General features: G+C 37.9%; 1 protein-coding gene across 1 annotated transcript; it reads left to right on the top strand.

The window, feature by feature from the left end:
* The first annotated feature begins 21,767 nt into the window (after nucleotides 1-21,767).
* On the top strand, nucleotides 21,768-98,223 carry LOC131071066 (uncharacterized). The gene is made up of 4 exons (XM_058006760.2): nucleotides 21,768-22,078; nucleotides 22,167-22,235; nucleotides 22,307-22,388; nucleotides 97,944-98,223. The coding sequence occupies exons 1-3, from the start codon at nucleotides 21,902-21,904 to the stop codon at nucleotides 22,358-22,360; spliced, it is 300 nt and encodes a 99-aa protein (XP_057862743.1). The 5' UTR covers nucleotides 21,768-21,901; the 3' UTR covers nucleotides 22,361-22,388; nucleotides 97,944-98,223.
* Nucleotides 98,224-144,179: the final 45,956 nt, after the last annotated feature.

The raw sequence follows: 144,179 nt of genomic DNA on the forward strand, positions 1-144,179 counted from the left end.
TTGTCTTATCTCAGAGGACTATGATTCATTCCATGTAGATAAGCTCCACTTACCAATGGGAGTGGATCCTTGTCATCTACATCTTGCAATGCACCTGTGTGCGGGAAAAGTGGTGCAAAGAAACAAAAAATTCAGTTTCAAAAGGTCCACACACCAATGGGACTCTTGGTGCAAGTTATGGAGATATATTGAATAGCTCAACTCCCCAAGGGACGTTCCATTGTTCTCTATCTCACAAGATCCCTCAAGTCAATGCCTTTGCTCTCAGATTACTGAGCAAAGTGACTTCAGGAATGACAACTTCAAGAATGAGGGATTCTCGATCAACTTAATATGAATGCAATCCTAGTTATGCATGATATTAAATCTAATATGATTTAAACTAGCATGGATATGATGATAAGATAAAATATTAGTAAAACGTATCCTAACATGATATACTAGTCTAATATGAGAGTGTTATGATAATGGAAATGCTTCTTAAAATGCTTGTTAAGATGATTTCTATTCAAAGAGAGGCTAAATGCTTGATTTAAAAATGATTATAGATTAGATGCATGAAACTTGGATATACTTAGTAAAATGTAGAGAAGTTTGATACTAAAGACTTGGATATGAAAATAAGAGAATGAGAGCTCTATTTATAGGAAAAATAGGGCAATGGATGGTCAAGATTGGATAATCTTAACAAGGGCCAAGATTGGAAGTTATCAATCCATGTTCACAATTCTCACCAATGAAATGGTGACAATTGTCAACAAAAGACTGCTTGAGAGGAGATAAAAGAAGCATTAAATGCTTGAGAAGACATGATGGTTACCTTAAGAGGTAAGGGTTAAGGTTAGGTTAGGGTTATCCATTGGATAAAGCTTTTACCCAAAGGATAAACTCTTGTGCAAGGGTTAAAGGGATAACCATGGTGAAAACAATCAATGCTTGATGAGACCCTTGGGTTAGATGAAGGTTGAGTTAGAGAGAAAGTCTCTAATCATGCAAGAAGGTTGAGTTAACCATTAATGGTTAGGAAGACTTTAAAGGTTAACTTGTTGAGATATAAAGCCTTTAATGGTTTTCAAAGACTTCGAGGGTTTGAGAAGTGACTTCCCTTTACTTAGGGATGTGACAATATTTAGGAGACGGATTAGGCTAATTTAGAAGTGATTAGAAGAATCTAGAAGGGGGTTTACAGAGGCAAGTGGTAGATGTAGGATTTTGCAAGTGGATGGAGGGGAATTTTAATTAAAATAAATTACTTTATTTCAACAAAAATAGATGCAACTTGCATAAATACAAGTGGAGGATTTAAATAAATAAATTAGATTTATTTACTTGCAAGGATCAATTTAATTAAATGTAAATTTAATTAAAAGGAGAGAAAGGGGAATTAATTAAATAAAGTGATTTATTTAATTAAAGGTTATGAAAGACTTAGGTGAACTTAATTAAATAAATTAAGTAATTCATTTAATTAAATAGAGGAATGTGAAGAATTTAATTGAATAGAGGAATGAGGTTAAAATGAATATTAAATATTCACTTAGGAAAGTGGTCATTTTTATACATCTACATTTTTCCCCTCTTGAAGTGACGTGTGTACACATGTCGATTCAAAGAAAAATTGCCAGATATGATGTTTGTGTCGAAATGTCGGTATGATGACCCAGATTTGATGAACGATATTAATGATGCCCCCTCGGGAGATGAATCAAGGATTTTGAATTTTTTTTATTTGATAAACGTTTTTGAATTAATTGCATTTTGAAATTTTGACTGTATTGAATGTAGTGTAATTGATTCATCTCCCGAAAAATGATGTTTGATAAGGTTAAAAAGTGAAAAAATGAGCAAAATATATGCCTCACTTACTAACCCCTTTTGACTTTTACCCTATAAAAAGGTAAAAAATGATTATATTCTTATCATTTGCACATTTGTCTCCTTGCAATTGTGACACCTTAGCTCCGACGAAAATGTCGATTCCTTATGCTTCTCACCAATTCGAGTGCATTCATTGATATCGGAGGCCCGCCGCGTATGGTCCACCTGTAAGTGACCTAAATTTTACCACGTTTTTTATTAATTTTGTCAATTTTGATCACATTTTTCATTTTTTGCTTTCAAATTCATCGTTTTAGTTTGTAGGCAATCTAGGCTAGCGCATATGATAAGCATTATAGTGTGAGGGGTAACCTAGCTAGGTCAGCATCTCAGGTGCATTCTGCAGCATGTCCTAGGTTTAAGATAGTGCGCTTGGTCTTTTAGCACATAGGGTTGACAGGTAAGCGCGTAGAAGGTGTAGGATAACGCATAGGGTAAGCAGGTTAGCGTGATGGCAACCCTAGTTAGCGCATATGTTAGTTTAGTGCGTAGGTGAGGAAAGATAGTGCATGTCCAACAGCTTAGCGCATGGGAGGGATGTTATGGCACGTGACTAAGAAAAATGGGTAGAAAAAGACTTGGAAGAATGCGTTGCGGGGGGAATAGATGAGGTAGATGGCTTAGGAGCGGATAGGTGCCTGTTGAGTGTTTTGGGATGGGTTTTGAGCCAATGTTTTGCCTGTTGTGATGATGTCTGAGTCTTGATATGATGATTGAGAGTCTACTGAAATTGCTTTTGTTATGAAGTGCCAAGCTGATTGATTGTTTGAATGAGAATCCTGATTTTTTGTTTAATGTGGATCTTTGATTTTTGCCTTGCAAATGAATTTGATGTCCGATATAAGTTCTAATTCTTGATTTTCGATATGATTCTTGATGTGATGCTTGTGTTATGATTTTTGAGTTGCTTGCATTATGGGTCTTCGATTTTTGATTTCTTGATATGATGCTTTGATTTTTGATATGGTGCTTTGATGTTGCTTGCGTTATGGATTTTGAGTTGCTTGCATTATGGGTCTTCGATTTTTTATATGATGTTGTGATTTGATTGATTTCGATATGGGACTTGATATTACTTTTGATATTGGTCTTTGATTTGATTGAATTCGATATGGGATTTTGATTTTCAATATGGGACTTTGATTTTTGATATGGATCTTTGATTTTCGATATGGGTCTTTGATATGATTTCTCGATATGGATCTTGGATTTGATGCTTCTTTGTTTCAAGTTGATTTTATTTTGATTGGAAATATCAGATAGATATGGGAACTGATGATGGACATTTGTTGTTTTGCAGGCACAACTTGGTGTACTTCAGTCATGAGAGCGATTTCCACAACCGTGGTCATTGATTCCGCGTTTGTCATGGGCTAATAGAGATGTGATTGAGAGATGTGGTTTGACTTCTTTATTAGACATGCCTCAGTATATCATTACCCGGGGTTTGTTGACAGCTTTGGCAGAGAGGTGGCATAGTGACACGAACACCTTCCATTTGGCTACTGGCGAGATAACAGTCACACCTGAGGATTGTTATCGCATTCTGCAGATTCCGATTGGGGGGGCCTTGTTGCCATATGAGAAGACTGAGGAGGGTGGGACAAAGTCTCTTCATTGCATCTTCCAGGATGATCAGATTTATGGACATGAGATCCCATGGCAGGAGTTTGTAGATCTTGATTATGCTCCTCTACCCTCTGGTTTAGCAGGTTTCATTGATGGATTTTTGTGTCCCGACTGTAGGTCGAAGGGACTGGCTGTGGGATGGGGATTGGTGTTGGAGGACATGGTTACACAGGAACGTAAGTTTGGATGGGGGTCCTGCATGTTAGCACACCTTTACCTGGAGCTGCACCAAGTAGTGTATCTGGGATATACGAGTTTGTCAGCGGGGGTGACCTTATTACAGGTGTGGGCCTGGGAACATATTCCTGTAGCAAGGCCACTTGTAGATAGGGATAGGTCGGTTGGCCGAGCATATGCGTATGGATATACAGGTATAGTTGTCCAGCGTAAGTTGGGTAAACTAGAGCATTGGCTGAGAGTATTGGATGATATTGATACATTCATCTGGAGACCGTATATAGATTGTGAGGTGTGGGTTGAGGACAGGCTATAGATGCCCTATGTGTATATCTCTAGATATTTGATCGGGCATACGCCCTTAATTATCGAGTGATTCTTGCATAGCCATGTGCAGCGGCAGTATGGGAGACAACAGGGGATACCACATGGAGCATGTTTATATGCTCATCAGAGACAGAATGTGCCCGAGTGGGGGCCCACAGTGGATAGTGTTACAACAGTAGAGGAGTACATGACATTGGTAGGCCAGATCTGGGATTACAGAGCTGGGGTTATTGATACGGGGATGATAAAGGAGTTCTCGACCTATTTCGTGGCACATGCAGTTGTACAAATATCGGATCCAACAGAGATGCTACCTGCTTTTGATGATGAGGAGGATGAGTAGCCAAATAGGCAAGGGGGAGTTAGACAAAGAGATGAGGAGGGAGAGGAGGTTGGAGAGGGAGGTGGGGATGATGGAGGAGGTGATGGAGGAGGAGGAGGAGGACAATATGGAGGTGATAGAGGAGGTTTGGGGAGAGATAGAGAACAAGGGGGTGATGGAGGATGAGATAGAGGATGAGATAGAGGATGAGGAGGGAGAGGAGGAGGACTTCTCCTTGGTGTTGGTGGTACTGGTAGGGTAGGTGCAGTGTTAGTGACGGTGGGGGGTATAGAGGATGATAGGCAACCTGCCTAAAGGAGGAGATCAGATGTTCTACCTCCAACGACGCCTCAGATAGGGACAGGTATGGGTGGGACCACGACATAGGTACCCTTTCAGATTAGGGTACCCACTCATCAGCAGGACTCACATATTAGATCCCTACAGGTCACAATGCAACAGCTATAGGTATAGGTGCTTGCACAGCAGCGCCAGATTACGACAGAGCGAGATACAAAGAGAGAGCGTTGGGGTCAGGCAGAGGAGCTTGCAGAGAGATTGCAGGGAGAAATAGGTGGTGCCTCGATGCGGGACACGCTGAGATAGATATGGTACACAACCATGGCGACCGAGTACTACAGGCGGTTATATGAGGATCTAGTCCCTAGGGAGCAGAGAGCTCCTAGCTATGTAGCTAGTCGATCTGCTCAGAGTCAGACGGGGACAGAGAGAGAGGTGTTACAGGCCTTCTCGACATGATCCACCCAGGACAGATCCAGGAGCTGGGACATCTGCTGCGAGACCATCAGCCTCAGGAGATAGTCATACCTGAGAGACTTGTCTCTGTTGTATTTTGATCATTTTGTTGTATTTTGACAGACATGATATCCCTTGTACATTTCGACCATTTTGAGATATATAGGATGATGATTTATGATATGCATTGATATGATGCTAGTATGATGATGATGTAATGTTTAGATAGTAATGATTTTATTTTTTTATTATAATGCATGAGCTATAATGATGAAAATACGATGATGCTTTGTTTATCTTGATTTTATTGATGTATGATGTGAGATGTATATTGAAAATGAGATGTATGATAATGATATGACGTGAGATGTATCTTGAAAATGAGATGTATGATAATGATATGATAATGATATTTTTTCGTTTGTCATTCCTGTGTAGTCACATGTTTTTGCTATGTTTTTGTTTGTCATCATTGAGCTTTTGATATGTTGGAATTTTATACAAGCATAATGGTATAATTGAACCATAATGACCTGAGTAAAACGTACATGAATTTTAATATTGCAAGATGACACAAGCGTCGAGGTATAATTAAACCAAGATGACCTAAGTGTTGCTTGCGTAAAACAAACAAGAATTAACCATTTTGTAGACGCAAATTGGAATAATATCTTCAATGATATGTTTCCAATCATGTCTCAAGACAAAATTTGTACCGTACAAGTGATCGCCTCACAAACAGAAAACCAAAAAAATATCAGACTCTCCCGCTACTTTCTCTAGATCGATGCATCGTTGCAAAATTTAGGAGATCCAACGAAAAAATTTGAAGTGCAAAATAGTCAAAACTTCATGTGAGATGTAAACAAATTATAATTCAGAAAATCATCCATCATGTGTGAGTTGAAGTTGTTAATTGGATAAGTGTCTTGTTTTCTCTGCGGATGAGTTGTTGTTGACGGGGTTTCCTTAGCGTGCTATGATTCTTGTTTTCTTGTTGTTGGAATGCTTGAAGGCAGGAGAATGTTGCCCCTAGCTATAGATACCTATCGATGTGGATATTCACAGTGATTACCAAGCCATGGTGGGATATGATGAACTGATCTTCAGATAAGCAAGGACAATGACTATGCTAAGTATGTCCGGGATAATGTTGCGTAAAAAGTTCTGGGCGATGGCCATTAGTTTTGACTGTGGATGCAAAAGATATGAGTAATGATAGATAGAGGAGTTGTTCCCTCACAAATAGCGCATGTTGCTAGGTTTTCACCACTTGTTTTTATTGCACCTTTTTGTTGTTTTTCTGATGTTTTTGTATTTTCTGATTTTTTTATTTTTTTTGTATTTTTCACTTTTTCTATGCATTAGACCACTCAAGTGTAGAATTTCCTCAGATGGATGTTGTTGATTGGTTCATTGAGAACATCTCCTTCTGAAGTTGTTAGCTAATAGGCGCCTGATCCATAGGCTGATATGATGGCATATGGACCTAACCAATTAGGTTCAAACTTCCCCTTGTTTTCTCGATCCTATTGATTTCTGGGATTTTGTTTGAGTACAAGATCACCGACCTTAACAATCCTAGGGATGACTCTGTGGTTGTAGCTTCTACACATACGCTGCTGGTATGATTTGAGATGATCATAGGCAGGTTGTCATTTTTCATCCATAAGCTCTAGTTCTTGCAATCTATTTACCCGATACTCCTCATTTGGTATGAGGCCTTTTAAAGATACTCTAAGTGATGGAATTTCTACCTCAAGAGGTAAAATTGCTTCTGATTCGTACACTAATGAATATGGCATAGCTCCTGTGGGTGTCCTGATGCTAGTCATGTATGCCCAGAGTTCCTGATTGAGTTGTACATGCCAATCCTTACCTGCATCATTTACTGTCTTCTTTAGGATTTTCAAGATTGTTTTATTTGATGCCTCTGCTTGACCATTCCCTTGTGGGTAGTAAGGTGTAGAGAAACGATGTTGGATTTTGAATCGCTCACATAGTTCTTGCACATCCTGATTTTTGAAGGGATGCCTGTTGTCTGTGATGATGGAACTAGGAATGTCATGTCTGCAAATTAGATAATTGAGAATAAAAGAGGCAATTTGCTTTCCAATTACTATGGTCATTGGGACTGCTTCAATCCATTTTGTGAAATACTATGTTGCAGTGATAATTAACTTGTGTTCATTTGAAGAGGAAGGATGCATTTTCCCTACTAAATCAAGTCTCCACTAATAGAAAGGCCAAGATGTCATAAATGGTTGCAACTCCTGTGCTGGTGGATGGATAAGATTGCCATGAATTTGGCACTTAGGACATTTCTTTGCAAATTGATAAGATTATTTTTCCATTGTCGGCTAGTAATATCCCATTCTTAGAAGTTTTTTAGCAAGAGTAGGACCACTTGAACGTGTGCCATAGATACCCTCATGAAGCTCATGTAAAGCATAGTCAGATTCATCACGATCAAGGCAATGAAGAAGAGTACCATCTAGACCTCGACGGTAAAGTGTGTTAGTGGTTAAGGTATAACTAGCGGCTTGCCAGACAAATTTGCATTTTTTATTACAAGATAGGTCAATGAGTAGTGTATTGGTCTTAGGATATTCATAGCTTGTCTCGTATAGAGGGGAGTCTGAAATGGTTAAGGCATAGATGATGTGGGAAGCAGAATTGTCATAGGATGGGGAAAACAGTTTCTCTACCAGGAACTCATAACGACTCTGTTGTTCTGGAATTTGTAGCAGTGAAGTGACAGTGGCCATTGCATTGGCCGCTTTATTGTCCAACCTTGGTATTTGCTCGAAGGTGACATGTACAAAATACTATTTGAAGTCATCCACCATTCTTTTGTATGGTAGCAGTTTGTCATCCTTTGTCTGATATTCATTATTGATCTGATTTATAACCAGTTGGGAATCTCCATAGACTTTCAATTATGTGATTCTCCATTCCATGACCATTTTGATTCCTATGACTAGGGCTTCATACTCAGCGATGTTATTGGTGCATAGAAACATGAGTCTATACGATTTGGGAATGGTGTGTCCTTCGGGGGTGATGAACAAGATGCCGACACCTGAGCCATGTTGAGTGTAGGAACTGTCAAAGCATAGGGTCCATTGCTTGAGTGTAATAATAAGGACATCCATGTCTAGAAATTCCACCTTCATTGGTTGCGTATCTGGTAGTGGTGCTTCAACTAATTGATCTGCAATTACTTGTCCATTGATAGCCTGACGCTATGTGTATTGGATGTCAAACTCACTAAGAATCATGACCCATTTAGCCAGTCGGCCTGTGAGAGTTGCTTTGTTGAGTAAATACTTGAGAGGATCAATTTTTGCTACTATCTTGATTGTGTGAGCTAGCATGTAATGTTAGAACTTTTGAGAGGCGAATACCACAACTAAACAAGCCTTCTCAATGAATGTGTAATTTAACTCATATCCGTTTAATGTTCAGCTAATAAAATATATAGCTCGTTCCTTGCCTTCTTGATCTTCTTGCGCTAACAATGCCCCCAATGATACTTCTATTGTTGATATGTAGAGAATGCGTGACTTTCCTGCTATTGGTGGTACCAGAACTGGTGGATTCATTAGATATTTCTTGATTTGATGGAATGATTCCACACACTTGGCTTCCCATTTGATGGTATGTTCTTATGTAGCAGATGATTGAATGGTAGAATTTTATCTACTAGTTGGGCTATGAATCGCCTGATAGACTGTAGTCATCCTTGTAGAGATCTGAGTTGACTAGTGTTCCTAGGAGGTGGCATCTCCATGATGGCATGTACCTTCACTAGATCTACTTCAATGCCCTTTGCTAACACAATGTAGCCTAATAATTTACCTGATGTCACCCCAAAGACACACTTCTTAGGGTTTAGCCTGACTTGAAATTGCTCCAATCTTTGAAAGATTTTATTTAATATGCCCAGATGTTCTACTTGGGTGAATGACTTAGCCAGTAAATCATCCACATAGTCTTCCATGAAGGTATGCATCATATCATGAAATATTGTTGTCATTGCTATTTGATAAGTTGCCCCAACATTCTTCAAGCCAAAATGCATGACGTTCCAACAATATGTTCCCCAAGGATAAGTGAATGTTGTTTTATCTTGATCCTCTGGAGCTATCTTGATTTGATTATAGCCAGAGAAACCGTCCATTAATGAGAGCATTGCATGGCCTGCTGTGAGGTCCACAATTCTGTCGATGCTGGGCAAAGGAAAGTCATCCTTTGGATAGGCTTTGTTGACATCTCTAAAATCTGTGCATATTCTGATGCTTCCATCTAGTTTTGAAACTGGTACAATGTTTGAAATCCATTCAGCATAGTCTATAGGTCAAATTAATCTGACATCTAATAACTTCTTTAGTTCATCTTTGACCATTAATGCTACATGCAGATTCATCTTTCTTAATTTTTGCTTGACTAGTTTAGCTCCTAGAGAAATAGATAAATGATGCATGATTAAGTTTGGATCTATCCCGGGCATATCAGCATAGGACCAAGCAAAATTGATTTGCTTTTCTATGAACAATCTGATAAACTCTGGTTTTTCCTCTTCTGTCAGTGATTCTACTAGGTATATGTTTTTAGTTGTTGCTTCTACACCAATGTTTATTGCTTGAGTTGGCTCAATCAATATGGGTGATCGCTCTTGATAGTGTTCAGGAAGAGTGTCAAGTTTCCCATCCTAGGTGCCTTGAAAAGGTTTTCACCCTCAAATGGATCCTTTATTTTATCTTTGTTGTGATCTAGTGCTGCCATTGACCAGTTTTCAACATTAGATCCTTTGTTTCTTTCATTTTTGTGACTAAGAGACTTGGCACCCTCCCGATTGCAGATATCATTATTTTGTGTGCTGGTAGAGCTTGTTTGCGGGTTGGCTGTACATAGGTAAGGGACAATGGATTCATCATCTAGAAAAATAGGTATATCATGGTGTTCACGTTCGTCCCAGTCTATCAAATTAGGAAATACTAGCGGTAGAGAGTCATTTGGTGGGTCAAGGTCGGTTGCGGTAAGTGTCATGACAGAGGTATCGTTAAGGCTATTTGCGATGATGATTAGGTTAATGATATTGTCAAGGTCTTCGATGGTATCATCTTCCGTGTAGACTTGTTCGTAGTGTCACTACTCGTTTTCCTTAGCTTCATAGATATGTTGTGGACCGAATTCAAGTAATCAAGACTTTGTGCGTTGTCCTTCCTGGGAAAGGGGTGTGTGTGAATGTATAGCATCTTCTGCGACATCCTATGTAATATTTGAACAACTACCCCATTCATAGTCATTAGAATCAGTTTCAAAAGTACTATCCCAGAGTCTTTCAGTGCTGCTGACAGGTATGTTGTAGGGTGAGAAGAGATCTCTGATAATTGATACAAGTCTTGTAGTTTTTTTATTATTCTGAATCAGAACCTGCTTATACCCTTTGCATTTGTTCATACATTGTTTCTCCCCGAGGAGTAGTGATTTCTTCAAGTGGTGACTCTACCTTGTTTTGAATAGGTTCCTGTACGTGATGCACTTTCTCATAAGATGCTTTTTCCCTTTGAATGGTCAGTTCCTCTTGTCGTTTATGTAGACACATAAATCTGTCCACTTAATTAAATGAATATTTAGTACTTATTTGATTATTTAACCATAAATCAATAATTAATTAATATTTAATAAATTCATCTTAACCCTCTTCTCCTATTAATTAAATAAATTATTCAATTTATTTGATTTAATTCACTTAACCAAATTTAGACCATTAATTAAATAAATAAATCGTATTTGTTTAATTAAATCTTCTCTCACATTTAAATAAATTAATATTTATTTAAATCCCATCTCTCACATTTAAATAAATTAACATTTATTTAAATCACCTTTATCCTCCACCCACTTGCATTTTCCTACAAATGCAACTTGCACAACTATTTTAAATAAATTAATTATTTATTTAAAATCCTATTTATCCTCACCCACTTGAAATCTTTAATGGTTTCCCTTAAAGTCTTCAAACTTAATGGCTTCTTTCTAGAGTCTTCTTAAGCCTTTAATGGTTTCCCTCAAAGTCTTCAAGCATTTAATGCTTTATCTTCCTTTTTCTCATATAAATAAATTAAGATTTATTTAAATAAAATCCAAAATTTACATTCACATTTAAATAAATTAATATTTATTTAAATATCTATCCAAATGTAAATTATACCATTTAATTGAAATAAATGATTTTATTTTAATTGAAAACCCCAAAATTCCTCCTACTTGCATTCTCCTATAAAATTCACTTGCATGTCTAAATCCCTTCTAGATTCTTCTAACTCCTTCTAATTAGCCTAATCCTATCCTAATCATTGTCACATTCCTAAATAAAAGGAAGTCACTTCTCAAAAACCTCCAAAGTCTTCAATAACCATTAGAGGCTTTATGTCTTCAAATGGTTAACCTCTAAAGTCTTCCAAACCATTAAAGGCTCTTACATAACCATTTATAGTTAACTCACCTTTACCTTTGGTTAGAGACTTTCCTCTAACTTAACCATCCTTTTGACTCATGGGTCTCTTCAAATCATTTATTTCTTTGACTAAGGTAACCATTCAACCCTTGCACATTCATTTATCCCTTGGATAAAAGGAATATCCATTAACCTAACCCTAACCCAACGCCCTAGGGTAACCATCATGTCCCCTCAAGCATTTAGTGCTCCTTATCTCTCCTCTCAAGCCTCCTCATGGTGGCACTCGTCAACATGGGATTGGGTTGAAAGTTTCACATGGATTGAATATTTTTCAATCCCAACCCTTGTTAAGATTGCTCAATCTTAACCCTTCATTTCCCCATTTCTTCTATAAATATAACCCTTATCCTCAAGCAAAGAAGGAAGCATTAGAGTATTGTTACTATACTGGTATTAGCATAGAGCTTTTTCATAGCATCACTATTTACACTTGCGTAGCATTTGTTTATCATATCCAACCATCTTGAATCTCCATATGGCATCCATGGCTAGTGCTAAAAGCTGAGAGCTACACTCATTTGGGACTTGGAGAGGGGAGAAACAAGGGATAAGCATCAAAAGGCATCATGGAAGCATCTTAGGGAGGCTCTTCTCTTTTCTTTTGTTTTTGTTAAACTTCTTTCATGCTTTTTGAAATCTCTTTTGAAATGTTTGGAATGGTTTTTAGTTCTTTGTTTTGGTTTTATGGTTGAAACTAACTTATTAACAGTTTCTCTTTTTCCTGGTGTTCTCGCTCTTTCCTTGTTGTTTCTGTTGCTTGGTGTAGTGCCTCTTGCCATGAGTCCTCGTTGTATTTCTTTTTTGCTTTCCACTAAGTTTTTTGATACTTATTTTGTTTTTGCCTTGGGGGTATGCTATGTCCATATCCTAGTCCTATTTTGTCTCGAGAAAATTGTGAAGGAGGGTCTAGTGGTTCTGTAATGCCTTCTTGATGCTTGCCTATAGGTCCTTTGTTGTTGTATCACATCCGTTGCATGATCAGGAATCCTTTTCCATATTGTTGTGTTGGTATGGCTACCTCCAAAGTAATAGCTCTGACTTCTCCCTCATCCTTATATAGCCAACTAAGGTTGTCTTTCTCTTCTGATTCATGTGCTAGTGTACCCAATTGGATAAATTTGCCATCAAACTTGGTGATGGGCTGTGTTGCTTGATGTGTTAATGTCGAAGGTTTCCCATGAGATTTTGGTGATGCTAGCAATTTGGATAGACACATGCGTTTGAAAGAGTATTCTCCCATGCCTTCCTCTTTGATTTTCATCTTTTGTTTGAAATCCATGGATAAAGATTTGAGCTTTTCTTGATGGTGATCTAGTGCTGAGGAAGTTGGAGCTTCCCTGTTGTGTGGGACCAGGCTATCTTGAGCTGCCCCCATAGCATTGAAATGTTGAAAAGGATTATTATCAGCGGAGATGGAAATCTCTTGTCCATTATATGGGAATTTGATGCACTGATGGCAGGTTGAAGGCACTACTTGTATTTCATGTATCCAAGGATGACCCAATAAAATATTGTATGTTAAGTCTATGTCTAAGGCTTGGCACATGGTATCCCTTTGTATCAGTCCTACCTAAATAGGTAGTATCACTGTTCCTTTGGATGATCTTTCTTCATCATCATAGGCCTTAATGGTGATCTTTTTGTGTGGATTAATAGACTGTTCAGAGAAGCCTAATGCACGGATAAGAATTAAAGTATAGATATTGAGACCAGCTCCTCCATCTATTAATACTCTTTTAACTCGATGTTTGTAGACTAAGACTTCAATATGAAGGGGAGTATTATGTGGATGACTCAAAGAGATATTATCATGTTCAGAAAAGGTGAGATTATGAGGCCTTGTCATATGAGCCACCATGGCTTGAAATTTATCAATGTCCAGATCTTGAGGCACATTGGTTTCAATGAGTGCTTGTTCTAAGATGTCCTTATGTTTCGGCGAGACTTTGAGTAACTCGAGTGTGGATATCTGAGCAGGTGTTCTCCACAGTTTATTTACCAAATCATATTGAGTCTTGGGGATAGTGGTCGACATCTATGTATGCCCTTTCAAGACGTATTTTTTAGCTCTGGTTGTCACAATGATTGATGTATGGTTTTGTTTTTCCTTGATTTTTATGACATTTATTTGGTTGTCATCTGTTGATATGTGATTGATGGTGTTGTTGTACAAATGATTTATGCGAGCTCCTCATGTATCGTTTGACGATGAAGCTCCTTCCTTGTTGTAAGTTGGAAGAGGTTTTTTAAAGGCGTCATGATCACCATTTGTTTTGAGACAATCAACCGTTAAATCACCTCTATCGATCATATATTAAACAATATTCTTAAGCCTCATGCAATCATTTGTGTGATGTCCTTTTTTTTATGAAAATCATAGAAATGCGAGTCATTCCACCAAGGTGGTTTGATCTGGGGTTCAAAGTTGTTTATGGCTGGCAATGCGATAATCTTGTTTGCCAAGACTTTGTGAAATGTTGATTCTAAGGTTTGCCCCAATGGTGTGTAGATGCGTTATTTGGGAAAGTGTTGGTGTTACCTCTTTGATTTGTATTATTCCCCCGGTTAGTGTTGTTGCCTAGGGTATTGTTGTTGGTTTGGGTATTGTTGTTGGTATTTGAATTTGAAAGTCCCTGATTGGTATTTTGCGGATAAGTGTTAGTGCCTTGGTTAACACTTTTTTGATTCTTGTTAGCTCGTGGATCACATGATAAAGCTAATACTGGTTGTTTGGATTTCATATCATTAGCCTCAGCTCCTCCCTCATTAGCAATGTTTTTATTTCTGGTCTAGAATCTGGATTTGTCTAAAGTGTTGTTGTTGTTTTGGTTGTTAAAGTGAGTGCTGGATGAATTAGTTCCTTCCTTAAAGAACTTCAATGTTCCTTTCTTGATGCATGCTTCCTCTACTTGGATTCTATTTTCGATCAATTTAACAAAAGATTGTATGCACTGGAGCTTGAGTTGATAACTCATCTCACTATTTAGAATGTCGATAAAGATCTTCATCTTTTCCTTTTCAGGCACATCTCAAGGATATCTTGAAACCATACGTCTCCAACGCTGAAGAAACACCATGAATGTTTCATTGTTTTTTTGTTTGGTATTACATACATCCAACATGGTGATCGTGTGTTGAATATTATAGGAGTATTGTGTGATAAATTTGTTTACCAACTCATCAAAGGATCTGATGGGCGGTGTAAGTTTAGACAACCACTCCATTGTTTGCCCTCCCAAACTTCTTGGGAATAGCCTCATTAAGTAAGTGTCATCATGAGAAAATTCTAGGCTTATGGTACACAATTCCTGAACATGATCGCGGGGATCACTTTTACCATCATATTTGTCGTATTTTGGTACATCTGAATTTGGGGGAAAAGGTATCATGTTTAATCTCCTGTCAAAGGGTAAGGACAAATTTCGTCCAAGGAGTATCACACTGTGGTCCCCTTTTGCATGTCCTGCATTTGTCTTTGCAAAATTTGAATTTGTTGTGTAAGAGCGACCATGGATGCATTTGTACGTCGAGGGGAAGCTTCTTCCCTTTCATTATCCCTAGTTCGGGCATGGTTGTGTTCAGGTATGTTATGTTGTTCAGGTATGATTTCAGGATCATGCGTTTCTTCTCCTCTTTGTTGTTATTGATAGGCGTAATTTCGAGACCTTGTCCTAAAGATTTGTTCTTCGACCTTCCTTAAGTTTTCAGTATCGAAAGATTTAGGAAGTCTAGTTCCTTTGCTAATTAGCATGAGCATATATTTTCTTTGTCAACTTCAATGAGTCTTTCCATGAGCTTTTGGAATGAGGGGTTTTCTTGACATTCTTGGAGAAGTTCCTCAGTGATCTCTGTATCTCCTAGATCAGTATAATCGAAAGGGCTGGATAATCAATGACCCATACTTGACTCTAGTTGTGGTTCTCTTTGCTTGTTTCTTTGAGAGAGAGTGACAACGGGCATCTAGTAAAAGCTTTATGTGACAAAGGGGATAAAATCTTCTTCTTCTCGTTCAAGGGTTGGTGGTTCGGGTCGAGCTACATTATAAGTGATGCAAATCTGTGGGAATAAAGCGGGATTAATATTTCCTCCATGATTTAAGAGTTGGTTGAATACCACTTTTTGAATGTAAGCGCTGCTTCTTAATGGTTCTTTGTCAAACTTGTTTGATTTGCCTTGAAGATACAATCGCATATGACGCAAGAATGCGCGATGTGATTTAAAAAGTTGGCGTTTAATATAGAGAAACTTATTCCATTTGGCAAGTTTTTTAGAACTAGGTTGTCTCTTCTTCAACTCAGTTTTGTGATGAAGACTTGTTCTTCTCAAAATATGAGGAGTGGTCATACACAAATGATCAATGGTCTCCTTTGATGTTTGGATTGAGATACTTCGTTTAAAAAAAAAAACTCAAGCTTACTTTATCAAGTAGAGGTTTAGATTCGCCCCTACAACAAAGTGTGTCAAATGATATGGATAAGAGTCTCCCGATATGGAAACTCGATTTGACAACTCAAGGATTAAACTCGGTATTTTGTTTGTTTTGATAGAATCCGTTTCGATGGCGGACCTTTTGATCAATGTGATGGAACTGCCTGATTTTGGTTGGATGAAGTCTTATCTCAAGCTAGTTTAAGATTTGACAAATTCGTTCTAAGGATGCTTGTTTGATTTTGGAAATGTTTTCTCTGATGACTTTGGTTGAATTTTGACTGATGAGTTTGATAAAAATCCTAAAAGGGTATTTTGGACTGGTGATAAATTTTTCTAAAAATGCCTAGTTTACTCTCTATTTTTCTATGTTTTAACCATGCGCTAAAACAAAGACTTGATGCGCTATCTAATGATCTAGATGCGCTATAGGAAATTCCCGATGTGCTAAGCTGCCTATGATACGCGCTAACTCAGATTTTTGAAAACTGTTTCTGACTGGGAAGATTATGTGCTAATATGTCTCTATTAAGCGCTGTAGTTTAGACTGAAAGCGCTAAGTTAAGCCTCTTATGCGCTATGTTGATGCTCAAAAGCGCTAATATGGTTTCACAAAGCGCTACTGAAATGTTTACCAATATGACAACTGTTTGTGCGCTATTTTGACTGATGAAAGCGCTAAGTTATGGTTTTTATGCGCTATAAAATGGTCAAGACGCGCTAGGATGTTGCTCCTACACGCTAAACTACCCCGATTGCTTTGTTGTTGGCTGTTGTTAGAAATCTTTAACACTTGTTTGTTTTGATGGATGATTTTCTGAAAGTAACTCGAAAACAAAGCATGAAAGAAGTAACCAATTTTGCCTATGCTAAACAAATAGTGCATGTTTTGCGAGGATGTGTTCAAATCTCCAATGTTTTCACAAGTTTGGATACAAGTAAGACAAAATTAGATAGACTCTTTATTCAAGGGTCATCAACAATACCATAGCCCACTAGTCTCGATACTCCGTTAGCTCAAACAGCCGTGTCACCCCCTAGGGGGTGCCCCTTTTTTTTGTCTTTTGCCAGAAATTAACTCAAAGTGAATTGCTTCACAATTGAGTAGTTATCTTGGGAGATATATGGTGAGTAATCTTGGGGGCAGATTTTTCTCCACCCTTGCACTATGATATTGAAGATGTTTGGATACTGACTCGGCTCAAAGTTTTTATTTCTAAAGTTTTTAATCAGGCTTTTTGTTTGGTCTTCAGTGATAAACTCCCTCGGGAGGCTTCCCAACTTTAAGAACAAAGACTTTACGTATCTTAGAGATACTGGGGGAAGGCTAATCACTGAGCAAAATCGTTGAAGCGACTTTCGTTAACCTCCACTTTTGATTATAGTGGGTTGGAACACTTGGCGATAAAGTCATTTCCCACTTAGGTCGTTCCCCTCTCACCGACCATTTAAATGGTGCTCTAAGACTCGAGAGGGTAGGCCTGCTAAAGGTTTTAAGTACTTGAAATGAAGAAAGCATGAAAGAGTGGTTTGGATTTTTGGTCACCCTATTAAGGGGAGAGCATATACCTTCCACTTTCGAGACAAGGCAAACAATCTTCTTTTTATCTTTAAGCCAATGATTTGATAATATCTATTTGGAGATGTTGCTCCAACAAGCATGGTGTCCTTTTTAACCTTTCATAGCAAAGTGTGTATTTCCAAAAACTTTGAAAATAAGCCTGGTCAACAAAGTAAATCATGATTTGGTCAACAAAATTTAATGTCGATAGGGGAAAACTTTCCCTCTTTGCTTTGCATAAAATGAAAATGAGGTTCCTTTTTCATTTGCACTGAAATGAAGTTGGTCCTTTTAGACACCAAAGGAAGGTGAAGTTCGTTTTAACCTTTTTTGAAAGGAAATTTGCTTGTTCTTTTTAGAGCCCAAAAATGAAGTGTTTAACTTTAACTTGCAAGAAAGCAATGTAAATTTTGTTGTTCTTTTTACCTTGCAATAAAGAAAAGATGAAGTTTATTTTAAACATTAAAAAGAAGTCTGCAATTCATTTTAAGCATCCAAATGAAATGATGAGGTTTATTTTAACTTTTGCAAAAAGGAGAGAATGAGTTCTTTTTAACTAACTTCTTTTGAAAGAAAGTAAAAAATAAAATCTCTAAACTAACTCTTGTCGCTCCTGCACATAAAGATTACAACCTACATGAAAAATCCGTTAGAAATCAAATTTTGATGTGGGCTTATACAAGCCTAAAATGATCTTCCCTCAGTTACAAATTTTTACTTCTCTGTTACATCTATGCGCTAAACTGTTGCTCCTATGCGCTACATAAATGAACATAAGTGCTACAGAATGATTCCTATGTGTTGGACTGAATACTAGATACGCTAGCCTATTTTTTTGATGCGATGTGATTTTACAGTTGCTATTCAGAGTATTGTGTGCTAACTTAAGTGTTCAATGTGCTAATGATAGTCTAACACGCTAAACAGTAAACCATATGCGCTAGAAGAAGGTTTTTACGCGCTAAAAGAAGGCTCCAACATGCTAAAAGAAGGCTCCAACGTGCTAACTCAGCTTTTTCACGTACCTGCAATATCACTCCTGCATTGAAAATGATATGTTTTATGGGGTTATGCCCCACAATGGCCGCCATAAATGTGTGAGCGAAAAGTGGTGCAAAGAAACGAAAAATTCGGTTTCAAAAGGTCCACACACCAATGAGACTCTTGGTGCAAGTTATGGGGCTATATTGAATAGCTCAACTCCCCAAGGGACATTCCATTGTTCTCTATCTCACAGGATCCCTCAAGCCAGTGCTTTGCTCTCAGATTACTGAGAAAAGTGACTTCAGGAATGACAACTCCAAGAATGAGGGATGCTTGATCAACTTAATATGAATGCATTCCTAGTTATGCATGATATTAAATGTGATATGATTTAAACTAGCATGGATATGATGATAAGATAAAAGATTAGTAAAACCTATCCTAGCATGATATACTAGTCTAATATGAGAGTGCTATGATAATGGAAATGCTTCTTAAAATGCTTGTTAAGATGATTTCTATTCAAAGAGAGGCTAAATGCTTGATTTAAAAATGATTATAGATTAGATGCATGAAACTTGGATATACTTAGTAAAATGTCTATAAGTTTGATACTAAAGACTTGGATATGAAAATGAGAGAATGCGAGCTCTATTTATAGGAAAAATAGGGCAATGGATGGTCAAGATTGGATAATCTTAACAAGGGCCAGGATTGGAAGTTATCAATCCATGTTCACAATTCTCACCAATGAAATGGTGACAATTGTCAATAAAAAAAATACAAAGAGCTAATATCTTTAGAATATTTGCCCAATGATCTATCAATCCTACTAAAAGTCTTAATACTAGGCCACCTACAACCATAAACATCAATAGTACCAAAATAAGTAACAATCTTGATAGAGGGCCTTCTACAACCAAAAACAACATTAACAAATCAACAACAAAAATTAAAGAAAAAATACCCCTAGCTACCATCCCTAAACTTGCAGCCCGCCTAGTGAAGAATGTTGGACCAATCCTCAGTAAGGAACTTGAATAGTTCCTTGTAATTTCCCTCCTCTTCTTCAATAGCTCCCAAGATCTTCTTCTGCATTAAACACAGGGAGGTGGCCGAGCTATGCATAACCCTCAGGCTAAACCAGAAAACACTCCCTAGTTTCCTCTCAAGATTAGAGACCTTAGCTTTAACCTTCTCCAACTCATTGACATTCATTTTACATCCAAAATAGGGCCCTTCTGCTTTAGGTTTGTTCATCTCCATTTCGTCAGGCACCATAGCCTTGGTGAGGTCAATTGGAGCTATCGTCATTCATAGAGGTTTCCCTCTCCTCTTCTTTATCCCCCCCCTTTGCCATTTTCTGCACTCTTCCTTTCCTTCTCATCTTCACTACCCAGTTCTGCTTCATCCTCCATCTTGTAATCCACAAGGTTCTTCGACTTTCCTTTCTCGGTAGAGTGGATGACCAACCTAAAAGACCTTCTAGGGGTATTTTCATTTTTTCTCAAATCTTCCCCTCTTCCTCATCTTCCTCACTAACTTCATGAATAGTCAATTTGGGCTTTTTGGTTGGGGGGTAGGTTTTTTGCCTTTTTTGTTGTTGGTAGAAGAGAGCAGGACTTTACTTTTATGGTCCCTATGTTCATTCCCAATCAGCGAGGGAGATTTCAGGGACTTAGATCGAGACACAATTTTAACAACACTTGGGAATGATGCAGTTTTTTGGGGTGGGGCTAGGGATATCAATAGGATTGGTCGGGGATAGAATAATAGGGTGAGGGACTTCTTGCACCATAATTTGTCTAGGGGGGCACAAAGCTAGGTGAAAATGGTAGAGGCGAAAAATCAAACCTTGATGGAGTGGGATATGATTCTTCCCTTGGCTCTTGGCACTCTCAACAATCTCATTCACTGAACATTCTAGCGAATTGAGAAAGAAAAAAGGGAAATAAATGAGACTACAATTCCTAAAGTTGTTGAGCAATGACAAGTGATAAAAGCAAAAAGTTTTAAATCTTCCTTTTTAGGATAAAATAATTCATAATCATGAGACATACCTGGTTCCATGGGAACAATATTTTCTCTTTATCAAAGCCACCATGCAGCTTAATAGGGTTCTTGTTTCCCCTAAAAAACTAGTTAAGGTTCTCATTGTCAAAAACTTTTTTTTTTTCCATTTCTCGCCCATAGTTGGCAATCCCATCACCTGGGCAATGACCTCTTCATTAACTTTAAAGAAAAGTCCGCCAATTCTGTCCGCCCACGAAGTTGCAAACTGAATCGAGAGGCCCTCATCATAGCCATTGATACTCTCAATGAACTGAGACACACCACCCTCGTAGCAAATGTGCTAGACGGTGGCATCATTTTTTTAGTCATTGTGTTTGCTTGGCTCAATTCAAACCCTGTCCCCACCCATTATGTCAAACTCAAACATAGTAGCAGAAAGCCCCACACAATTTTTAGAAAAACCCCAAATCGTATTGAAAGGGAAGGAAGGTGTAAATAGCCATTATATCCTAGACATATTACATGACAATCTACTATTCATAAAATCCTTTATAATTTGATACAAAATAAGTAAATGAAAAAAAAACAACAAAATCAAATTAACATCAAACCAAGAGCTAAATACTATTTATTATTTAAATTTCATACATTTATATTAATGTCACAACTAATCTCAATTCCTATCTTAAAAATGATTTCTTTATCAATATTATTTAATTAATTTACCTCGAAATAAGCATTATTTATTCCCTTACACTCTTCAAATATCACTTTAATTACATATATTTATAAAAAAACTTACTAAGGTAAAAGTTAAACACGACACGGGAGTAACACATCAAGTCAACTTGATTCTTTAAGAGGCTATGGTGAGAGCTTGAAAAGCTTTCAATGTGAGTTGATATATGTCTTATTCAACTTTAATATGCCATCTTTTCAAGAAAAAATCATGTATTTACTCTTAACAAAAAAAAAGAATATTTTTATGGTTAAAAATTACATTCTAAAAATATCAAAAATTGTCACAAAACATCAAATAAACTTTATTAAATTAATTTAAAAATATTTGAAAATTCTTTAAATAAAATTGAACTTAGGAAAAAATAAATCTAAAGTAAATTAAATTTACTTATAAAATAAGTAAATGTATTAAAAACAAAAATTAATAAGAATAGAAGTAAAAACAATGTGAACCAGAGGCATAGGCAGTTCTGGACACTTGAACCCTGACAAATTCACGATATTTGAAAAAAACAGAGAGCCTGGACAACTGGACAGATAGGAAGAAGCCGCGTTAATGAACACCAGCACAAGCATGGGATGGCAGAGAAGCATTGGAAATGTAAGGTCATTTGTTTCTAATTCCATGGGAGGTTTAAGAGGCAGGACCAATCTGGCCTCTTGGATAGTCGCCGGCACACTTGCTTACTTCCTTTGGATCAAGCCCGAGCGGGAGATTCGCAGAAACCAGGAGGTTTTCTCTTCGAATCCTTTCCCTTTCTTGCGTTTTTTTTTTTCGTTATCACGACAGTTGAATTTAGTTGGAGACCATATTGTTACAGGCCAGGGCTGCTTTGGCTACAAATTCAGAACGTTATGTTGAGAAGCGACGGCCTATTCCCGATCCTCAGGTAACAGAAACAGATTCTTAGGGAAAATAATATGAAAAGGTCAATAATTTATAATTTCCTGCAATTTACAGGATACTGGACTAGTCTATGGTAAGGGAAAGCAGTCTGATACATCTGAGGGCTAGTTTGGCTGTGCATTGGAGAAAAAATATTGTAAGTCTTTGATATTGTACTGCTTCATTTCAAGTAGAGATTTTTTTATGTATTGTAAAAATTGTAATGAGACAAAGTTCAGTGAAATTCAAATTTGTGGATGATTAACCCATGCGAGGTTAAAGCTTGAGTTCTATTTTGCTTTAGGGTTTCGAGGTTAGGTGTTCGGTAAAGAAAATCTATTCTGTGACAGAGAAAAAAAATTCGTCATGCTGTTTCTGAAATTTGCATAAAGTTAACTGTTTTAGCTTTGATTTTGTGCTTCTTCATATTTACCTTCATTTTTCAAATCACCTTTTTTATTTTGCCTTAAATCTATATTTCTTTGCATTTTTGGTTTCTCTTATTTCTATTATGACTGCTTGATTTTTCTTGATTTCAGTAAAAAAATTCAAGGCTTTATTATAGAGAATGACTTTATGGAGACTATGACTGACGAAAGCTCCCCAGAATTTTACATTTCCTTCTTCTGTTTCTTCTGTATATTAGAGATTAAAGACCTAGCATTTTTAATTGCTTATTTTTTCACAACATTTTCAAATTTTTTATCTTCCTTGTGTGTCTTGAGGACAACTAGTTTGTAGGTTCGCTTAAGCTTCAAGTTCCATTCCCCAATTCTAATCTTTGGAGACGCCTAAAATGAGCACATTTGTAAACTTTTACACGTCAATAGGGCATTGATATCCCCTGCTTTAAAAAATTAAATTCAGCAAATACAAAAAATTCTGTGAAAGATCTGCTAAAATTTCACAGAAAGTGTGAATAAAGTAATTTAACGTTTTTCCTCAATTATTGGCTTGTATTACATGTAGATGGAAAGATCTTCTAGTGACATATAAAAAATGTTTCATCTCTAAAATTTTATATTAAACCGGATTCTGAAGTATTCTTGTAATATCAGTAATTTTTTATGCTGTGATAACTGTTGAAGCAATATTTTAGAGACCATATATCTTATGTACATTATCATTAGATGTCCACTCTCACTTCAGTGCAAGCTTCATTTGAGTCCTTTCCCTGTGTATTTCTAAAGCAATTGCCTTAAATCAAGCTTTTCTGAAAATGGACAATCTTTGGGATAATAGAGGTTTGGAGAACTTAGGTCAATACTAACTCAGTTTGGATTCTCATTTCTCAATCTGCTGTTCATCTGTGCCTAACTGTTTGTCTGGAGAAAGTTTATTGTCTTCAGAGTGATCATTAATAATTCTGCTACAGACTTCTGTCTATAATTATTCTACTACTCTTTTCACTTCTGTCCAAATTTCAACTTCTATTGAATTACCAAAGGTGATTCAATCTGATACTATTGTAGATCGCTGCATCTAGATTAGCTTCTTTGTTGGCTGCATGGTTTTTGGTGAATTTGACCCTGTAAACATGCTTAATGCTGCTATCTTGGAAGGAATTGAATATTTTGATGTTGTAATCGAGGATTCTTTTCAAGTGCTTGTTAGTTGTTGCCTCTTTTTTATTGCTCTGATAATTACTTATGAATCACTGTCAATGGTGATGCTATTCAGTCTTTTAGTATAGCAATAAAAAGTCTGTACAGAAGAGTGTCACCTTCTTCTCTGTTGTTGGTAGCATTGTAAGGGTTCATGATATATACAGAAGAATGTTTCCCTGATGATCTTATCCAACTTTGCTGGCCCCTTATTTATCTGGGTTGTCCTTAGATGAACCATCTGTTAATGTTATAGCTATGGTCGGATTCCTTCAGGCCGACATAGCAAATGTAAATGTGTGAATGGCCTGTCAGCCTTACACATTTAATAAGTTCAATTTCTATATATTGCTGACTTTGTATTTGAAAATAAAACAACATGTTTAAATATAAACCTGCCACCCTTGGTTAACAAGACGTGTTGATTAAAATGTAACCAATCTCTAATGAAGAGACGTGTTGGTTGGAAGTACTCATGATCGGGTATAAATCTAGTTTGTCTCCCTCTCTCATGTGGCATCGAATAAGTTCATTACAAGCAGATCGATTCCTTCACAGCAGTCCGCGTTTTATCTTCAGCAGGTTGATAATCATCTACAGCAGATCATTGATCAACAATATCCTTCAGCTGTTCGATATCATCTTCAGCATATCGTGGTTCGTCTTCGGCAGATTTATTCCTCCTTCAGCAAGTCGTGTTTCTCATATAAGGCAGACTGAATTTGTATTCCATTCTTTGGAAGTTAGGACTGCATTCACTGAGATCTAGGGTGAATCTCTTAGTCATATAAGCTTCAAAGTGTGAAGCATTTGTAAAGACATCTTGCTAATAAATTTCAAGACATTTGTTGCTGGGTTTTTCACCTTCAAGAGGAAGGTTTTCCCAGGGTATTTACTGTGCAATTGTGTTTGAATTACTGTCTATCTAATCTGATCATTAAAACTTAACATGGTATCAGAGCCATGGTGAAGTAGATCGTGATCAGATTTCTCTATAACTGCGAAGTTCTCTTTCATCTCTCTCCTTCAAGAAGAATCATCAAAGCCTCGAAAATGGTGAACGGTCTTAAAGTCGAGGATAGGCTTGAAGGTGCATCAAACTTCACTTCATGGAAGTTTAGAGTGCTTATCGCACTTGAAGAAAATGATCTTCTTCAGTTTGTGGAGGAAAAAGACTTATCCGAGCTAGAAGATCAAGAGGAGAAACTCCAATTCAAGAAGAATGCTATAAAAGCGAAAAAGATATTGATTGACTCCGTGAGGGATCACTTAGTGCCTCTCATTTCCAAGATGACACTACAAGAGACATGTTCCAGACCTTGGAAGGCCTATATGAGATCAACAACACAAGTAGGGCTCTAGCATTGAGGCAACAACTTCATCGAGTCAAGATGGCGAAAGGAGAATCAGTCATGTCATTCTTTATGAAGATCTCCGAACCAAGGGATCAACTAAGTGCTATTGGAGATCTAGTGGTTGATAAAGACCTTGTCATGTTGGCATTGAATGGCCTTCCTCATTCTTGGGAGCCATTTATTCAAAGTATAAGTGGGAGATCCAAATTGCCTAAGTTTGATTGTCTTCGTGCAAATTGCATCCAAGAAGATGTTAGAATCCAAGAACACTGAGAGAGGGGGGCGGGGGGGGGGGGGGTGAATCAGTGTTCTACCAGAATATTCAATTTTAACCTTATTAAAACATGCATACACCAACCGGTATACCGGTACATATAAGATTGAAAGAAGTAAAGCAACCAATAAGCCAATCACATAAATAAATACCATAACACACATAATTATACGTGGAAAACTTCAAAGAGGAAAAACCACGGTGGGATTTGTGACCTACAATATCAATCCACTGGCCATATGAAGAGATATTACAAAATATAGGGCCCTGCACTTGCAGGAAGGCTTACAACCTAGAGCATACTGCTCAATCACAAAAGGAGCCTCACTGACTACATACAAATCCAGACTACAATCCGGAGAAATGATTGAACTGCAAAGATAGCATCTTCTATGCCTGAATACAGTTCCGGTTAAGCTCTGTCTGTTCCGGTCTGAAACCCTAAACCCTTTACTAGAATACCCCTCACATACATGATCTCTCTCATATGTTTTGCATTACATAACATTATCCTATTCTCCTATCCATCCATATTTCAAAATGATCTAACCAACTGAACTATATACCCTTTACAATTTATCATGCCTTATGTTGGCTTACAAAGATGATTACAATATCAATATATGTGTCGGCTAGATAATATAAATACATGAATATCAAAAACAATTACCGATGCTGGATCCAAAAGATGTCGGCCTCCAATACCGATAACCTGATAAAAAACCATGTTGGCTTGCATTGCCGGTAACCAGAGAATTCCTTCCAACCTGCCGGTGCCGGTGTTGATGCCGGTGAAGTGTCTGTGAAGTGCCTGCCAGTACACAACTAACCCAAAATATGAAGCTGGAATAAATTACCATGTTGCCATCAATGGCAACATATTGAAAACCAACCAATTGAGTGTCAATTGCCAACAATCTCCCCCTTTGGCATTGATGAGAACACTCATGTGAAAAATGATCATGGTTTCCAACTGCCGGTTTCATCCTGAACTTGCTCCCCCTTGAGCTGAATATCCATCAATACAAAATACTCCATACTTCCATAGTTTTCCACCTATACTCCCCCTAATGTATACAACTGCGTTTTTCTTTTTCACATCAATATCACTCCCCCTTTGACATCAATGCCATCTAAAATACCCAAAAAGGTACCAAAAACCGAAAACCGGGACGAAGAATGAAAGACTGTACAATGAATATCCCAAAAATACCTTACTGGAGCTGAATATATTTGAAAATATCCGGATAAGCCTTCTCCAAAAGCTCAAGATAGGTGTCCCAACCTGATTTGAAAGTGCCGGAAATAGATACAAGTCCATTTAGCATATGGGCAAATGACTCTTTCCCATTAAGCTCTGCCGGTGTGGGCTTACCAACCAGATCTATACACTCCTTATTTACACTAAGTGAATCCAATCAGAGACTCACCAATCCTCTAAGACTTTTGGCTCTCCTTATGATTTTATTTTTTTCTTTCTCAAGAGCAAAAACTTGGGCTTCCAAAACCAAAATTTTAGCATCTATAGATGTAGTTAATGAATTCAATCCATCAAAAGAATTGGCTATACCTACAATCTCCTCCTGAATATCCTTAATCTTTTTATCTGTCTTAGCTGTGAGCAAACTTGTATTATAACATACTCTGTAGATATTAGTACACTGCCTCAATGCATTATCTGTCAATTTCAATTTATCATTAATCTTCTTCCTTTCAAACTCAATCACTTGATCAAATGTAGCTCTTTTTTCCTGTGTGAACCTCTCTAGTGCTTGCCGATTCGATATCTGCTGCAAGGACTGAACATCCTTTGAAATGTGTTCAGTGATTATCTTAAGCTTGCCGGATGGGCTCGCTTCATTACCAAATTTACACTCTAGGACAAGTCTATGCAAAACAGTGATACTCTGATCGATAACACCTTTATCCATAGATCCTTCATCATTTTTTGTGCAGCCATCATCATGAGTTCAGTAGAACTCATCTTGGTTATGCTTTTCTTTTCAACCTGCGAGGTGTCAATTGACAACAATGATGGACTCACTACTGGTTCCCTGCTGGATTCCTCTTTCTTCTCCTCTGATGATTTAACCTTATAGCTTCCTCACTTGCACCGGTGGCTTCGCCACTTGGTGCAGTCTCAATAACTGCCGGTTCCTCCCTAGGAACTTGTTGACGTGTATTTTGTACACCATCATACACAGAATAAAATACCAATAGGCATCTTATCCTCTCTTGAGAAAAAGTCTCTAACTGCTGAAGATTCGCATAAAGGATCAGTTAGGATGACTCCAAGGTTCCTTTTAGTAGGGTCTCTACATGTGGATAAGCTCGCCGTGGTATGATGTGATTTGCTGGAATCACAAGGGGACTTACATTTGGTGATTGAACTTCCGATCTGCTTTGCTGGACACAGGCTCTTACTAACTTAGATTTGAAAAAAATGAAAAAAGGATAAGGGCGAAGAGAGGATCTAATCCTAATACTAAGAATGTAGGAGCAATGACTTGATTTTTGATGAAACTCTAACTAGATCTTGTTTTGACATCAATGGAACATCTACACAAGGCTAGTGCGATCTTCTAAGGGAAGCTTTATGATGTTCAAATCATCACCGCAGGCATAGATACCATCCAAGTTGATGCATATCAATGAAGAAGCAACAAATTGAAATTGAGCTTAAGCTGAACGATTCTAGTTGACTACACAAGGCAAGTCTGCAATCAACAAACTGCTAGTAGTATGGATATACGAATTCCACCATCAATCAATCACATTTCCTCCATTCATCTAATCATCTACCATCTAAGATTGAAGACTCAACAAGAAACCATGCAAATTGCAAGAAAACGACATATTTCACCATTACTTCAATGAAAATGGAGTTTGTTTACAATCAATGGCAACAATTTCTTGCCTTGTCCTCCTATTCTACTCTAATTACTATTCTATCAACTATATTCTAACTCTTCCAACTATTTACATGCTATCTCTAACTTATTGCTAATTAGCCTTTACAAATGAAATGCCTGGGCTTATATAGTACCCACAATACAATTTGATGGCTTAGATCAATTCGAGATCAATGGCCAAGATTCAACAATGAAAACCCTAATTAGGGTTTGTTACAACCATTACATAACATTTAATGCTTGACCAATGACAAAATTGTATTGCTTGGACACATGTCCTCTTTAGAAAAATCGACCAATGGATAGCCGGGGTAGGTACATCGGAGTTTGCGCCACCTTCCATGAGTTAAGTACATTGAATCTGGACATGCTGAGGTGGACCTCACTGACTGGAGGAGTGATGACTAGGATGCCACCTCATCTGACACTTGTAGCTTGCTAGATATTCAATTTGATGTCGTTGAGAGGCTATCTTTAATTAACTCTTGTCCTAACTCCTTTTGTCCTTGATTTGCAGGATGATGTACCTCGCCTTGGAACGCTGGATTGAAAGAAGTTGCCCATGTCCTTACTTGATCGTCCTGGCGAAGACCGTCCTTGATCCGGCTTGATTTTCCTTGATGAGATCTCCATTTGATGCCTACACAACATTTCAAAATTAGAAACATGATTTTGCAATGAATAGCATAGATTAAATAAATTTTTAGGAAACTTCATAATAAATCCTTGAGTTATTATTTCCTAAAAAACGATTGAGCTAAGGGAAAACAAATTTTCAAAATTCAAAATTAAGGCAATGATGATCAAAATTCGAAATTAAAACAAGAGATCTTGCCATACCTCACTTAAGAGCTTAACTCTAAAATGCAAAATGAGGAATTTGCCTAGGCAAAATTTGAAATAAGATGGTCTTCAATGTGATCTCCTTTAAATGAACAATCCCTTTATCAATTCATCACCCTTGAGGATATCTTTGACATGGTCTTTGGCAAGTTCGCCCAACTTGAGACTAAGCTCGCACTCCTTTGATGATGTCTACGCCCTCCTCTTGAATGACAATTTCGCACCTCCTTTGTATTCTCCAAATCGCATGCTAATGAAGGATGTTAAATGATGATTTGAAATGAATAAACCACCTTCCCTTTATAGGCGCTTACCTTCATATTGATCTTAGGCCGAGTTTGGTAAATAAGACAAATTTAAAATAAACTTAAAAGGCCGACCCTTGTAAAATGAAACAAATTTTAAATCAAGCGCCCCATTTGATTTTTTATTAATTAATAATTAATTATTAAATGCCTTTATTATTTAAATTAATAAATTTCGATTTTTACAAAGGCAAAAATAATTAATAAATGAATACCATGCGCTATTTAAATGCTTTTAAATTAAATATCGATTTTCCTAGCATTTAAATAAATTTTAAAAATCTTTGTTTGAGTGCCAAATTTTGAAGATGAAAATATGTACCTCATCGCCCTGGTCCCTGACTGAGGGACAGGAGCGATCTACCTTCTTGGTCTTGATTCGTGCAATTTTGACGTCCAAAGTATTTATTTCCACGTTGAATTTGCCATTTTCGCTAGGATTTTCGAACTTGAGTGTCTTGCTTGTGTGAACGAGTGCCCTTTATGACCATTATCGCCCTGGTCCCTTGGAGAGGGACAGGAGTGATCCATCAATTTTTACTTGAAATTCTCCGTCCTTGATATCAACTTCTCCTTTATTACCTTTCAAACAACGCTTTGAACCCTTTGCAAGTCTGTTTTGTCATGATCTCCGAAGGAAAATGAGTGCTTTGGCAAATATCGCCCTGGTCCCTTCCTGAGGGACAGGAGCGATCCTAGTGTCCTGGCTCAAATTTGCAAACTTTTGATCTTCGTTCTTCGTTCATTGCCTTCCAAAGGACGTCCTTAACTTCGCCAATCCTTGCATTGTCTTGATTTTGAAGGAGCATGAGTGTTTTTAATGAAATCGCTTTGGTCCTTGTCCAAAGGACAGGAGCGATATAGACTCGTTAGCTTGATTGATAACATTTGGACGTTCCAAACTTTGATATATCACTTTCAAAAGACGCCTTGAACCTTGTATGACCTTGTGAAGCCTTGTCTTAACGTGATTTTTGCATGAATCGGTCAATACCTTCAACATCGCTCTGGTCCCTTCCTGAGGGACAGGAGCGAAGTTCAACATTTTGAGCTTGTCTTTACCTTGTTCAACTTGCAAATGTCTTCATCGTGTAGAATGAAGCCTTTTCGATTCCCTTGGATACCTGGGACGTGATCAACTTTCAAATTTCATGTCCTTATACAAGTATAAGTGACATTTCCTTCTATGTTTCTTCTTTCTTATACTTTAAGTTATATTCCATATATACTTTCAGGATGTTTGAGAGTGGTTTCAGACCTCCAGGAGTTATATTGCAAAATCTAGTTTTTTGAGGTTTTTCAGTTTCCAGACTTAGTCAAATTTCAGGATCAGGACATTCCAGACTTAGCCAAAATTCAGGATCAGGACCTCACTCAAGCCGGACTTGCTATCCATGTGATCCCCTCGGCGACGTTCAAAATGCAAAGGCTAGCTAACAAAACCCTAAAAAAACCCAAAGAACAAACCCTAAAAAGCAAAAAAAAAACATGGGTCCCCATTTGCAATGGGGCGATGTGTGAAAACGTCACAACAGAACTGTAACCTCATCCTATACATCTGTATCTGGAGGACTGTTGTCCTCAACATTAGTAACTTGTTCATTATCAACCTTTACACTCTCTGTATTTGCCGGTATCTCAACATTTGTCTGTACATTTGTATCTACCGGGAGTCAATATCCACTATCTTAATGTTTTTCAAAATTGAGGGTGAAGTATCTATAATACCTTTTCCTTTTCCTTCAACCGGGATGTCTGCAGTATTTGTCTTAGATTCCGGTGAAGTATAAAAACCACGGTTCTCTTCAAAGAACTTAACCCATGCCTTGTGGGTCTCCTTGATTATCTGATCGACCCTTCCTAACATAAGACTGATTATTCTATGCTTGCTGTTAAAGATTTTCCTATCTGCAACTTCAAGTGTCTTATCCATCTCCTCTAGAGCAATAGAAACACAAACAGATAACAACTCTTGAATCTTTATATGCTTGTACTCTTGCATTGTTGATATTCTTCTAGCATCTAACATATCATACAACTGTGCCGATATTTTGTCTTCAATTTCTAATAGGGCTTTCTTATAAATATCCAAATATAACAAAACTGCTTCCTCTGCTTATCTTTGTTCATCATTACCTAAATGTTCATAATAAAACTGTACATTCTTTAACATACCATCTTTAGTAATTTCATCAACTAACTCTGCACAAGTCTTTGGTGGAATAATAGTTACATTACCAGATTCAATTGCAATATCAATGCCATCCTTCTTCTTTCTCCTTCCAGTACCAGATGGGGCTAAAGGTGTTTCTTTAGGTGCTTTTCTCTGTGCCGGTACTTTGATAGTAACTTTCTTAATCGGTTGCTTCTTAGCCTCTATCTTAGTTTCTTCAGTTTTCTTCCTCAATACCCTTTTGAATGCCATGGGTGTGTCATCATCAGATGCAGACTCTGCTACAATAGGCTCAATGAATATTTCTGGTTCTTTCCTCTTCCTGCCTTTATCCGGAACAACATCAATCAATGCTTTGATGTCCTGTGAAACCTTTTCAACAAACTTACTGGCCTTACCTTCCCGCTTCTCTCTCTTCTTCCGGTTGAACTCAGTTTCAACCTCTTGTGTCTTTTGCTTAGCAGTGCCAAAGGTTTTTACAGTTTCATCTACCGGTGCATCAATTAGCATTTGTGCATAAGCATCAAGAATCTGTGCATCAACTTCATAACCCATTTCCTCAATCCAAATCTTCCGGGGCCTATCAGTTTCCATCAAAGTTTCATCTTTCTTGACCATGAAGCATATATCACTTGAATACTTCTCAACAATGTGCTTGGGAACCCTCATCCTAGAATTCATAGCCTTTTGAAATGCTTTAAAGTAACCCCATACTTTGTTATCTCTCTGACTACCTATTGATGTGTCTTTTGTACATGACCAAACACAGAATAAAATACCTAAAGGTACCTCATCCTCTCTTGAACAAAGTTTCTCGACTGCTGAAGATCTCACCGAAGGATCAGTCGGAGTAACTCCAAGCTTCTGATATGCAGGTTCTCTACGTGTGGATAAGCTCTTTGCGGTACGATGTGATTTTGTTGGAATCACAAGGGGACTTACATTTGACTGCCTGAGCATCTGATCTACTGGAACTCAAGTCCTATCTACTGGCTGGAAGATAAAGAAATATCAAAAGATGAAAGGCTCAAAAAGTCTACTCTTAAGACCTAGAATGCGAGAAGATGGATGAACGACTAGGTGGAGTCCTACTGGGCTGGGTCTCACCATCAGGCTGAACATTTCCACACCAACTCAGTGCGATCTTCTAAGGGATGCTTCAAATATATTCAAATCAGATACAATTAGATACTGATTATCATTCAAGTTAATGCATGAACAATAGACGTGTAACGACTTGAGACTAAGCTCATTCTATGCCAGTCGACCACGCAAGGCGCACTTACAGTTAGCAAGAGGCTAGTGGTTTGGACTAGGGGGATTCCATGCGAGTGCATTCAATAACTTCTTTCATTCAATCTAATCATTTATCATCTACAATGAAGATTCAACAGGAGACCATGCATATTGCAAAGAAACGACACATTTCACCATATCTTCAATGAAAAGGGGGTTCATTTACAATCAAGGCAACAATTTCTTGCCTTCTCTTCCTAATCTACTCTAATTGCTATTCTATTTGCTATTCTCTATTAATCAATCTCTGACTATTAACCTTTTACAAATGAGGAGCCAGGGTTTTCTATAGAGAACCCTTTACAAACAGACGACTCTGATTGACTTAGAACCAATGGCTAGGATTACAAGATAGAAACCCTAATTAGGGTTTGTTACAACAAACTTCCTTAGCCAATTAGAAAATTACATTTCAGGAGTGAGGACCAATAAGAAGCAGGGGTAGGTACATCGAAGTTTGTGCCGCCTTCGGTAAATTAGGTACATTGAATCTAGTCATGTTGAGGTGGACCAATCCGATTGGAAGAATTATGACTGGGATGCCACCTTGTCTAATGCTTGTGGCTTGGTTGATCCTCTTCTCTGTCTCAATTTGATGAATGGTGTACCTCTTTTACTTCCAAGTGCTTGATGAGGCTATCTTATCGTCAAGTCTTCCTTCTCCGGTAGCATACCTTGCCTTGAAGTGCTGGTGAAGCCTTTCTTTGTCATCTTGTGGTAGAATGAGGTCTTGAGGCTAACTTGAACTCCTTGAACACCCCTAGTCTTCCAACGCTTCAAAGCACCTTGAATCCTCCCTTTTTGCATGTGGAACGTCCTTGATGATGATGGACTAGAAGAGGTCGTCCTTGTCCCGACCTGGTCTTCTTTCATCTGCAAAACAAACCATAAGATGATTAAGGACACATAATATATTCATTCTAACATAGCATTTTCCACCTTAAATTATCAACAAGAGTTATCAAAATGAAGTTCTCTTGAAATCCTTCCCAGGGACATGCCCCATAAAATTTCGCCCTGGACCCTGGCCAAGGACAGGTGCTATTTAGGATTTCGCCTTGGACCCTTTGGAAGGGTCAGAAACGAAATTCTTGTTTAAGCTCAAATTCCATCATTTTATTGGTTCAAAATGCCTCCAAGACAAGCATACGCTATCTTTCTCTTGTCCAAAGCCTAGGAATCCATGTCTTGACCTTCATCATGAGTAAGTTAGGTAAAATTGAGAATTTCGCTCTGGACCCTTTGGAAGGGTCAGGAGCGAAATTCATTCTTTAGATCAAAATCCTTACCTCTTGGACTCGTAACCTATTCAAACACATGCCTATGGCCATCTTTAAGTCCAATTCACCTTGATCACTGCCCTGGCCTAGCACAAACTTGAAGGAAAAATGACATTTTGAGAATTTCGCTCTGGACCCTTTGGAAGGGTCAGGAGCGAAATTCAAGTTTTTCACTTGATATTTCATTTCCTTCACTCCAATCTATCTTGCAAGGCGAGAATACATCACTTTTCTTCCAATCATGCCATAGGGATCAAAGTTCTGGCTTTAATCAAGGGAAAAATAGGTGGTTTGAAGAATTTTGCCCTGGACCCTTTGGAAGGGTCAAGAGCGAAATTCATTTCTTGCTTGTTTTCCCTCATTCAACTCCATTCCTCTCACTTTGATCTTACTTGATTCTCACCTTCGGATCTATCTCTCAACATAACAACACTTGCTTTACCTCAAAATGGCTAAAAAGGAGAATTTCACTAAAAACAATGGCCGGGGACAGGACCTATTTAGGATTTCGCCCTGGACCCTTTGGAAGGGTCAGGAGCGAAATCCTTGCCCTAGCTCAAAATCTTGGCCATTGGTGGCCACAATCCATTCCAAGGCATGCCTAGGGGTCCTTCCAAGCTCAATCTACCTTGATCCACACTTAGCTTGACACAAAAATGAAAGGAAAAGGTGGATTTTAGGAATTTCGCTCTAGACCCTTTGGAAGGGTCAGGAGCGAAATTCACCTTCTTGAGCTTATTTCATCATTTTTCCACTTCAATTCACCTCAAAAGGGCAAGGACATATCAATCTATTCCTATCCAGGCCATAAAAACCAAGAACTTGACTTGTTTTGAAAGGGAAATAGGTGCTCTTAAGAATTTCGCTCTGGACCCTTTGGAAGGGTCAGGAGCGAAATTCTCCTTCTAGGCCAAAATCCTTCACATTTGGTGATCACTAGCAACTCAAAGCCATGCTTAAGGACATCTCCAATCCTAATTCACCCTAACCCACACTTGGCTTGGCACAAAATTGAGAAAAAGGGGAGGTTTTGGGGAATTTCGCTCTAGACCCTTTGGAAGGGTCAAGAGCGAAATTTCAACTCTAGGCTTGACTCTTCATCTTTTCAACTCCAATCTTCTTTGCAAGGTAAAAATACACCACTCTTCACCCAAGGAACAAGGTTTGGGGCCTAAACATGGAAGCAAAAGAGGTCTATCAAGAATTTCGCTCTGGACCCTTTGGAAGGGTCAGGAGTGAAATTCTTGTTCTAGGCAAGAACACATCAAAGTCTTTCCAACCATGCCACAAAACTCAAGAATTTGACCATCTCCAAGAAGAAAATATGAGTTTCCAAGAATTTCGCTCTGGACCCTTTGGAAGGGTCAAGAGCAAAATTCTAGTTTTAGGACAAAATCTTTCACATTTTTACATCCCATCACTTCAAAAGGCAAAGACATGCTAATCCACTTCCAAAATTTTCCAAGGAACTAGAATGATGGTCTAAACAAGGAAGAAAATGAGGTTTATGGAGAATTTCGTTCTGGACCCTTTGGAAGGGTCAGGAGCGAAATTTCCATTCTTGGAAAAACCTTCACTTTTCAATACTTCCAATCACTTCCTTAGGCAAGAACATATCAAAACCTTCACAACATGCCTTGGAAACTAAGACCTTGGTCTAATCCAGGAAGGAAAGCGTGTCTTCTAAGAATTTTGCTCTGGACCCTTTGGAAGGGTCAGGAGCGAAATTCATAAATTAGGTTGATTTCACACTCCATTGCCTCAATTCACCTTCTTTCAAAGGCTAGAATACCTCAAGGTCACTCCAACCATGCCTTAGAAGTCCAAAACTTGGCCATATCAAGGAAGATAGTGAAGGTTATGTGAATTTCGCTCTGGACCCTTTGGGAGGGTTAGGAGCGAAATTCCTACTTGGGCTCATTTCTCACCTTTTTCCTCCCTTTCTTGGCTTGAATATGACTTCTTAGGCTGCCTCCTACCATCATCAAGTAAAATTGCTCTCAAAGTGGCTTTTATTTCAAGGTCTAAGTGAGAAAATAAGGTCATTCAAGAATTTCGCTCCTGACCCTTCCCCTTTGGAAGGGTCAGGAGCGAAATTCATATTTAGGCTCAAATCTTGACTTCATTTCTCACATTTCTTCATCCAAACAAGTGTTTCGCCTTCAATAATGCCTGGGAATGAGTTAGTTCTAAGTTTGGGTCAAAGTAGAATGTCTTATGGAGAATTTCGCTCTGGACCCTTTGGAAGAGTCAGGAGCGAAATTGAAATTCGCTTTGGACCCTTTGGGAGGGTCAGGAGAGAAATTTGACATTTTGATCTCTCCGTCAGGATTCATATATGGAATATAACATTCAAGTATAAGAAACATTTCTTATACTTTAAGTAATATTCCATATATACTGTCAGGATGTTTGAGAGTGGTTTCGGACCTCCAGAAGTTATAATGCGAAATCTAGTTTTTTGAGGATTCTTCAATTTTCCAGACTTAGTCAAATTTCAGGATCAGGGAGACATTCTAGACTTAACCAAATTTCAGGGCATTTGAAGATTAGGATGACATTCTAGACTTCATCACTCACCAACTTGACCTAACTCAGACCTTCAAAGAGGATATTCACTCACCAAGCAAGACACAATTAGCAACAAGAGCAAAACCAGGCCCTAAGGAAGACTTTCAAAGAAACCCTAACCCGGAGCATCCATTGACTCACCTTTAGCTAAAACAAAGCCTGCTATCTTAGTGATCCCTCTGGCAACACTCAGAATGCAAAGGCTAATAGACAAAACCCTAAAAGACCTAAAAAAGAAAACCCTAGAAAGCAAAAAGTAGGGGTCCCCATTTGCAATGGGGCGATGTGTGAATACATCACAACACTACCCAATGTAGCAATAGACTGTTGTAATTGCCTCCCTACCAGGATATCGAATGCCCATTTTCTCTTCCCAAAACCGGGAGTCTCATTGATGAAAAATAGCATTAAACAGACAATTAGGTTACCATACTGGAATGTCCCTTTCTTTTCTCCTTTAATCTTTCCTAGGTTAATCAACAGTTCATCCAACATCCAACCACATAGATCTAACTTATCATTCTCCCTCATCATTTTATGAGCTGCGTAAATGCAGGAGCTAGAAACAAAATTCAGTCGGTTTGATTGAATTACTTTGTAACCAATGACCATGCTACCGAATTTGATATCTGTGTTGGTGATAGTACTGATCCTCATTGACCACCTGTCTGATGTTGCGCCGGTAATCTCGTTAACCTGATCATTTGAAACTTTCTTCTCTGGACGTTGTCTAACCTGCAGTAAACCGGTGATTGCCTTGATGGCCTCCTTCGTAATCTTATATGGTCTATCCAACCAGATAAACTCTCCAAGCACCCTGCTCAAAACATACCTAACGATTTCATCTTCAAATTCAGGAATATCCAGAATGTCGGTAAACCCTAAATCCACAATATGCTGGTATTCGGGCTTAATCTTCCAGAGTCTCCCATTAACTCATTCATGTACATGCTCTTGATATCAGTCGTTCCCAAATCCTCAATATGACAGTGAATGTAGGCTCTTACATCTTCAACATACACGACTCCTTCCAGAACATGGGAAAAAGTGCCAATCGAATCGTCTAGGGTAGCAACATGCGGATATCGCTTGAAAATCGGCTTGGGACGGTCCTTGACCTCAACAATAGTCGGATTTGCAACAAAGATATGTACAGATGTGTTGATGTGTGTTTTAGGCACATACCATTACAGAATAAATTACCAAGATAATTTACCCTCTCTTGAACAAAATCACCTTAGATGCTAAGAATGAGATCAACTAAAATGATTCCCAAGGTTTCTACATGTCAGGTCTTGACGAGTGGGTAACTCAATGGTCGATGTGAATTGCTGTGTTCACTTGGGGACTTACGCAAATGTTTGGATTATCATGAATGATGCGGAATAGGTGTGTTGACAACTTAAGATTTATCAATATGGCTTTGGATTTACACCTTACTAAAAAATGGGCAAAAGGAATAGGGTTCAGGAAATCTATTCTAAGCCTAGGAATGTAGGAAATGATGAATGGATTTAATGGAATCAAACCAGGCAAGGTCTCACAATCAGGTATTGACACAAGCTTAGTGCAATTGTCTAAGGTATACTTAAAGATTTTCAGGCTATCACCATCAAACGTTGACACCATCCAAGTTGATGCTTGTCAAGGGACGCGTAATAGTTGAAGTTAAGCTTACTTAAAATTCCAGTTGACCACACAAGGCACAGTTACCAATGGCAAGAGGCTATTGGTATGGATTAAGGATTCCACACAAATGAATTCAACAAATCTTCCACTCAATCTAACATACATGAAAATAAATTTTAATCAAAATTCTAATCTAACTTGGAGGAATTGAGAACCATGAATGCAAGTACAACACTTGAAGAGCAAAATCACCAACAATTGAACAATGATTAGGATTCAAATAGCTGTAAAATATACCAACAATTCTACAAAAACTCTCTCTTACAAATGAGAGACAAGGAGGCATATATAGAGTCTCTTACAAAATGGATGGCCCAGATTGATCCAAGATCAACAGTCGAGATTATGCCAACAAAACCCTAGAATTGCCGTAATTAGGGTTTACATAAAAAATGGTGCCACCAACATATGGCCCAATGAAAAGATACCTAGTCATCAAATAGGGAATCTTTCAGAAGATTCTTTCCTGCATCTCTCTCTCTCTCCTAGCATACTCCAAGAATCTAGCCAATATTGAATCTAACTCCTCCATGGAAATGCTAGGCAAGGTATCCTGTTGTAAATCAATCACGTCCAGTGAGTCCGAGCAAGCATTCAAAGTGTTCTCCCATTTTGGCATGAGCTTCTGCAAACTATGAACATGAATCAACAAAGAGACCAAGTCCTCTATCTGACTCTTCTTCAAAGAGTCCAACTGGCAAAAATACATAAATTTCATCTTGTCTCTTAATTCGTCTAAGTGTAAACCACTAGCATCACTAACATCAACACCCAATAATTCCTCAATCGAGGCAAGGATCTTCATGTGAATGTCTGAATTAATCCTTCCATCTCCATACAACTCGATTGGGCGTTCTCATAAGTTGATTTCTTTATGGCAAATGAACAATACCAGCCATGGAAATCATATCTGTTTCCACTGTGCACAATGTTCTCACTGACCAAGGTGGAATTAGGAATCTTCTTCAAAGCCTGGAGGCGTGGAATAGTCTTGTCTTGAATAGGCCAAAATTCTTTCCAAACTCCCTCCAAATACTGGATTCTGAATACAAGCCCTGTTGTCCTATCATATGCATGGAAAGACTGAGTAAAGAAATCATCTGCCTACTTTTTTGTATTCTCAATCCACTTTTCCACCTCTGAGAGTGTATCTCTCGCTGCCTCACAGTGTGAATGCATTCCATGGTCAACTGCAATAGGGGAAATAAGGGTGGGATCTTCACGCCTTGTCTCTGCAATATACTCTTTAAGTCTGATATTCTCTTCTCTGTACTTTTCTTTCTCCGCAATCTCTCTGTCTAACCTTGCATCGATTGCCTTGAGGTTTTCACCAACCTCCTGAAATTCTTGCTTTCTGGATGTACGACCAAGGGCAACTGAAGTGATCTGAAAATCCATAGGAGTAGCAATGTCCGCTGTCACGCCTGCAATAGGAACAACAATTTGCGCAATCCGCATTCCTGTTTCATCTCTAGCTATATGCGACAAAATCTCCGCTCTCTTGGGCTCTTTCTTCTTAGCACTCCTAGCTAGGTAGTCATCAATGTCGTCAATAGGCTGTACCTCTATCATTTGTTTACTTTTCTCCATACTTCTCATCAACCATTCAGGAATAGCGGCCATCTCCATACCATCATCGAGACATATTTCTCGATCAAGTCCTCTCAATGCCGAGATAACATCATCATTATCATCAACATTATTCTTGGTTCAATCATATACCTCATTTCCCAAACTAACTTCCAAAAGGACAGTAGGGGATCCCGACTGATCATCATTCTCATTAGGAGGTGCAGATGTCGCTGTGGCATGAAATTCCTGAGTATTCCCTGGTAGTATCACTGTGTTGGAACACTATTGAGTCTCTTTGTTCTGTTTTGTTGTTTCACTCACTTCGATTGATGAGACACTGGGAGGGGTTGAAGGAATGATAAGTGGAGGAATGATAGTCTTCTGTTTCTTCTTCACCTCCTCAATCTCCTTCCCTTTGGCCTTGACTTCTCCTGATGTGTTCTTCCTTCTCTTGGGACCTTGACTCTCTTTGTCTGCATGAATCCTGACATCATAGATAGTCCTCTGATCATCCTCGGAAGTAGACTCTTCCGGCTTCATCCTTTCATAAGTGAAGGGAACACCCATGTCAACTAACTTATTCATCTGTATATCTAACCATATGCGGGAGAAACTCAAGACCTCTCTCATCAATATATTCAGGTCAATTTCTTCTGACTCTGACCAATTAGGCAATAGGATTGTCTTCTTCATTTCACTCTCATACTGTGGATGTGTATGATCTCTATCATCTAATACCTTATCAGGAATGAGGAAAAGTCCACACTTCCTCATGAAATCCACTGACATTCTGGACCACATTCTTCTCTTTACTGCTTGCTCGTCCATCAAGTTGGCCCAATAATCTTCTATGTCAATTTTGTGAATGAACTTCTCTCCCCTGATCCTTTCGACCTTCTTGTCTGGATTGAATCTTTCTCTTTTCTTGTATGTAGCAAATCGGTAGAATGCAAGCTCCTCACTTGCAGTGCTGGTGGCTATGGCGAACTAGCAAACCTTTGATGTCTTCCCAACTGAAATAGGGAATGTCATGCCTGTCCTGTGCTTCTCTCTTTGAATAACATCGAACTCTAGAAGCTGTCTCACCACTTCCAACAAGATCATTCTGTTAGTCGGATACCTAGGAAGTCTGTAGGGTTCAGATTGAAACCCATGAATCCTTAGGTATGTGAAAGTGGGAAACTGTATATACCACGATCCATATTTCCTTATTAACTCCGTTGCCTCCTTGGACAATCTTCTGTGGATTCCGCCTTGCAACATCCGTGTGATGTACATAGTGAATGCATCATTCACTCTCTTATAGTTTTCAAATCTATACATGCTCAGCTGGGGGTAGCATTCATGACTCCCGAATTGTCCTTGCCCATTCCCAATTTCACCTTTACATATTAATCCTCGGTATGAAACAAACCGTGCAAGAAGGTATACTGGGTAAGAAGTCATGGCGAATGACTTGGACTGCTTTACATTCCTCAGCTGAAAATTCAAGTTGTCACTTATAATCTTGGACCAATTTACTAGTGTTCCTCTAAGACAATCCTGGATGAAGTAGAACATCCATCCATCAAATATTGCTCCCTGCAGCATCCCCATCACTCTGCTGAGTAGGAATATCAAATCACTATACTCCTCCTTACAATCGATATGCACATGAGTGTCTTAGAATGATGAGACCTAGGCTCAATCATCCACTCTTTGTTAATCAAATTCTTGCATACACCCACCTTCTTTGTGTGTCTTTCTGCATATTCCTCCTTGGTCACATCCTTCATGTTTGTTCCGCGTGGAATTCCGAACCCTTCTACAATAGCATCCTCTGAAAGGTAGGCAATGACAACGCCCTTATGAGTCTTGATCATTCTTGTGAGCGGATCGTAACATCGTGCACACTCTAGGATAAGCTCACTGCACTGTATGGACTGTGGAAATCCAACGGCATGGAAAATGCCACTCTTCATAATGTTTGCATAGGCTCGGGAAGGAACTTGATCTCCTACTCCGAATATTTGACGCTGCATCTGGTCGAGGTCTAGGAAATGCATGTTTGTATCAGTGATCTCCTTCCATCTGGATGAAATCTTAAGCTCTGGATAAAATCCACTCTCCAGCATCTTCAATAGTTCTTTCCTTTCCTTATATCCAGACTTTGACATCGCACCTGTACGGAGCTCGAAGTTAGACTTAGGAAAATAAATAATGCTCTTAATAAAATTCCCGACTTTCTAAAGATTTAGTTAATTAGAGCATGGAGTCAGGAAAATAATCCATACACTTGGTAAATTTTAGCAATTAAGTTCAAAACGTGACAATACTAAGGCATGGAAACCTTTCATAAAATTCATTGATACCTCCTTATGCTTAGAAAATATGCAAGCTAAAATGCAAAGGAGTATACCAGATTAATGATGACTAAGGAAAGGTGTGAAAGGTTGTGTTTTCACACAATGTATGTCTGGAGACACCTTCCGCAGTCAACAATGGAGGTCAACAACTCTGAAGACACCCTAAAAATCAGACTTTTAAAACATGTTGCAATCTTAAAAAATGTGTATAAACTTGATTTAAATTAGTTTTAATGATGAAAACAATCATATTTAGGAATGCAAGTGTGGCTAGTAAAAATTAAATTTATGAGGACAAGTCTGAAAATTGATTACTTCAGACTTACCAGCACCTTGCAAAGTAGTTAAAAATCCCTGAAAATGATGAAAAATGGCTAAGGAATCAGCTCCAAGCAAAATCGCCAAAATGGTTAGGTGACTGGAAATGAAAATTTCTGAGGACAACTGCCTAACAATGGAGTTTTTAGACCTGCAACAACGATAAGATGGTCTGAAAATGCACAGAAAACTCCACAAAACACCTCGAAATGTAAATTGCCTAAGTTGGAATTGGCTGGGCAATAAAAACTTAAGTCTGAAAATTAATGGGCAACCATTAATGGAGGTCAAATCTGAAGCAAACCTCAAATCTGAAGCGAATCAGTGAGTTGGAAATGATGGCAGCCACCAAGAATGCATGGAAATCATCAAAATGTGGCACCAAACCACTCTCAAACTAAAATCGAAATTTTCCCAGCTATGGCGCCAAACTAAAATTTTGAAAATATCATCAATGGCAGCCCGGATCTGCAACAATGGAGGTCTGGAACAAGAAGCAAAAAATGGAGGAAAATATCGCCCAAGCCTCCAAACACAAAATCGCCACCTTTCACCAAATATCACCAAATTTGCAAACAATTGCCAAACTTGGAAAATCAAAATTCTGGAAATGGTCTTTAATGGCAGCAAGGGGAATGGATTAGCAAGCTGGAAAAAATGGAGGAGGAAAGAATCCTCAACCCAACACTTCACTTCAATCACTTGCTAAAATTCGCCCAACTTAGAGAAAAATCGCCTTTCATGGAGACACCTAGCAGATTTAATAATAAAATAATGCTAAGGCTCCTCTCTTATACTTGCTTTTACCTTTCACTTTCACCACACAAGCAATGTGGGATAAAACACTTGTTTAAATACTTGCTTGGTAAAAACCTAACTTGCTTCTAAAAGGTTAAAATATTAAATGTTTATTGCAAGTTATTTAATTTTGCTTTTAAAATTTTAAATAATTATTAATAATTATTTAAAAGCAATTAAAAATGCGGCTCATTTATTAAAATATTGCAATTTAAGTCCAAATTAAGCCTCCAGGGGAAAATCGACTTGGGTTGGGATTGAAAAATCCCTTTAAAAAATCATTAAAATTGTCAAAAATTCCCCATAAGGGAAAATCGATCCTAGCTTGGATAAAAATCCATGCATAACTTCATAAAAAATGCACACAAAACTCCCCAGGGGAAAATCGATGGCAGTCTAGATTGAAAATCCACACTCCAAACTCACTCCCTGGTGGAAAATCGACCTCAGTCTGGATGAAAATCCGGACTCAAAATTCATTAAAATGCTCTTAGTGGAAAATCGACCTCTGTCTGGATGAAAATCCGGACAAAAATCCGCAGTCACTTGTCACAAAACATCCTGGTGGAAAATCGACCCAAGCATGGAATCATCCTTAACACTGTCTGCACTATAGTCCGCACTCCTGGTGGAAAATCGATGGCAGTCTGGATAAATCCTGACACTTAGCCAAATTTTAGCACTTCCAGGGGAAAATCGATCAAGATATGGATAAACAGTGGTGGAAAATAATAGCCAGTATGGATTTCAGGGGAAACCCATGTGTAGTATGGATTTTGAGTGGGGGAATGGGTTGGGTAGTCTGGAATGTGAGGGGAAAAGCACCTCTAGCATGGAATTTGACCTTCTAACCCTTGGAATATGGATTTTCCTTAGGATTTTATCATTTTAACCACTCAAAATCACTTAGAAACTTCAAAATTAGACTGGACTTAGGTAAATTTTCCAAAGTATGAGCAAAACGCTAGGAAATTATTGGAATAAAATGCGAAATCAACTTAAATAATACTTTAGGAGTGAGAAAACAACTCCAAAAGGTCTTGGAATACCTTGGCACTTTAAAATCACTGATGCGTGTGTTTAAAAACACGTTGACGCTCAAAAGGTCAAACACTTAGACAAAACTTAGGATCATTAAAATATCAACGTTTGCAATTTGATCCTATAACTTCAAAAACCCTAGACGACACTAGGCATGATCAAAACTCCGAGACTCGGGCACGGGAAATGCAAAATTGGCCCACTAACCAGCCAAAACCCTAACCTAACAACACAGAAAGCAAGAAAAGAGGGGGTCCTCATTAGCAATGGGGCGATGTGTGAAAAGGTCACAACAAGATGATGATCCCTCTTCCATGATTGAAGATAAATACTTGTGAATCGCTGCCGGTTAAAGACCCTAAGACCTCTTCCAATCGCTGGTGAAATCGCTCAAGATGATATCGATCGCATTGATTCGCCTTAGACTTCCTCTGAATCGGTTTGAATTGCTCTGAATGCAAAGTGATCAGAAATGAAGTGAATTCGACCTTTTATCCTTCAAGAGAAACTCTAATCCGTCATTGATATAAATGACTTCCGGTGAAAAATATTGGATCTCGGTGAAACATCTCCATGTCGGATAAGCATCTCCAATGGCTGGCACATCTTCCGAAATCTCTTCCCGGGGCTTAAGCAGTATTATCATGAATTTTGCCTACCCATAAGGCATCTGCCTCAGTTACCGGTTGAGCTTCCGGCCGGTGCAGGAGCAACCTCCTCTGCCGGTTGAGTAATCGGAGCATTCCCATCTGCAGATTGATCTTCTGACTTCCTGACCCATCTCTGGGTATGATCTTGCTGGATTTCATTAACCTTCTCTTTTCCTTTCTCATTTGATCCTCCATTACCAACCGGTGGATTTCTGCTTCTACAAAATTTAGCAATATGTCCAACCTCATTACATGCATAACATGTAACATTGTTCTTTTGAATTGCTTTGCTAAAACCGGTATAATTGCTTGACCTGCATTGATTAGTTATATGTCCAAATTTTCTACATGCATAACATTTTACATTCATTTTGCAATCTTCTGTTTTATGTTCATACTTATTACATTTAGAACATTGACTGGGAGCAGAATCAGGGTTCTGATTTGCTCTATTTCTACATTGCCTAGCCATGTGACCAAATTTATTACAAACAAAGCATCTACCATTAAATTTATAAGCATTAAACTGCCTTACCGATGCCTTATGGTTTTGATCTTCATTTGCAGTACCAGAACTGTTCTTGTTCAAATCCAAGTCCACTGGAATCTCCATTCTGCCTTTGTCTCTTCAATAACTCATCTAGTTGTGCTGAACTAATCTTGAATTTTTCGTTATACTCACTTACAATAGTCAGATCATCTCTCAGAATTATCATTTGTCTCTCAGGCTCTTGTTCATTACTTTGGGATTGTACTAAATCAGTTCTCTGCATATCATTCTAATGAGCCAACCTACCACATTCTTCAAATTTGTTCTTCAGAGATACAACAAGATTTTCTTCCTTTTTCTTCCGGTCTTCAGTCTCCTTAGACATTCTCATAGTTATAGCTTGCATTTCATTTCTCATGACCACGTTCTCTCGACTCAGCTTCTGACACTGTTTCTTAAGTGCATCTTTCTCATCATCATCCTTATTTTGCAAAAGTTCCTTCCTCCTAGCTTGAACAGATGACAACCTCTCCTGTAGGACAAGAATGAATTCCTGAGCAGAATTCAATTCATCTTGTAGCTTCAAGTTCTTCATCCTTTCAGCATCATAATCTTCAAGTGCCACCTCAAGTTGCTTTTCCAAACTCATACCCATGGATTCCAGATCTTCCTCAAGCTGTTAAACTTCCTCCAAGGCACAAGACTCTGATACCAATTGTTGGAATCCAAGAACACTGAGAGGGGGTGTGGGGGGGTGAATCAGTGTTCTACCAGAATATTCAATTTTAACCTTATTAAAACATGCATACACCAACCGGTATATCGGTACATATAAGATTGAAAGAAGTAAAGCAACCAATAAGCCAATCACATAAATGAATACCATAACACACATAATTATACGTGGAAAACCTCAAAGAGGAAAAACCACGGTGGGATTTGTGACCCACAATATCAATCCACTGGCCATATGAAGAGATATTACAAAATATAGGGATCTGCACTTGCAGGAAGGCTTACAACCTAGAGCACACTGCTCAATCACAAAAGGAGCCTCACTGACTACATACAAATCTAGACTACAATCCGAAGAAATGATTGAACTGCAAAGATAGCATCTTCTATGCCTGAATACAGTTCCGGTTAAGCTCTATTTGTTCCGGTCTAAAACCCTAAACCCTTTACCGGAATACCCCTTACATAAATATCCTCACATACATGGTCTCTCTCATATGTTTCCCATTACATAACATTATCCTATTCTCCTATCCATCCATATTTCAAAATGATCTAACCAACTGACCTATATACCCTTTACAATTTATCATGCCTTATGTCGGCTTACAAAGATAATTACGATATCAATATACATGTCGGCTAGATAATATAAATACATGAATATCAAAAACAATTGCCGATGCCGGATTCAAAAGATGTCGGCTTCCAATAGCGATAACCTGATTCTAAACCATGTCGGCCTGCCTTGTCGGTGAAGTGTCTGTGAAGCACCTGCCGATACACAACTAAACCAAAATATGAAGCCGGAATAAATTACCATGTTGCCATCAATGACAACTTATTGAAAACCAACCAATTGAGTGTCAATTGCCAACAAAAGAATCCAGATTGGCTACCAGGGAATTGTTAAAGGTTCTCAAAATGAAGACACTCATCTTCTTGCCACTCAATTTTCCAAGAAAGGAAGAAATTGGAAGAAGGGCAACTTTAAGAGGAATAGAGATCAAAGATCAGATTCTGCACCTGATTCAAAGAAGAAGAAGAAAGATCTCTCTAATATTCAGTTCTTTAGATGTGACAAGTTTGGTCACTATGCAAGGGATTGCTTGACAAGGCCTAAGCAACAAATGGCGAACATTAATGAAGTCTCAACTCAAAAGGAAGCAAAAGACAACTCTAATGGATTCCTCTTCATATCTGCCCTTTCAAGTAATGTTCCCACACATAGTGACAGACGAGCTTCTCGACACATCACAAGCTATCAAGATCATGTTTCGGACTTGGTGGAAAGGGAGTCTAATCTCCAAGTAATCATTGGAGATGACGCACGCTATTAAGCAAAAGGATTTGGTGCTACATCACTCAACCTAGAATCTGGAATCTCTCTTCATCTAAGTGATGTTTTATTCGTGCCGAGAATCAAGAGAAATCTTGTGTCTATTTCAGGCTTGGAGGATAAGGGTTATCAAATAGCATTTTTGAAGGGAGAGTTCTTGCATGGCCAAAGAACTCCAGCATCAAGACTGCTCGTGTGATCGGGAATCGACATGAGAGTTTGTATAAGCTCTCCACTCATCTAGTTCAAGCTCTTCTACATGATTCTTCTAGTTCCAACGAACTATGGCATATAAGACTTGGGCATCTACATTTCAGGGCTCTTCCATCATTGGAGAAGATGGTTAAAGGTATTCCTAAACTTAGTCATGTACATGATGGTACTTGTAAAGGTTGTGTTATGGGTAAAAATATTAAGAGTCCATTTCATAGCAGTGAAACTAGGGCAAAAGAAATTTTAGATCTTGTACATTCTGATTTATGTGGTCCAATGTCAATTGCATCCCTAAGTGGATTTTTGTATTATGTAACTTTCATTGATGACTACTCTAGGAAGACTTGGATTTATTTCTTAAGGTCTAAAGAGTGTGATGAAGTCCTAGGTAGATTTAAAGAGTGTGATGAAGTCAAGTAGAAAACCTATTTGGAAAGAGAATTAAAGTTTTAAGGTCTGATAATGGAGGTGAATATACCTCTGGTAGTTTTCGTGATTTCTGTATTGAGGCAGGGATCAAGAGGGAGTTTTGTGCCCTTTACAACTGTTGATGTGTTTTTTATGCACAAAACATTTCAGAATAAAGTACCAAGGTAATTTACCCTCTCTTGAACAAAATCACCCCAGATGCTAAGAATGCGATCAACTAAAATGATTCCAAGGTTTCTACATGTCAGGTCTTAAACAAGTTTGACGAGTGGGTAAGTTCAGTGGTTGATGTGAATTGTTGTGTTTCACTTGGGGACTTACGCAAATGTTTGGATTATTATGAATGATGCGGAATAGGTGTGCTGACAATTTAAGATTTATGAATATGGCTCTGGATTTACTTCTTACTAAAAAAAGGACAAAAGGAATAGGGTTCAGGAAATCTATTCTAAACCTAGGAATGTAGAAAATAATGAATGGATTTAGTGGAGTCAAACCAGGCAAGGTCTCACAATCAGGTATTGACACAAGCTTAGTGCAATCGTCTAAGGTATACTTAAAGATTTTCAGGCTATCACCATCAAACGTAGACACCATCCAAGTTGATGCTTGTCAACGGACGTGTAATAGTTGAAGTTATGCTTACTTAAATTCTAGTTGACCACACAAGGCACACTTACCAGCGGCAAGAGGCTAGTGGTATGGATTAAGGATTCCACACAAATGAATTCAACAAATCTTTCACTCAATCTAACATACATGAAAATAAATTCTAATCTAAATTCTAATCTAACTTGGAGGAATTGAGAACCATGAATGCAAATACAACACTTGAAGAGAAAAATCACCAACAATTGAACATGATTAGGATTCAAATAGCTGTAGCATATACCAACAATTCTACAAAAACTCTCTCTTACAAATGAGAGACAAGGAGGCATATATAGATTCTCTTACAAAATGGATGACCTAGATTGATCTAAGATCAATGGTCGAGATCATGCCAACAAAACCCCAGAATTGCTCTAATTAGGGTTTACATATAAAATGGTGCCACCAACATATGGCCCAATGAAAAGATGCCTAGTCATCAAATAGGGAATCTTCTAGAAGATTCCTCCCTGCATCTCTGTCTCTCCTAGCATACTCCAAGAATCTAGCCAATACTGAATCTAACTCCTCCATGGAAATGCTAGGCAAGGTATCTTGCTGTAAATCAATCACGTCCAGTGAATCCGAGCAAACATTCAAAGTGTTCTTCCATTCTGGCATGAGCTTTTGCGAACTATGAACATGAATCAACAAAGAGACCAAGTCATCTATCTGACTCTTCTTCAAAGAGTCGAACTGACAAAAATACATAAATTTCATCTTGTCTCTTAATTCGGCTAAGTGTAAACCACTAGCATCACTAACATCAACACCCAATAATTTCTCAATCGAGACAAGGATTTTCATCTGAATGTCCTGAATTAATCCTTCCATCTCCATACAACTCGATTGGGCGTTCTCATAAGTTGATTTCTTCACGGCTAATGAACAATACCAGCCATGGAAATCGTATCTGTCTCCACTGTGCACAATGTTCTCGCTGACCAAGGTGGAATTAGGAATCTTCTTCAAAGCCTGGAGGCGTGGAATAGTCTTGTCTTGGATAGGCCAGAATTCTTCCCAAACTCCCTCCAAATACTGGATTCTGAATATGAGCCCTGTTGTCCTATCATATTCATGGACAAACTGAGTAAGGTAATCATCTGCCTGCTTTCTTGTGCTATCAATCCACTTTTCCACCTCCGAGTGTGTACCTCTTGCTACCTCACAGTGTGAATGTATTCCATGGTCAACTGCAATAGAGGAAATAAGGGTGGGATTTTCACACCTTGTCCCTGCAATATACTCTCTGAGTGTAATATTCTCTTCTTTGTACCTTTCTTTCTTCGCAATCGCTCTGCCTAACCTCGCATCGATTGCCTGGAGATTTTCACCAATCTCTTGGAATTCCTGCTTTCTGGATGTACGACCAAGGGCAACTGAAGTGATCTGAAAATCCATAGGAGTAGCAATGTCTGCTGTCACGCCTACAATGGGAACAACAATCTGTGCAATTTGCATTCCTGTCTCATCTCTAGCTATGTGCGACAAAATTTTCACTCTCTTGGGCTCCTTCCCCTTAGCACTCCTAGCTAGGTAGTCATCAATATCATCAATAGGCTGCACCTCTATCATACTTCTCATCAGCCATTCAGGAATAGCGGCCATCTCCATACCATCATCGAGATATATTTTTTGATCAAGCTCTTTCAATGCCGAGATAACATCATCATCATCATCAGGATTATTCTTGGTCCAATCATATACCTCATTTCCCAAACTAACTTCCAAAAGGACAGTAGGGGATTCCGGTTGATCGTTATTCTCATCAGGATGTGCAGATGTCGCTGTGACATGGAACTCCTGAATATTCTCTGGTAGTATCGCTGTGTTTGAACACTGCTGAGTCTCCTTATTCTGTTCTGTTACTTCAATCACTTCGATTGATGAGACACTGGGAGGGGGTGAAGGAATGATAGGCGGAATGGTAGTCTTCTGTTTCTTCTTCACCTCCTCAATCTTCTTCCCTTTGGCCTTGACGTCTCTTGGCGTGTTCTTCCTTCTCTTGGGAGCTTGACTCTCTTCGTCTGCATGAATCCTGACGTCACTGACAATCCTTTGATCATCCTCGGAAGTAGACTCTTCCGGCTTCATCCTTTCATAAGTGAAGGGAACACCCATGTCAACTAACTTATTCATCTGTATATCTACCCATATGCGGGAGAAATTCAAGACCTCTCTCATCAATATATTCTGGTCAATCTCTTCTAACTTTGACGAATTAGGCAATGGGATTGCCTTCTTCATTTCACTCTCATACTGTGGATGTGTATGATCTCTATCATCTAATACCTGATCAGGAATGAGGAAAAGTCCACACTTCCTCATGAAATCCACTGACATTCTGGACCACATTCTTCTCTTCACTACTTGCTCGTCCATCAGGTTAGCCCAATAATCTTCTATGTCAATTTTGTGAGTGAACTTCTCTCCCCTGATCCTTCCGAACTTCTTGTCTGGATCGAATCTTTCTCTCTTCTTATATGTAGCAAATCGATAGAATGCAAGCTCCTCACTGGCAGTGCAGGCGGCTATGGCGGACTGGCAAACCTCTGACGTCTTCCCAACTGAAATAGGGAATGTCATTCATGTCCTGTGCTTATCTCTTTGGATAACATCGAACTCTAGAAGCTGTCTCACCACTTCCAACAATATCATTCTGTCGGTTGGATACCTAGGAAGTTTGTAGGGTTCAGATTGAAACCCATGAATCTTGAGGTATGTGAAAGTGGGAAACTGTATATACCACGATCCATATTTTTCTATTAACTCGGTTGCCTCCTTGGACAATCTTCTGAGCATTTCGCCTTGCAGCATCCGTGTGATGTACATAGTGAATGCATCATTCAGTCTCTTATAGTCTTCAATTCTATACATGCTCAGCTGGGGGTAGCATTCATAACTCTTGAATTGTCCTTGTCCATTCCGGACTTCACCTTTGCATATTAATCCTCTGTATGAAACAAACCGTGCAAGCAGGTACACCAGGTAAGAAGTCATGGCGAATGACTTGGACCGCTCTACATTCCTCAGCTGAAAATCCAGGTTGTCACTTATAATCTTGGACCAATTCACTAGTGTTCCTCTAAGACAACCTGGATGAAGTAGAACATCCATCCATCAAATATTGCTCCCTGCGGCGTCCCCATCACTTTGTTGAGTAGGAATATCAAATCACTATATTCCTCCTTGAAATCTATGCACATGAGTGTCTTGGGAGCCCTTGAATGATGAGACCTAGGCTCAATCATCCACTCTTTGTTAATTAGATTCTTGCATACACCCATCTTCTTCGTGTATCTTTCTGTATATTCCTCCTTGGTCACATCCTTCATGTCTGTTTTGCGTGGAATTCCGAATACCTCTACAATAGCATCCTCAGCAAGGTAGGTGATGACAGCGCCCTTAGGACTCTTGATCATTCTTGTGAGCGGATCGTTGCATCGTGCACACTCCAGGATAAGCTTACTGCACTGTATGGACTGTGGAAATCCAGCAGCATGGAAAATGTCACTCTTCATAATGTTCGCATATGCTGGGGAAGGAACTTGATCTCCGACTTCGAACATCCGACGCTGCATCTGGTCGAAGTCTAGGAAATGCATGTTTGTATCAACAATCTCCTTCCATCTGGATGAAATCTTAAGCTCTGAATAAAATCCAGTCTCCAGAATCTTCAATAGTTCTTTCCTTTTCTTATATCCAAACTTTGACATCGCACCTGTACGAAGCTCGAAGTTAGACTTAGGAAAATAATATTCGTAATAAAATTCTTGACTTTCTAAAGATTTAGCTAATTTAGAGTATGGAGTCAGGAAAATAATCCATACACTTGGTAAATTTTAGCAATTAATTTCAAAGTGTGACAACACTAAGGCATGGAAGCCTTCCATAAAATTCATTGATACCTCCTTATGCTTAGAAAATATGCGAGCTAAAATGCAAAGGAGTATACTGGACAAATGATGACTAAGGAAAGGTGTGAAAGGTTGTGTTTTCACACAATGAATGTTTGAAGACACCTTCCGCAGTCAACAATGGAGGTCAACAATTCTGAAGACAACAAAAAAATCAGACTATTAAAACATGTTGCAATCTTAAAAAATGTGCATAAACTCGATAAAAATCAGTTTTAATGATCAAAACAATCATATTCAGGAATGTAAGTGCGGCTGGTAAAAAATTAATTTATGAGGACAAGTCTGAAAATTGAATACTTCAGACTTACCAACACTTTGCAAATTAGTCAAAAATCCCTGAAAATGATGAAAAATGGCTAAGGAATCTTCTCCAAGCAAAATCACCAAAATGGTTAGGTGGCTGGAAATGAAAAATACTGAAGACAACCGCCTAACAATGGAGTTTTCAGACCTGCAACAGCGATAAAATGGTTTAAAAAATGCACAGAAAACTCCATAAAACACCTCCAAATGCAAAATGCCTAAGTTGGAATTGGCTGGGTAATAAAAACTTAAGTCTGAAAATTAATGGCATCCATCAATGGAGGTCAAAATCTGAAGCAAACCTCAGATCTGAAGTGAATCAACGGGCTAGAAATGATGGCAGCCACCAAGCATGCATGAAAATCACCAAAATGTGGCATCAAATCACTCCCAAAGCAAAATCGAAATTTTCCCAACTATGGCGCCAAATTGAAAATTTGAAAAAGTTGTCAATGGCAGCTTGGATTTGCAGTGGCAAGGATGGCAACAATCTGGAAAATCGCCCAAGTTGGGATTGGATACCCCAAACACAAAAAATTGCCTTCCTTGGCAAAAATCGAATTTTTCCAGCTATGGCGCCAATGTGAAATTCTAAAAAATGTTGTCAATGGCAGCCTTGATGTGCAGCAATGGAGGTCTGGACAACAAGCAAATGATGGAGGAAGATATCGCCCAAGTCTCCAAACATAAAATCCCCAACTTTAACCAAAAAAATGCCTAATTTGGAAAAAATCGCCAAACTTAGCAAAATCGAAATTCTGAAACTGGTCTTTAATGGCAGCCAAGAGGAATAGATCAGCAAGCTGGAAAAAATGGAGGAAAATAAATCCTCAATCCCACTCTTCACCAAAAATGCCTTGCTAAAATTCACCCAACTTGGAGAAAAATCGCTTTCATGGAGACACCTAGCAGATTTAATAATAAAATAATGCTAAGTCTCCTCTCTTATACTTGCTTTCACCTCTCATTTTCACCACACAAGCAATGTGGGATAAAACACTTATATAAATACTTGCTTGGTGAAGACCTAACTTGCTTCTAGAAGGTTAAAATATTAAATGATTGTTGCAAGTTATTAAATTTTGCTTTTAAATTTTAAATAATCATTTAAAAGCAATAAAAAATGGGGCTTATTTATTAAAATATTGCAAATTAAATCCAAAATAAGCCTCCAGGGGAAAATCAACTTGGGTTGGGATTGAAAAATACCCTTAAAAATCATTTAAGTGTCAAAATTTGCCCCATAAGGGAAATTTGACCCTAGCTTGGACAAAAATCCATACATAAATTCATCGAAATTGCACACAAAAACCTCCCAGGGGAAAATCGATATGAGCTTGGACAAAAATCCAGACAAAAATACACTCTACTTGCAAAAAATCACCCCCAGGGGAAATTCGATGGCAGTCTGGATTGAAAAATCCACACTCCAAACTCACTTAACTTGGAAAAAACCTCCCTGGTGGAATTTCGACCTCAGTCTGGATGAAAATTTGGACTCAAAACTCTTCAAAATATTCCTAGTGGAAAATCGATCTCTGTCAGGATGGAAATCCGAACAAAAATCCTTACAAAATGCTCTCAGGGGAAAATCGATCCCTGTCTGGATGGAAACCCGAACAAAAATCCTCACTTAGTTGTCACAAAAATCCTGGTGGAAAATCGACACAGGCATGAAATCATCTGCACTCCAGTCCGCACTCCTGGTGGAAAATTGATGGCAGTCTGGATAAATCCTCACACTTAGCCAAATTTTAGCACTCCCAGGGGAAAATTGACTTGGGTATGGATAAACAGTGGGGGAAACTAGTAGCCAGTGTGGATTCCAGGGGAAACCCATGTGTAGTGTGGATTTTGAGTGGGGGAATGGGTTGGGTAGTTTGGAATGTGAGGGGAAAAGCACCTCTAGCATGGAATTTGACCCTTTAACCCTTGGAATAAGGATTTCTCTTAGGATTTTATCATTTTAACCACTCAAAATCACTTAGAAACATTAAATTTAAACTGGACTTAGGCTAATTTTCCAAAAATATGAGCGAAACGCTAGGAAAATATTGGAATAAAGTGCGAAATCAACTTAAATAATACCTTAGGAGTGAGAAAACAACTCCAAAAGGTCTATGAATATCTTGGCACTTTAAAATCACTGATGCGCGTGTTAAAAAACATGTTAACGCTCAAAAGGTCTACACTTAGACAAAAACTTAAGATCATTAAAATATCAACGTTTTACAACTTGATCCTATAACTTCAAAAGCCCTAGACGACACTAGGCATGATCAAAACTCCGAGACTCGGGCATGGGAAACGCAAAATTGCCCACTAAGCAGCCAAAACCCTAACATAACAACACAGAAAGCCGGCAAAGAGGGGGTCTGTTGTGACCATTTCACACATCGCCCCATCGCAAATGGGGACCCCCTCTTTTTGCTTGTTTTCGCTTTCGTTTTTAGGGTTTTGTTAGTCCGTTAGTTGTCTGGATTTAGGGCTAAGCCTTAGGGTTGTAAATATTGCCTTTTCGAGCCAAAATCCAGTCACTTTTGAGAACTTTTGAGCTTCTTGTCTAGAATGCAAATTTTGAATGCAATAAATTCGCCAAAATGGTCTAATTTTCAATTGGAATATTCATGCAGAGCTTAAACTTGTCTAAATAATGACCGTCAATATGAATTTTTGTCTGACTGAATATTTTGACCAAATTTTGACTTTTTTGAAGTTTGATCCTAGGCATTGGAATTGATTTGTTTTCGCCTCGTGAAGTGTTAAAATGTGAAAAATCTTGTTATTTTGGCCTGTAGGAGCAAGTTCGCTCCTGTCCCTCAGTGAAGGACGGGAGCTCATTTTCAGATATCTCATCATCCTTGTGGAGTCCGGACAAATTTTACGTTTGAAGTGATAGAGAACGACAAGATCTTTCCATTGAATATAAATTGAAGATTTTCATGAGCACAGAAATGCCTCCAGGGGAAAGATCGCCCCTGTCCCTCAGTGAAGGACTGGAGCTACAATTCAAATTTCGCCATGTCCATGCAAGATTTTGATGACTCAGCAATTGGAGGACGTCCGAAGGAAGATACTTTGCCAAATGAATATAATTTGAGATGCAAAAAATGAAGGAAAATGACCTATATTGACTAAATCGCTCCTGTCCCTCTCCAAGGGACCAGGGCGAGGTACCTTGTAGCTCTCGTCCCTCTCCCAGGGACCAGAGCGATTTCCTCCATTTTGCAAAATCCAGACAAGGGTCAAGGCAAGTTTACGTTCAAAAACGAAGGAGAACATGAGATGAATGCATTGAATATAAATTGAAGATTTTTGGGACGCCCATACCAATGCTAAATGCCTAGTTCGCTCCTGTCCCTCAGGAAGGGACCAGAGCGATTTTTGATATAATTGCCCTTTTTTGCAAAATTACAAACAATGTCAAGGCATGGACGGATCGAGTAAAGAAGGACGAATCCGTTGAATATAAACTTGGAACCTGGCAAAGTAAGATGAAGGCCACAAAGGAAGGATCGCTCCTGTCCCTCTCCAAGGGACCAGGGCGATACAATGGTGAAGATACGTCCCTCTCAAGTTCAAGGTCGTCCCTCCAAGGTTCGAGCCCGATCCAAGCCAGGACGAAAGGTGGCGAGGACATTTCAAGGCGCTTTCATCATGCGTAAACACTTAAAGGACGTTAAAATGAAGAAATTGACACCCTATAACATAGATCGCTCCTGTCCCTCAGGAAGGGACCAGGGCGATGTTAGATGCATTGACCATTTCATGCAAAATTTACGTAAGGACAAGACATTGCAATATTTTAGAGGGTCCATGGTACGACAACAAGATGATAAACAAGAGTTTTGAACGTAAAATGAGCATCATTTTGAGCATGGAGACTAGATCGCTCCTGTCCCTCTCCAAGGGACCAGGGCGATTTGCTTTGGATTCCTTGTTTTGCTTCAAGATCAAGCTAAGTCAAGACGTCTTAAGATAGCATATGGTCCAAGGCATCGTTTGAAGACAATTTGCAAGAGTTTTTAACGTCCAAACATTGCTAATCGAGGTAAAAGTCTCCCATCGCTCCTGTCCTTTGGACAAGGACCAGGGCGATCCTATCAAAAGCGCTCATATTCCTCCAAAATCGAAGCAAGGCGAGGTTAAGCAAGACAAAGGACGGCGTTTGGAAAACATCACAATGAAGGATCGAAGGTCAAAAATGCATATTGAACGTGAAAAAATCAAGATCGCTCCTGTCCTTTGGACAAGGACCAAGGCGATATCATCAAAAGCACGCACGTTCCTTCAAGGTCAAAGCGAAGCAAGGTTAGGTAAGGTGAAGGACGACGTTTGAAGGACATTACCATGAAGATCGAAATACAAAGTTGACAAGGTCAAGGAAAGGACATGGATCGCTCCTGTCCCTCTCCAAGGGACAAGGGCGATGATCCTTATAACATCGAAGGTACCTTGCAAAAGCAAATAGAAATAAGCGCAAAGGACACAAGCAATGATATTTCGAAGGTCAAAAATGCAAGGTGAACGCAAAAACATGGAGATCGCTCCTGTCCCTCTCCAAGGGACCAGGGCGATAATGGTCATAGGATGCACTCGCTCGCACAAGGAAGAAATTCAAGTTCGAAAGACCACCAGATGATCGATTTGGGACGTGAAAATGAAGAAGTTGAACGTTGAAAACGCAAGAATCATGCTAAAGATGGTGAATCGCTCCTGTCCCTCTCCAAGGGACCAGAGCGATGAGGTACGTCCCTCTATTTACATGTTTTTGGCGCCAAATTAAGCAATTCGAATTTACTTTAAATGCTAAATCAATTTAAAAATTAAAAAAATCCATTTTTATTGGCATTTAATGTGGCGTTAACATTTATTAATTATTTTTGCCTTATTTAAAAATCGAAATTTGCAAATAAAAAAACGCAAGGCATTAGTAATTAATTAATTAATTAATAAAAAAAATCGATTTGAGCGCTCATATATGGAAGTCGGCCTTGTTATGTCATTGCAAATCATTTAAAAATCGTTTGAAATTGTTATATTTCATCAAGTCGGCCAAAGAGATAAATCGATGAGGGCACTATATATAGGGGGGTGAAAACTATTATTTTCACATCATTATTTTACCTCTCTACATGCGAATCAAGGAAGACAAAGGAAAGTGTTAAGTGTGTCTAAAGATAGTGCGAATATTATCCAAGGTGGTGCGAGTTTCATTCATCCAAGGGTGGCGCGCTTAGCTATCAAAGGTGGTGCGATTCCAAACCAAAGATAGTGCGAATATTATCAAAGGTGGTGCGATTCCAAACCAAAGGTGGTGCGAATTTGAAGATCACGCCTAAGGCGAATTTGCTAAAGACTTGGAGATTTATTTGTGCGAATTTGAAGATCCATTTGAGACCACGTCCAAGGCGATAAGTGAAGATCACATTCTATCCAGAGGTGGCGAAGTCAATCTTGAGGGGATCATATTGAAGATTATTTATACCTCAATTTTGCCTAGGCAAATTTTGTTTTTGCATTCTAGAGTTAGCTCTCTATCGAGGTATGGCGATTTAATTGTTATTGCTTTACTCATTCATCGTCATATTTCAATTTTCGAATTTTGAAATTTTGATTCTTGAATTTCTCTCAGCTCAATCGTTGTATTTTAGGAAATGATAACTCTAGGGACTTATCATGAGGTTTCCTAAAATCTATCTCTCTTATCTACGTTATTTGTTTCAAAAATCTATTTCTTATAATGAAATGTTGTGTAGGTATGGCGACCCCAAAGGCGGGAGCATCCACCAGTCGCTCGGCTCTCATGAAAGAAGATCAGAAGACTGAAGAAGTGGAGACCAAGATCGTGTCCAAGTGGAGCAACATTGGAGATACAAACTTGGGAAACTTTAGCACGAAGAAGTTCCGAGAGATCCCTTACATCGGCAAGCCATCACCTGTCGCCCGGAGAATAATAGAAAGTGGCATCATTAAGGCGGCCGGTTTTCCTCCAGCTATTCAGTGCCACGAGTTGATGATCGAGTGTGCCCGTCATTACAATCCACAGTCCAGGACCATTGTGTCCAATGAGGGAAACATTTTGGCGTACCTTTCAGAGGAGGCCATAAGTGAAGCCTTCCATCTTCCAGAGCACAGGGACATGATATACAAGAGCATTGAAGGAGCCAGATCAGTGTACGATGATGATCCAGATGCTTGCCTAAGCATAATCAACAAGAACTGGCTACTTAAGAGTCGTCCCCGTCTGAGCAAAGTACCGAACACACCACACCGGATTGATTTCCAAGAGGAGTACAGAGATTTGATTACCATGCTCAACAGAGTTACAGGAGCACCTCATGCCTTCTATTTTGAGAAATGGATGTTTTATTTCATCCAGGTGATTGTTCAAGGAAAGGGTACAATACATTGGGCTAGAATAATTAGCCATTGCTTAGACGTACAGTTGAGAAGACTCAGGGCTACTAAGTCCTTCCACATGAGTTCATACGTCATCTATGCCTTAATCAGGAGCGTTGAGTACGCAGGACTACCTCACAGAGGAGTGATTGGAAGAGGACCCGGCGAGGTCAGAGTTTGTGAATCCTATACCTACTTGCATCATCCACCAGGGAAGAACTACAAGTTAATCAATGATACTTTCACGATGAACATCACCAGGACGTTGCAAGGAGGGATTCACAACAGATTATCTCAGGATGCCCAGGAGTTAATCAAGAGGTACGGTGCTTGGTTCATTCAGTTTCCCAAGTTCACTTACATTAGAGTGTATGGATGTCCTTTACCTCCATACATGTTGCCGAGGTACCCGACAGACAGGATTGTGTTACTTGAAGTAACAAGGCAGTTGGCAGCATATGTGAAGGCATTCAGACACAGACATCAGAATGGAGTTCAGGTACCTATTATTTTGGGTAATTCAGTTGAGGTATGTCCCAATGTCTCAGCCATGGATGACGCAGAGAGGGAGTTAGCCTTGTATCCTTTTTCATCTTTTGCTTGGAGGAATAGTTTTGATCCTCATGGACATTTAGAGGAGACAGTCGGTAGAAGATTTAGACATGAGTACCAGATTGAAGATTTTATGATGAATCTCCTAGATGATCTCGAAGTGAAACGAAAGAAACATTCTAGATTGCCCTTGGATTTCATCAGGAAATGTAAGATTTACAGAGTAGCCGACCAAGCTCAGGACAACGGCAGGCACATCCAATCTTCATATGATAGAGAGAGCAAAACAATAAGTTTGAATTGGAATGAGCCCGAAGCCGTGGATTTAGATGAATTGATGGCACCAGTCTTGTCTTGTACTCGCAGATGGGTAGACATTCAACATCAGAAGTTGAGAGAACAAGGCATAGCCATGTCTTTCACTTTGGAAGAAAAGCCAGCCGAAGGAGGAGCCAGCGTTAGTGAAGGCAATCCTAATCCTAGGAATTCAGGTGAAGGTAACCTTCGATGTGCCAGTGAGGGCAATCTCCATCCAAGAGGTTCAAAGAGAAAGGAAAGATCAGAAAAGAAAGAGCCTTCCAAGAAAAAGCAAGGTGCTAACAAAGATCAAACACCAGGTACTTCTTCCAGGCCAGAAGATAGAACAGTTCGAGTGGAAGAATCCATGGAATCGATGGTACAGAATGACAGGCAGGAGGAAGAACAGGCACAGCATGTTTCATCCAATGGATCTCTCCAAGACTATGATTTAGAAGAAAATAATGAAGTAACATCTCCTCCCAGACAAGAAGAAGTAGTACACAAAGAAATTCAAGTTCAAGAGACAAGATCAAATATCCCAGATTGGTTGAAGGAAAGATTGACTAAGGTGATCGTAATTGAAGACGAGGACAGTGCAATCGATCTAGAGAGCCTTGTTGGACGTTCACATATGACAACAGAGAAGAAGAAGGCTACAAAGATGTCCAAGATGATTCGAGATGAGACTGGGTCCAGAAAACTGCAGATAGCTACACCGGCAGCAGACAAATATGAGGGTGAGATCCTAGCAGAGGACTATCATATACAGACTATTGAGTTAGGACCATCCACAGCAGAGCAGACTTTAGATGATGCCACCGACACATTTGAGGCATTGAAGGACAAGTTCAGAGAAGAAGTAGAAAAGAATAGAAAGCTTGAGAAAGAGGTCGGTGCATGGAGAACATATTTCAGTCACATCAATGAACCTTTGGGACGTCAGGATCCAGTTAGATCACCATTGCAGGCATTGCCCCTTCAATCAATCAATGAAGCAGAAAGATTCAGGAATATGGTTCAGCGTACATGTAATTGGATGGATAGATCTCACACGGTGGCCATTGAGTTTATTACAAGGATGTCGAAGATCACCCATCAGGCTAACCAAGTCCTTGAGATAATCCACAGACTGATGGCAACAGTAGATGCATTTGTCCATACCAAGGACGTTGTCATTCCTGTCTTGAAAGTTATAAGACATACATCCAGAAGAATTTTAGCACAAGAGAAGATCTTGGAGGGCGATTCTCACAGTTTGTTTCAGTGGTCAACCTTACTCCATATAAAGAGTGTTCTCTTTGAGGACATCAGTATTAGATGTGGTCAAGTTGAGGAGGTGATCAATCCGATCCAGGACAGAGTATTTGAGGTACTTCGTACCATTCTTGGCAGAAGGATCGAGGTCGAGACAGATGTGGATTTACAAGAATTTGAAGATAGAATCAAGATCATCTTTCGCAAGGACGCAGATGTTACAGATGAGCAGTATGATCAGATGTATGCCACCATGCTCCTGATTGATAGAACTAAGGAACTTGAACCTACTTGGGACACAGCTCTTCTAGATGCATTTGATCAGGTTATCCACTTAGAAGAGAGTATCAAGAATCTTCCCGAGATTCCAAGCACAGAAATCGAAGGAATTGTGACAAAATTCATTGCATATGCTAAGAAAGAGAATTGGAAGGGGAATAAGATTCTAGATGAAAGGTTGTTACAGATGACATGACATCTTAATTCTCATTGGCTGATACCTCCTAGATTTTTGTGCCAAATTTAATATTTGGCTATGTATTTAATGTTGTTCAGTAAAAAGGAGGTCATTTGTAACAAACCCTAATTAGGGTTTAGGTGTCATGATCTTGTCCATTGATTTACTTTCAATCTGGACCTTTCATTGTAACTGGGGATGCTATTTATACCCCCATTTTTCATTTCATTTATAACAGAATGGTCAATAGAGAAATAGAGAATAGAGTTGAAGAATTAGAGTTGTAAGCAATTTTTATTTTGTAGCAAGATTGAGTCTTGAAGAGAGAAGTTCAAGCAATTGTTGTATATGATGACTTGGAAATCAATAAAATATTGAAGTTATGGTGTTTTGTTGCAAGTTCCTTGAGTTATCTTCATGGTTGTTGGATGTACTTGAATCACGCTCAATCAAAGTAGTTTGTTAACTAGAAAGACTAAGTGTGAGATTTGATATTTGGTAGGATTCGCAATCCAAACCACTAGGTTCTTGCTGATTGTAGGAACGCCTTGTGTGGTCGACTGGAAAACACCTTGAGTCCTTAACCTTCAAGCATTTTCGTATCTAGGATATGTACCTTCGTAGTAGTGTCCTTGGTCTTTGATGCATTGAACATCATTATTACCTTAGAAGATCGCACTAATTTCAGTTGAGTTGTTGTCTTATGGCGAAATTGAAATTGGTTGAGTCTTGCCAAATCTCATTCATGCTAAGTCGTTCATAGGGTTAGGCTAGATTAGACCCCTTAAACCCTATCTTTTTCCATTTTTTTGAAAGTTCCTTTTAGATTAGTAAAACCTTCGAACTATTGAATCCGTAAGAAGCCTTGAAGGAAACAACAAATCACATCATACCACTAAAAAAGCTTGTCCACACGTGGAGACCCCACTAAAAGAACCTTGGAGTCCACCTAACTGATCCTTTTTGCAGATCTTCAGCAGTTAGAGACTATTTTCTCAAGAGAGGATAAGATGCCTGTCGGTATTTTATTCTGTGTATGATTGTGTACAAAATACACGTCAACAGGGTCCCCGTGAGCAATGGGGCGATGTGTGAAAAGGTCACAACAACAACCCACAACAAAATGGGGTTGTAGAAAGAAAGAACAGATCCACTGTTGAAGCTGAAAAAGCCATGATCCATGATCAAGAACTTCAAAACTTTCTTTGGGCAGAAGCTTCTAGAACAACAATGTATGTGCAGAACAGATGTCCTCACCGGATATTGCAGAATATGACTCCAGAAGAAGCCTTTTCAGGGATTAAGCCTAATGTCAGTCACTTGAGGATCTTTGGTTGTCTAGTGTATGTTCATGTACCCAAAGACAAAAGAACCAAGTTGGAACCTTCTGGCAAGAGAGGAATATTTGTGGGGTATAGTGAAACCTCTAAAGCCTACCGAATTTACATTCATGGTCATAAGCAAATAGAAGTGAGCAGAGATGTTACATTTGAAGAAGATGTTGCATTTAGAAAATCTAAAGGTTCATGCATGGAGATAGTTGATGAAGAGCATGAGACTCCTCAAGACATGGACATTGATCATATTCTTGATATTCAGAGGGAGTCCACTGAACCTGTAGTAGATAATGATCCAATTGAACCTTTGGATCCTACTTATGGGCCTAGAGATAGTGTTGTGAATCGAAAGAGACCTCTTTGGGCAAGGAACACTATGTAGGAGGTAGATTAGTTTGCGGCTCCTAGAGGCACATTCAGAGAAAGTAAAAGACCACAAAGATTCTCTAGCTATGTTGCATTGATGTGTAATCTTATTGAGACTGAACCTTCCAGTGTTGAGGAAGCCTCAAAACAACAAGTATGGAAAGATGCTATGGATGAAGAGTATCAATCCATTATTAAGAATGACGTTTGGGATATTGTTCCTAGACTTGAGGGGAAGTCAGCTGTATCTTCCAAGTGGCTATACAAGATTAAGCATGCAACTGATGGGAGCATTGAGAAGTACAAGGCTAGATTTGCGGCTCGTGGTTTCTCTCAAAAAGAAGGAATAGACTATGAAGAAACATTTGCTCTAGTTGCTCGCTATACTTCCATCAGGATCATCATTGCCATTGCAACAGCTAGGGGATGGAAGCTACATCAGATGGATGTGAAGACAACTTTTCTCAATGGTGTGATTGAGAAAGAGGTCTACATTGAGCAACCTGAAGGGTTTGTGATTCATGGGAAAGAGTCTCATGCATGCAAACTGAAGAAAGTGTTATATGGTCTTAAGCAGGCTCCTCGTGCATGGTATGAAAGAATTGACAAATACTTGGTGAGTTTGGGTTCCTGCAAGAATGATACTGATCCGAATCTTTACTTCAAGGTATTCAATGGTGAAGTTTTAATCTTGGTGCTATATGCTGATGACTTATTTCTTACCGGGGAAGATCATCTCATCCTTAGATGCAAGGAGTTGACTTTAGAATTTGAGATGAAGGACCTAGGACTCATGCATTTCTTTCTAGGTTTGGAAGTATGGCAGAGACCTAATGAGATTATCCTAAGTGAAGAAAAATACACCATTGACATCTTGAAGAGATTTGGAATGTTAGATTGCAAGTCTATGTCTACACCGATGGAAACTAACTTGAAGAAATTGAGGGAATTTGCAAGTCTATGTCTACTATGGACAGGCAGTTGATTGGATCCTTGATGTATCTAGTTAACACTAGACCAGATATTTGCTATGCAGTGAGTGCACTTAGTCAGTTCATGTGTGAACCAAGACAAATACATCTAGTTGCAACCAAGCATATCTTGAGATACTTGCGTGGCACAGTTGGATATGGCTTGAAATATTCTTCTAGTGTGGACTTGAATTAGCAAGGCTATTCTGATTCTGATTGGGTAGGGAGTGTTGTTGATCGGAAGAGCACCTCTGGTTGTTCTTTTAGTTTGGGATCTGCTATGATTTCCTGGTGTAGCAGGAAGCAGTCTTCGGTGGCATTGAGCACCGCAGAGGCATAATACATTGCAGCATGTGTGGCAACTCGCGAAGCAGTGTGGCTTCGAAAGCTCCTTGCACGATTGTTTGGACAATCGTTGGAGCCTATAGTTTTTCATTGTGATAACCAAAGCTATGTGAAGCTATCTGTCAATCTAGTGTTCCATGACATAACAAAACATGTTGAGATCCAATACCCACTACATCAGAGATATGGTACAGAGGAATGCTGTTCAGTTGAGATACATTTGTACTAAGGAACAGACGACTGACATTCTCACCAAGCCTCTTGCCAAAGTGAAGTTTGTGCATTTTCGAGACAAGCTTGGAGTTGTGGAGAATGAAGCACTGGCTAAGAGGGAGTCTCAGCATTAGTGATTTTTTGAGATGTACTATAATGCATTCTTCTCTGTGAGAGAAGTTTGAGGTGCAAGCCCTTGTTAATGCATTCTTCTCTGTGAGAGAGAAGTTTGAGGTGAAAGCCCTTGTTCCACCCTCTGGGAGTAGCCATGGTGGATGTCATGTGAGAGACTCCATGACTTAGCACTTGTGTTTATTTACCCTCTGGGAGTAGCCATGGTGAACATCATGATGAGATGACGACATCATGTTGAGTGATTCCATGATGAGCACTTGTGTTCATTTGCATTTCCATACATGGGAGTAGTCATGATGGACCCACCCTCTGGGAGTAGCCATGGTGGATGTCACTATGTGACTCAAATATCGAGAGGGATTCCTCTCTAGCTAGGAGGGAGTGTTAATGTTATAGCTATGGTCGGATTCCTTCAGGCCGACATAGCAAATGTAAATGTGTGAATGGCCTGTCGGCCTTACACATTTAATAAGTTCTATTTCTATATATTGCCGACTTTGTATTTGTAAATAAAACATGTTTAAATATAAACCTGCCACCCTTGGTTAAGAAGACGTGTTGATTATAATGTAACCAATCTTTAATGAAGAGACGTGTTGGTTAATATCATAGCCGACTCTTGTAGAAGTCGTGTTGGTTGGAAGCACTCATGATCAGGTATATACCTAGTTTGTCTCCCTCTCTCATGTGGCATTGAATATTACAAGCATATCGATTCCTTCACAGCTGTCTATGTTCTATCTTCAGCAGGTTGATAATCATCTACAGTAGATCATCGATCATCAATATCCTTCAGCTGTTCGATATCATCTTCAGCAGATTGATTCCTCCTTCAGCAAGTTGTGTTTCTCATATAAGGCAGATTGAATTTGTATTCCATTCTTTGGAAGTTAGGACTGCATTCATTGAGATCTAGGGTGAATCTCTTAGTCATATAAGCTTCAAATTGTGAAGCATTTGTAAAGACATCTTGCTAATATATTTGAAGACATTTGTTGTTGGGTTTTTCACCTTCAAGAGGAAGGTTTTCCCAGGGTATATACTGTGCAATTGTGTTTGAATTACTGTCTATCTAATCTGATCATTAAAACTTAAGACCATCAGAGTTGATTTTTAGTCTTCCCTATGCTGGGGGATCTTGTATTATGCTTTCTGCTTAGTTTCTCTAGTCTGAGCTTCATAAATCCATCATTAGCTGTCACTTTATTTGTGGATTTGTGAGACCGAATTATATATTTGATCCATTCTTCTTCACTACCTCTTGACTTGTCTTGGAATATCCTTTAGTTTAGTTACAAGTATGATCCAGATTGCCCATTGAATAAGGATTTTATCAAATGCCCAATTATCTCTTTTTAACTTCTTCAATATTGGAGATAACTCAATCGGAATGCATTCTTTGAAAGGTATTGTAATACCCCGTCCGAAGGACCAAGGAAAAACTTGTTACAACCAAAGTTTTAGGATTCAGACAAGGCTCAGACTCGGCAGACCAAAATTGGACTTAGACTCGGGACTCGGCAAAGAACTCGGGATAGGACTTGACAAAGAAGAAAACCATAGTTTTACAAAAAACAAAAGAAATTAATGCATTTAGAGAACATAAGAGCCTAATTTGATTATCAATTTGTCATAATTCAAACATTACACATGTCATATGATCTTCAAACACTTTATATTTGAAATTTCATCATTCATACTCATAGTTTCAAACTTTCAAATGTATAAAAACATCATGAGTTTATAAATGTTTACATATAATGATATATCAAAATGAGAAAAACAACTAAATACAATCTACATTTTCCTCTTTCCTCTCCTAATGTAACTCAATTTTTTAGGCCTCGAACTAGAAGGTGCTACGTGTTGTGACCTTTTCACACATCGCCCCATTGAAAATGGGGACCCCCTCTTTCCTGCTTTCTACGTTGGTTCGTTTAGGGTTTTTACAACATAGTGGGCAATTTTGAGTTCCCATGCTCGAGTCTCGGATTTTTGATCATGCCTAATTGTCGTTTAGGGTTTTTGAAGTTATAGGATCAAGTGCGTAAAAGTTGAGATTTTAATGATCCTAGTTTTGTCTAAGTGTAAACCTTTTGAGCGTTAATGTGTTTTTGAATGTCCACGTCGGTGATTTTTAGTGCCTAGGTGTTCAAGACCTTTAGGAGTTGTTTTCTCGCTCCTAGGAGGTCATTCAAGTTGATTTTGCACTTTATCCCGATAGGTTTCCTTGTGTTTCGCTCAAATTTTGGTGAATTTGCCCAAGTCCAGATGAGTTTTATTGAGTTTTGAAGTTTTTTGGTGGTTTTGAGTGAAAAAGTCATCATATTCCGAAGGAAAACCCATATTCTAGGGGTCGAAAGGTCAAAATTCCAAACTAGAGGTGCCTTTTCCCTCATATTCCTGACTACCCATGATTTTCCCCACTCAAAATCCAGACTGGACATAGATTTCCCTTGGAATCCAGACACGCCCAATTTTTCCCCCATTTCAAAATCCAGACTAGGGGCGATTTTCCACCAGGATGATTAAATTTTGTCAAAGTGTTGGGAATTTTCCTGACTACCTTCGAATTTCCCCTAGGGAGTGTGGATGAAATTGCCGATGACTTAAGTGAGGGTTCTTTTTATGGATTTTAGTGCGGGTAGTGATTCCAGACTTGGTCCGAATTTCCACCAAGTGCAAATTGAAGATTTGGATTTTTAAGTCCGGATTGCTATCCAGATTGGGGTCAATTTTCCCCCAAAGTCTTTTTTGGCCAAAGTGATGATTTTAGTCGGGATTTTGACTCCCAACTTGGGTCGGTTTTCCCTTGAAGGCAATTTTGTGAAATTTATGATGAAATTTTGTCTGGATTTTTATCCAGACATGGGTTGAATTTCCCCCAATGTGCATTTTAAAAATTTTTTAATTATTTTTTATTTGGATTTTTAATCCAAATAGGGATCAATTTTCCCCATGGGTCCAATTTTGGATAAAATTTTGAATCTTTTTAATGATGTGCCCCAAATTTAATTGTTTTTATAAACATTGACAATTATTTAAAAAATAAAAAACAATTAATAAATGATTTGCAATGAGCATTTAATGAATTTTACCTTCTAGAAGCAAATCGATTTTCCCCAGGCAAGCATAAGTAACAAACGTTTTATCCCACATTGCTTGTTTGGTGAAAACTCCAGGCAAAGGCAAGTTTAAAAGGGGGTGTCCAACAATATTATATTACTATATTTTGCTGATGGTGATTGCTAAGTGGTGAATTGAGGATGTTTTAGTGGCTGACTGTGACTTTTCCAGCTAGGCGATTTTTTGCTAAGTGTCATTTTGACACCATTTTTCAAGTTGGAGTTGAAGTTTAAAGTTATTTTCTACCCAATCAGACTTGGGTGATATTTTTTGACAGCCATTGGAGCAAGTTTTAACTCCATTTTCAAACTTGTGTGATTTTTGGAAGGTGGCGCCATAGTTGGAGGGCGTTTTATTTAGAAAATATTTGGCACCATTTTTGGTGGTTTTCCTTCATTCTTGGTGGCTGCCATTGTCATTCCTTGCTGTGATAACTTCCAGATCTGAGTTTGACGCCATTATTGCAGCTTGTGTGACCTCCATTGTTGGCTGGTAACTAATTTTCAGAATTATTTTTTCACTGCCCAGCCAATTCCAACCTAGGCGATTTGCAGTTGGAGGAATTTTGTGGAGTTTTGTGTGCATTTTCAGGCCATTTACATGCTGTTGCAGGTCTGAAACTCCATTGATAAGGGGCTGTCCTCAGAAAATCATCATTTCCAGCCACTTGTCAACTTAGGCGGTTTTACTTTGGAAGCATTTTTGCTTCATTCCAAGGCCGTTTTTTGAGTTTATCTTCATTCTTAAGGGTGCTGGTAAGTCTGAAAACTCCATTTTTAGACTTGTCTTGAGAAATTGTTTTTCATCATATATTTTGCATTTTGAGTGATTGCAACATGATTTTAATGACTAATTTACATAGTTGCAGGTTGTCTTCAGACTTTTGACAGCCATTGTTGACTTCGGAAGGGTGTCCTCAGACATTTTTCGTGTGAAAATTATCTTTTTCACACCTTTCCATAGTCATTTCTTGATCCGGTATACTCCTTTGCGGTCTATTTTTGGTAAATTTCCTAAGTGTAAGGAGTTGTCTTCAGACTTTCTTAAGTCTGAAAATGATTAATTTTATGACCTTTCATGAGGGTCTTGTACCCTAATTTTATGTATTTACGTTTTGTTTTCAGAATTCGTTTTAAATATGGATAAAATTCTTGATTTCGGTTCCCAAATTTCTCTACAATTTAAGAAATCAGAACTTTCCTAATTCTGAAAATGGCTTATTAGGATTGATTTTTCGAAGTTCTAACTTCTAGCTTCGTATAGGTACGATGTCGAAGTTCGGAATCAAGAAAAGGAGGGAACAACAAAGGATAGTTGAGACGGGATTCTATCTAGAATCCAAGATGTCATCCAAATCGAAGGAGATTACAGTCACGAACATGCATTTCTTAAACATGGGCCAGATGCAGCAGGGGATGTTCGGAATTGGAAGCCAGATTCCTTCCCCAGCTTATGTGAACATTATGAAGAGTGGTATTTATTAGGCCGTTGGATTTCCACAATCCATACAGTGCAGCAAGCTAATACTAGAGTGTGCACGATGTTATGATCCTCGCTCTCGAATGATCAAGACTCCTAAGGGTGCCATCATTGCCTACCTTGCTAAGGATGCAATTGCTGAGGTGTTTGGAATTCCACGTGGGATATGTTGTGACGTTTTCACACATCGCCCCATTCAAAATGGGGACCCCCTATTTTTTAGGCCCTCTCGATTTTTTGGCTTTGTTTTTGGGTCTTTTCGCAGCAGTCTCGTCAGTCTCTTTGCTTTGCAAGTGTTTGGGGGTCATATTGATCAAGTTTGCTTTTCGTTTGAGCGAATTTGGTTAAGTCTAGGGCTCGTTTTGTCAATTTTAGGGTTTGTCTTTAGTCCTAGATTTTAGGGGTTTCTGTTAGGGTTTTGGAAAAATTGAACGTAGAATTGGCATTAGAGCCCTTTAAGGAACCGACACAAAATTTGAGCGAATTCTGAGCAACTTTCTATTTTTAGAAAGTTCCTATTTTTTAGGGATTTCACTACCTCCTGGAATGTCTTCATTTCACCGAAAATCAAACTTACTATTTTTAGTAGTTTCTTTTTTTTAGTAAGTTTCTATTTATAGAAAGTGTCCTTGCATCTTGTTTTGCTCTAACGTTGACAGTTTGAAAAAACTTTCTATTTCTGGAAAGTCTATTTGTGGTAGATTCCTTTTGGATGCAGCCGTCGCATGTGGAGATGATGGTGTACTTATGACAACATGGCATTTTTGCATATAGAACATTCAGTGCATGTGGGCAAATTTGGTAAAAGTGGTGCATTTAATGCACAAATGGATGCTATTTTGGGTATTTTTGAATTAATTGTATAAGGGCATGATAGGCTATTGATTGTGGATTCTCACCTTGTTGCGTCATGTGTGGGGAATCTTTTAGGGAAAACCTTAATTAGGGTTTTGCATATAATCATAGTCTGAGGCCTATATAAAGGGGTGACCCCCCTCATTTGTAAGGGGAGGGAGACTTGTATGAAATTGTTGCGATAAGTTTTTGAGATAATAACAGTGAAACATTGTTCTCTGATGGTGTACACTTAAGTTATTTTTTCAAAGCTTGCATGGTTTCACCTTCCTCACTTAGAGTAGAAGTAATATAGTGCTTTGATTTCAATGGAAAATGTAATGGTGTTCGATGAATTTCCATGGTTCATACTTTTTGCATCTTATTGATTGTAAGTTGTAGTGTAACGTTAGTCTGAACCCCTAAATTTGTGCTAACTTCGATTGTGGATAGTCGTTTGGATTGTGCCGGCTTGGGTATTCAAATGCACTTTCTCAATTTGAAAATCATCTAGCATCCCCAGAAGATTGCACCGGTTCTTGTGGAGTTGTAGTTGATTTTGGCGAAGCAGAGCTTGGTTTATCTGGAATTTGTCCACCAAAGCACTATTCATTGATATCATTGCCTTTAGGAGTAGATTTAGATCCTTCTAAACCCTTTCCCTTTTATTTTCAGTTCAATTTAGTTTGTTCGAAGCAGAAGCATCGCAGAATTGCCATATCCGATGATGGAGTTCCAACCACAGCAAAGAAGTGAAAGAACGATGCAAACGTAATGCCCCTTGGATTACCAGCAATCACATCAGCCAACTGAGTCACGTCCGTAGCATAAAGGAACCTTGGAGTCGATTGTTTGAACTTCCTGCAATCTTTGCATGCAATTGCACTTTGATCAAGAGAGAGTGAAGTGACCGTTAGGCAACTTTATTCTGTGTTAGGCGTTGTCATAAAAAGCACGTCAATAGGATAGACATGAAAGATAGAACCAAGGATGAATATGAGGAAAGATATAAGAAGAAGATACTATAGTGAACAAGGAGTGGATGATCAATTCTAGGACTCATCTTTCCAAGGCTCCCAAGACACTCATGTGCACAAACTTCAAAGATGAATACAGTGATTTAGTATTCCTGCTTAACCGAGTGATGGGGATACCGCAGGGTCCAATACACGATGGATGGATGTTCTATTTTATCTAGGGTTGTTTGAAAGGAACCTTGATCAATTGGTCAAAAATCATAAGTGACAATCTGGATTTTTAGCTAAGGAATGTGGAGAGGTCCAGGTCATTCGCCATGACTTCCTATTTGGTGTACCTACTTGCATGATTTGTTACCTACAAAGGATTGATATGTAGAGGTGAAGTCGAGAATGGACAAGAACAGTTTAGGAGTTATGAATGTTATCCACAACTGAATATGTATCAAATCGAAGATTATAAGAGAGTGAATGATGCATTCACTATGTACATAACGCAAATGTTGCAAGGCGGAATCCACAGGTGGTTGTCCAAGGAGGTAACAAAGTTGATAGAGAAATATGGATCATGGTACATACAGTTTCCCACTTTCACATACCTAAGGATTCATGGATTTCAATTCGAACCTTACAAGCTTCCTAGGTATCCTACAGACAGAATGATATTACTTGAAGTGGTGAGACAATTTCTGGAATTTGATTTTGTCCAGAAGGATAAGCATAGAACAGGCATGCCATTTCCCATTTTTGTAGGGAAGACATTGGAGGTTTGCCAATCCGCCGCAGCAGCTAGCACAACAGTTGAAGAACTTGCATTCTATTGATTTGCAACATATAAGAAAAGAGAAAGGTTTGATCTGAATAGGAAAGTTGGAAGGATCAGGGGAGATAGGTTCATCCACAAGGTAGACATAGAAGATTATTGGGCCAACTTGATGGATGAGCAAGTAGTGAAAAGAAGAATGTGGTCCAAAATGTTAATGGATTTCATGAGGAAGTGTGGACTTTTCCTCATTCCTGATCAGGTATTGGATGACAAGGATCATACACATCCACAATATGAGAATGAAATGAAGAGGGCGATTCTATTGCCCAATTGGTCAGAACAAGAAGAGACAAATTTGAATGTATTGATGAGAGAGGTCTTGAGTTTTTCCCGAGGATGGGTGGACCATCACATGAACAAGTTAATTGACATGGGTGTTACCTTCACTTATGAAAGGATGAAACTAGAGGAATCCTCTTCCGAAGATGATCAAAGAACTATCAACGACATAAGGATTCTGGAGGAAGCAAAGGTGGTGGTGTAGTTGCTGGACTTTTATATCTCAATGGTTCTTGGAATTGTTGGAAGTAATTCCTCCATGCACTTATTTCCTTTTCTAATCTTCTATTCTTTTCTATTTCAACTCTCAACATATCATTAATTGCCTTCAATGAATCAGTTGCATCACCTATGGATTGCTCGGAGGTGAGTGGACCCAAATAAATAGTCTCCATATCATGCTTATCTGCTGTGATCTCACCTTCACATTTATCAACCCTTAGAGTAGCTATTTGCAACTTTCTTGATCCCGAATAATCTGTAATCACCTTGGACATCTTTGTAACTTTCCTTTTCTCGGTGACTTCTTGAGTCTGGCTTAGAAGGTTCGCTATGTCGTATGTTGGTTCTTCATCAACTACTATCACTTCTTGTGCTAGTCTTTCCTTAAGCCATTCAGGAATAGAGGATCTTCCTTCTTGAATTTGTGTTTCTTCATGCACTTGCTCATCTTTGGGTGGTGAAGTAGTCTCATCATTATCTTCTTCTTCATTTCCTTCGATCTCTTGAATGTGATGAGTGAGATCTTCTTGTCCTTGTGATGATCTCTCTTTGCCTTTATCATTGTGAACTGTGGATTCCATTGATTCATTTGCTCCTTGACTTGACTCCTCTTCCACCCTCTGTTCTTTGTGTCTCTCATCCTGATTCAACTCTTATTCATGCCTGGAGGAAGGACGCTTGGAACTTGATTTATGCTTCTTTCTTGAGGGCTCCTTTTCTCCACGATCTTCTTTTCTCTTCGAACCCCTTGAGTGAGATGGTCTAGGAGCACTCCCACTTGCGCTTACTTCATCTTCACCATCTGCTCTTTCTTCTGAGTGGAATGTCATTGTTATGTTTTTGTCTTTCAATTTCTGGTGCTGTATGTCTATCCATATGTGAGTGTATTCCAAGACTTGTTTCATCAACTCCTTCAAATCCACGAACTCCATGTCAACCCACTTGATGTTGATCTCCTTGTTATCTTTGGCGTAAGCTGATTGAAGATATTTGCCACTATCTTGGACTTGATCAGCAACATTGAACAACTTACATCTCTTGATGAAATCGAGAGGTAGCCTGAAATACATCTTCTTCTTCACTTCCACATCATCTTGGACGTTCATCCACTAGTCCTCTAACTGCCATTGATGTCCATACTTCTTTCCCAAAATTACTTTTACATTATCATATGGATCGAAGCAATCTGCTTGAGTGAATGGAATGCCAACTCTTTCTCGGCATCCTCAGCTACATGAATGGAAGGGCATACTTCAATAGAGTCTCCAATTGTAATAGGAAAAGAAACACTGGTTCCATGCTTATGCCTATTTGCCTTGACATATGCCACCAATTATCTCACCACCTCAAGTCGCAACACTCTATCTGTCGGGTAGTGCGGCAACATGTAGGGAGGAGAAGGACATCCTTGAACTCTGATATAGGTGAACTTCGAGAATTGGATGAACCATGCACCATGCTGTTGTACTAATGCCTTTTCTCTTGGAGAGAGTCTTTGCTGCATTCCACCTCGAAGTGTCCTCGTGATGTGCATAGTGAATGCATCATTCACTCTCCTATAATGCTGTTTAGGTGGATGATGAGGCTGCGTATAACACTCATGCACCTTTATCTCTCTGAGTCTCCTTCCGACTATGCCCCTATACATAAGTCTTGGATACTCGTAATTTCTTGCAAGGGAGTATATAACTCAGGAGCTCATATAGAATGTTCTAGTGCGCATTAGCCTTGTTAAAATTAGTCTCAGTTGTAACTAATCTGGTTATTAACGCCCAGAAATTCGATTTGATATACTTGCGATTTAATTGAGATTTATGTAAGTGAGTATTAAACTAACACATTAGTTTGTTATTGTTATGTTTGGTTAAGTAATCCCGCCGGTGTAGAAGGATCGTGGCTCCACACAGGGGTCACGACCCTATGTGGAACCACGTGGTTCCACATAGGATCGTGACCCCCTGTGGAGGCACGATCCAATGAAGACAAGTAATATATATCCGCCACCCTCGTTGAACGGGAAACGATGTCAGATGATACACGTGGTGAACGTAGAAGATATAATTGCTTGGTGTTCATATCTGCAGAGGCAAACTGATAAGACATAAATAAAATCAGTTTATATTTCTTTAAATCAAATACTAACAATATAAATTCTTTGTCTCAGAATTTTGATTGTTCTGAAAGTCATCACAGTCTATTTACATTTACATGGTATCAGAGCTTAACTACTTAAGATCCGAATAGATTAAAAGCGAAGTTGACATATCATATCGAAGATTTCTAAAATGGCGAACACAATCAGATTCGAGGACGGACTTGAAGGAGCAGCAAATTTTGTGGCTTGGAAAGTCAGAATTATGATAGTATTAAAAGAGAACAAAGTAATCAAATTCATAAAAGAAGACAAGCCCGAACCTGCAGACGAACCTGAGAAAACTGTTTGGAATGAAGGAAATGATAAAGCTGTAAAAATCGTGATAGATGCAGTAAGGGATCACATAATACCACTTATATTAAAATATGACAACGCTTATGAAATGTTCAAAACCCTTGAAAGGACGTATGAGATAAACAATCCGAGCAAAACCCTAGCTCTAAAAAGACAGTTGAACCACATAAGTATAAATAAAGGTGAAACAATAAACTCATACTTCATGAGGATAGGTTCACTCAGAGATCAACTGCAAAAACTTGATTATCATGTCGAGAAGCAAGAACTATCAATGATTACTCTAGATGGATTACCTGAATCCTGGGAATCATTCAAACAAGGCATAAATGCAAGGGATAAATTTACAGAATTTGATTGACTAAGGGATGACTGCCTCCTTGAAGAGTCGAGGCAAATGAAAGGGGGAAATCACAAAACTAAAGATGAGGACCTCCACATTTTGAATACCGACTCCCGTAAGAAAGGCAAGAAGAGAAACTTCAAGAAGAGAAAATCCCATCATGGGAAAAGCTTTCATAAGAAAGACATGTCAAAAATCCAATGTCATAGATGTGATCAGTACTGACACATGTCATTTAATTGTCCTGATAAAGTAAAACAGCAGGCATCATTCGCCAAAGTAGAGAGGAACATAGGACTTGAATCTGAGAAGTTTGTATTATATTCAGCACTATCAAGTCAAGCTTCAAACAAGTCTAACACTTGGGTGATAGACAGTGGATCGTCAAGACATGTCACCGGATTCAGAGAATTACTAGACTCAATGGAAGAGGGATCAAATGAAGAGGTAACGATAGGGGATGACTCTGCACATCCTGTAAAAGGTGTCGGGACATGTACAATCAGACTGAAGTCTGGAATCTCAATCCAACTCACCGGGGTACTATTTGTACCAGGCATCAAAAGGAACTTAGTCTCTATGTTTGCACTTGAGGATGACGGATATAGAGTCTCATTCATAGAAGGAAAGGTAATGGCATGGCCAAAAACATCCACCTTCAAAAGAGCACAAGTGATTGGTTACAGACAAGGACACCTATATGAATTGTGTAATGAGCCAAATCAAACCTTACTTCATGAAGTCATAGATCAAGCGGAAATTTGGCATAGAAGACTAGGGCACTTACATTTTCGTGCTCTACCCTCTATGGAGAAATTAGTCACAGGACTACCTAAACTAAAGCCAATTCATTCAGATGTTTGTAAAGGATGTGCACTAGGGAAAAACACTAAAAGCTCTTTTCCCTGCAGTTCTAGAAAAACTAAAGCAGTACTAGAACTAGTTCACTCTGACTTATGTGGGCCTATGTCTGAACCATCACTAGGAAACGCATTATACTATGTAATCTTTGTAGACGATTTTTCTAGGAAAACTTGGATTTATTTCCTTAAAAGTAAAGAATCTGAAGATATTCTTCGGAAATTTAAAGAGTTCAAATCTATCACAGAAAATCACTCTGGTAGGAAAATCAAAACTCTTAGGATTGACAATGGTAGGGAATACACATCATAAGTATTTAAAGAGTTTTGCAAAGATACTGGGATTAAGAGGGAGTTCACTGTACCCTACAATCCTCAACAAAACGGGGTTGCTGAAAGAAAAAATAGAACAATAGTAGAAGCGGCAAGGGCTATGTTGTTAGATCAAAACCTAGAAACTGCACTTTGGGGAGAAGCCACTAATACCGCTGTATACATTCAAAACATGTGTCCTCACTCTCATTTTGGTGAAAAAACTTCTGAAGAAGTCTTTACTGGAATTAAACCTGATATTAGCCATCTCAAAATATTTGGATGTCCTGTTTATATTCATGTACCTAAGGAGAAAAGAACTAAACTAGAACCTGCTGGACAGAAAGGGATTTTTGTAGGATATAGTGAAACATCTAAAGCCTACCGAATATTCATCCCTGGTCAAAGACAAATAGAATTAAGCAGAGATGTCATATTTGAGGAAGATATAGCTATTAACAAAACAAGGAGTTCCATCACACCTGAAATCCCAACTAATTCCATTAATTTGTAAGAAGATTCTCTTTTTGAAACTCAGAGGGAGCATCCTGAGGATATCACCTTGGAACTTGAGAACACTACAACAGAGAATCCCAAGAAGAGACCACTATGGGCCACTAAAACAGTACAGGAAGTAGAATCCTTTGCAGCACCTAGAGGAACATTTAGAGAAAGCAAAAGACCTTCAAAGTTCTCTAGCTATGTTACTCTAATGACAGACCTCATAAATGCTGAACGTTCAAGTGCCGGAGAGGCTCTTAAACAGCAAGTATGGAAGGATGCGATGATAGAAGAATATCAATCTATCTTAAAGAATGATGTGTGGAAAATTGTGCCTAGACCTAAAGGAAAATCAGTTGTATCTTCTAAATGGCTCTTTAAAATTAAGCATGCTGTTGATGGCAGTATAGAAAAACATAAGGCAAGATTTGTTGCTCGAGGCTTCTCACAGAAGGAAGGAATTGACTATGAAGAAACATTTGCACCTGTTGCACGATACACTTCTGTCAGAACAATCCTGGCTATAGCAGCATCTAAAGGATGGAAAGTTCATCAAATGGATGTAAAAACTGCATTTTTGAATGGAACAATTGAAGAAGAAGTATATCTAGAGCAACCTGAGGGATTTTAGGTAAATAATGCTAAAACACATGTATGCAAGTTAGAGAAAGCACTGTATGGATTAAAACAAGCTCCTAGAGCATGGTATGAAAGAATTGACAGTTACTTATTAGAGATAGGTTTCTCTAAAAACATTGCTGATCCAAATCTGTATTTCAAAATAATCAAAGGTGAAATGTTGATACTCATATTATATGTAGATGACTTATTAATTATAGGCGAAGATCATCTCATTGCAAAATGCAAACAGGAACTAGCTTCAGAGTTTGAGATGAAGGATTTAGGTCTACTCCATTATTTCCTTGGATTAGAAGTATGGCAAAAACCAGATGGTATTTATCTAAATCAAGGTAAATACACCATTGACATTCTGAAGAGATTTGGAATGATGAATTGTAAGCCAATGTCATCTCCTATGGAAACAAACCTAAATAAACTAAAAGAAGCTATAGAAGATTCCAAATTTGCAGATCCAACATTATACAGACAGATTATTGGATCATTAATGTACCTAGTCAATACCAGACCTGATATATGTTATGCAGTAAATGCACTTAGTCAACACATGGTTGAGCCCAAAGAAATACATTTGGTTGCAGTAAAGCATATATTGAGATATCTACAAGGTACCTTGGACTATGGACTGCATTATGAACACACTGCATTGAACCTACATGGATACTCTGATTCAGACTGGGCTGGAAGCGTGATAGACAGGAAGAGCACTTCAGGATGCTGTTTCAGCTTAGGATCAGCTATGGTATCTTGGATCTGCAAAAAACAATCATCCGTAGCTCAGAGCTCCACATAAGCTGAATATATAGCTGCATCCATGGTAGCTAAGGAAGCCGTATGGTTGAGGAAATTGATAGTAGGACTGTTTGGTGAAAGTTTGAAGCCTACTATCATTCATTGTGACAATCAGAGCTGCATTAACTTTCAGTGAGTCCAGTTTTCCATGATAGATCCAAGCACATTGAGATCCCATATCACTATGTAAGAGACATGACAGAGAGAAAGGTAATAAGACTGGAATATGTCAATACAGGAGATCAGATAGCTGACATTCTCACCAAACCCCTAGCAAGAGTGAAAATTGATCACTTCAAGAGGTACCTTGGTATGGTTAAAATGTAATTGATGTCTAAAATTATGTAAACTTCTTGGTCATATATTTGAGTAATGAAGTATGTAACCTTTCCCTGTGTTCGTTCCTAAAGGATGACGATTCTTTAGTTAATGAACACTTGTATTTTAACATTGTAAGGTGACGATCTTATAAATGTTTGGAAGATAATATAAACTGAAAATCAGACAATTTGAATATCAGTAATATGATAAGTTATAGTAGACATTATGTAAGCGGATTAATGTCAGTGTACATACTATAACAGGGATATCAAAGTGAGTATATCCTTAGTATCACAGGCTGATACTTATAACAGGGATATCAAAGTGAGTATATCCTTAGTATCATAGGCTGATACTTAAAGCAGGGATATCAAAGTGAGTATATCCTTAGAATCACAGGTTGATTCTTCACACCTAGGTGATGTAACTATCATGAGATTAGTGTGGAGCTAAATTAAGTTTTAGGTCTATACTCCTGAGGGAGTGTTAAAATTAGTCTTAGTCGTAACTAATCTGGTTATTAACGCCCAGAAATTCGATTTGATATACTTGCGATTTAATTGAGATTTATGTAAGTGAGTATTAAACTAACACATTAGTTTGTTATTGTTATGTTTGGTTAAGTAATCCTGCCGGTGTAGAAGGATCGTGGCTCCACATAGGGGTCACGACCCTATGTGGAACCACGTGGTGGTTCCACATAGGATTGTGACCCCCTGTGGAGGCACGATCCAATGAAGACAAGTAATATATATCCGCCACCCTCGTTGAATGAGAAACAATGTCAGATGATACACGTGGTGAACGTAGAAGATATAATTGCTTGGTCTTCATATCTGCAGAGGCAAACTGATAAGACATAAATAAAATCAGTTTATATTTCTTTAAATCAAATACTAACAGTATAAATTCTCTGTCTCAGAATTCTGATTGTTCTGAAAGTCATCACAGTCTATTTACATTTACAAGCCTCCTTAACTGTAGATCAATACTATTGCTGATGAGCCTCGCCCAATTGATTGCGTCCTTGCCATGAGTGACAGTCTCTATGAAGTAGAAGATCTAGTCCTCGAAATAAGAAGCCTCAGGTGCACCAACCAATTGTTGAAGTAGGGTTATGAAGTCTTTGAATTCATCTTTGAAGTCCACCCTATGTAATCTGTTGGGCCACCTGCTCCTACCACCTCTACTCTTCTTCAACCAAAACTTGTTGATGATCTTTGAACAAGAATCTGGATCATTGTCATAGGCGGACTTATCTCCTTCCATGCTTATGTAGACCATGTCCTTAGGCTCAGGTAGATGAAATGCTTCACTGATTGCTGTCTCCGAGAGATATGCGAGCATTGTTCCATCCTTCGCCACTATTCTTCTTGAGGGAGAGTCATAATGTTGGGCACACTCCACAATTAACTCGTAGCATTGCACCGCAGGAGGGAAACCAGCTGCATTTATGGTCCCACTATCAATCATCTTCTTTGCTGTAGTCGTAGGTTCACTTATGTGCGACGGGTGTCGAAACTTCTTGGTGTCAAACTTCCCGAGATTGGTGTCTCCTATTTTGCTCCAATGAGACGTGATCCTGCTCTCTAACGCGTCATTCTTCGAGTCTTCCTTGATGAGTGCATGACGGGTCATGGTTTTATTTGGTGTAGGAGCCGCCATCTTTCACCTATAAGAGATATGCAATTTAGGATGATGGTGAAAAGTTTGCGAAATGTTGATGTAATGAAGTCTATTTCTTTAGTAAGCTACCTATGATATTGATCGAAATCAATCTTACATCTTAATGAATGTGAAATTAATTGCTAAATAAGACTGACTTTTCCATTCATTTGTACCTTTAGATGAATCAAGGAGGTCTAATTTGCTAAACAAAATCAATTTCTGACCTTAATAAGACCTGTACCTGATTTTATGTCAGTCAATATGATGCACTTACCCCTGATTTTTGATGATTCAACCTGATATGGGGAGCTATTGATCAATTGACATGATTGAGGAACCTGCTGTTAATGAGTGTGAATAAGTAAATTGGCCCTTGTAATGATGAATTCGCTGCTCCTTGGGGTGAATTCGCTGATATTCCTCCTTGAAGATGGAATTTGCTTCCTTTTGGATGAATTCTTCTGCTCAAAAATGGAATTCGCTCCTGAATCTGCAACCTTAATGGCTAAATTCGCTTTTGATGATGACTGAATTTGCTATCTTGCTGATGAAATTCGCTGACCTGCTCATGAACTTCGCTGATTAGAGAGAAGAGTTTGATTTGATTTGATGTTTGAAATGAATGTTTGAGTCCCTTCTTATAGGTGATTAAGGAAAGGTTGTCTCTGTCCTTATGTAGTCCGACTTGGTTTAATAAAATAAAATTAATAAATCACCTTTTCAAGCTGGCCGACTTTACCTCCTTTTATTTAAATTTGAATTTCATTTAGGGGTGCCAAATAGTGTTTGATTAATATTTAAGGTGCATCAGAATATTAGGAAAAATCGCTCCCCTCCTTGAGTTCATGAAGTTCGCTCAAAATCTCATTCACACGAAGTGCACTCTAGTTGACATGTTCATGAAATTCACTCTCATGCGCTCTCAAACCAAGGCACATTGTTTGCCACATACGGGTAAACAATTAAATGCAGAAAGTAAATGCACAGAACATAATGGAAATATATTAAATAACCAGTCTCTGTATTAATTCAATAGTCCATGTACATCAAGTGCTTATAACATTAAACCTAGATACGACTATCATGATGTTACTAAGAAGGAACGGTATGCAATATATAATACCCGAAGGGGTGCGACCAACCGTCGCGTCCAACTAACCTTCGGGACGACTAACTAACTAACTGTTGTAACTCATTATTACCGACGACAACATAAACATAATATGACAACATAACATAATGATTATTCTCGGCAACATCATCCCCCCCAAGAAAAGAAGTCGTCTCCAGACGACTTAATACAAAATAGAGATGACATTAAACAAAACCAAGGTAGAGAACTGTAGGAACGACGAACGCTAGTCGAGCGTGGAACTCATACACCTGCTGCGTCCTCGCCTGAAAACCCTTTTCTGCTACCATCCGATGCTCAAGTGCGGATTTCACCATTAGTGCTTCCTTTGACATCACAGTCCTCCTGTGCCTAAACCAAACTTGTCTGCAAAACACGCTTTTCAATCTCAACCTCCACCAACTACTACTCAAATGATACTGTCTCCCTAGCCAATTTGTCCTCGATAGCCACCTGCGCTGCCCTCTCGACATCCAACTCCTGGGTACGCTGAGCTAAGTCTCACACTACTCCTGCCTCCAACTTGGTGGTCAGCTCCTCCCGAGCCCTTTGTGCATCCACCAAGGCAACCTCTCTTCTAGCCGAGACATACTCTGAGTTCCTCAAAGCGTACCATTCATGCCCGGAAGGGGCCACAACCTTCGGGCACAAAGGCTAGGAGACGCCTCAAATCCTCCATCACACTCCCCAAAGGTTGATAACTGAACTGAATAACTCCCTGGTGCCATATGACTTCGCGTGCCTACAATGTCTTCCCTCAGACTCTGTTTGTTCGCAACCTCCAAGTCCGTCTCCCTCTTTGGCTTATGGCTTCCCTGCCACTGCTTAGCTTCAGGCTTCTTTCTCACAGTACGGGACAACCCAACAGTTACCTTGCCTTCTCTGATGCCCTTCGCCCAACTCAAAAAGTGTATTATAGCTCAAAAATAAACTGGGGGTCTGGGGGCAGTGCCCCCAGTGGGGTCGAGGGGCAGTGCCCCTCGCGGGGTTCGGGGGCAGCGCCAACACCAATTTACAACCCTTAGAACCATACGAAAGTCCATGGCACACATCATTTTTGTGATATTTTAAGATGCCAAAACCCTTCTTCTCCACTTTAATATTTTTCAGCGTTCTGGCTCCAGACGTCATCGAATGATTTTTCAATCTGGTTGTAGTTTTTTTTTTTTTTTTTTCCACTGTAATGTCCCCGATGGCACCCCGGCCATACAACCTCCCCGTACGGTCAACAACAACACTGACACCTCCAATCGTACGACCACCTTCCCATGTGGTCAACACCCTCCTTACCGTACAGTCACCCCTCCATCGTACAGATCACACCATACGGACAACATGACCAACCGTCCACACCATATGGTCCTCCTTCTGCACGCCCAACGCAGTTCAACCGTACGGTGGTATTCCACCGCAGGTGTCCTCCGTCGTCAGTGGTCCAACGTACGGTGGTTCCACTACACGGTGGTCTCACCGCACGGTAGCCTCACTGCACGGTAGCCTCACCGTATGGTGGTTCCACCACACGGTGGTCTCACCGTGGGGGTGGTCCCACCGCCACTTTCAAAGATTTTTTTTTTTTTTTTCAAATTTTTTTTCAATTTTTTTTTTCCTTAAATCCCTAATCTAGTCTTCGGCTCGGGTCCCGTGCCTCTGGGATTGCCCTTTCTCGGTTTGCCTCGCCCGAGAGTCTCCCGCTTTGGTCCCGTGCCGGTCGAGTCACCTGCCTGGCCTCTCAGGTCCCCTTCAATCCTCTCGGGTCCCCCTCCAGACTCTCGAGTGTCATTTCGGCCTCTCGGGTCCCCTGCGCACTTCTCGTGGTAGGGTTTCAATTTGGACCCGTTAATGGCCATCCAAAGACCTAGAACCATAAATTCTACAGGAACCATGGTCTCCTTCCCGTACATAAGAAGAAGAATAATAAAGATTTTGAAGGCTGCGGCCTTCCACAGAGGGTTCCAATCGTTGCCGACACGAATGATCTTGGGATTATCTACGTCGAGCCTGTAGCTCTGGAACATCTTGTAATCCCCCATCTGCCAGTGGAAGAGCCCGTTCAATGACCCTGTCTCATCCTCGGAGCACTCTCCTAGTTTGAGAATCCCTTCATTGTTGGGTTCCCTGCAGCCCCATCCTTCGCCCCTTAGGTCGCCTTCTCCTTCACCCTCTGATTCCGAAGATGATGCTAGTTCCTCACTAACCAATTGCGTCCCAAGGTCTATGATAAACTTCCTTCCTCCATTCTCCATAGACAGAGTGTTCTTCTTCTAGTTGTGGGTGGCCTTGGCTGCCACCAGCCACCCTCTCCCTAAGATCGCATCGTACCCTTTTTTCTTTAGTGGGATTACCACGAAGTCCAGTATGAAGGGTTGCACCCCGATGGTAACTTGCTGGCCCAGCATTGTCCTGATGGATTTGATTCCATGTTAATCTGCTCCCAGCAAATTGAATGTAGATGGCCACAGCATTGGCTTCCCCAGCTTCCGCCAGGTTTCTTCTGGAAGAACATTCACTCCTGATCCACCATCAACGATGGTATCAGTTAGAATGGTGCCAAGGATACCCATCTCCACAATGGCCGGGTTCCTTCCAATGTTAACTGCCAGTAGCATGGGGTCTATTGTAGACCCCCCAGGAACATCTGTGCGGTGGTTGGTATTGGTGCGTGGTTGGGAGAGATTATTCAGCAACGCCGTTCGTAATTGAGGCATCGTCTGGAGGAGGTTGGGTACCTTCACAGGCACCTCCAGTTTTAAAATTTGATTTAGTATAGCCTCCTTCGCCTCCGGTCCGCTGAAAGTACCCGCCGTACCTTTCGCCTTCGCCCTTTCTTGTATCTCTTTCTCAATTTCTTCCCGTGCTTCCCGTACCCTTCGCTTCTCCGTCTTTGGGTCTGGGCACATTGCGTGTCTGGCTTGGGCGTGGGTTACGGCCAACACGTCCTCTTCTTTTGTTTCCTCGATATTGAGCAAGTTGACGCCGGACTTCGAGCAGATGGCGTCTTCGTGGTCTCTCGGTCTGCACCATTTGCACAAATATTGTGTGGCCTCTCCCTTCGGGCAGTCTCGAGCGAAGTGCCCCCACTGGTTGCACACTCTGCATTGTACCATCGGTCGACCTTTGGAGTCGTATTGGATCCGGCTCCTTGTATTGTTATTGTTGTTTCATCCTCCCCATCGGTTATCTCGGTAGCCTCCCGATGTTGCATTGTTGTTCGCTTGGGAGCTGTTGGTACCGCCCGATGTAGTTGGTTGTTCCTGCGTAAGCAATACTTGTTGGTTTCGTGTTTTCATGTTGTAGGGGCATTCCCTGGTGGGATGCCCCATCAATTGGCATATATCACAATAGGCCTTCTTTTGGCAATAGCCTTTCGTGTGGCCGTTCGTCTTACATTCCGTGCACCAAAGCTCCCCTTCGTCGGTCTTGCTCGGACCTCCCTTCATAACCTTCAGCTCTTTCATCATCCTTAGCATGTCCTTCTGCAGGGCTTGCACCTTTTTGTCGGACTCGCCATCGCTGCTGCTTCCCTCAGAAGGGTCATCATCCTTGGACGAGCTATCCTTCTTCTTTTTCTTCTTGGATGTCTTGGTCTTGCTCTCGAGATCCATCGCTCTGTTGTATGCATCTTCGTACGAGGTCGGTGGGACAATTTTCATCTTCTTCCGGAGGGAGTGTTTCAGTCCCTCCACGAACCATCTCTTTTTCAACCCGTCCGCTTGTTGACTCTCCATTTTCCCCAACAGTTCCTTGAGCCGCTGACTATAGGCTCGGATAGTCTCGTTCTTGTTTTGCTTTGTGCCATAGATTTCGGCTACTATTTCATTGTCATCTCTGAGAAGGCAGAACTCAATCCCGAATTCCTTCTTCAGGTCGGGCCATGTGCCGACTTTGGTCTTATCCATATCTGAGTACCAGTCGATGGCCACTCCCCTTAAGGTTGCTGGAAATTGTGTTACCCATTTGTCCTGGTCGGTAACACCGCTCGCTGACCATATGGTTTCGACGACTAACTAATTGACTGCCGTAACTCATTATTACCGACGACAACATAAACATAATATGACAAAATAACATAATGATTATTCCCGGCAACACACATGAAGTTCGCTCTCATGCTTTGATTTGTGAAGTTTGCTCTTGCATCTTAAATCTTGAAGTTTGCTCATCTCCTTCAAAACATGAAGTTCGCTCATCTCCTTCAAAACATGAAGTTAGCTCTTGGGGGCTTGAAGATGAAGTGGATTTCAAACGAACTTGTCTCCAATCACTTTGTTGCTTTATTGACTCAATTCTTAGTTTTTTTTTTTTTTAAAGTTATCTCATTCAAACGCTCAAACTTGAACACACACTCAAACAAGGTTCTTAGGGGAAATTCGCTCTCCTACCTCCAAACATGAAGTTTGCTCCTAGGGGCTTGGAGATGAAGTGGATTGAAATTAAATACTAACTGTTTGCTCACTCACTTTGTTTCACTCTCTCCATTCAAACTTGCAAGATAAGGCTCTTGGAACAACTTCGCTCTCAGTCAAGGGTATTCTAAGTGAATTTAGCTCCTCATGAGAAGCACTTGAAGCTTTCGTCTTCAATCTCAAGCACTTAGAGTGTCATTGATTAGCAATTCTTTAGACTCTTCGGTTGAGCTCATGATTGACTCACATGAAATCTAGATCCTATGAACTCACTCATTTCACCTATGAGAGGGAGAGACTAGACTAAGAGGGTAGGACCTAAAAAAAGGGGGTCCCCATCTTGATGGGGCAATGTGTGAAATGGTCACAACAGTTGGGATCCTAAGAATCAGAACTGAGAACAGACAATCAGTACACTATTAATCACGATTGAATTTTGAGTATAGTGACATAAGATCTAAGTATGCCTCGACAAATCTCAAGTTCTTCAGAATCTTATATTAGAAATTCTGGTTCATATTATCATGTGCTTAACAATATCTAATTTGACGGATATGCACAATTGCTTATTGTTTGTTGTAGAGTTTCAGTTCATAAATAATATGTCATGACCTGACCTAGTACTAAGTGGAACAGTTAATCGCAAAGATGAAACTGTCTTATTAAGTAAGGCTTAATAGTTTCAGAAGTCAAACATGCTACAGAAATTGGGATTTTACAGAATGGAGATAATGAAATTAACCATTTGATTGACTCTCTCCCTCTAGCAATAGTGATCTCCTCTAAATAGGATGAAAGATTAGTTTACGTAACCCAGGGATGCGTCTCCGGGCTAAAATCCCCTGTCTCCGTACCGGGGACGTTTCGGGGACTTGGGGATGGCTAGGGGACGTCCCCCCGCCATCCCCAAAATTGCAAAATTTGTGGGAAACGTCCCGGAAACTTGGGGACCGCAGTGATTCTCAAAGGGGACATCCCCCCGTCCCCTAACCGTCCCGAGGACGGCCAGCCGTCCCCATTTTCCCAGCACATTAAAAAAAAAAAAAGACTCAAATGCTCAAAAACAACATTTTTAAATTTTATTATAGGTTTGTAAAACTGGATTTTCACTAATATGATGGGTAAACATGTCTGAATCACTTCCAAAAGCACTTAGAAATAATGAGCAGCAGCCTGGTAATAAATTTCACAAACACTTAGAACTCGGTAGTGTGTAAAAAAGTGGTTGCAGGTCTGCAATATTGGTCTTTTTACAATTATGAAAGGTAAACAGGTCTGAATCATAGCCAAAAGGACTCAGAAATGTGAATAACAGCTTGGTATAGAATTTCACAAACACCCAAAACTTTGTAGTGCATAAAGAAGCGGTTGTAGGTCATAATATAAATGGAAGACTATCAAAATATCCTCCAACCAGAAAGAAACAATGAACTACATGCAAACAAGTGTTGGCATATTGACAATGTATTTTCAATTATGAATGCATATTGAGTATTGACAATGAATTCTGAATTATGAATGCATATTGAGTATTGACAATGAATTTTGAACACAAATGTGGTATTAAAGGTTCTATAATGTACATATACCTGCTTTATCCATGTTTTCATATGAATATAATGTATATATACATGCTTTATCTATTTTTTATATGAATATTTAAAATTTCCCTGTATATTTAAAATTTTCTCTATATATTTTAAATTTTCCCTATATTTTATATAGCCGTCCCCTTTGCCGTTCCTCCATCTTCCCTAAAATTGGCAATAAAAATTGCCGTCTTGGAAACTCGTCCCGCCGTCCCTTGCCGTCCCCATCCCGGAAACTCGGGGTAACATAGGTCAAATAAACAATAAAGCATTAAGAGAGCAGGCTAAGCATGAAGAGGCATGAAGAGTCAAACAGTTGAAAAGGGACACCAACCATTCAATGGTCACCACTTAAGGGAAAGACATAACCCTCCACCCTAATGGAGGAGTATAAGAAGAACAACATTCAGCATCCAAGGAAGCATCGAATCAGACAGATCAGATTGAATATTAATAATCAAATGTACAGCAGTTCGAACATACTTGTGGTTTGGTATGAGTTATTTACACATAGTATGATGATGAATATTATTTGATCTGCTCATTACTGATTAGGATATGCTGTTGTTTATGATTGATTATCATTTGCAGAATACATGCATAATATTGGATTCTTTATATGTACTGATTGATTATTAAACTCAGCCATGGTAGGGGTAATGGGGGATTACAAGGAGGGGAACAGCGATGGGGTTCTCTTCTAGGTACACCACCTCATGGTGGTGACCAAATGGTCCCATGAGGCTAAGGGGGTACAAGGGGTACTTCCTTTGGGCTTAGAAAAGATGAGCTTGCAGGGCACCCCATTGTGAATACGCCTCATCCCTCTATCATGGTGAATTAATATACCAAGAAGTCCAATCATAGGAAGTAGAGAAATGGATGGCAAGATGAAGGGGAACGGTTATAGGACACCTCACTAGGTACACCACCTCATATGGATGGCACTGGTCACATGAGGGATGGTATACCCGCTCTTGGGCCTAGGGTAGAGGATCTCTAAGGCACCTTATCGAGTTGCCTTATTCTAGCTTCCCTATGGATGAATTTACCCAATAAATTAGAAATATCAAATATCAAAATATCATATGATTAAGGTAATGCTCCTAACCCTAGTAGGATTTTAGGGTAAAAAACTAGGGCATTTAAAAAGGGGACATTATATAATATTATGCTATCCATTATTTGCCTTTATTCCATGAATCTATGGTGCTCATATGAAATGAGGCTTGGAAAGAAACTCTTCACCTATTTTTCATAACTTTTCACAATGATTTTAGCATTTTAAAATGTAGAGGCCATGTTGAATGAAGAGATGGGCTTGTAGATTCTAGATATTTAGATTACTTTCTTCAGGTATGAGAGCATTAAAGGTACTGTTTATCTCCTCGAGGATGTTTTTTGATTTGTCAGACTCCTTCACTGCTTTTTGAACTTCTTGCTTCGCCAAGTCTTAAAAATGATAGGAAAATACCAGAGGGAAGCCATTTATTCTTTGGGGTTTTTGCCCTCCATTATGGGAAAACTGTATTTTTAACCTCCATTTACTGGGGCTGAGAGTTATGAGGAGACCATTATGTTCTGCAGTGATAAGGGAAGGAATGTAGGAATAGAGCCTATTCTGATCAGCAATCTTGTTGGCTGCTATTCTAAGTGTCGATCTTGTTGGCTGCTCTTGGGACATTTCTCTCTTTGAAGGGCAAAACTGTTTTTTTAACCTTCATTTCTGAAATTAGAGCTATAAGGAAATTATTCCGTTTTGCAGTAATAAGGGAACAAGTGCAGTATTTTTAACCTCCATTTACTGGGGCTGAGAGCCACGAGGAGACCATTATGTTCTGCAGTGATAAGGGAAGGAATGTAGGAATAGAGCCTATTCTGATCAGCAATCTTGTTGGCTGCTATTCTAAGTGTCGATCTTGTTGGCTGCTCTTGGGACATTTCTCTCTTTGAAGGGCAAAACTGTTTTTTTAACCTTCATTTCTGAAATTAGAGCTATAAGGAAATTATTCCGTTTTGCAGTAATAAGGGAACAAGTGCAGGAGTTGAGCCTATTGTGAGCAGCAAGTCTGTTGGCTGCAAGACTTAGAAAGGAGGTGTTTTCAATTAACCCATTGGTTGGTGTCTTATTTTGTCAGGGGATGTCAACTTGTGGGCTTGTGGCCATTAGGTTATTCCAGTTATGTGATACAGTTTGTATTTTTGAATTTTGTAAGCAATAGTAATCTTTTCCAGGAGCTTTCTCTTGATGTCCCTTTCCTTAAGGTTTCAACCTTAAGATTTTGTATATTTATCTCCTCAATTCCTGATTCTTCCCCAATGCATCTTTTGGTTGGAAGTATTACATTTTTCTTGTATTCTTGCTTGTACTTGGGCCATCTGCTCTGATAGGATCTTCTTTCTTTGAAGTGTATTTCCAAACACAGTTATGTTCCAGATTTTCAATACTGCCCAATCCCCTTCAATTCCTTGCTAGATTATCTGTTGGGGGGATCCTTGATCTTCCATTTGTCTATTCTTTCTTTGATTTATGGGTGCTGAAACTACACAATTTCAAATTTTAAGGACAACCTTTAAGGTGTTGTCATCAAGGGTAATAAGAATTTGTCAGTAGGATTGACCAAACTGCCCTCACTTGGCGTTGTAATATCATCAAGCCAGTTGTCTTCAAGGAAAAGTGATCTAGTCTTTCTGCAATCAATTTATCTCCTTATTTTCCAGTTTTCATTTGCTGTTAGAAGCTTCCTTTTATTTGGGGTGCTGAGCTTATGCATATTCCATGGAAAGGAATCTTTGGCAGTATCAAAATAGTCTCAAATAGGCTCTAACTGCCCAAGAAAGGGAATCATCTTTGTAATTTTGATTTATTTAGGGCATCCTCTCTCATGGGTTGGTTTGCTGCCTCTAATAGGGATCTTTATTTCCATTTTATGTGTTCTGTTTCTGTTTCATAGCACTGCTGTTGAGGAGCAACTTCAACATTCGTCTCCTTTTTAGTGTCTGCATGAAAGTATGTTGGAGTTGGACTCTTATTGAGCTTCCTTTACAAATCCACTGATTCTGAAAACTCTTTCTCCATTCTCTGCTTTCACTTGCCTTCGAGAATTCTAGATTGGTTGGAGTTTTTGTTCTTTGTAAAAAAGTGTTTTTTCCCCTTCTGTGGCCACATCAGTATGCTCTTATTCCATGCTATCCTCAAATTCAATTTTTATAATTTGTGGAGGTCCAGTTGGACCTTTGTGTGAAGTGTTTGGGCTTCAAGCTAATTCTCCTGAACTGTTTCTTTGTTCCAATCAACTAAATTTCTCCTGAATTTTTGGGGTTTCTGGAGAGAGTTTCAAAAGACAGTGCTGGGCAAGATGCCAATGTCTATAACAATTTCTGCACTTGAATAAGAATCATTCAAAGATTACTTCTTGTTCGCACAGGGTTCCGCTGGCTGTTTAAAGCTAGACTTGTTTTTGTAGGGTTTAGAGCTTCGTCAGATCTAGATAAACACAAATCTGGGCATGAGAAAATTATGGCTATTCCTAACCAAGGAAGAGTAGTATGTACATACCCTGACTATTATCATGTTTTGCTTCTCTTCAAAAATCAAGAAGAAGATTAAAATAGTATATTCAGACCACAGTCTCAGTTTGAAAAGTCTTGGGATAAGATGAGCAGTGTTGTCTGCAGTTACATGAGAAGGCATGATCTGACATGAAACAAAGGATCTCCTTCAAATGTGTTGGAAAACAATTATTAGTGCTTTGTTTGTGTTGGTTACGAGTTGTTTCAACAGCTCGCTAATATCAGAATCAGGTAGAACCATATGAGGAATGATTTCCTGTATATATGTAATGGTTTCGAAACAAGAAAAGAGCAGAATTTATTTTGTTTGTGTGAAGCTCTGAAAACTAATATGGTATCAGAGTGGTTTTACTATGTGCTGGAATCGGTCATCTCATTGAGATGCTTCATAGTTTTCACATAATCCGCCTGGTTGTTGAGAACTCTAGGAGATTAGGCGTGGAGCTTTCCTGTCTGGGCACGTCACAGGAAGAGGAGCTAGACCAGAACACTTAGCCAAAAGAAATTCAACAAACGACATTTGCATTTACAGAGGCGTCTAGAATATAATGGTGTAGCCAGATTTGTTGGAGGAGTTCATTTAATCAACCCAACCACATCTTCATAAATGCAAACTATAGGTGCAGCGATTGTTTTTCATCAACTTTGGGAACGCCTCTATGTAAATCGTTCCTATGTGACTATGAACAATAGAGATCAGACCAACCATGGCTAATTACTATGATTAATAGTGATCGAACTGGTGAGAAAAATCTTTGCTAAACTTTGATTCTCTGCAAATTAATAAAATCTGTGCTGAGGTCTTAGAATGCTTATATTGGCTATGGTTTTATTGATATAAACACTATTGCTGTGTTTTTATGCACTATGTAACACAAAATAAAATACTAAGTATTCTATCCTCTCTTGAACAAAATCCTCCCAAGTGCTAAACTGCGTGATCAAATGAGATGACTCCAAGGTTTCGAATGTCAGGTCTTGACGTGCTCTTGGATAAACTCAGTGTGTATGATGTGATATTGCTGGAATCACAAGGGAGGCTTACGTTGATACTTGAACTCTTGCTTGAATGTTGCTGGAACGTGGAAATTCACTTGATTTAAAAAAGATAAAAAGGATGAGGGTTTAGAAAACTAGTCTAATAGTAGGATTTTAAGAAACTGTGAATGACTTAGTGAAATTCTACTAGACCTTGCTTTGCCATGAAAAGCAACAATGCCACAAAGCTTAGTGCGATCTTCTAAGATAATCTTATGATGTTCAAAACGAACAACATAGACACCATCAATATGATGCATATCAATGGGTGAGTAGCAATCAAAGTCAAGTTTATAAAGAGTTCAGTTGACCACACAAAGTATTTGGCAACCAGCGAAATACAAGTAGTATGAACATGCAAATTTCACCATTAATCATCCACAATAACTTCCATCCATCTGATCAACATCATCTAACATGGGGATACACCAATTGGCAACCGGTGAAATACAAGTAGTATGAACATGCAAATTTCACTATTAATCATCCACAATAACTTCCATCCATCTAATCAACATCATCTAACATGAGGATACAACAAGAAACCATGCAATATGTAGAAGAAACAACACTTTCCACCATAAATTCAATGAAAAGGATGTTTACTTATAAGCTTGGCAACAATTTGTGCCTTCTCCTCCTACTGTACTCTACTCTATCTTGCTGCTCTTGATATACTAACTATTAACCTGCTATTAATCTTTACAAATGAGAGAATGGAGCCTTATATAGTGCTTTCAATACAATTGAATGGCTTGGATCAAATCCACATCAATGGCCAAAATTGAAAGATAGAAACCCTAAGTAGGGTTTGTTACAACCATTACATAGCATTTAATGCTTGACCAATGATAAAATTACAATAAAATTATAAATAGGACACCTTTGAATGATTGACCAATGGATGATGAGGTTAGGTACATCAAACTTTGTGCCTCCCCATGTGGTAGTTATCCTCTTCGTTGGATGAGTCAAGTACATTGAATTTGGACACTTTGACTTGGAATGATTTGATTGGTGGATGAAGACTAGGCGCCACCTCAGCTTACACACCTTGTAATTCATCACAAAGTTGTGTGATTGAGCAATATCTCTTGATTAAGTCGGCCTTCCCTAATTTAGGAATTAATTGATTACATCATCATGCTCATTCATCCTCATTGCACTCTTCGAGTTCCTTAGTTCTTGCTTTTGATTTGCTTTAGATTTTCTGTGATCTCGGAGCTGATCCTCGTCATTTTTTGCTGAGTTCTTGCATATCTTGAATCTCTCTCCTTAGCCTTGCCATTCCCGTCGTAGCAAATTCATTGGTGTACTTGAGCAATCCTTCACTTCTTCATGTGACTGGATATCGCCTCATCCTTTCTCCTTGCATTGGTGATTGATCTTCCTTTCCTTGCTGAAGTGTTCCTTGATCTTTTGGACTTGTTGTGAAGCTTCCACCTATACTGTTCTTCTTCACTCTCATAGTCGGGATGTCCCTTCCCTTGATGCCTCCTCCCTAATCAAGGTTGTGATGATCTTGATGTAGAGCAAATGTTGCCTTAATCCTGTATTGCTGAACCATCCGCTTGCATATGTAAATGTTATCTCTGTGCAGTGATTATTGGAAAGTGAATCTTGTATTGAATGTATTGATCTTCCCTCTTTACTGCTGAATCTTTCATCTTCATGCCTTGGATGTGAGACTTGAAATCCTCCATCTAATTGATCACCTGCGTTTCCTTGAATGCTCATCTTTCCCAGCCTTCCTTCCTTCATATGAAACCGGAAAGACAAAGAGATATGTCATCAAACACCTAGGTTTGAATGAAAATGAGGTTAGTACCTAACAAATCAAGTTCTTTAAAACCCTTCCTCTGAGATAACATTGAAAAAATCATAAAATGTAAATCTGAAGATGCTCTTTGATATATTGTCCTGAACATGATGTTGGTCAACGACGCCATCCCTCTCATTTTCTCATGCACAAAAAGCGAGGCAAACACAAGCTTTAAAAGAGTTTGATTTTTTTGTCAAAAACCAAGCAAAAACCTTTAGCAATAACTGGCACAAACTTTGAATAATTTGATTTTCAGGTCAAACCAGTTGAACCTATCTGGCAAGAATCCCAAGACAAATTTGCGCAGAATGCAAAACTTCGTTTGTTAGGAAAACGGTAAAACCCTTTTACAAAAATGTTAACGATTTTTTGGATAAAATCGCACAAAACCCAGTAGTGCCAAAATCTTTTGATTAAAAAACCTAGGTACACACAACCCTTGATCAAAAACCTTGCTCACACAAAACAAAAACCCTTCTCACGCAAGTTTGAGCAGGCCCAACATTCAACAATGGCGGCCAAAAAGAAAACACCAATGAAGAGACCCACCACGAATTGCAGAAAATAAGACAAATTCGTCGTAAAAGGTAGGTCATAGAAAAACTTGGCGTCGCGTGCAGAAATCGCGACCCAAAAAATCTGTCATAGAGAAATGTGAGCAGAAGATTCAAAACAAATCCTGTTGCAGGAAGTTGCGCAGCCCAGAAACAGATCCGTTGCGGGTTAAAAAAACCGCCCAAAAATGCCATCGCAGGTAAAAATCAGCTAGAAAACCCTTATGCGTGGATAAGATAGAAAGATCATGCCCAAAAACAAGAGAAACCACGTAGGCAATACGCACGAAATCCGTCACAAATCGTGGCAAGAAAAAATCCGATGCGTCGCGTCTTGTAGGTTGGGCGCCAAAAGAAAACTAACAGTTGCAAAAATTCCAGACCATGTACGCAACAAGAAACCCCAAAAAATCGCGTCGCAGTACTTAGAATCAGGTCGTGCAATGTTAAAAAAAACCCATGTGATTCTAACACGTGATTTCAGAAGAAAACAATTTGCGGACGCTCAGACATCGCCCCAATAAATACCAATCAGTTGATCAAATCCTCGCGCAATAAATACAAATCCGCGTGATTCTTCAGAGAGCCCGTGATAAAAATAACTCCCTGATTTTTAGCTAAAGAAACACTCGAAAATTTCAGACAGAAAAAATCTTCAAACTTTTCCACCAGATTTTTTCATTAAAAAATCTAAAAAAAATTCTGGAAATAAATTCCAAGTAGAAGGGCCACGAATTAAAAATTTCGTCAAAAATCAGAAAGCCCAATTGACCCGCTCTGATACCATGAAATAAAAATCAGCGTACTTTACTGAAAGCATAACAAGCGTTTTATAGGCAATACAAGGCGGTTGTCCAAATTGGGACTAACCGTTCACAGAAGTCAAACTGACTCTAAAACAAACTCTAAAAATAGAAACTCCCAGTTCTGTCACGGAGTCTCTAAAAATATACCAACCAACCAAAGAACTCTCTAAAAATATAACAATAAACTAAATGACCATTAATAAACACAGCTAAAAATAACAATTAACAATTAAATATTCTAATAAGTCGTTTTGTTTGATGTGCTAGTTTGGAATATATTTTGTGACTTGGTATGCTTCCCTAGAAGTCAACCTTCTTAGAACTGTAGAGCTTTTACTAGCTATAGGAACAAATCTCTTTAAGGGTGAAAGCATGTTGTGTACCAAGGCACAACATTTTAGTATACTTATGTTTTAAGTTGTTAGTCCTTGTGTTGTTATTTAATCACGCTTTCTCTACTCAAGAGTTAAGACTAATGAAGAGTTAAGTGATAGTTGATAAGACTTAAGTCAAGGTTAAGGGTTCCTTTCCTATTGAGTCTATAGTGAAGGAAAGCCCTAGAATATTTACCTTTATCAGTCTTATTTTGTTAATGCAATAAATAGAGCCACCATTGTGTGAGCAAGCGTAGTCAATCGGCAGGTGCAGTCCATCTGAAATGAGCAGGTGTTCCCATCTATTTGCATATTTGTCTGTTGCTCAATATTTTTCTACGTTTGTTTTTGTGATTTGATTAGGAATGCAACAGTAGTTATGCAGTGTGATGACAACTAGTGATATGTAAATATCAAGACTATAGTTTCTTATGAAAACCTTTCAAATGAATGAGGTGATTGTAACTAGTAATTATGTAACAATCAAGACATAGTTTCTTATTAAGGCCTTTCAAATGAGCTAATAAATGATTATAATTAGTGATTATGCATGAATTAAGTCCACAATCTCTTAATAAGGACTTTCAAATGAGTGAGATAAAACTTTGGTAGTACACATGAATGATTCACCGATGTTTACATGTTTATGTCTTATCATGATTCATTATAATTACTTAGTCCAAACAATGTGGCAATAAGTTAATAAAATACTATTTTTGCCTACTGTAATGTGATGTTGTTGTTTTAGAAGGTGTAGTCTCTTGGGAGTGATCAAGTTTGATTCGCTTGTGGCAAGTATAACGACCTTAATAACCACATGAGACCTATAAACAGGGAAGTACATGTTTTACTGTGACAGAGTTTTGTGATAGGCATTAAAACATTTGATTTTTCTTTCTTTTTAATGTGTTCTAGTATAGGATATTTTTATATGTTTTAAGATGGTACCATAGCAATAACCAAAATTTACCACTCATGAAGACTGCCATTAATGTGTCCTTTCTATATTTAATGGTGTTTCTGCTAAAATCCTCAAGCTTGGTCCACATGAAAATGGAATTCTTATGAATAATTATCACTGAAAAACAATAAAGTTTTAGGTTCAAAGTAAACTAATTGCCCCATCCCACTTATTATTAGTATACACCGATTTTGGTAGTTTTTTGACAAGGAAACTATATTTTGAACATTTAAAGCAGATTAATTTAGTTAATATTGATCATAATAACACAATCCCACTTGTTATTAGTATGCACCAATTTTGGTAGTTTCTCTAACAAGGAAACTATATTTTGAACTTTTAAAGCAAATTACTTTAGTTAATATTGATCATGGTGTTATTATGATGGCAGGCACAATAATCCCAAGGACGCTAAGAATTGTGCATCATTTCCGAGGGCTGTTGATGTTTTATTGAAACACATTTAAATGTTCTCTTCATTGAATTTGTCATATCAAAATATTCTTTTGTTTTTTAAATAATAAATTGCCTTGGCGTACATGAGATATTATATGACCTGGGCAAGTGTTATCATGGTACCCAAGACATGCATGTTTTTACCTCCATTATTTTGACCTCCGTTTTTTTAATTATAAATCATGAAAGCTTAAAGCTTGATCCTCTTTTTTTGAGATGTTCTTGACAACAACAATTCAATACTTTTTTTGTTTTCTCTTCATCTTCTAGTTTTCACATTGCCTTCCCATGGACCGTGCTACAATATAACCCTATTGCCATGAATGTTATTCCTTAGATTTGAAGATCAATTTATAATGCTATAAAGTATTATACAATATAACCCTATTGCCATGAATGTTATTCCTTAGATTTGAAGATCAATTTATAATGCTATAAAGTATTACAAAGTGGTACTTTGTATTGCATTTATGTACAATTAGGCCACACATTTTACAATGTTAACAATGATAGAGAAATGAGTTCTCTTCCTACAACTATGTACATGCTACAACTGCAATAAGAGTTTCTGCACATTACAATAATTAAAGTCATCACTATTATTCTTTGATGTACTTATGCTCATCTATGACAAAGAAAATGCTTTCCTTGCCCATACAAGTGGAAAAGTGTCATCTTTTTGCCATATCAAACAACAAGTGGGACATGCTACATGCTACGATGTTTACATTACCATGGAATGGAAATATGAAATGCTTTACAACTCCCATAACACGTGATAGTTTTCCCATGATTAAACATGAAAGCATAGATGCTTGCAACATCCAAGAACTTGTCAGAATGCTGCCCATGTACCCAAAATTGTCAATCCTTGATAGAAACCTCTTGCCCTTGTACAATCTAATGGATTTTTACATGCTTCCAACACTTAAAAAAATATTTTTATCATGCAATCTATGTGCAATAAAAGGAACTATACATCCTTACACTACCCCTGTTATTGATTTTCTCATTTTTATAAGCTTTTACCGTTTCCCATGATGCTGCCCATGTTATCAATTTTATCATTTTGCTATGCTTTACCGTTATTTTCCCATACACGTGAAATAAAATTGTAATTTTGAAACAACATTTGCTATCAACATAAATGTCTACAACTTTGAAGAATGTTTCCTCCAAGTTATCCATGTTGACCATTTTGCCCATATTTATAGAAGTCTAAAACCCTCAATGCAACAAACATTTTATGTTGTCCTTTGTAGCTTTCAATCAACAAGTACAATTGACAATTTTATCAACTACTTGCAAGAATGTAAAGGCTAAAACTTACTGATTACCTCATCCATTATTTTCCTTCATTATCCTTGTTGTCCAAGCAAACTTGTTTAGCATACTCACCCATAGTGGATGCAACACACTCACTTGATCTACAAGTGGAGTTAGCAACTTGAACACTTATCAATCCATAAGAAAAACTTGGAGTGCTAATCAAATGTGAATACAAATGAAAGGAACTCACTTTCATCTATTTTGCAAATTAAAATAATGTTCTATTAAGTATCAAAGTTATATCCCCACCATTCAGTGGTAGTGTAGACTCATTTGATGGATGCTATCGATGAACTTGCTGCTTTTGTGTGCTTCTCTTCACCCTATGGCCTTCCGACTCTTGTTTTTTCTTTGGGTGAATCTTTATATGAAGCCTCCAACATTTTCCATTCCAATGCCCTCCAACCTTGCAATGAGAGCAATAGTTGTTAGCTTTACATGTACTCAAATCAACTTGTTTGTTACCTTCTTTGAGTGTCTTGACCTTTCTCTTCCCTTTATCATGGATTGTGCCATTATTTTCCCACCCTTGCAATGGAAGACATTCTCCTTAGTGGTGTTGGCTTTGCACATCATTCCACAATGGTCCCTTCAACTAGTACGAAGAACAAGAAACATACTTTCTTGTGCAATATGTCCTTTCCTCTTGCAAATGGAACGAAAGATGGAATCTAACTTGTTTAACCGATTAATATTTTATCTCCTTTGTGGGCTTATCTAGTATTGAAGTAGATGGAATGGAATATCTTCATTTCTTCTTTATTATGTAGTGACATTCTTTGTTCCATTTTTTGATGGTTCGTCCCTTTGAAGTAAAGTTTTTCGTCTTCCTATTGCTTGGATAATTGTTCATGTTTTAGAGAGAACACAATCATTTCAACACTTAACAATTTATATAATAGTAGAGGAATTCTTATCTCTCATGGATTATTCTTAATTTGTGCATGGCACACATCTCTTTTGTGAGTATTCATCAACTTCTAAGCTTTCATAACTAAGACCCTCAAATGGTGGCCATTCCTTCACCATGATGAGATAAAGTGTTCCTTAGCCATCTTTGTGTAGTCCACTTCCATTGGATCCGATACTTTCTAGCAATTTGGAGCCTAATACCCTTGGAATGCGTTTTAAACATGCTAGTGGAATCATTAGATTTGAAATCTTTGAAGGAAGGTTAATTGTGGATTCTTTTGCATACCTTATCCATAGTTTGTTCATCTTGAGAAGGTGTTGATCAATTAGTTCTTGTAGATTTCTCTCTTCATCTAAAGTTTTGATAGCAATTCATCTTTTACCATGATTCTTATTGCATTTACTCAAGGTTTCTAACAAAGAAATCATCTTGGTCCTTCTCAACTCACAACTCCAATATTCCCTCAAATGGTGCACTATGAAAGAGATTTTTTCACTCCCAATACTTGCTTTAGGCTTTTCTAGGATATGTTTATGTTGCTTCTTTTGAGATTTTGTCGTAGTTGTGCTTTACAACCAACAATTAACAACACAATGAAAGAACTTTGAGAAATGGTTATATACAATTTTTTTCTTGTCACATAGTTATACAATCATCACGGAATTTGTGGCTTTGATAGAAATTGATCATAATTTACATTAAAACTAGTTAGAAACTAGGTTAGCAAATAAATAAATGACTATTTTTCTTAGATTTCAAAATGAATGTGAACTTGGGAGGAATGAAAGTGCTACTACACAAGGACATGAAATGTTGAAATGTGAAATTCAACACAAATGCAAGGATTTATCTTGTAAAACCTCTTAAGGGTGAAAAACCAAGCTGGTTAAGGTTGTTGCTCTCTACGTAAGTGTATATCTCTAAATAGAAAAGTACAGAGAGTATTACAACAGCTACCAACCTATTAGTACTTCATCTTCCTACTAAGGGATTAAAAAAAACAAATTTTCTAATACATTCATAGTAGGCTATCGAAATTTTACTTATTATAGAATGTTTTGACACTTTAGGTGTGTACAAAGCCGTACACATAGAATTTGAAGAGACAAGAACTCTTTTTTAATTTCAAATTTATCTTTTTTCATTCTAGATGAAATCACTCCTTCACGTAAGTGAGAGTCAACAAACCAACATGACATATCTAAAATTCTCTTGTACAAGGAACTAGTAGTTTTGAAACCACCTCTAGTATAGAAACATCAATTTTAGAAAATTGAGTTTTGTGGGTAGTGTTGATCCTTAAAGCGTACACTTCAAGGAAACAACCTTATGGGAAGTTTAGTGAAAGGGGGACACATTGTGTTTCACCAAAAAACCTTCGAGATTTTAGAAGTCGACTCTTCTTTTTGATTTAGGGGGAGGAAAAGGAATAGAAAGAAACAAATCTAAGTAAACCTAAGTCTTAGGTGATGTGCCAGAGATTTTACAACACTAAATTCCCTTAAGGGATGATAGAAAATGTACAATCCTTAAATTCTAAGCACAAAACGTCACAAACTCTTCATTGTTGGAGGAAGAACAAAATGCATAAGGTCATAAAGACACTTGGCATAATATTCAGATCCTACTACGAGAAACATATGTTAAGGCTCCTTGGAGCTCAACTTGTTTCTATTATCTCACTACAATAGTTATTCACTATAGATCTAGCTCACCAGATGACATAACATAACTTCAAGTCACCAACCATTATAGATAATTGAAAGAGTATAAAACACAATTCAATGACCTGCTCGTTTATGTTGAAATTAGAAAAGCTAGAACATGACAATTTATAGATATATTCATTTAAAATGATAGAGCTTAGAGCCATTCAGGAAACAAAAATAAACACACAGTAGAGGCAAACTAGGCACAATCTGATATATTTTCTTTCATTAATTAACTCAATAGAAAGCTAAGGTTTGAGAATGAAAATGATAGCTATATCTAAGTGTGCTTATTTTGAAAATCATGGTGAACCCTTTTTACAATGCACCTATAGGCTCATATAGAAAATATTGTTGAATTAAACATTGCAATTGGAACTGAAACAAACTCTGCATATCTGTGCGTGTTTATCATTATCATGATAGTTATAATTGCCTACAAATCATTATTCCAGCTCTTTTATGTGTGACGACATTGCCATCTGATTAACCTTTAACTTCTGTTGCAACCGCTTGAATGCGAGGGCTTTTCATTTTGTCTGCATTCATGCTCTTTGGTTTCGCCACACGACACTCTTTGGTGCTCTTCCGCTTCTAAAACAACCAATAGTGCGCTTTTAGTCCTTCTCTAGGCTCAAAACATCCTCGGGGTTCTACCACACTGACAAGTGGCGTGCTCCAGTGCTAGGTTGGGCTGCTTTTCTTTTGATGGCTGGCATCGTGGACTATGAAAGACACTTTACTTTTTACTTTTTACTAGAAATCCCGTGCCTTGGACACATGGCACACTGGTAGGATTCGCTTAAGCTTCTTTTCCTTTTGCCTTTAAAAACTTCCGTGGTGCCAACACGTGGCACTCTCCATAGTGAGCACTCCGAATATCAAAAGATTTTATTAATATTGCGGTGGGCCACCACATGGCACCCTTGTGCACCTTTGAGAGGATATGGGGTTGCGATCTTGCTAGATACCGTGCCATGTTGACATGTGGCTCTCTCAAAGAATATTGAAGTTTGTGGGTTACTCAACCAAGGATAGAGCAAAATAATGAGTTATAAAGCCCGTTTAAAAACACGAAAGCATTTATATAAAAATAATAAATTGGTCTTAGGTCGTTGTAGTTGAATCTATAGGTAGTTTCTTTAGCTAGAACTTGCCAATGTTTTCCCTTTTTGATGAGATTTTCTCCTAATCCAATATAAATAATGAATAATTTGCACTAATTGTGTTAAAGTTTTTGTATACAATTGTATGCCACATCTAGTCAATATTGTAGTATACAATGAGGGTGTTTACATATTTTATTTTGAACACATTTGTTTTCATTTATAATTAATGCTAATAAGAAGCATTCAAGAACGAATACCCCATACAATGAATGATGTCCATAGCAAATAATTGTTGGAGTTGACTAGTATTAATAAAATAACGTTATAATTGTGGGGTTTTTACCATGTTGGAGATTGTTTGTTTACAAAAAATAAAAATAAAATTACATTTTGTATTAATTAAAGTTAAATGGTGTTTACTTAAAATTTTCTTGCATGGTATGGATCTATAATAAAAAATTTCCATATCCATGTCATGGATAAAATGTGTTCGATTGCTAATTAAAAATGCTTACAATATTGTTACCAACTCAAGGGAGTGATTTACATATAAATATATATATTCAACACTCAATTAAATATTATTTTTAATTGTAAAAGCTCTCAAAGTGGTAAGATATATATTCAACACTCAATTAAATATTATTTTTAATTGTAAAAGCTCTCAAAGTGGTAAGATATGAAATTGTATAGAGGGAAGTTTCTCTTGATTTTGTTTGTTTAATTTATACATGTGTGCACAAAAGTGTGACTGTCAAATAATCAACATATTAGTGACACACCAATAGAACATTATAAATCAAAGGTTAAAATTGACAAAACAAGTTAAGCAAACTATCCTTTTTTAATTTTTAAAAAAAGTTTCATTGTTTCTCTATCTCCAAGGATTCATCAAGTCATGGTTTTTGCTCTAAGATCATTGAACAATTGACCTTTAGAATGACAACTTAAAGAACAAGTGCTATGATGAAATGATCTATATGCTTATGCAACTAAGATCTACGAGATTATAACAAAGCTTGCTATAATGAAGATTTTATGATATGATAATGAAGCTAACATGCTATGATAATGAAACTAAAATGCTATGATAATGATATTGTAATATAAAATGCTTCTAAAATGCACTAGTGAGAGAGACTTGTGTAGCATAATGTATATAACTTGATAATGAAATAACCTTGATCATGTGTAGCCTTGATAATGAGAGGATGAGGCCTATTTATAGAGGAAATGGGCAATTGGATGGGTAAGATTGAATTGATTTAGAAAAGGTTAGGATTGCATGAAGAGGGCTTGATTCTCAATCCATGTTTGTAACTTCCACCAATGTCATGGTGACAAGTGGCATCATGAGAAGGCTTGAGAGGAGAGAGAAGAGGCATTAAATGCTTGAAGGGACATAATGGTTACCTTAGGGGGTTTGGTTAGGGTTAGGTTAGTGGATAAAGCTTTTATCCAAGGGATAATTGAATATGCAAGGGTTAAAGGATAACCATGGTCAAAGCATTGAATGCTTGAAGAGACTTGAGGGTTCGATGGATGATTGAGTTAGAGGAAAAATATCTAACCAAGGGTAAAAGGTGGGTTAGTTAGATTAAAGCCTTTAAGGCTTAAGAAGACTTTGGGGGCTAACTTGTGGAAGGGAGAAATTTTTTAATGCTTTTGATAAGTGACTCCTCCCTAATCCCTTAGTTCTAGGAATGTGCAAATGATTAGTCTAAATTAGAAGAGATTAGAAGAATTTAGAAGAAGGGTTAGTGTGCAAGTGGGTTTTGTAGGAGAGTTTAGTCTAAATTAGAAGAGATTAGAAGAATTTAGAAGAAGGGTTAGTGTGCAAGTGGGTTTTGTAGGAGAGTGCAAGTGGGATGAATTTTAGGATTTTAATTGAAATAAAATTACTTTATTTCAATCAATTGTGAAACTTGCATTCGCTGGACTTTTAAATAAATATTGATTTATTTAAATGTGAGGGAGATTTAATTAAATGTTTAAATTTGAAAGGGAAATTAATCAAACAAATATGATTTATTTAATTAATATGGCTAGATGAATTAAATTAAATAAATTGAATAATTTATTTAACTAATAGAAGGGGGTCAGGATGAATTAATTAAATATCGATTTAATTAATTGTTGAAAAAGGGGAAATGATTAATTAAATGTGAATTTAATTAATAGCTAGATGGACGATAATAAAACAAATAAAATTTATTTAATCAAGTGGATAGAAATAGGTGTCTACATTTTCCCCCTCTTTGAAGTGATGTGTGGCGACATGTTGATTCAAAGAAAAATTTGTTTGATGACGCTGAAATTTTTTTTGGTTTGCCCCAGATGTTGATTGTCGGATAATGATGTGAGTATGCCCCCTCGGGAGATGAATTAGATAGATTTTTGAATTTTTAGGATTTTTTGACGATTTTTTTTTGAAATTTTGATTTTTTTTGTTTTCTAGAAGAATTTTTGGAATTTTTACCCGATTCATTTCTTGATTAAAAAATGAGAGAGATAGTGCATAGAGAGATAATTTGGTAAGTGGAAAATGCAATGCCACTTAAATACCCCCCTTTTACCTCGTAAAAAGTGAAAATCATTTACCATGTCATTTCATTTGCACATAGTGAGTTGGAGATTGGAGCTCTAAGGTAAAAATGGTGATCTCGTACCACACCCACCAATTCGAGTGAGTTAGGCGATTCCAACGGCTCGCCGCCTATGGACCTCCAGTAAGAGCTCGAAAAACGAGCCTTGTGATTTTTTGAATTTTATCCGTACGTTTTTTATGTCTTTCTATGCATTTTTTTAGCAGTTTAGTATATGCGAAAATAATTTTAGCGCATGGCTAACTAGGGCATAGATTTAGTGCATCAGTTAGGTTTGTTAACGTATTAATAGGGATTGGTAGCGCATTGAATGAAATAGTGCATAGGGTGAACACTGTAGCGCATACAAACTTTTAGCGCATAGGACTAACTCCATAGCGCATTCGTAGACTGTTTTAACATATTTGGGGTTTTAGTGCTTTGGAGTGACTTGATAGCACATATACTAATTTTGTTAGCACAAAAAGTATTTTGGCGCATAAAAACACTATTTTAATGCTTGGTAGGATAGATGATGATTGACCTCATGATAAATGAGAATCAATGATAGGCGCTCACTGAGATTGATTGAAATCTCGTTTGAGCAGATTAGATTGATTGATAGATAACTTGATTGACCAAAAACTGATTTGCAATATGTTATGATTTGTAGGAGAACTTAAGAGTTCTATAGTCTTGAGAGCGATTCCCGAAGACCTGGAGATTGATCCCTCGCTTGGTGCAGGCTGATTTGGATATCATCGAGAGATGTGGATTATCATCTTTTCTTGACATGCTCCGATATACAATTAACCGAGGTTTATTGAGAACTTTGGCTGAGCGGTGGCATTGTGACACCAACACCTTTCATTTATCGACTGCCAAGATGACAGTGACACCAAAGGATGTCTACAAGATGTCGAGGATCCTTGTGGTTGGAGATATTGTTCCCTATGAGCACACAGAGGACAGAGGCACAAAGGTGTTGAGGTGGGTATTTTGTGATGAGCATATCAGTGGCTATGGGATCCCATGGTAGGAGATGATGGATTTGTACGAGCCATGACCAACAGTACTTGTAGGGTTTATTGGAGGCTTTTTGTGTCCCGATCGTAGGTCGAAGGGACTATCAGTTGGCTGGGAAGTGGTCCCGGAGATGATGATCATAGAGGGAAGGAGATACGCATGGGGTTCGTGCATGCTTGCACATTTATATTGTGAGTTGCATCAAGTTGTGTATTGTAGAGCCACAAGTTTATCTGCAGGGGTTACATTGTTATAGGTTTGGGCATAGGAGCATATAGCCTTGACATGACCCTTGGCAGATAGAGATAGACTAGTCGACATGCCATATGTATTTGGTTACACAGGGGTTGTTGTCTAGCGTAAGCTGTGCAAATTAGTGTTGGCACCGAGTGCTAGATGATATGGATACAGTGATATGGAGGTCGTATCTAGATTGCGAGCCATGGCCAGAGGATGCTGCAAAGATGCTATTTGTGTTCTCATCTAGGTACCTGATTGGACAAACACCGTTCATCATTGAGATATTTTTGCACACGCAGGTGTACCATTAGTATGGTCGCATACAGGGAGTACCACATGGATCTTGCCTTTATGTGTGTAGATAATAGGATGTGGTAGAGTGGGGACCCACAATTGCATATGATATAGCCTACACAGAGCACTTTGGGTTAGAAGCCAAACTTGGGTTTATGCAATTGGCATGGTGGATGCGGGGATGACTACGGAGTATTCACAATACTTTGTAGCACATGTAGTGCCTAGATTGTTTAACCCAATTGAGCCAATGCCTACGTTGGATGATGATGAGGAGGGTAGGCCATAGGTGAGGGGAGCCCGACGTTGCAAAGATGATGATGATGATGATGATGATGATGATGATGAAAACGATGATGAGGAGGGTGGGGGTGGAAGTAGATTAGGTGGAGTAGGTGTAGGTGGTGCCGGCGGGACAGGTGCTAGTAGTTCTCAACATGGTTTGGAGGTCAGATTACCTCAGAGGAGGAGATCTAGGATCGCTCTCACACAGGTCACAAGTGTAGGGGAGGTTGCTAGGCAGGATATAGGGGCAATTGGGACTTCTAGACATGCCCCCCTCAATAGTAGGAGACATGATCATAATAGGCAGCCCCTAGATAGATACAGATTCAAGTGCCCTCCCATCAACATGAGGCTCATATAGCTGCGCTACAGACCATGCTCCAGGGTCTATAGGGGCAGTTGAGACAGGCACAAGGGTAGTTGGCCTAGGCCCAGGGACATATTACCACACTGATAGTCGAGATAGATACAACCATTGCAGTGAGAGGGGTTGCCATTGTAGAGAGAGATGCTACCATTGAGAGATCTAGGCGTGTCGAGGCCTTGGTTGGCATAGTAGAGGTAGCTACCCAGGGGACCATTACTGTTGATATCATTAGAGAGATCCGCCAATCAGGCAAGAAGATTGAGTATTATCGGTTGTTATATTATGATGTCATTCTCGCGGATCAGCGAGCGTCGAGCTATGCACAGATTTCAGGTACTAGGTCAGGATGAAGTCGGTCCCAGACTGAGAGCTGAGGGGTGATAGGGCCATTGCGTAGAGATCCACCTAGTGGAGATCTGGGTGCTGGGGGTACAACCACAGGAGGGTCGACAAGACTGACAAATTTTGGAGGAAGCACAATTTATCTCCATCTGCTACATGTGCCATCACATTTTGTATCATCTTGATCTATGCATTGATTCATTCAGATATTTATATGATTTCAACCATTTTTGATGTATCTCTTATTTTTGTATGATATCTTTGTACACTTGACAATGATTCTTTTTGAGACTATATGCGATGCAACGATGAGTTCAGATCTATATGATGTTTATATGATTCATGATGTGATGCTTATATGATTTATATATATGATGATGCTTATATGATAGATATATATGATGATGCTTATATGATAGGTGAATGCATTTGATTCCTATTCTATGTTGAATTATTCTATGATGATGCGATATATATGTATATGATTTCATTGTGACATGTTCATATGACGATAATGTATTGGAATGTATGTATTATGATGATGCTTACTCATGCTTGATGTGCGTTATGCGATACTTATATATGTGATGCTATATGATGGTGTTTATGTGATGTATGGATGTATTTGATTGCTATATGTATGAGATGTCTATGTGCTTTTCTATTCCCGATTATGCATATGTTTCTTATTCTAGATGCGTTAGATGCCTATATGATGTTATGTATATGATAATGCAATTGTAGTACCCTTGCCCTAATCAGATTTTAAAACCCGGTTTGACCTTGGTTGACTTTTAAGTGGCTTTCTTGGATGGTTGATTTACCATGTTGTGATGTTATAGTCAAGTATTATGCTTAATGTGTGTACCTATAAATGTTGATTTCACATCGATTCTTATGTAAGCTTAGTTGTTCTTTTGATTCGTGTTATTAACCTCGGGCTAACATTTTCATTGAATATATATGTATGCATGTGTGGTTCATTGTTGCAGGAGATTGCAGGTACAGTACCGCGTAGGTACGAGGTTTTGTCTCCACCTGGCTTCGCAAGTTTGAGTGTACCTTATTGGTCCAAAGGAATTGGATTAGGAAGTCATAAGACCCTATGTTTTACCCTAGCCGTGCTCAAGTGAGCATCGTTAGTCGTCCGTCAGTTTCCCCTTTGGTTGGGTATGTGGGTTGTATATTTGTTTGGTTTTCTTGGGTTGCATGTGGTAAAAATTGATTATTAAATCCTAAGTATTTAATTAGATTAATTATGTTTTTACGCATTCGTAAATTAAAGGGACTAAATTAAATAGGACCCCTTTGTGTGATTAATCAATAATTAGATTGCTAAATTCATATTTGTAGCAAGTTTGGTTAAATGGTTATTTTTAAATAATGAATTAATTAAATATATGTATTTTGAAAGAAAGGTTAATTAGAAATTGGTAAATAGAAATATCTTACCCTCTTTGACATTTTGAAATAGAAATGTTAGTTTTAATTTAATTGAGAAAATCAATTTTGGAAGAAAATCAATTTTTGCATATTAAATTGTTTGGAAAATGATTTTTATTTGGTTGAAAATAATTTCAACCTAAAAATAGATTTTTGGTAAATTTTTTTCCTTTTAACCTAGGTTTTGAAAAAATATTTTGGAGAGTTGTTTTTGGAATGGAAAATGGTTGAGCATTCTTGGTTGGAAGAAATTCTTGAGCTACAGGTTGGGCTCTTCATCAAATTACTTCCAGGATTGCATATGGAGGTAGGATTTTGGTTAATTTTCCTTGTTTTAAAGAAATTACTTATTTGTTTTGAAAGAAATCTGTTTTTGTTTGTTGAAAAATCTTTCAGATTTGTGAATACAAAAGAATAACAATGAGATTTTGAATTTATCCTTCTTTGAAGGCATTTCCCATTTCCAAATCAGTTTCTTGTTTGTTCAAATTGATTTTTATACTGAAAGTGGGTGTGGCTGTTCTTAGTGGGTTTTGTTAAGAAATTTCATTTTGAACTTCTTATTTTAGTTCATAAATTGTGAAATTAGTTTGTGTTTGGCAAAATTGGTTGGATGAATGTGTGTAATTTATTCCTTTTTGCCCAAATATGGAATTTTGTTGGTGAAATTTTCCCAGTTTTAGCTTTCTGGGATTGGTTATTTTTTATTAAAAAAAAAAAAATAGTATATGAAAATCATTGGTATTCAGGAAATTTAATTTTCTGAATTTTGTCTCAGTTTGAGACTGAGTAGTTTTTTTTGGGGTTTTCTTTTTAATAAAATAAAATAATTTTTTTTTTTTGTTTTGTTAACCCCCACGTGGCAGGGTATACCCCACCACGTGGGATGGTAGCTTCTGCTACCATAGGGTATTAGCGCTACTGCTTGGTAGCGGCTGCTACCATATGGTAGTAGCGCTACCAAAGGGTAGCGACTACTACCATTTGGTAGCAGCGTTACCAATGGTAGCAATCACCGCCAAAACCCTTCCTTCTTCGGTGCATAATTTGGTTCACCGTTTAGATTGGTTCGCTGTTCTATGACAACGTGGTTATAAAGTTATTTTAATATATATTTTTATTTTAATTTAAAATATATTTAAATTGATATTAAATTTGTATATTTGTAAATATAGCTCATTAAAAGTAAAATAATATATGTTTTTGGCAAATTCTAGAAAGTGAAATAATATATATATATATATTATTTGGAAAATCTTAGGAAATGAAATAATATATGTTATCTGGGAATTTTTAGAAAGGAAATAATATAGTATTTGAAAATTGGAAAAAAAAGAAATATTATATTATTTGTTAATTCTTCGAAATTAAAACAATATATTAGTTGGAAATTTTTGAAATTAAATAATATTTTAATTGAGAAATTGGAAGATGGATATATATGGTTAGAAATTTGATGACAATTTCTCTTAATGGAAATATGGATATTAGATGAGAAAATACATTTATTAATGTTTTGTTTTTATGTATTGGAATAGAGGCACGATCATATAATTGCAATTGTGGTATTGAAATTATTATGTAATGGTGATTTTGTTCAAATATTGTATTTGAAAATTTAGATCAATTAGAAAGCTTGATCGATTTGTAATTTTAAGCGATATGGAAAAATGATTGCCTTTACAGATTTATGTCAATGCGTGTTTAATTTTCTGTATTAGCATTTGATTAAGAAATGGCATGTCCTTGATTGTGATTGTTGGATATCATCATATGGTTATTTTGGTATCTGGTTATGTCCTTGATTTCGAGTATTGACTGTTTTCATGTGATGGTTTTGTATCTGGTCATGTCCTTTATGCGAGTGTTGGATGTTGTAATGTGGTTGATTGTAGTTGGTCATGTCTCTAGTCATAAAATCGCCAGTCAATATACCTCATGTGAGGACTAGTTTGGCAAAGTGGGTATTCCTATCGTATTGAACTTCGTATGCTTGTCCTTGTGTATACCTTGGTTATAGGAGTTCGTTTGATTGTGGTCTTGTCATATGGAAGAGTGGCTTTCGAGTGGGGGCCGCACCCAAAGTGGTAGCAGGGTAACCCATCGAAAGTGTGTCTAAATAAGTGATAACCTAATAGCATATTAGAGAGTTTAATAGATAAAAACACTAAGTAAGATAATTGTGCCTCACGCATGGGATGAGTGCTAGTACAGTCTCAGAATGCAGTGAGAAGGCATCAAATGACAAACCGACAACCTTGTCTTCACGAAAGGATGTGTTGGGTCCACATGAGACTTGGATGGGCTGGAGGTTCGGGAAAGGTGACCAGGGTAACCCAGTAGATGGGGCCAGGACCTATGGAGACCTACCAGGGTAACCATACCAAGTTATGTGATGACACTTGTCCCTTATGTTCACTAGTGTACAATTTGTGTTGTCTTTGCTAGGAGCACTATTGTGGAGTCATATCTAGTTTTTTATGCTTTTGAGAGTACTTGATATTCATGTTAGACCATGGGTTGCGAGGACTTAGTTTCACGAGTGCTCCAGTTGTTCTTTTGTATTTGCTTCTTATCATGTTTCAGATAGATCCTTTCCTTCTTCTGGGATCATTCATGTATCTTTTGACCGGTTTTTTCATATGTATTATTTGTTTATGTACACCTTATTGGCAGGTTGTAATGGATGTGAACCTTATGTGTTCCTCACCCTATTATTTATTAGAGGGGTCTTGCAGTTAAGAAAACCCAGAGATGTAGCCCATTAGGGGTGAATTTCGATATCAATTTGGTGTTATGTGGTGTTTGTGTTCATCTGGTTCCTTTTTATTTTGCATGTATGGATGACATTATGGTTAAAATGTATAATGTGGATTAGATGATATTAATCTTAAATGTATGCATGCAGTTATTGAATGCAGTAATATGGATCATGAAGTATGTAGATTAACATAATTGGAAGTATTCATTAGTTTTTAATGCAATTAAAGTATGTATGGAAATTAGATGCATGACATATGTTTTAATGCAAGATTGGATGTAATGTATGGTTAAATTATAATGGATGAACTTAATCATGCTATCTATATTTTAACCTATCAAATAAATTTAACCATTGTTTAAATATAACCATGTCACTAAGTTAATCAACTTAATTGGATTAATGAGTGTGAGTCGAGTTAGTATTGAACCAAGTAATCACGTTGGGAAACCCTTTAGGTGTTAACTAAGTCTTCCGTTGTGTAATTTGAACTTAATGTTAACTCAATGTATCATTATTTTGTTTTAACTTAAACAAAAAATAAAAAAATTGCACTCTATTCTTATGTTTTAGTGTTATCCCTTCAGGGTTTCCTGGCGGGGCATTACAACAATGATAATATTTGTATATGAGAATGTAATGATGCAATGTATGATATGGATCACAATGATGCACACTACTTACCTTTATATGATGTATGCAATAATGTACTAATATGAACATGTATTTAAATGAGATGAATGAATGCACTTGTAATTAGATGCAATGATAATGAATGCCATAATGTGATGATTGATCTTTTTGTTGATGTCAAGTGGACTGAATCATTGAATAAGAGAAAAATCTTTTGACAATTTGTCACTCTCACGTAAGCCATGCTTAAAATGTTTATGCAAGATCTAATATGAATGCAATCTATCTTTATCTTGCAAGCCTATTTATGCAATGTTGTCATTTTGTTGGTCAATTTTGTTGTGCCCTTTTTGTCATCGTTGAGCTCTTAAAATGTTAGAAGTTAATACAAACATCAATGGTATAATTGAACCATGATGACTTGAGTACAACTTACATGGATTTTGATATTGCAAAATGACACAAACATCGAGGTATAATTGAACCATGATGACATGAGTGTTGCTTGCGTAAAACAAACAAGAGTTGAACCTTTTCTTATGCAAATATGAAATGTACTCAATGATATGTTTCCAATCATGTCCTGCGACAAATTTGCATATTACTAATGATCTCCGCACATACAACAAACAAAGAAAAATTTCATGCTCCCTCCTCGCTTCTCTAGATCAAGACATCCTTGAGTCGCTTAGGAGATATGATAACAAAAATCAAGATACAATAATCGAAACTTTCCTGCCAAAGCGATCAAATCATGATTCATAATAGATCATCCATTGAGTTTTTGGTTTATCGATCCTGATGTTGAGTTGGATAGTTGGTTTTGAAAGTTTGTGACTTATGTTCAACCTTGAGTCTCTTTGTGCCTTTTGTTTTTTATATGTTGCCTAACTTATGTTTGCCGGTTGTTCTAAGTTCTAAGTGGATTGCTCCCACCGAGTTCAGGATTTTGCCCCTAGTTTAGAAACAACCTTTATTATGGATAGATACAATGATCACCAAGCCATGGCAAGACATTACTGTAATGCTTGATTATGTACACTTGGATTTATTATGAATATGGATAATGACGACGAAGAGTGGATGCATGACATATGTACCAATAGATGGAAGAGCTGATCTATCACAAGTAGCACCTGTTGCCAGGTTTTCACTTCTTGCTTTTTTAGACTTTTTATTTTTATTTTTATGGTTTTTTTGATTTTGTTATTTTTTGATTTTTCTTGTGCATTGGATGTCTCATGTATATAATTTCTTGAGATGTATACTGTTGATAGGCTCGTCAAATATATCCCCTTCTGGTGTAGATAACTGATATGCCCCATACCCATATGTTGATATGATGACGAATAGACCTAGCCAGTTTGGTTCAAAGTTTTCCTTCTTTTCTCGATCCTGTTGATTGCGGGGATTCTCTATTAGTACCAAGTCACCATCCTGAAACATTCTTGGCCTCACCTTGTGATTATAGCTTATGGACATCTATTTTTGATATATAAGGTGTGGAAAAGCGATGCTGGATATGAAATCTTTTGCAAAGTTCTTGCACATCTTGATTTTCCAAGGGTCTACCATTGTCACTGACAATATAACTAGGAATGACATATCAACAGATAATGCAGTTCAAAATGAAAGAGGCTATTTTCTTGCCGCTAATGGTGGTTAATTGAACAACTTCAATCCACATTGTGAAATATTCCATGGGTATGATTATAAATTTGTGTCCATTGGAGGAAGAGGGATGGATCTTACCCATGAGGCCAAGTCCCCACTAATAGGACAACCATGATGTGGGGAACGGTTGCAGCTCCTGTGTTGGTGCATGTATAAGATTTCCATGGATTTGACATTCTGACACTTCTTAGCAAATTGATAGGATTCCGTTTCCATGTTTGGCCAATAGTATCCTAGACTAAAAATTTTCTTGGCGAGAGTAGGACCGCTTGAATGTGTACCACAAATACCTTTGTGAACTTCTTGCAAGGTAGTTTTAAGACCTTGTTGGTAAAGCGTATCCACTGTTAGGGTATAATGGGCTACTTGACGGATAAAGTTTCATTTTTGGTTTCGGTATAGATCAGCTGGGAGGATATTGTCTTTTAGATAGGTATAAATTTTCCCATAGATTAAAGATTCAAAACCAACTAGGTGGCATATGACTTGAGAATCTGGATTATCATATGCAAGGGAAAACACTTATTCCACCAAGAATTCATAACGAGTCTGCTTTTCTAGTATTTGTAGAAGAGAGGCGATGGTCACCATGGCATCTGCAACTTTGTTGTCTAGTCTTGGGATTTGTTCAAATTTGATCTCAACAAAGTATTTCTTAAAATCATCCACCATTATTTTGTATGGCATTAGTTTGTCGTCCTTTGTTTGATAGTCATCATTAACTTGATTAATGATCAATTGGGAGTCGCCATAGACTTGTAATCTGTGATCTTCCATTCCACTGCTAGTTTGATGCCAGTGACCAATGCTTCATATTCAACTATATTGTTTGTGTAGGGGAACATCAATCTGTAAGATCTGGGGATTGTGTGTCCTTGAGGAGTGACAAATAGGATTCCAACACTTGATCCATGTTGGGTGTAGGGTCCATCAAAGTATAATACCCATGATTGTGTTGCAACTGCTAGGACTTCTGTATTTGGGAATTCAATATGCATCAGATGATCATCTTGCAATGGTTCTTCAGCTAGGTGATCTTCTATTGCTTGACCCTTGATGGCTCTTGATGTAGGAGCATCCTCGGTTCATAGCAATCTTGCATCAACCAAAAACATTTTTCTTTCTGTTTTGTTTGCAGTTTCTGTTTCTTTCTGTGTGTCCCAATTTTGTCTCATCGGATCCTATGGAGTTGGATTCTACTTGAAGACTTGATCATCTTTATTGTTTTCAAACCACATCTCATTTGGATCACCTTTCGACAAGATATCACTATCGGTTTCCATGACAGTTTCTTGGTACCGGTTGTCCCTTTGTTACCGGTTGCCTAAGACCTATTTTGGTGATCTACCAGAACCCATTCCGAAGCTTGCGAAGCGTTGGGTATTGATCTCGATGTTTCTTGGCATGTGGCCAACCTTCTACATTTCATCCTTTGGATTTTCTGAAGGAATCTCTTGGCGGAGGTTGACCTTGTTCATTCTGCACATTAGGTCTTGTTCTTTGGGTTTTGATCCCTTTTGGGCCAACTGGATCTTTTGGATATATATATATATATATATATTTGTAATCATGCTTTAGAATGGAATCAATTAAAATCAATCAGAGTATCAGATAGATAGACTGTGCCTAGAAGATGGATCTTTCGATTCAAGGTCCCGGTTGTGACCTATTCTATCAGGCCTGTGTGTCGGTGTGTTGTAACCCGGTTGTTACCAATTGGATGTAATCAAATTTCATGCTATAAAACTTTGTCCTGCATTGCCTCCATCATAGCTGTGTGTTTCTGTTGTGTTTACTCTTGCTGACCAGTCTGGATTGATCTCCTTAAGGTCCCTCCTCACTGGTGACTGCTTCAAGTGGTATCAGAGCGACGTTACGTTTCGGAGGTTGCATGTGCTGAATTTTGTTGTAGGGTGGTAGATTGCGGACCCAACCTGCAATTGCAGAGGACTAGCATGAATCAATGACGTGAAGAGGAAATAGGAATGGTGGAGTGTGTGGGAATGTAGACCCTACTGTGATGGAGATGTTGCGAGGAATAGCATCCCAGTTGGAAGCCGTGGAGACAACCCAGAGAAGAGGCCAACATATTGAAGATGTGAGTGAAGATGAAGGAGAAGAAGCTCCGATAGAACAAGTAAACCTACTGGTAGTTGATTTGGATGAAGAAAGGTTGTTAAGGGTTTTGAGTAGGGCGAACACTAAAACTCGTTTCACCCCACCAAAATATGATGGGAAGTTAGATTCAGATGAATTGATAGACTGGATCTCAGAGATGGAGAGGTATTTTGATTTTGAAAACACTGCAGAAGAGAGGAAAGTGAAATATGCTTGTACTTGGTTGAAAGGTCATGCATCTCTTTGATGGGAGCATTCGCAAGTTGATAGACAAAGAAGAGGTAAAGAAATGATTAAGACATGGGATCAAATGATTGCTAAGTTAAAATCAAAGTGTGGCCTGACGAATTATCAAGTGGATTTGTACCGGAAATCGTAGAACTTGAGACAAAAGGAATCTAGTGTGAAGGAGCACACCGAAGCATTTTACAAATTGAACATCAAATCCAGGCATGTTGATGATGAAGTTGAACAAATTGCAAGATATTTGAACAGATTGCGGATGTCTATACAAGATGAACTCAGTATGATCAAAATGGAGAGTGTTGAAGAGGCTTACCAGTATGCACTAAAGGCTGGAGAGAAATTGAATAAAAGACATGAGTAGAGACAGAGAGGTAGAGGTGGAAGGTTTATCGGAGGAAGATTTCAAGGATGAAGAGGATATACCAGAGGAAGAGGAACAAGTATAGATCAGAACAAGGACAAGGAAATAAGAAAAGAAGGTAATTCATACCAGAAGGATGATATAAATTTCTACCGGAGGAGAGAACCAGATGGTTCCTGAACTGAGAACTTCGGAAGACAAGACAAGAGGACATTTAGAGGAACCTGCTTTAAGTGTGGAGGAGAAGGACATCGTGCATTTGAGTGCAAGAACACAAAGGCTACTAGAAGAGTAGCAATGGTGGAAGAAAACCCCACCGGATCAGACAATAAACCAGAAGATGGAGAATTGTTGATGATGAGGAGAGCTTTGTGTCATACCGGAGGAGATGAAGAACCCTTGCAGAGGAAGAACTTGTTCAAGACTAGATGTAAGGTATCCGATAAGTGTTGTAAAGTTGTTATTGATAGTGGTAGTTTAGATAATCTTATTTCAGAAGGGATGGTTAATAAGTTGAAATTGGAAAGATTGAAACACCCTAAGGCTTATCAGATAACATGGATTCAGGATGAACACAAGTTGTTAGTAAGTGAACAATGTTTGGTAAAATTGAAAATTGGGAATTATCATGATGAAGTTTTGTGTGATATTATGCCTATGAATATTTGTCATCTTTTATTGGGAAGACCTTGGTAGTTTGATAGACATGCAATACATGATGGGAGGAAGAATACATACACTATTGTGGCCAATGGGATGAAGCAAACCCTGTTCACTTTGGAGGAACCTTTGAAGAATGAAGTCTGTACAAATGTCAAAATCTGTTTAGTATATGGAAGGAAATTCATGGATGGACTGAGACATGAGAATGTGTGTTTTGCCTTAATTCCTAAAATGACTGAGAGACCCAAACCAGAAGGAGAACACCCGACAAAGATAAGAGATTTGTTGGCAGAATATGAGGACATCATTTCAGATAATGTACCTGATGGATTGCCACCTGTTAGAAGTATTAGTCATTGCATGAACTTGGTTCCTAGAGCTAGTTTGCCTAACAAAGCTGCACAATGGTTGACACTGGTAGAGAATGAAGAACTGAATAGACAAGTGCATGACCTATTGAAGAAGGGTTTCATTAGGGAGAGTCTGAGCCCTTGTGTAGTATGACATCGATAGAGAATGAAGAACTAAATAGACAAGTGCATGACCTGTTGAAGAAGGGTTTGATCAGGGAGAGTCTGAGCCCTTGTGCGGTACCAACAATATTAGCACTTAGGAAGAATGGAGAATGGAGGATGTGTACCGATTCAAGAGAAATAAACAAGATCACAGTGAAATACCAGTTTCCTTTGCCTAGGATGGATGACATAATGGACTGTTTGAGTGGAGCAAAATACTTTACAAAGATAGATTTGAAGAGTGGATATCATCAGATCAAGATCAGAGAAGGTGATGAGTGGAAGACAACATTTAAGATAAATGAAGGACTATATGAATGGTTGGTGATGCCTTTTGGATTGACTAATTTACCGAGCACTTTCATGAGGCTGATGAATGAAGTACTGAAGAAATTCTTGGGTAAGTTTGTTATTGTGTATTTGGATGACATTTTGATTTTTTTTAGAATAAAAGAGGAGCATTTTTTGCAGTTAAGACAATTTTTACAGAGGTTGAGAGATGAAAAGTCTTTGATCAATATCAAGAAGTGTACTTTCATGAAGGATAAATTAGTCTATTTAGGATTTGTGATATCTGAGGATGGTTTGAAGATGGACCCTGAGAAAGTGAAAGCCATTGTTGAGTGGCCTATACCGGAAAGCATTGGAGAGGTAATATCATTTCATGGATTGGCTAGTTTTTACCAGAAGTTTATCAGAAATTTCAGTTCAGTTTGTAACCCTATGGCTGAGACCGTGAGAGGAGATCAGAAGAAATTCAAATGGACCACTGGAGCAAACAAATTTTTTGAATTGTTGAAGCACAAAGTGACTGAGAAACTTGTGTTAGCTTTACCAGATTTTAATAAGGTATTTCAAGTGGATTGTGATGCAAGTGGAACAACAATAGGAGCAGTTTTGAGTCAAGAAGGGAGAGCAGTAGCGTATTTTAGTAAAAATTTGAATGATGCTCGAAAGAGATATTTAGTGTATGACGTGGAATTTTATGCCATAATTCAAGCCTTGAAGAAATGGAGACACTAATTGTTACCTAGCAAGTTTGTGTTTTATATAGATCATCAAGCTTTGCAGTATTTGAATAGTCAAAGTAAGTTGAATCAGAGACATATGAGATTGGTAGAATTCTTGCAGAGTTACACCTTTGCGTTGAAGCATAGAATTGGGAAATCTAACAAAGTTGCCGATGCATTGAGTAGGAGAAGGAATTTGCTGACAGAGATGAGAGTGACATTATTAGCTTTTGAAGATTTGAAGACCTTGTATGATGAAGACCCAGATTTTATAGAACCTTAGAAAGCATGTAGAAAACCGGTTGTGGTTGATAGGAGAAAATGGTTGGATTATTTCATTTAGGATGGGATGTTATTTAGAGGAGTTTAGTTGTGTATACCTAAGAGTTCCATGAGATTATGTTGTCATTGATGTCAATTGAACCGGTAATGGTATTTATGATATTGTTGATATTGTCTTGTAATCGGTAGGAAGAGATTTGAGGAAGATGTTGTAAACCAATATGAAATTTTGTGAGTTGAACCGGTAACCGGTGTATAAGGTTAAACCCTTTCTATGCAATGTAACCGATAAACCCTACCAGTTGTTTTTGTTAAACCCTAACCGATTAAGTTTGCTGAAATGGTTATGTTGGTTTATTATCTGATGAGCAGTAATGATGGAGACACGTGTGATCATTGTAAGAAAAGTGGATTGTGTCTAATGCAAACCGCGTGATGAGTTACAAGTCCGATTAAGCGGTGATCATAGAGCGGTTGGAATTTTCTTGAAGTTTGAGTAAAGGCAGATTGAAGCTTAAAAGGATCTGTTCAAGCAAATGTAGTGCTATTCAGATAGATCAAGAAAAATCTATTGTCTTCTAACAATTACAACATAATTGAAATCCCCTAACTGGGTAAGCTCTAACAAGCTTGGTTACTTCTTAAATCTTCTAACAAGGTGGTCCATTAGCTTGGATTCTCAAATCCTCTACCGAGGTTACTCCTAACAGGGTATTTGATTTTTTTCAAGGCATTTTGTAAATCCCTTTACCAAGTGATTCCTAATAGGATCAGTTCTTAACAAGACTTATTGTAAAAGCTTTAACAGGCTTGACTCCTAACAGGGTGAACTTCAGAAGAGTTCAGATTGCTATCTTGTGAGTCTCATCTCACCGTGGTTTTTACCTATTTGGATTTTCCATGTATAAACATTTGTGTCATGTGGTGAATGTTTTTGTGGTTATGATCTTATTTGTTGATTTGATTAACTTCTGATAAGGCATGATAACTGGAAGCATTGAGAGATGGAGTGTATTGATATATGATTAAGCATTTGTAAGTTTACAAGTTGAATTTTGTTTACTGTTAAGTTGTTATAATAGTTAACCGATTGATGTTGAGTATTCTTATGAGTATTGATCTTGACAGTGATATTCTATTGATAAGTTTACTTTTTGAGTTTGAGTTTGAGTTTGGGAAGTTTGTATCATTTTTTCAGTTTACTGATTCACCCCCCCTCTCAGTAATCTACTAGATACTTATTATTTCATCATACCATCAATTGGTATCAGAGCATCTCAGGTCCTCTTAAATCTAAAAGCTTAACAACTTGAGGAAAATATCTGGTAGATCATGATGAAGAAGGAAGGTCCGAAGTTCAACAAAGATAACTATAGGATATGGAGCGACATAATGAAGATTTACATTAAGAGTCTAGGAAGTCAGTATTGGGATCATGTAGAAACTCAGTATGTTATACCTACTGGAACTTTGACTGATGATTAGAAGAAATAACATCAAGAAAATCATCAAGTATTGGAGGCTATTGTCAGTTCCTTGTCTGATGCTGAATATGTAGATGTTCATGGTCTTGAAATTGCATATGAAGTATGGAAAAAACTTGAAGAGATTTATATCAATGATGAACATGTTAAGATTTCTAAAGACGAGAGCCTAAGAGGAAAGTTTGATGACATGTGAATGTCTGAAGGTGAGAACATCTAGCAGTATGGTCAAAGGATAAAAGAGATAGTTGGTGAAATAAAGAGTACAGGAGGGAAAGTGGAAGATGCCATAGTGATCAGTAAGGTACTGAGAACCCTGCTACCGGTCTATGCTATTTGAGTTGCAGCTATTCAGGAGATGAAGTCCACTGACAAAAATAAGGTAACTCTTGACTCTATCATTAACAAACTTACTACTTTTGAATTAAATGGCTATGATTGTAGTGTACAGAAATCAGAATCTGCATTCAGAGCTTCTGTCTCTAACACATCTATGAGAAAAAGTAGAGATACTTGTCATGGTTATTAATCTAGATCCAGCAGAGATGCTAATGATGAAGACAACTTAGTGGAGCTTGAAGCATTGTTGGCAAAGCGACTGCCTAGAGGCACTAGGAAATACAGAGGTAAACTACCTTTAAAATGTTTTTCATGCAACAAGATTGGTCATATAGCAGCAAATTGTCCTAATGGTGAAAATGAATACAAGAGAGACAAATTCAAGAAGTATAAGGGTAAAGGCAAGAGAGATTGTCTTATAGCGGTTGACATTGGTATCACTGATGATGATGCTAGTGGAGATATTATGTTTGTAGATATTAAGGAAGAGATATCAGATCAGAAGGCACTGGTGTCTAGGATGGATAAGTCTGCTGATTGGATCATTGATAGTGGTTGTTCACATCACATGACTGGTGATCGGAGAAAATTTCTTTCCTTGAAGGAATTTGATGGCGGTGTTGTCAGATTTGGAAATGACTCACCCTATATGGTTAAAGGTAAATAGTTATTTTCGTTAATGGGAAGAGCAGTGATGACGATGTCTATTGGGTTATAGGTATAAAGCACAATTTTCTGAGTGTGACACAACTTAATGACAGAGGATACCCATTGGAGTTTAGAAATGGTATGTGCAAAATCTTTGACAACAAAGGTGAATTGATTGCAACCGGGAAACAAACCAGAAGTAATCTATTTCATCTTAATCCTAAAGTTAGAAACTGTTTCATTGCAAAGATAGATGATAGCTGGCTTTGGCATAGGAGATTTTGTCATATAAACTTTGATAACATTGTCAAAGTAAGAAATTCCAAGACAGTAAGAGGTCTGCCTCAACTAGACAAACCGGTTAATGCTCTTTGTAAAGAATGTCAGTTAGGAAAGATGACTTCTTCAACTTTCAAGAGCAAGTCCTTCTCAGTAGAGCACTTGTTAGATTTGGTTCATACAGATCTATGTGGACCAATAAGAACAAGAAGCATTCAAGGTGACAAATATTTCATGATCTTCACTAATGAATGTTCAAGGATGATGTGGGTCACATTCTTGAAGGAAAAGAATGAAGCTTTTGGTAAGTTCAATGCTTTCAGGGCCTTAGCTGAGAAAGAGAGTGGCAAAAAGATAAAATGTCTGAGAACAGATCAAGGTGGTAAATTTACTTCTGAGGAATTCACTAAGTACTATGATGAGAATGGTATCAAACGACAACTTTTTGCACCAAGGACACCACAATAGAATGATATCGCAGAGAAGAACAACCGGTTAGTGGTTGAAGCTGCTAGGACAATGTTGATACAAGGAGGTGTAGTGAAAACATTCTAGAAAGAAGCTATAAGTACAACTATCTACACAATGAATCGAGTTCTAGTGAAAAGAGGTAAGGAAAAGACCCCTTATGAATATTGGTATGGAAGATCACCTAATGTTAGCTATTTTAAGATATTTGGTAGCAAATGTTTTATTAAAAGAGGTGATTACATTAGCAAGTTTGAAGATAAGAGTGATGAAGGCACATTTCTTAGCTATTCCACCAAGAGTAAGGCCTATAAATGCTTCAAAAACTGGACACAAAGAATTGTTGAGAGCGCTGATGTTCGAGTAGATGAATGTCCCGAAGTCTCAGAAGGAACCGGTTCAGAGAAAAAGGATGAAGATCCTTGCATTTTGCTTTTGGAACCTAAAACTGTTAAATCAGAAACTGGTAAAGCAAATTTTGATGCACCTGTTCAAACGGAACACATAAATTTAGAATAAGATGATAATGAAGAAGTGGAACCTGAAGAGAATGATCATGTTATTCCTAGGTATGTAAGACTGAACCACAGTCCATAGCAGATTATTAGGGATAAGAATGCTGGAGTACTAACTAGAAGAAGAATAAGAGAGAACTCTTGCATGATCTCCACAATTGAACCTAGAAGTGCTAAGGAGGCATTTGGTGATGATTATTGGGTTAAAGCTATGGAGGAGGAATTGGATCAAATTGAGAAGAACAACACTTGGACCTTAGTACCCCGACCGGTAAACAAGAATGCTATAGGTACTAAATGGGTATTCAGAAACAAGTTAAATGAAGATGGTGTTGTAGTTCGCAACAAGGCAAGATTAGTCTGCAAGGGTTATGCTCAAGAAGAAGGAGAAGATTATGGAGAAACTTTTGCACCAGTAGCAAGATTGGAAGGTGTCAACACATTACTTGCATTTGCAGCCCATAAGAAGTTCAAGGTATATCATATGGATGTTAAGTCTACATTTTTGAATGGGATATTGGAAGAAGAGGTATACATAGAGCAACTAGATGGTTATGCTTTGATAGATGAGAAAGACATGGTATGTAGATTGCATAAAGCTTTGTATGGATTAAAGAAGACACTCAGAGCATGGTATGAACGACTTCAAACACATCTGATCAAGATAGGCTTTGCAAGAACCAATGATGATAGTGATATTTATCTCAAGTCTGAAGGAGATGAAATACTGGCTAGTGAAGTATTTGTTGATGATATTATTTTTGGAGGTAATGATGTCATGAGCAATAGTTTTGCAGATGAAATGAAAAATGAGTTTGAAATGTCTTTAGTAGGGGAAATAAATTTTTTCATAGGCTTACATATACAACAAATGAAGAATGGTATTTTCATTACTCAATCTAAGTATGTGAAAGAGGTTTTGAAGACTTTTGACATGAGTGATTGTAAAACAGTTGGAACACTAATAGTTACAGGTTGTAAGTTGTCCAAGGAAGATGAATCTAAGTCTGTTGATGAAAAGGAATACATGTCAATGATTGGCAAATTACACTATGTTGTTCACAGTAGACCGAATATTGCCCATGTGGTTGGTAAAGTTGCAAGATTATAGAAGAATCCTAAGGAGGCACACCTGATAGAAACCAAGAGAATCTTTAGATATCTGAAAGGTACTGTTGACTATGGATTATGGTATCCATATGGAAGAAACTTTGATTTGAAAGCGTACACAGATGCTGATTGGGTAGGAAATGTTGATGACCGAAAAAGCACTATCGGTAGAGCATTATTTCTAGGAGGAAGACTTGTTTCATGGAGTAGTAAGAAGCAAAGTTGTACTTCACAATCTACTACTGAAGTTGAGTATGTTGCAACTTATATGAATTGCATGCAGGCTATTTGGATGAGGCACAATTTGGAAGGTTTTAAGATGAAAATCTTAGAACCTATAAAGATTTTATGTGATGATACAAGTGCCATAAATATTTTTAAGAATCCTATTTTGCACACATGAACCAAGTACATTGAATTGAAGTATCAATTTTTGAGGGAAAAAGTTCAATGTAAAGATGTTATCTTAGAGCATGTTTCTACCAAGGATCAACTTGCAGATATCTTTACCAAACCTATTCCTAAGACCACTTTTGAGTATCTTAGAAGTTAGTTGGGGGTTGTCCCTCTTCATGAAGTTAGTTGAGCATGATGCTGATTGCATCAGTCCCTGAATCACTTGCAAAATCTTAGAAAGATTGATGTAGAAGTGGATGTATTCCATAGTGGGAGCATCAATTTGTAGTATGTTGTTGATGCATAGTAAAAATTTGCAATTACATGTTTTACTTTCAATTTGGCATTGTTGCAAAGGGGGAGAAGAATTATGTGATTAGGAGAAGAATTATGTGATTGGCAAAGGGAAACCAACGACAAGCTGAAGATAGACAGAGCATGGTGAATATTTGGTAATGTAAACCAAGATTCCTATTCACCATTCACAACAGCAATCAGAGGCATTGATATTTGTATTGCCATCAATGCCAAAGGGGCAGATTGTTGGCATTTGTATGAAGATTGCATTAATGATATGCTATAATGTCATTGATGTCAATTGAATCGGCAATGATATTTATAATATTGCTGATATTGTTGTTATTGTTGATATTATCTTGTAACCAGTAGGAAGATCTTTGAGGACGATATTGTAAACCGGTATGAAAGTTTGTGAGTTGAACTAGTAACCGGTGTATAAGGTTAAACCCTTTCTATGCAATGTAACCGGTAAACCCTACCAGTAGTTTTTGTTAAACCCTAACCGATTAAGTTTGATGAAATGGTTATGTTGGTTTATTATCTGATGAGTGGTAATGATGGAGACACATGTGATCATTGTAAGAAGATAAGTTTAGATTGTTTTGGCATGTTTATTTGATTGTATAGGGAATGAGCAAAGTGGATTGCGTCTAATGCAAAGTGTGTGATGAATTACAGGGCCGATGAAGCGGTGATCATGGAGTGGTTGGAAGTTTCTTGAAGAATGTGTTTAGATTGCTATGTAAATCCAACGGTCACACTTGAAATGATTTGTTTGTAATCTCTATGAGAGAATTAGGTTTTTGTTGTGCTACCGACCTAATCGATTTGTATTTAAGGTCGATGAAGTTGTTTTGTTTAGTGTTGGAAAAGTGTTGGCTGAAATTAGTTGAGTGTGTGGTTGCCTAGCCAGAGAATGGATTTGCAGTTTGAGTAAAGGCAGATTGAAGCTTAAAAGGATTTGATCGAGAAAAAGTAGTGCTATTCAGATAGATCAAGAAAAACCTGTTGTCTTCTAACAATTACAACAAAATTGAAATCCCCTAACCAGGTAAGCTCTAACAAGCTTGGTTACTTCTTAAATCCTCTAACAAGGTGGTCCATTAGCTTGGATTCTCAAATCCTCTACCGAGGTTACTCCTAACAGGGTATTTGATTTTTATCAAGGCATTTTATAAATCCCTTAACCAGGTGATTCCTAACAGGACTTATTGTAAAAACTTTAATAGGCTTGGCTTCTAACAGGATGAACTTCAGAAGAGTTCAAATTGCTATCTTGTGAGTCTCATCTCATCGTGGTTTTTACCTATTTGGGTTTTCCACATATAAACATTTATGTCATGTGGTGAATGTTTTTGTGGTTATGATCTTATTTGCTGATTTGATTAACTTCTGATAAGGCATGATAACTGGAAGCATTGAGAGATGGAGTGTATTGATATATGATTAAGCATTTGTAAGTTTACAAGTTGAATTTTGTTTACTGTTAAGTTGTTATAACAGTTAATCGGTTGATATTGAGTATTCTTATGAGTATTGATCTTGATAGTGATATTCTATTGATAAGTTTACTTTTTGAGTTTGAGTTTGAGTTTGGGAAGTTTGTATTAGTTTTCAGTATACTGATTCATCACCCCCTCTCATTAATCTACCAGATACTTATTCTTTCATCATACCATCAATGGAGGTTTAGCTGGAAATTTTGGCATTGACAAAATAATTGTTTTGGTGAGTGAGCAGTATTTTTGGCCCCAGATTCATAAAGATATTAAGAGATATGTGCAGAGTTGTAGAGTTTGTCAAGTTGCAAAGGTATTAGTCAGAATGTGGGATTGTATAAACCTTTGACAATACCGGTAAGACCTTGGGAGGATATAATAATGGATTTTGTATCTGGATTGCCTAAGACACCAAGAGGGAATGATTCTATATTTGTGGCAGGGGATATATTTTCAAAGATGACTTATTTCATACCTTGTAAGAAGACACCAAATGAATTACACGTAGCAGACCTATTTTTCAAGGAAGTGATGAGTTTGCATGGATTACCTAAGTGTATAGTTTCAGACAGAGACACTAAGTTTGTTGGCTATTTTTGGAGAACACTTTAGAAAAAGATGAAGACAAATTTGGAGTTCAGTTCTACTTTTCATCCACAGATTGATGGACAGACATAAGTTGTTAACTGGAGTTTGGAAAAACTTGTTGAGATGTTTAGTGGCAGATAAAACTAGAAGTTGGGATTTGATCCTTGCACAAGCAGAGTTTGCCTACAACAATTCAGTGAATAGAGTACCGAAAAAACACCTTTTGAGATTATTACCAGAGTGCATCCTAGAGGAATAGAAGAATTGAGAGACATTAGCAGTGAAGATCGGAAGAGTTCAAAAGCAGAAGATTTTGCAAATCATATGACAACATTGCACATTCAGGTTAAATAACATTTGGAAGACATGAACAACAAATATAAACAAAATGTAGATGAGAAGAGGAGACACAAGGAATTTGAAGTTGGCGATGAAGTGATGGTATATTTGAGAAAAGAGAGATTCCCGATTGGAACTTATAACAAGTTGCAGATGAAGAAGTTTGGATTCTGTAATATTTTGAGAAAGTTTAGTTCTAGAAATGCATATGAAGTGGAGCTATCAGATAGTCTAAGTATTTCACCTATATTCAACATTGTAGATCTTTAGGAATACCATGAACCAAAATTCAGTGAGGAAAATGTTGCAGACCTTGAGAAACAATTTCCCCGTAAGGAACTCGATTAGATTGAAGAGATTTTGGACAGTAGGATTGGGTATAGTACCCAAAACAGTCAGTACAAAGAATATCTTGTGAAGTGGAAGAGAAGACTAGTTGAAGATTCATCAGTGAGAGACTCACTTTTTTGTTAACCTGAGATGTTTGATGCAGGAGCATCCCCAGTTCACAACAATCTTGCATCAACCAAATTTTTTTTTCTTTTTGTTTTGTTTGCATTTTCTATTTCTTTTTGTGTGTCCTGGTTTTGGCTCACCGGATCCTATGGAGTTGGATTCTACTTGAAGATTTGATCGTCTTTATTGCTTTCAAACGACATCTCATTTGGATCACTTTCTGGCAAAATATCGCTACCGGTTTCCATGACAGTTTCTTGTTACCAGTTGTCCATTTGTTACCGGTTGCCTGAGACCTATTCTAGTGATCTACTAGAACCCATTTCGAAGCTTGCAGAGCCTTGGGCATTGATCTCAATATTTCTTGGCGTGTGGCTGACCTTCTACGTTTCACAATTTGGATTTTCTGGAAGAATCTCTTGGTGGAGGCTGACCTTGTTCATTCTGCACGTTAGGTATTGTTCTTCGGGTTTTGATCCCTTTTGGGCTAACGGGATCCTTTGGATCGATATATATTTGTAATCATGCTTTATAATGGAATCAATTAGAATCAATCAGAGTATCAGATAGATAGACTATGCCTAGAAGATAGATCTTTTGATTAAAGGTCTCGGTTACGACCTATTCTACCAGGCCCGTGTATCGGTAGTTGTAACCCAGTTGTTACCAGTTGGATGTAATCAAACTTCATGCAATAAAACTCTCTGTTCTGCATTGCCTCCATCATATCTATGTGTTTCCATTGTGTTTACTCTTGCTGACCGGTCCAGATTGATCTCCTTGAGGTCCCTCCTCACTGGTGATTGCTTCAGCTCTTCTGTCCATATATTGAATGTCAAACTTACTCAATATCATCACCCACTTTGCTAGTTTGCCTGTTAGAGTGGCCCTGATGAGTAGATATTTTAATGGATCTATCTTTTCTATAAGCTTGATTATGTGGGATAGAATACAATGTCACAACTTTTGAGATGCAAACACTACAACTAGACAAGCCTTTTCAATGAATGCATAGTTAAGCTCATAACCACTCAATGTTCTGCTAATGTAGTAAACAACCCTTTCTTTACCTGTTGAATCTTCCTGTGCTAGCAAAGCTCCCAAGCATACCTTGGTAGCTGAGATGTTTAAAAGAAGTGGTTTTTCTATTATTGGCAGCACCAATATAGGTGGATTCATCAGATGTTTCTTTAACTGATCAAAGGCTTCTTCACATTTTACCTCCCATATGAAAGGAACATTCTTGTGTAGTAAATGAGTGAAAGGTAGACGTTTGTTGGTCAGCTGCGAGATGAATCTTTTGATGGATTGCAACCTTCCTTGTAGTGATCTTAGTTGACTGATGTTTCTAGGAGGTGACATCTCCACGATTGTGTGGAATTTTGCTGGATCTACCTCAATGCCCTTTGCTAACACTATGTATCCTAGAAGTTTGTCAGATGTGACTTCAAATATACATTTCTTCGGATTTAATCATACATTGAATTTTTCCAATCATTGAAAGATTTTATTCAGGATCTCTAAGTGTCCTTCCCTTGTGAATGATTTGGCCAATAGATTATCTGCATAGTCCTCCATGACTGTGTGCATCATGTCATGGAAGATTATGGTCATAGCTCGTTGATAGGTCGCTCATGCATTATTCAATCCAAAAGACATGAAATTCCAAAAATACGTACCCATGGGCATGTAAAAGTTGTTTTATCTTGGTCTTCAGGTGCTATTTTGATATGATTGTAGCTTGAAAATCAATCCATGAGTGATAACTAGCATGTCTTGTTGTTAGATCCACAATTCTGTCTATATTGGGTAAAGGAAAGTCATCCTTGGGAAGAGCCTTATTGAGGTCTCTAAAATTTGTGCATATTCGAATGCTCTTAGCTAGTTTTGACACAGGTACAATGATAGAAATCCATTCTACATAGTCGATTGGCTGGATGAATCCTACATTTAAAAATTTCTTCAACTCTGCTTTGACTAGAAGTATTATATCTGGATGCATTTTTCTCAGCTTCTATTTTCTTGGCTTACCTTCAGGAGCTATGGATAGATGATGTATGATTAAATTCGGATCTATCCCTGGCATATCAACATAGGACCAAGCAAAAATGAATTTCTTTTCTTTGAAGAACTTTGTGAAGGTTGGGCTCTCCTAATCTGTTAATGATTTGACTAGGTGTATGGTCTTTATTGCTTCTTTGGTGCTGATGTTTATTGATTGTGTTGGCTCAATGAATATTGATGATATTTCCTAATAATTCTCAGGAAGAGTGTCAAGTCTCTCATCCTTCATTGCCTCAGAGAGGTTTTCACCGTTGGATACTCCCTTTCTTTTAAATTTTTTTTATGATCTAACATTGTTATTGCATGGTTTTCACCATTAAATCGATTCTTTGCTTTATTTATTTTGCGACTAAGAGACTTAGTACTCCCCTGATTGAGAGATTTTTTATGAGATTCACTGGTGGAACATGTTTCCATGTTTATTGAACAGAGATGATAGACAATAGCTTCGTCATGATGGGAGATAGGTATATTAAGCGGTTTTGTTTGTTCCCAGTCAATGAGTTTGGGATGCACCAATGGTAAGGAATCATTTGGTGGGTTAAGGTCTACGACAATAAGTTTCATCATGGAAATTTTATCAAGGTTTGTGATAGCAAGGTCGAGGTTTATGATGTTACTCTCCTCAAGATCGTCTATCTCATTCTGAGTTTGATCGTTCTCGCTAGAGTCATCGATATGTTGTGATCTGAATTCAAATGATCTATACCCCGAGCTTTGTCATTTATAGAGTATGGATGCATATGTTTGTATCACATCAATCTCTTTATCTTTACAGATCTCCTTAGATGGTGAATCCCATTCCCATTCATTAGAATCTGTTTCAGAATTGGCTTGTAATCTATGTATTTGTTCATAGAGATTGTGGGTAGCTTCTTGTCTCTTGTTAGCAAGTTCTTGTTTTTGTTGATATTCCTCCTTTTGTTGTTTTTGAACTAATTCTTCCTCTTATTCTTTGTGTGTTGCTTCATTTTGTTGTTTGCGAACTAGAATGTCGTGTCCAAAAACCTAGTCCTGATTTTTTTTAGCATTTTGAGAAGGAAGCTGTATTGGTTCTAGAATTCCTTCTTTTCTTTTTCCAATAGGACCATTGCCATCATATCCCATGTTTTGCATGATTTTGAACATTTTACCATATTTTTCTATTTGTAGTCTGATATTTAAAGCTGCTTCTTTGGTTCCTTCTTCATCCTTGTATAGCGAGTTTATGATGTCTTTATCATTAGATTCATCTGCTAGAGTTCCTTCCTTGACAAATGTACCATCAAAAATATCGATGGACTGTGAAGATTGTTGCTTAGATGTTGATGGTTTTCCATGAGATCTTGGTGAAACTGGTAGTTTTGATAGACATAAAGAATGTTGAAAAGAATATTCTCGCATACCTTTGTCTTTTAACTGAACCTTTTTCTCAAAATCTATTGATAAAGAATTGAGTTGTGTTTTACTACTTGATGAAGTAGAAACGAGAGCTTCCTTGTTGTGTGGTACCAAGACATCTTGAACTATCTTGAGGTTGTTACAATATTGGAAGGGGTTACAATCTACTGAGATTGATATTTCTGGTCCATTGTAGGGAAATTTCATACATTGGTAGTAGGTAGATGGTACTGCTTGCATTTCATGGATCCAAGGTCAACCCAAGAGTATGTTATAGGACAAGTCCATGTCCAAGTCTTGGCAAATTATATCCTTCTGAATTTCTCCCACTCTAATGGGTAGTACCACTAATCCTTTTGAAGATCTCTCTTCATCATCATAAGCTTTGATGGTTATGTAATGCTCGCTAAAAATACCCTAGAGAATCTACAATAATTTTACCTCTAATGGAGCAATTTTGTTTTGTTTAAACACTAATGTTACACTTAATGTTATCCAACTACATGAATAAGCATTCATTAGTTTAATTACAACATGATCTTAACATCATAACACATCATCTATCTACTAAGTCCATTATGCAAGCATAATCAACATAACATAATTACATCCATCTCTCTAGGGTACATTAGAGTCATTACTTAATTTTAGAAATAACCTCTATTACTAAACATCATTACCACAGTACTGATGCCACACATATACACATGCATTCCACTTACTTATCCATTCCTATAGTGCAACTACATGATTAATAATACACTCTACATCTATCATCAATTCCCTAATCAAGGGTATGCAACCATAATGCTTCTCTTTTCTAACTATGCATGTATGCATTACACCTTACTCTATCTTCCATGATGTGTTCTTGACTACATGATTTCAATATGCAAGATTAACCCCTTAAATCTAATATTCATTTTAATGACCAAATCCAAATATTCTTAGCCCCTTATCCATTCATTATCCATATGAGCATAATGCAACTACCATGATTAATCACTACTAAGTACATAACATGGAATTCATTATTTCCTACAATATGCATGATCCATATGAATTCCTAAGTTTAACATGACTATTTCCTTCCATGCTACGTATATGCACAATACAAAGTCTAAGTGCTGTCCTTAAATCTTTAGCATTTATGCAATAAACACTGGCTACAAGACAAAACAACTATAGAAATAACATTGTCTCTTTATCTATGATAAGAATCTATGCAACCATTCTAACTGGGAAATCATAGAATAGTATCATTCGTTAGTCTTAATATAGATTTAATCATATTCCATTCAGATTTCATTTCACTAATCTATGGTACATGGTTTCACAATGTTTCCATTGTTTAAACACATATCATTATTCCTGTTGCTTTTACTATCTATCTCATGAACTAAGTTTATTTCATTCATAAGGCATAACATAATAGAATCTATTCTAAGGAAAACATTTCCTTTTCATTACAAATATAAACCACACATATATTACACCTCAATTCATTACATAACAATGTCATAATATAAATACATCATTTGCCTAAGTCAAAAGCATAGTCAAGGTTACAATGTTATTACAATTGCATAATCTCTACAACCTAAGTACTACTCATGTATTACAAATGATTCCTACACTATCACATAGAAATTACATCTTATGATCCATAAATTACAATTACATAAATCTGCTGCCATATCATCCAATGCCATCATGAAGAAGATCCAAATCCACACACGAAGATGAACACCAACAAGAAGGAAAAACCCCAATGATAAAAAACACCAACCACCCGACCAATGTGGAACCTACAAGGAACCACCCCCCTGCTAGAAGATAACGTAAGGTCCCAATACACACTCTACATCTAGGCTGTCACTCAAGACCAAAGAGAATAACATCAATAAGGACTTTCACATACATGAATCAAAAATCATCACATACAACATCATTAAGAAACTCCTAGAGGCTATCAAGACAACATGGCATAAATGCTTCAACATGGGCTAAAAAGAAACTCCTAGAGGCTATCAATAAGAAACTTCTCTCTCTCTCTCCCACTGCAGAGGCACTGCTACTAGGTGGAAGGACGCTACTAAAGATCACTTGACAATTAGTGCTTCTGACTCTGTCTCGGTTGAATCCTCTCGAGATGAGGTGCCCCTTACTACTTATGATGCCTTTGCTGAGGTTACTACTGTTGTAGACTCTTCCATCCCCTTGGGTCCTACATCCGTTGCTCCTAATCCTCATCTTCGCTCTTCTCCTAGCAATTGTGTTCTTCTTTAGCAGCAGTCTACTGTTGTTCTGCAACAACAGTCTGTTGGTGTTTTGCTAGAGCAGTCTGGCAGTGACTTTGCAGGGTCTCCCCTGCCTGATTTGTCTTTGAATATTCCTAATGATAGTGTTGCCTGGATGATTGTTTGTCACAGGCAAAAGGGAAAATCTACCCCCCTTCCCCAACCCCCCCTTCATCAAGTTGTGGATTCTCCCCACTCTTGAGTTGGGTTGGGTTGTTGATGGTTTGACAAGTGGATTTATTTGGCCTGTCTAACTTTGTTTGTTTGGGGTTTACACCCCTACTTGGTTTGTTTAATTCCTTTAGCCTGTTGGCTTTGTAAAGGGTCAACGCCCTAGTTAACACTTTTTTATTTATCAAAAACATGGCATAAATGAAAATGCAAATATGAAGGGAACACATGTAGGAGGGGAGTGTCATCACATGCCATCCTCATAACAACAATAACAAGGCACTAGCCTAATGGTCATGTGGAGCCATCTCAACCTATGGGAGACCAAGGGAGATTAGCTTACTGTCTTCATGACATTCTCATGCTTATCCTAAAACATCCTCCCTAGGACTAAGTTATGAGGCACATATTAGTTTATTAACTTATTAATTATCTAGCTACCCATCCCTTGTTCATTATTTAGTTATCACTTGTTTAGATGCAAGGTAAAATCTCCCATGTGCCCAGGCGGTCTAGACTTCATGCATCCTTACAAGGAACCTCATGAAATCCCATCTCTCATGACCTCGGTCATCACAAGGAAGCCCACTCCCTCTACATGGACCCATACAAAACCATCACGAGAGGCTCTAGAAAACCAAGTAGGAAAATATGAAACAACATCAAAACATGCAACCCCAATCTCTCATTCAGCCATACATACATGAAGGCTACAACATCAAAAGACAAAATAAGAGCCTCTTGGCAAAATAAAAGTGTGAGAACAAGACATCACAATGTTGTCACTCTGCTGCAATAGGAAACAAAACCTCAGCAAGGTCTCCACACTTGCTGACACTAACAACAACAACTTAGTATATTCATCTCTCATGACAAATCAACATCATGAGGAGTGTACAAAAGAACCACATATCATGCTTACGAAGTAATAATGCAATGAAGTCAAGAAATACCATCAAATTTGAATATCTGAAGCAATCTAAAAATATTGCAGATCCAAAAATACAACCTCTGGTATGAAGTATATCAGAAACCAAAATCACAGAATGACCATTGAAATATAAAACAATACGACATAAGATCATAGTGTTACATTACGCTGGCCCACATTGTAACTCGCAAGCTTCACACTTACATACAACTAATATCATTACGAACACCCGAAACATTACATTACTCAACTAACATTCACCTATACTTACAGGATATGGCATCATCACAGACTCATGCACTCAATATTACATCATCATAGTAAATCGACTCAAATTTACATTAAAATACAAACCAACACTTATGACTGATTGGGTTACACAAACAACAATCACACGATAGATAGGGCACACTTATAGCTGCAAACACAAACATATTGCATGCGGTAGGGAGATTAACAACAATCAAATGAAATCCTGAAGTGCAGCTTCAAGATACAAAATCTTCAATCAAAGTATGCAACGTAATCCCAACTGCAAGGGCGATGCACCTGAGCTGACAGGGACGCCATGACAGACATAAAGGGCCACACATCTGCCTAGCTGAACATTGCACGTGCCCAACACAACCCCGTCCATGCACAAAGGGATCTGCGCGTGCACTACTTAGCCCCATGTATGGGTCAAACTGGGTCGTACACAGGCCCAGGTGCAGCGCCAACAAAATGCAACATTTAGAGGCCTTTCTGCTCACATGGCAGTAGAAAATAGATGGTGCTAGGAAGCCAAAATTTGACCCCCATCCAACAAATCAAACAGACCAATCAAGCAGTCAAGCAAGACAGGGATATATGCGACCAAAGAAACACATCAAATAGGCCACGACTACAGGATTGTGGTGGCTAAAACACAAAACCACAGACTGAAAAAAATACATACACACATAGCCAGCAGGATTGTCCAAGCATAAGTAGAACACATAACCAAATGAAATGACAAACAGTAGAATAAAATGAAACATTTCGACAATCATGAGATTCTCAGAAGACTATTCGAAAGCCCAAAATACACACAAAATGCATATAGTTTCAAAACAATAGAATCTAGAGTATAAAATGACTTAACCAATTTACATCAAAAGAAGTATTGTTATGCTAGGAAACCACACATTCACATTGAAAACACAAAGGGGAAAAATTGCTGCCGTGAATAACATTCCTCATATTAAATACATACAACCTCAATATTATTCAGTTTGTACAGTAAAATAAACTCTATTTCCCTAATCTTTTCATTTGCAAACAATATATTATGTCATAAAATATACATTATTATCCAACCATTCGAAAGCATTTACAGACACAAAGAAAAACACATAGAAATCTCAAACAAAACTAGGGTTTTTAGACCCAACCTGGGACCTGCGTAAAGGAATTTGAAAACTAACGAAGAGCTCCAGAAATCCCACAACAACTCAACTCCACACCAAAGCTCCTCCAAAGCCAAAGGAAAAGTTGTAGACCAAATTTTTTTTTAGAAGAAGGAAAAGAGAGGAAGAAGAAGAAGAAAATCTTTCCGACAACAAAATTAAAAGCCCGACAAAAACATCTAAAACCCTAACCTCAAATTGGGCCAATGAAATTATTTCATTTTGAAATATATCTCATCCCCAACTTTATAATATATTTTTTATATCTCTCTCTCTTTGTTCACTTTCAATTAGATTTTAAAAATCAAGAGAGGAAATAATAATATCTGCACACAAATATAATATATCAACACCTTAATATAAGGAGTGGGGGATTAAATAATAAATTTAATCCCCCTAGTTTTTATTCCACAAATATTTTAAGCAATTATAATAAAGAGATAGACTTAATTAAATAAATCAAAGACAAGATTATAAAATAAATTGAATAATCAATCTCACAAAACCAAATTAATTAAAAATCAAATTAAAACATTAAATAAATTAAATAAACAATAAGCAATCAAATGAATTAAACTATAAACATTAAATATTTAAATAAAACCTTAAACCACCTTAAATAATAAATATCAAATAAGTCCAAAGTGACGTAAAATAATAAATATTAATCACCAAATGGATAATTGAAAATCATTAAATCTTGATAAATTAAAATAATCATTTCAACTATAAAATCACCAATTAATATAAAATAATCAATCCAACATTAAATATCAAAAAATCACAATTGAATAATCATACTAACATTAATATCCAGATAAATAAACAACCACATCATACCACATACTCATAGACCAAGGTGACCAAGTTGACATGGCGAATCACGCCAATACTGACAACATGCACAAAGCGACAACTTAGACCTAGAGTGTGTATAGGGAACCGACGTCATCTCCGAAACCACATTTTTACCATTGTGAAAGAAGACACGATCGCACATGTAAAGCCAGGGGAGCTTGCACTTGGAGATCTAGGAGGAATAAGTGTCTTGGTACCTGCAAGTTCTGCAACCACAATCAACAACACATACACATATACATATAACAGACAAGTGGAATGAATATTGCAATGGCACATCTCGCTCGCAATGAGTGATGTGACATTGATTCTCCACGAATATAGTCAGAAAATGATCGAGCAATAAACATATATCTCATGAAAGCATCTCATCATAATAAATCAAGAGAGGAATAATAATATTTGCACACGAATATAATATATCAACACCTTAATATAAGGAGTGGGGGAATAATTTATTATTTAACCCCCCTAGTTTTTATTCCACAAATATTTTAAGCAATTATAATAAAGAGATAGACTTAATTAAATTTATCAAAGACAAGATTATAAAATAAATTAAATAACAAATCTCACAAAACCAAATTAATTAAAAATCAAATTAAAACATTAAATATATTAAATAAACAATACACAATCAAATGAATGAAATTATAAATATTAAATATTTAAATAAAAACTTAAACCACCTTAAATAATAAATATCAAATAAAACCAAAGCGACGTAAAATAATAAATATTAATTGCCAAAAGAATAATTGAAAATCATTAAATCTTGATAAATTTAAATATACATTTCAACTATAAAATCACCAATTAATATTAAATAATCAATACAACATTAAAAATCAAATAATCACAATTGAATAATCATACTAACATTAATAGCCAAATAAATAAACAACCACATCATACCACATACTCACGCAAACCAAGGCGACCAAGCTGACATGGCAAATCATGTCAATACTGACAACATGCACAAAATGACAACTTAGACCTAGAGTGTGTATAGGGAACGACGTCATCTCCGAAACCATATTTTTACCATTGGGAAAGAAGACACACTTGCACCTGTAAAGCCAAGGGAGTTCGCACTTGGAGATCTAGGAGGAATAAGTATCTTGGTACCTGCAAGTCCCGCAACCACAATCAATGATACATACACATATACATATAACAAACAAGTGGAAGAATATCACAACAACACATCTCACTCACAATGAGTGATGTGACATTGATTCTCCATGAATACAGTTAGACAATGGTCGAGCAATAAACATATATCTTATGAAAGCATCTTAGCATAATAAATCAAGAGAGAAAATAATAAGATCTGCACACAAATATAATATATCGACACCTTAATATAAGGAGTGGGGGAATGGGGAGAGATACAGAGGAGCAGGGGGTTAGGGTTTGAGAGATCTTTTTGTTTAGGGTCAGAAGGAGGTTTGAACGCAGAAAAGAGTAATGCTATAGGTAGGGATGCTGAACCTTTATCCCTGGATGTGTCTGAAGAAGTTGAAGGAGACATTTGCCTTTGGAAGAAATTGGTGGTCATTGGAAGATTCATAGGCAGATGGTTAGACAGGAGCACCATTAAGAATTGGGTTTCCTCTCAGTAGAATTCTTAATCTTGGATTAGACTTTATAATCTCCCAATGGAGTATTGGGGAGAGGCTTGTTTGGAGAAAATTGGGCATTCACTAGGTACTTTGCTAGATGTGGATGAGCAAATCATAGAGGGTGATTCTTATTTGTATGCTAGGTTAAAGGTGGTCGCAGTCAAGAAGGTTCCTTCGAAGCTGTTATGCAATCTACAGACCGTAAATGGCTTCAAGATGTGGAAGTGGAAGAGGTGTCTGTGGTTTGTGAGCGTTATGGTTTTCCCAATCACACTTTGGAAAGGTGCATAATTTTTTGTGCGTAGGGCCTTTAGGGGCCAAAGTGGCAGAACACATAAACAATGTAGGAAGAAAGATATAACTGTTGATCCTCAGGCTCCTCAAAATTTGTTCCCCTCTGTGGCATAGGATGATAAGAAAAAGAAGGAAAAATTAGTTATTTGATCTAGTGTAGACATTACTGCTTCAAATCATATGGTGAAGCATTCAAGTTCAGGAGAAATTGAGGCTAATAACGGTCTTGAATTAGTTATTCATAAAGGGTCATCTGATACAAAAAGAAAATATGGGCACAGTTCTGAAGAAGACTTTTCCCCGAGGATGAATTGGATAATATTGATCCTAGGAATATTAGCCAATCTGCTAACATTTTATTAGGGAAGGGTAAAGGATTTTGAGGGAGGAGAAGCCACAAATAGATCAAAGAAGCCAAAGCTAAGGAGAAGGGTATTATTAGCGTTTTAGATTTCTTGAAGAAGACCAAGGGAGGTCTTAGGAAAATGAAGATAACTTCTTGGAATGTCAGGGGTCTATCGACTCCTGACAAGAAGCACTTGGTCAAGCATGCAATTGACTGTGTTAGCAGTGATGTGATTCTTTTACAGGAAACCAAGTTGAATTTGGACAAAGCTTTAATTTTTCTCCATAAATGTGGTAAATGGGAAGGTTGCTTCCAGGAATCTAGAGGTTCGGCTGGGGGTTTAGGAATTATGTGGAACCCATGGTCTGTAAATATTTCCTTGATTGAGAAGTCAGATTTTTGGATGCTCTGTAAAGTGGAGATTCTACTGGAGGATTTTTCTTTTCCATTGATGAATGTTTATGGTCCCTCTTCGTGTGAGGACAAAGCCTAAGTTTGGAAAGAGATTTTAGACAAAGCGATGATTTATGGTAGAGAATGGTTAGTTGTTGCTGGCGACTTTAATGCCATTCTAGATCATAGAGAGAAGCGAGGTGGTATATGTAGACCTAATAAAAGAATGGAGGATTTTGTGGAATTTGTTTCTAGATAATAATTTCTTTCATGTGGTTCCCAAGAACAATATCTTTACCTGGACCAATAGAAGAACGGATTTCTCTAATATCTTAGAATGATTGGACAAATTCTTGGTAGGTGACAGGCGACTTGATGACAAATTTGGTTTGAAATCTTCCATTCTTCCCTATTCACTGTTAAACCATTTTAATATTCAATTATCAATTGATAGAGGCCCTTCTTAGGTGAAAGGACATTTCAAATTTCTTAGTATGTGGTGGAGGGATAAGGATTTTAAAAATCTATTGAATCAGTGGTGGTTAGAAAGTAATATATTCTTTGGTTCGATTAGCTATAGATTGGTTAAAAGGATTCATTTTCTCAAGAGTAGGATAAAAACTTGGAATAGGGTATCATTTGGAAATATTTTTGAGGAGAAGCTTAGAGTAGAAGATGAGCTGAGGCCCCTCAAAGAGAAAGTTGTTGCTAATGGTATGTCATCCCAGGAGTTTGAATAAAAAAAAATGCTAAGGTCCCATCTTGCTGAATTACTATGTAGAGAAGAGATTTTTTGGAGGGATAAGTCTAGAGAAGTTTGGTTGGATGTTGGTGACTTTAATACAATTTTTTTTCATTCCTTAGTGAAAGCCAAAAGAGCTTGCAATAGGATTTCTTCAATCAAGAACTCAGTCAGGGCTATTTGTGTTAAGGATTGTGATATTGAGAAGACAACTATCAACCATTTTTTGGAGTTTTGGGCGCTTCTGTATGCTCCATTTCTCATTGGCAGGATTAACTATTGGAAGCTATCCCTCCAAGTGTATCAGAGGCTGATATTGAAATGCTAATGAGACCTTTTTCTCTGTAGGAAATTAGGGATGCAACTTTTGATCTGCATCCTACTAAGGCCCCGGGACCGGATGGGTTCACCATTGATTTTTATCAACAATGTTGGGAATTTGTTGGGGAGGATGTTTTGTGGGTTGTGGAAGAATTTAGAAAGAAAGGATTTTTTTTTAAGGAGATTAATAACACCATTATTGCTTTTATCCCGAATAAACAAGTGTGCAATACTATGGTAGATTTTTGTCCCATATCCCTCTATAATTCTCTTTACAAAATTCTCTTGAAGACCATGGCGAATAGGTTAAAAGGAATTCTACATAAATTCATATCAGAAGAAAAATATGGATTTACTCTCGGTAGAGAAATCTTGGATATTATTTGCTTATATCAGAAGTCATTCATTCACTGCATAGTGAGAATAAGAAAGGTATGCTCGTTAAATTAGATGTCAGCAAAGCTTATGATAGAATTGTTTGGAAGTTTTTGATTAGTGTTCTTAGGAAATTTGGATTCTGTGATAAGTGGATCTCTTGTATTAACCATTGTATTTCAATTGAAAGTTTTTCCTTGTTGGTCAATGGGGATGTTTGTGGATTTTTTAAAGCCTTGAATGGATTAAGATAGGGTGATCCTTTGTCGCCATCCCTTTTTTGTTTAGTAGCAGAGGTGATTTGTAGAAATATAAAAAAGAAATGTGCTCAGGGAATTCAGACAAGAGTTAAGGTTCATAGAGATATTCAGCCTTTGTCACATTCTCAGTTTGTAGATGATACTATTCTATTTGGAGAAGCTTCATAGCATGAAGCTAGCATGATTAAAAAAGTCTTGGAGGATTACGAGGCAGGGATAGGTTAGTGCATGAACAAGGAAAAATCTCAAGTGTTTTTTCTCAATACAAGCAAGGCCAAACAACAAATGATTGCAAGGATATTGAACTTTCCCATAGGCTCATTCCCTTTGAAGTATTTGGGCATTCCCTTGTATATTGAAAGAAAGTATACTCAGATGTGGGATGATACAATTAACAAGTGTAAAGTTAAAATGGTGATGTGGAAGAATAATTGGTTATCTCAGGCAGGTAGGATTCCGATGATCAAAGAGGTGTTGTCGTCCATTCTTGTATACTATATGTCTTGTTTCAAACTTTCTTTGAGAGCAGTTCATGCTTTAGATGGTATTTTGAAAAGGTTTTAATGAGAGGGTTCCAAGGAAGAAAAAAATTCCTCTTATTAAGTGGGATACTGCTTGTCTAGTCAAGGAGGAAGGTGGTGCAGGACTCAGAAAAATGGAGCTTCAAAATTTGGCACTAGGTGCAAAAGTATCATGGAAGACGTACAAGCATCCTAATAGGTTGTGGTGCAGAATTATTAGTTGCAAATACCTTGATTCGAACAATCCAGAGAGAATCTTTATGATTGCAAATTCAAGATCAGGATCCCTTACTTGGAATCTCATTTGGGAGAGCAAGAATTTGATTACCAAGCACCTTTCTTGGAAGTTAGGAGATGGGAGGAAAGCTAAATTTTGGTGGGATTCCTAGAATGGAGAAGAGATTATAGAGGATCTTGTAGCAGACAAAGACTAGATCAAAGAGGTGGAAGAAGGCATGGGTAGCCTGGCCTGTGATTATATCGACTCAAGGTCTCAAAAGGATCAAAAAATTATATGGAAAGATATCTTGATTGGTAGCATAGAAAATCAGAATTTATTGGGAGACATACTAAGGAACATAAAGGTTTGTTGCTCCGGGGGAACTGATTCTTTCATATAGAGTGCGGCTAAATCTGAAGAGTATAAGGTTAGTTTGGGTTATTCCATTCAGAGGAAGAGATTGACTAATGTTAAATGGCCTTCTAAGCTTTGTTGGAATAAAAGAGTTCTCCCAAAAGTGAGAGCTTTTCTTTGGATATCTCTCCATGGGTGTGTCCTTACTAGTGACAGATTGAGGACAATTGGCATAGTAGGACCAAGTTGGCATGTCCTTTATAAGAGAGAAGAATAAAATTTAGATCATCTCTCCTTCTCTTCTTCATCTCGGGATCAGTTGCAAGCAGTTAGGAATCTTAGATTGATGGAATTTCTCTTAACTTGACCTGTTAATAGGAGTTCTTCGAAATGGGGAGATTTTAGGATTGTTGGCCCATCCATGCTAGTTTGGTACATATGGAGAGAGAGGAATCATAGGATATTCAAAGAGGAAGAATTTTGTTTGGAGGAAGTTATATATAATTTGAAGGTAGGGATTGAAGAAGTAGTGAATGTCAGAAGCAAGTACAAAAAATATAAATATTTTTCTTCTTGGGACAGAGATATGGAGGTAAAGTGGAGGGTGGTAGAGATAGATGGTACAATTTCTCCTTGTAAAAAGCTATCTAGAAAGGATGTTGTTTGGATGCCACCTCCATATGGATGGGTGAAGATGAATTTTGATGGTTCCAGTAAGGGTAACTCGGGTAGAGCGGGTTTTGGGGCTAAAATTAGGAATGAGTATGGCAAACTGCTTTGGTCGGTGGCTAGTCCATATGGAACTGCTTCAAATAACAAAGCAAAATTAAAAGGGTTGGAAAAACGTCTTGTTATGTGAGTGGAGAAAGGTATGGAGAAGGTGATCATTGAAGGAGATTCATAGGTGATATTAAATAGGATCTCAAAAGATCATTTCCCTAATTGGAGGCTTCAAATGTGGATTCAGAGGATCAAACAGTTGCTGAGTAGTTTAGTGGACTATAGGATGCAACACACATATAGAGAAGGAAATAGGGCTATAAGCTTGCTTGCAAATAAGGGAGTCGTAGGTGATGCGGTACAAATCAATGACAAATGTAATGCTTGGGATCAGTCTTTCAGGGATATTCTTTTTTAGGGATGAAGAGAGTATGGTCAAGAAAGGAATTGGATAGTCAAGTGCATTTCGAGATTCCTACAACACAAGCATGAATGATAGTTTGGAATTTTGCAATAGAGTAGATATTGTTAAATCTTGTT

The sequence above is a fragment of the Cryptomeria japonica genome, chromosome 4 (assembly GCF_030272615.1).
Source record: "Cryptomeria japonica chromosome 4, Sugi_1.0, whole genome shotgun sequence".
Lineage (NCBI taxonomy): Eukaryota > Viridiplantae > Streptophyta > Pinopsida > Cupressales > Cupressaceae > Cryptomeria > Cryptomeria japonica.

Excerpts from the sequence above, each read along its gene's own strand:
- LOC131071066 (XM_058006760.2), top strand. The coding sequence starts at position 21,902 with ATGAACACCAGCACAAGCATGGGATGGCAGAGAAGCATTGGAAATGTA. Across the intron at positions 22,079-22,166 it reads AGATTCGCAGAAACCAGGAG|GCCAGGGCTGCTTTGGCTAC; the intron begins GTTTTCTCTTCG and ends ATATTGTTACAG. Across the intron at positions 22,236-22,306 it reads GGCCTATTCCCGATCCTCAG|GATACTGGACTAGTCTATGG; the intron begins GTAACAGAAACA and ends TGCAATTTACAG.